General features: G+C 40.1%; 6 protein-coding genes across 6 annotated transcripts; 2 read left to right on the top strand and 4 right to left on the bottom strand.

Moving 5' to 3' along the window:
* Nucleotides 1-20,152: 20,152 nt before the first annotated feature.
* On the bottom strand, nt 20,153-22,462 carry LOC131681273 (protein Cep78 homolog). Its single transcript, XM_058961989.1, has 4 exons — nt 22,026-22,462; nt 21,788-21,969; nt 20,989-21,722; nt 20,153-20,928 (listed from the first exon to the last, which is right to left on the bottom strand). Exons 1-4 carry the CDS (start codon nt 22,318-22,320, stop codon nt 20,214-20,216), a joined length of 1,926 nt encoding a protein of 641 aa, XP_058817972.1. The 5' UTR covers nt 22,321-22,462; the 3' UTR covers nt 20,153-20,213.
* Nucleotides 22,463-54,525: 32,063 nt separating this feature from the next.
* Nucleotides 54,526-67,721, bottom strand: LOC131683818 (trypsin 3A1-like). Its single transcript, XM_058966150.1, has 5 exons — nt 67,631-67,721; nt 67,316-67,566; nt 67,016-67,246; nt 58,930-59,033; nt 54,526-55,190 (listed from the first exon to the last, which is right to left on the bottom strand). The coding sequence occupies exons 1-5, from the start codon at nt 67,683-67,685 to the stop codon at nt 54,998-55,000; spliced, it is 834 nt and encodes a 277-aa protein (XP_058822133.1). The 5' UTR covers nt 67,686-67,721; the 3' UTR covers nt 54,526-54,997.
* A 13,432-nt stretch (nt 67,722-81,153) lies between these two features.
* On the top strand, nt 81,154-86,472 carry LOC131680578 (uncharacterized). The gene has a single exon (XM_058961291.1). It carries the CDS (start codon nt 81,154-81,156, stop codon nt 86,470-86,472), a length of 5,319 nt encoding a protein of 1,772 aa, XP_058817274.1.
* A 13,507-nt stretch (nt 86,473-99,979) lies between these two features.
* On the bottom strand, nt 99,980-101,000 carry LOC131683820 (trypsin alpha-3-like). The gene is made up of 3 exons (XM_058966151.1): nt 100,671-101,000; nt 100,278-100,612; nt 99,980-100,214 (listed from the first exon to the last, which is right to left on the bottom strand). Exons 1-3 carry the CDS (start codon nt 100,956-100,958, stop codon nt 100,022-100,024), a joined length of 816 nt encoding a protein of 271 aa, XP_058822134.1. The 5' UTR covers nt 100,959-101,000; the 3' UTR covers nt 99,980-100,021.
* Nucleotides 101,001-106,859: 5,859 nt separating this feature from the next.
* Nucleotides 106,860-126,131, bottom strand: LOC131680577 (uncharacterized). The gene is made up of 9 exons (XM_058961290.1): nt 125,783-126,131; nt 125,493-125,723; nt 125,325-125,428; nt 125,069-125,260; nt 121,420-121,666; nt 120,158-121,194; nt 107,519-107,840; nt 107,120-107,454; nt 106,860-107,053 (listed from the first exon to the last, which is right to left on the bottom strand). The coding sequence occupies exons 1-9, from the start codon at nt 126,077-126,079 to the stop codon at nt 106,861-106,863; spliced, it is 2,958 nt and encodes a 985-aa protein (XP_058817273.1). The 5' UTR covers nt 126,080-126,131; the 3' UTR covers nt 106,860.
* A 13,626-nt stretch (nt 126,132-139,757) lies between these two features.
* On the top strand, nt 139,758-140,755 carry LOC131683817 (trypsin alpha-3-like). The gene is made up of 3 exons (XM_058966149.1): nt 139,758-140,072; nt 140,139-140,473; nt 140,534-140,755. Exons 1-3 carry the CDS (start codon nt 139,788-139,790, stop codon nt 140,724-140,726), a joined length of 813 nt encoding a protein of 270 aa, XP_058822132.1. The 5' UTR covers nt 139,758-139,787; the 3' UTR covers nt 140,727-140,755.
* The last annotated feature ends 3,424 nt before the right edge of the window (nt 140,756-144,179 follow it).

The raw sequence follows: 144,179 nt of genomic DNA, 5'->3' as shown, positions 1-144,179 counted from the left end.
CATTCTTTTTAGTTCGACTTTCTATTAATGATTTCGTGTATACATGGAGATGGCTCTACTTTCCTAAAACGGTGGCCACAAAGGCATTTGCCAATACTAGCAGTATTTGTCAGCGAATATACCGCGGTGAACATGAATCCCCACGAAGCCAGACTTCAGATGAAAAGGCTTAAAGAATTTCACATAGATATGTGAATACAACACAACATACATTGTATAATATTCGAGTGACACAAACTGGAGGAGCTGGTGTTTCAGTTCTATAACATCAAGCTTATTCGTGAATTGGGAGGGTCAAAGTAATGTTACAATGCAACCTCTTTTATAGGTAATGTCATCTCTTGCGGACCCCCAGACTTACCACACATTTGAATTTCTATCTTTTGACTTATTTTTTAACTAATCATATCTTCCGTAATTTCTGTCTCTGCCTTCGTATTCTTTAAGTTAGTTTTCACTTTGCGCCGGGATTTAGGCCCGGGCATAAATAAACTTTCATGAAAAACCCAGATTCCGACTTCTCGTTGAAAAACGCTTTTAATCCACCTAACAGTGTGATGAGACATTTCTTATAGCTCTTATCACTCTCTTCGGATATTATATCGTTTGAGAACATTTAGAACTTGATGCTTCGCGATGTTTTTGATAACACATACTACATGGGATAGTGGCAGGACTCAGAGAATCGCTCAAATCAGCATAGGACAACATCAGTGCTAGAAATCTCAAACCAAATCAATGGGGAAGCGAAAAAATGGCCCATAAAATAGACACACCAACGAATTATTGTTAAAGCTCTGTTAATAAAAGTCAGTTGTGTGTATTCCCTCCGACCGGTTGTTTGTCAGCTGAGCTGCTTTCGCTTTTTCGTGGAAAATAGTCGCGCGATCGATTTCCATATCGTATTTTGCTGCCCGCTTTTATCAGTCATAGTGCACTGTTTTCGGATCGTACATTTTACTTCGCTGGTGATATTATAGATAAAAAGCCGATTTTTCACCCGATTAAACGAACTATCCGTTTGTTCTATCTTTCGGTGCTACCGCTTCTATACAGTCGAAAACAAAAGAACGTTATTCTTCATCATACCAGCTGTATCGAACAAGAGAAAGTCGTGCTGATTGAAGATGTTTTGCTGCGAATGTGCCTTGCCTATCATGCCTGGAGGGGTAACCATTTCTTGTGATGGATTTTGTCAGGATAATTATCATGCAGAATGTGCTGTGCTGTCTACTGCAGAGGTCACCTGCTGCAACAGGTACAATAATATCTGGTGGATGTGTACCCCGTGTACGACGACCATGGACGGCGTTCGCAAGATGCAGGCTTTTCGAGATAAACGCGAGGCGATCACCGATGCCACTTCATTTACCCCTGCTCATGCGGCTACTGTTGCTGTCGATGTGAATACTGAGTGAATCAATTACCGAAATGGCTGTACCTCGTTTTTCTTTGGCGGAAACAAGTTCACCTCTAGCTCAATCAATCCCGCAAATGTCGTCCACTCGATTGAAACAAGGGTGTAGGGTTGCTGGTTCTTTGGAGTCAAGTAATTCTACAAATCTTTGTTGGCTATTCTTTACGCGTGTCAAGAACACAGTGAGTGAGAAAGATATTGCTACTCTGGACGCAGAATCACTCGGAACTAATGCTGCAATTGTGAAGAAGGTCGTACCTGAATGGAAGGACGAGTCATTAATGCCGTTCATTTCATTCAAAGTAGGAATTGACGCAAGGCTAAGAAAAATAGCACTATCTCCATCAACATGGCCATTAGGACTCTGTTTCCGACAATTTCACGAAAAGTTTGACATTTGGGAGCCCCCACAGCGCTGAATTTGTAATTAAATTTTGTTTGGAATACTGTATTGTTACCTTTGCTTGTTGCTCGATTGTCTGTGTTGTTATATATTGTTACTGTACATGTTAAATAATTTTAAGTAACAGTCTGTATGGCAGAATTAGCCAAAGACGAAGGAATAAATAAATAATATATCTAAATTGTGGTGGGAAAACTGAATTTTCCTAAAGGGGTTATATATTGTACTGAGCCAAAAAAATCGAATTTTTTTTTAATCGATTTGAAGTTTATACTTTACTCAAATTTCCAACTCGACTGAGAACTAAGAAATCAACGCTTTTTCTTGAAAAAAGCGATACTAGTAGTGACACCATTCAAATAAAATCAACAGTGAATATTTCCAGTCTTGGTTTTATTTCCCATTTAAGAACTATTGTGTTTTTTACAACTTAGATTGCATGATGCAGTGATCGAAATCCAAAACTTCATGAAGTATTTGAAATTATTAAAATAAAATTTGCGTTTGCTATTGAAATTGACAAAATGATAGTATCGCCCCTTTGGCGATTGTTTACTTTTTCGGTCCCACCTATCAGCATTAAAGTATCGCCCTTACGTTTTTTTACAATACCAATTTTACAATTGGTGGGGGTTTGGTAAAAATCGATCTTACTGCCCAAACGGCATAATTCCGAAACCGTAATTTTTTAAGTTTTAAAATTATGCAGAATTAATTTTTCAGAAAATAGTAACAGAGTTCGTGTCTTTAGCGAATTTGTTGAGACTTTATTGTAGTCATGAATATTAACCTGAGAAAATTCACCATAAATACTTCTTGGACAATATACCGTCAAAATTATTTTGTCAAATGATGCGCTGTTTAACGTTTGTAAAACTCATTGAAGATAGGGTGAAGTGCCTATTTTCACCATACTAAGGAGGGCGCATCACTGATTCATTAATTACTCGGCCTACAAACAATGGAATGCGTACAAATTGGCATCAACAGCTTTGCTTCGTTTTTAAGTACCAAGAAAATATCATACATGCGCTGAAAACAGTGAAATTCTCGTGTTTGTGCGCAACGAAAACACGAATCGAGTGCCTCTATTATTGCGCTACCATTTGACTCAATGCGTCAAACAGAGATGGCAGACACTGCTCTAACCAACGGCTTCAAATGGGTAGCGTAATAATAGAAACATAGCGATAATGGGCTCATCACCCTACTAAACCTCTGAAATTGGCGGTTTCAAAATGATGCTATCTTGACCTTAAATTACTGTTTTTAAACATTTGACTTATACATATAATTGGTCATACAACAAAAATCAAATGCTCATCAAAATCGATCAGAACCTTTTTCATAAATTTCTCTCTACATTTGGAAAGTGTTATCCTCGTTATTAATCATATTACGTTTTCGTCTCAACTCGACGCATTCCCAAAATAAAAACCTGTTTTAATCCACCTAGTGGTGCAATTGAGCTTTTCTCATTTGTCCAGACTACGATTCCATGGCTGGTTATGTTCAATACAATGGTGGAAATGAATATTACATGTTCAGTACGATTTACACATACATACAATGGATCGACAGCCACGATCTTGAGATACTATGTAATACTGAAACATCGCTTGAAACCAGCGGCGGATCATGGAGAAAGATCCGGGAGGTCCAGGTCCTGCCGAAAAATTTTCAACTAAGAAATTTTAAACTAGTTTTAATTTTAAAGTAGCAACCCCTCACTGCATACTCCCTCCGGGCCAGTATGATTGACGATTTTTAGAGTGATTGCATAACCTTTCTATATGAGAAAGGCAAAAATGTACCAAAGTCCAAAAAAGTCAATTTTTGTCAAACATCTCAATGTTTCATGCATTTTAAAGTCATTTGGCATCAAAAATACAAATTTGATTTTGAAAATTTTTCATTTCAGTTTATATGGGAATTTGCTGTTTGATTGCACTCTTCAACTCGTAGCTCCGGAACCGGAAGTCCAATCAAAAAAAAATTCAATAGCAGCCGATGGGAAGGTTGTACCTTTCATTTGAGACTAACTTTGTGCAAATCGGTCCAGCCATCTCTGAGAAACAGAGGTCACATTTTTTCCACATTCACACATACACACACATACATACACACAGACATTTTCCGATCACGACGAACTCAGTCGATTGGCATATGACACTCGGCCCTCCGGGTCGGGATTAGATTGACGAATTTTAGAGTGAATGAGAAAGGCAAAAACATTTTTAGCCAATGTTGAAAGTTATGCATTTTTTTGGTGAGCAGTTCTATGTTTCATAGACATTAAATCAATTTTAATTTCGCTTCCTATTAAATAAAGACCCTTATTACAGTATATCTCTACAAAAACGAGATCAATTTGAAAATAAATCTGAGGATTATGATTGATTACAGAACTCTGGAATTTTCTATTGGAATGTTTTCAGGCAGGAATTTGATATTGATGCAAATAGACAACTGTGAAATCAAGACCAATAGATCAGTTACATATCAGGAATTATTCCGACAATTTATCAAAAGTCCTCATGATCTGCATCAATAAATTTTCAACTTCAATCATTTTTTTTTTTTGGGTGTGGTGGTGGGGGGGGGGTTGTATTGTGTTAAACCCCAAAACCTTCTCTTAGCTACGCCGTTGCTCGGAATTATTTATTTCGCTTTTTATTTTCCGATATGTTTCAGATCGAATTGCAGTCAGAAGGTTCGCACAAATGAACATTTTTGTACTGATAAGTTAACAAGTTCCGTCCAGACAACTTGGAAGTGTTCGGTGATTATTTCTAGCGGTTGTAGATAGTAAAATGAAATACAAAATTCGTTTTATCGAAATAATGTTTAGCTTATTTCAATGGATTATTACTATATTGAACAATAAAAAGGCGACAAAGAGTAATCAACAAACAACAAGCCATAACTTTTAAAGTATTCAAAATAGATATTTAAAGTCTTTAGTAAAGTTATTCGCAAAAGTAAGAGCTACAAATTTGCTGAAGACTTCATTTCGATATAATCACTTCCAAGAAAATTTGTGAAAATATCTCACTCATAGGGGGATTAATCAGCAAAAGCACAATACCAAAACAAAGGGCATATTACCTCCATTAAATTCTCCAAAGATACTATTGACCTAAAATAAGCCGTTTTGGCATTAATAATAGATTACATGTTTTTGGTCATATTTCTGGCAATGGGAAATGATAAAAATCTTTCGTCCGCATTTAATGTTAAATATCTCTTATGATAATAGTCCGATTTCAACAATCTATAGCTTGTTCGAAAGGTATTCGTTAAAGCTGTCTAAAAACATATAAATTGTTAATCTATGTTGTCAAATTCGGCAGATAATCCAAAAAAACTGCAAAAACGCCATTTTTACACATTCAAACATTCATATCTTGGAAACTAAACATCAGAATCAAAAACAAATTAATAGCGTTCATACTGTTTTTTAGTTCTTTCATTTAAAATTGGTTTGGATAAGATCGGTTCAGCCATTGCTGAGAAACACGAATGAGAATTTGTCCGTTACATACACACACACAGACATTGTCCCAAATCGTCGAGCTGAGTCGATTGGTATATAAGACTCGGCCCTCCGGGCCTCGGAAAAAATCTTGAAAGTTTGAGCGAATTCTATACATTTCTTTTATAAGAAATGTAAAACATTGATTGAACTCGATTGGATAATTTTTGAGCTTCTTTCGGATCAAAGATAATCCGCTAAATATTGTAAAAATGTTGAAAGAACTAACGCAGACATATTCAACAGTGACAGATATCCTGAAAGGTCGTTTAATTAAATTCAGAATCGTGATATTCTGTCTAAAGCAAGCAAATCACATTAGTGGCGACAAGGCTTGCATGAAGGACTACCGCGTCTAAATGCCCGCTTACAAAGTTGAGATCGACGGCGGGGCCACCGATTCGAAATTGTGCGTGGATCTACTGAAGCACGGGGTGCCGGTTTCAAGGTCCCTTTACTTCTTGAATGGAAATCGCACTGGATAGAATAAAATTGTCTCCTCAAACTCGTATCGGGTGAACTTTGGTGTTTAATTACGTCTTCTTCGACAAGAACCGCCTGCCTGTTCGGCTTTTGTACCGAGAATCGTGAGGATGACTCTTGCATTGAAAGTGCTGAAAAATGGGTATGCATATTATGAGAGAGTCAATATGATCTAGAGTCCTTAGAATATAAAGCATTCCTTTTAAAGACGGACCAAGCACTCTTGCAGAAGAACTAAAAAGAACTACGACACTCACCACGACATTATACTCTTTGGAAGAGTATCACTCTGATAATCCCCATGCGGGAATTAGTTAAAATATCAGTTGGAGTTAGAACCAGGCTTGGTATTTGCTAACACAATGTGCACAAAGAGTGAAATACACCGATGAAAAATAGAGCACCACAAAAGCACTGCGATGTGCAGAACAACCGCACAAAGAGAAACTTGAAAACGAAAAAGAGAAAGATCTGTGCACCAAGAGTGACAATTCAGATAAAGATTGATCGGAAGAATGATTTTAAAATGTTTATGGTTGCCTTCTCTGCTTCCGTGCGCGTGGGATCAAGATTTACACTAAAGAGCCTCTTTATTTATACTCGTTGAGGTGTGCAGCCATGGAGTAGAATGCACGTATGGGAGCACGTCGGAGTGAAGAGTTTTATTGTGAAAGAGAAAAGCGGTGGTTCGTATGAATAGTGCAAAGAGCGATTTTTATTCTTCTCTTTATTTGCACTGAGGTGCATTACATCCCTAACCTGGATGAACGTGAATGATTGACAAATCCACTAAAAATTTCGTGAGACATTTTAAAAGATTTACGATCAAAATTTTGCGTGCGTGTGTTTATACAATCAATCTCCCACTACCCGGTAATGTTTTTATGGAAGAAACTTGTCAGCATCTATTTATTAATAAATTTTGTATTATCCACATGTTTAGCTCTGGAGATGAAAGGCGATAGCTCTACTGTACACCTAACGACCTATTTAGGTAAAATTAAAATATATAAACATTGAAGTACAACGCAAATCGATCTCACCAGCGTGTTGCTCTGAATTTGTTAATTGGTGGCATTTCTGCGAAGAATTCTCCCCATCTACAATCAGCAGAGGGGGAACAACTTGACAGCTCCTATACAAATCGTTGAAACCACTTCTTTTTGGGTCTGTGGCGGATCAATATTTATTCAAGAGCAATTTCTAAAAAATAGTGAATATTTTATCGTTCTCGTTTTTCGATATTTATTTTTTGAAGACTTTTTGAGGGTTTGTTGTTATTTTGTTATAAAAATAATGCATCTGTATTCCGATCCATTATTTTTAAAAGATTCATGATTTTTTGGAATCATACTTTCACTAGTTATAGTAGTCAGTGATCCTTCCTTTAAAGACTGTTTTTCTCGTTTTCTCCCTCTCCGATAAAAAACGAGCTGCCATCGCTTCTGAACTTCGTGGAAATCTTTGCACCGTCAATGTCGCAATGTCAATCCCGCCTTTGTTAAATACGAAATGAAAAATGATAATCACAAAACTAAATATATTTAAGGATTACCGATAAACTTTTGAGAATTGTTATATGCGAAAGCTGTTTAAAGGCGACGGAAATTTATCGCAACACCCTTTGAAATGAAACAAATCTTTGAATTAACAGCAATAAGTGTAATGGGGTGATGAGCCCATTTTCGCCATGTTTCTATTATCACTCTACCCATTTGAAACCGTTGGTTAGAGCAGTGTCTGCCATATTTGTTCAACGCATTGAGTCAAATGGTAGCGCAACAATAGGGGCAGTCGATTCGAGTTTTCGTTGCGCTCAAGCACGAGAATTTCACTGTTTTCAGCGCATTTGTGTTACTATATTGGCTCTTAAAAACGAAGCAAAGCTGTTGATGTAAATTTTTACGCATTCCATTGATTGTAGGCCGAGAAATTAATGAATTAGTGAGGCACCCTACTTAGTATGGTGAAAATAGGCACTTTACCCTACATAAAAATCTAAAGTTTCATCTATCGAATTAATTTCTTAGAAGAATTTCTAGGCAATATGTACAAAAAATTGAATCATATCGAAAGCAAAGAAAACGTTAAGTTTTTTTCTGCGAAGATATTCATATTGTTCAGAAGAAGTTAATTTTATTCAAAAATAGAGGTGTCTTTATATTTACGATATTAGCCATCCACATTAATAATCCAATTTCAAATCTCAACAATATCCACAAAATGTAATCTCAAATTGAATTCGTATCAATCTCAAACTGTGAATTGTACATCAATATGTATCAATCGTATATCAATATGTGAAATACAAATCAATCATTTCAGAAAATTTTCTCCAACCCTACATAGTTAGCCACTTAGCTTTTCATGTGGCATTGGCTGTAATTCCCACTAATCGGTGGGCATTCGTGATAGAAATGCATTTCCTATCGGGTATTGCAAAAGAACGTTTTACCTTTTGCTAACCTTATCAGATAATGGTAATTTCTCTTTAATTTCCTTATTTCGCTTTCAGCACCTTGAACGCCACTCGCATGCATACGCCATCATTCAAGGCTCGAATAAGTTTTTCAACAATTAGTAACCGTGAAATATGGGTTTTCTGTTCACCAAACGGAGCTAATTTATAGCGGTTCATTCGATAGTACGGGCGAATAGTTTTGCCTTGAAATATAGCAAAAATCCGTAATTTGATCATTTGGAGAAATGGATTCCGCATCTTCATTATAAGCAGATTGATCAATTTCATCTGACGTCAGTTACAATGGAAGAATAATATTATCACATAAAAAAGCTTTTTTTCTAAAATACAAAGTGGCACCTATTTAACGGTGAGTATCCATATAAAATTTTCAAACAATCATTGATGTGGTCAACGTACAGGTTATCAAAGTCACCCCGGATTACGAAAGCGGAGTTCAAATTGAAATATTTCTGTAAAAATAGTAGCAAGTGGATGGAAAATTTCAGGTAAAACCATACAATCTTGTTTTTTATACATGAGTACATGATGTAAAAATATTTAACATGGAAAAAAGAGTGCGTTTAATATTATGTACTGATTGTTTCGAAAAGTGATCAAAATTTATCTGGTTTTCGGTACTCTCAGGTTGTTAAGAAAAGATGTTACATTCGATTGGGATAAGGAATGCGACATATGTATTTTGTTAACCCGGGGGAGTCCAGGAAGAGGAGAAATCTTGCCGCGCCTAGACTATCTCGTAAAGGTTGCTCCTCTCAAAGTGCGCCAACTACATCTAATAAATCCAACGGAAGTGCTGCCCTGAACCCGAAGCAGCGCACTTTGCTTCCGGACTTGAAAATTAGATATGTAATTAGATCGTACCGTACCATTTCTTAAGAAAACTTTTTTGAAACATTTTTTTCAAAACACTAATTCGTCATCTGAGAAACCAATGATGATGTTGCCCAATTTGTCTTAGAATTTAGGGGTTTTCTATTTAGGTTGCTGATTACCCATTTGATATTTGATTTGCCGAAAACAGAATGGCGGACGACATCTATAAAAATTGCATTGGATAAATTTTGCTGAAATTGCTCCCTTGACAAGTTTTCTCAAATGTTAAAAATATTCAAACTGCCAATTTTATAATCCACTTCGAACGTATTTTTTTATGTTTTAGTGACTAATAATCCAGAATTCGCCTATCCTCAAAAATGAAGCTAGGTACAGAACAATTACAAAACCTCGGCCCATAGTATTTAGCATGCAACATGACTATGGAAGGAGCTTACAAACACAGAGAACTCAAACAGGAAACTGAACATTAAAATACAAATTGAATAGATAGCTGCTTTTCTGTTGGCGAAAAATGTCTACCCGCTACTTTATGGATCCTTTCATAGGCTCCAATTGCCTATGACCCCCCACTGCACCGGAAAAGTGAAATTTAAAACATGCCGTGATGGAGAATAATTAAAATGTGGCTACAGCAGATCATGATGGATAGGGTTGCTTCGGAAAGTTGGTGCAGTATTAGGGGTAGCTTTGTACGCAGCAAGATACCGCGCCGTGGGTGGTTGGGTCTTGCTTGTAGATGATTGGAGATGTTCGACGAACAGCGAATGCACCTGCAAAGTTTGTGTTGAGTCTATCTGTTAAGGTGCATCTCGCAGCTGGAATTACTACAGCAAGGACTGGCAGTACACAAGAGGAGCTTTTTCCCTGACTTTTCGACTTTCTAAGACTCGACAGGAGCAAGATTTATCATGTGGAGCAGACTTATGTATGTTGCTGTTTTTAACTTTCTTAGCACCGCATCTCTAGCTGAGTCGGTGACAACAATGATTGAATTTAGTCTGTTCACCACAATAAAGGAGAAAATTCCCGCCCGCGGTGTAATTATAACTCAACTTGGTGCTTTTTAGTTGTGCGGGAACTGTAACAACCGTTGATGATGCGTTTAGCGTAAAGTATCAAGCAACATATGTATTCTCGGTAGGGAATTAACCGGAGTTATTAATGGAATAGTGCACGCGGTGGGTGGTTTTAAGAACACCTTTCAAATTGATTTGTTCACTAATACATAAACCAACATTTTTTTCCTGCACACACGGAAATACTGTTAAATAAAACCACAGAAATATGACCCAATTCTGAAACAGCAAACAGTCAAATGAAGATTTTATTTTAGTTAGGTATAGCATCCTATGATTATACAAACCTACTATTTTTACTTCACATATAAATTCTGAGCAACGGATAACAGCCAACAACGTATTTAGTAATTGGGCTCCCTCCTTTGTCAGAATTGGCCGATTTTGTAAAAAAACACCTAAAATCAATGATTATTTGAGATATATGTATAATGAAAATTAAACAGAAGAAGCTGTTCTAGCAGACGTAATCCAAGGCTAAACTTTTTGTAGCACTGGAACGAATTATCTTTCCAGTACTGTTTTGCAGGGCTGCTTGCTATATATGGACGGTATTTTGGGCATTTTAGTTTATCAAGCTGGCGAAATTTGCATACGTCGTTTGTCAATTTTCGTTACCACCCCTTACCAAAACAAAAAATAAAAAATCACGTTCAGACAAAAGCGATTCACAGCTCGAAAACAATTGTTATATACACATGAATATCCCTTTTAAGAAAATACAATAAATGATTATTGTAGGAAATGTTTAAATACGATATGAATTAATAATTTATCGAAAAAAGTTTACAAAATTTTTTATTTGTTTTATTTTGGAATTCAATCGAATGCCCCTCTCGCAGATTGATGGGATTGACGGTATAGTAAACATTATCAAACCACAACAGATCTAATAGTGCTATCTAAACATAACGACTCTCGCTCTTTTTTCTGTTTTTATTAAGTTTTACTACTAGAGATAAATTAGTTCTCGTGTTAATGATTCACCAATCAAAATGCTTACTCAGGATATTGAATTATATCAGAAGACGTCTTCAAAATATTGATTACAATACGTCTCGATAGGGATGCATCGAGGTGGCACGTAGCCAGAGGAGGGGCTAGGTGGCTAAAGCCCCTCCCGAAACTTTTCTGAAAAATAATTTTTTTACGAAATTTCGACTAATCCTAAACAACTTGTAATTCACTTCCGTTTAGTGAATACTCAAGAACTGGTTCAAACATCTTAACGTGAAAATGTTGTAGAAGATATTATATAGAAGACTTTGCGATAAAATTTCTAAAACCAATTCTAGCCCACTACAATCATAATCAACATAGTGAGAGCCTATGATGTTTTCATGTTAGCAAGAATTGCGTACGTATATACTGCCCACGATCGCATATTTGTCCCGTTTTCTATGCGATTTCCTATCTTTATGGGACTGATATGCGATCATGGGCAGTATAGTAGTATAAGACAAATTGTTTAAAGGGAGGTTCTCATTCAAAATTTGCAAAAATTTGACTTTTCCCATTTTCGGAAAGGTATTAATGTCTACTACATTGTGTTAAACGGTGCATTAAAAAAGTTCCTATAGGCTATTGTTCGAAGCGGCATACTGGCCGCCATGGAACGCTCTCGGCTCGATACGCGCTCCTCAGGTAGAAGAGTACAGTGTACAGGTCTCGAGAAAGTATTTCACGGCTTGATCTGTACAGGTATCGCAGACTAAACGTGAGTTATCCAACAACCACAGAAACGGTGAAAAACGAAAAATGTTGGTCAAAATTGTTAGTCACATTTTAATTTTTTTTAAGTTTGATACATATTAACTCAAATTCTTGTTAATAAACCACAAATCCTTCTTTTGTCGATTTTGGATGAAATACCACTTATTTTTGGGAGGGGTCCGCCATATTGGATCGGCCATTTGAAAAACTGACTTTAGATTCGTGATCAGCGATGTCCAAAACCAAAAATTCTATATAGTACATTCTACCACGAATAATCGTAAGTGTGCTCAAAACTTTAAATGTGTTTATCTCAAAACGGTTCAATTGAAAGTCTTCATACTTCGGCCTTTCGAGAGAAAACCTTTTTAATTGGAGGATTGGCCCATAAAATCTACAAATTCTTCGATTTCACCGTTTTGATTGAGACCTTAAAATGGAAAAAAGGGCTTAAAATCGATCTCAAAGTTTGCGCCATTGCGCCAGATTTGAGGTTTTTACTCATTCTTAGGTAATTCCTCCAAATAATTTAGTTTACTTTAGAGCATTATAATTAGTGTGGTGTTCCAGATCGATCCTGGAGCAGTAGCTTCTACGTAGTTTTGGTATTCCACGTTCACATGACCTAAGACAGAACGTCACCACGGGCGCCATTTTGTTTTTTTTTCGTGTTGAAAAAAATGTAAATGAAGACGAAAAGATAAGTGAATCCTAAAACTATTTTTTTCTATAATTTTTCATTGGCCCACAAAAAATCCAAAACCACAAAGAAAACCTACCCTACGTGATTCAGTCGTCTCTTTTAGTTGGATGCCGATCATTATTAGATTTATTAGTCACATCAATATGTATCAATTCTTGTTTCCATCATTCGCTCTTAGATAATTTTATCGCGAGGAACTTAATGTTGCTATCAATAGCAACATTTTAGTCGCCTTAGATGATTGTATATATACACACATGCGCAATGTATGATGAAACAGCAGACACCAAAACGTAATCAGTCCAAAACCAGCGGTGCTTATATCCAAGACAAGCATATTAGTCAAAAGCTGCGTCCGATACCTCCGAATAAACTGCCAGCAGAAAGCTAATATCAAAGACGGCTTGTGATTCAGGAGTTGAAACAAGGAAATAGATCAGAACATAAACACCGTCACAGCATTAACGATTCCATTAACTGTATGGAGAGTGATTTGGAGCCCTTGTTTCTCCCTGATGAAAGATCTTTAGTCTTTACGCAAAATAGCGGGTTGCGTGTGCGTGATCTGTCGGACATCCTTTTAATTTTTTTTGTTTTAAGTTTTACAACATTATAAAAATAGCTAGATCAAAGGCTTCGTTTAGCTAGCGCTTTGAGCTGTGTTACGAGTGGTTAAGTCTTCAAGTGGCTTGCGAATACATAGACTTAGACAGCGACGATACTTTTCAAAGATTTAACACTTTGCGAAACATCGCTACTTGGCTTTAAAGAATTCTAAAATTACTATTACTATGAAACGTTAAAATTTGCAGGTTGTCGATAGATTGTGTTCTTTTATTCACTAACCGAATCAGAATCATCTGACTAAAATACTTTTAATAATTTGATGTCTATACAATTTAGAAATAAGCCGTTTATATTTAATTGCGGTTGTGCATTGTTGGTATTGTAGTCTAAGAGCAGATCACTTGTGAAGCATTTTTAAAAATCAGCGAAATGAAATGCAGTTCTTTTCATCAAAATAGACATTAATCATGTATTTTGCGTTGCGTGTAAAACGTCAAAACCCTACCAAAAATTAGCCCTATAATAAACAAAGCATCGAACAAAGTGGATCGACGTAGAACGTTTGTTAAACAGATTTTCCTGCGAGGGAGTGTAAAGTTGATGCAAAAATGGAAATTAAACGCATTTTTGCAGATTTGATGCAAATTTGTTATACATCCCTAGAGTGATCTGTCCCTAGATTGTAGTAATAAAAAATTCATCAACGCGATTAAGATTTATCGAATATGTATCACGTGAGTTTATTGAGCAAATTACTTTCATTTATGTTTTAATATTTCCCACCCCAATTTTTGATATTGGCGAATGAATGGAGTTGGATAGTCTATCGGTCCGGACGATAATTCAAACATTTCTCGACAAACATGATTACGGCTTAAATGTCAACTGTCAAAATTCTCTTTGAAAGGAAATTCCGGACGAACCGTTACTTGCCAATCACAGATGTTGGTAGCAAACAAAAGAGAAAAGTTTTCTCTTTCGTTAACTGCTATGAGCTATGTTTAGCTAGTAACGGAGTTTTCCTTCAAAAAGAATTTTGACAGTTGGAATTTAAGCCGTAAGCATATGTTTGTCGAGATTTACTTATTTTAATTCAATGCCAGTTTTACCACATCTGTAAATCGGCTGCCTGATTAGAATTTTTTTTGGTAAATTTTATAATTTTATTCTTTTGAAATTACTCTGAATTACCCGCTGAAATATTCTTCTTCACGAAGAAAACTGAAGTTAATTTTTACGCAAATTTTGTCATCGATCGCGATGTACATCGAATTGAAGAGTATCTGCATTTCCGAACACGAACTTTTGTGATGACAATTCGGTTTGTTGGCTCCTGTACCTTATTTTGGTTTGAACCTGTTCGGTCATCTCTAATCGTAAACACTTTAAAATTTGCATACTTTTAGCCCCTCCCGAAACCAAATCCTGGCTACGGGTCTGTCGAGGAGGCCGGGTGGGTTTATGTTCTATATTTTCCCTTTCTTTACCAGCACACAAGCAACCAAGTATTAGTTGTGTTTGAAGTATACCAATGTTTACTTGTTAGTTTATTTTGTTTTTATTATTTACGTGATTTTAAACAATTCAAAGTTCCAAGAACACGTTTCCACATGTGACAATCACTTTAACATACAAATGTTTGAGCTCTCCGTGATCATACACGCACACCTACGCCCGCGATCTCAAGTGTTACCCGCATAATTGCGTACCATATGCCAACCATTTTATCAAACGTTTATAAACCATTCCCAATACGGTTCGTTCAACAGTAGAATAACCATTGCCTGATATAATATCGAACATAAGCATTATCGGTTTTCCATACTCGACAATACAAACTACGGGTTGTTAAGAACAGTCACCATACCAAAACATGTTCTTTTCCATATACATTTTGACAACATACCATTCCAGAACCATACATATTATGGTGACATGTATATTTTAGAGTTATTAAATAGTAAGCGGAGAAAAAATATTTCCTCCTTTTCGCATATCAATTCTATCAATTAATAAAGTTTTATTTTGTTACACCCCATCCTTCTGAAGAAAGCTTCGTTTGACACTCAGTGGACTGACGCTTTATCCAATTGAGCTATCGCAGTAATATTGAGAGATGAGGTTTTTTGGCCAAGTTAATCTACAGGTTTTTGGATCATAGTAAATGGATATGCAGATGATAGAGACCACCAGAGCAATATTAATCTCTCGCACAACAGTAAAATGTAGTATACAAATCTTTAATATAGGATACACGGAAGGTATTGGAAATGGTAACTAAAATGAGTATGGTAGTATAACAGTTGAATTATAATGATGGAATATATCAGTAGTATTCCCAATATGGTGAGTATTATATGAATAGTTTAGAAATGGTTCCAATGATTTATGGAATGGTATTTATTTATACGGGTAACCTACAAACGCCCGCGCTTGTGCGATCATGAATCGGTTACGTCCGGAAGTCTCTATCCTCGGTATTAGAAGTCTAGGTCTTTCAGTTGGACCAATTAAAAAAAAACAACACTCATATCCACTAGACAACATGTTCCATGGCGACATAACCGGGAACTCTAGTGATATAGGGCAACTCACTTCCTATCGGAATCTGAACCTTACACTGAAGACTAGATATCAGAATGACGATCCGCGCGACCATCCAAGAACACAAGTGAATATGTGAATGACCACACGGTTACAAAATCAATTTTATACACACGAAGCCACATGCACGCGAGCACACGCGATAATCACGTTAACACACGAACTTGATAACATCCCGGTAATAAGATGAACGTTTTAGTACTTATGGAGATACAAACGCGGTCTCAAACGGGAACCCACAAACGCCCATGTTAGAACGATCATGAATCGGTCGCGCTCGGAAATCTCTACTCTCGGTCCTAGCAACTTAGGGACGTACATTCAGCTGGACCAAAAAAACAATAATGCTCATATCACCTAGACAACGCGTTTTATGGTGACATGACCGGGGTATGGGGAAAATCACCATAAAACGGGATATGGGAATCTGAGTATTGTATATTGAAAATGAAATGTCAGATTCACGATCCGCGCGATCATTCAACAACACACGCGAATATGCGAATGGCCGCACGGTTATGAAATCGAAGTTACATACACCTTAACGTCGCGTGTGTACACAAGCTCACATGATGGAACAAGTTAACATACAAACGCTCAAGCTCCTTACCATGATACACAAAGGTGAACATGCAATCACGATCAGCCGCACATAACTACACCCAACATTGCACGCTATTACAAGTATAATCTGATCAACGCGGTCTCAAGCGAGTACAAATATACGCTCTTTGCCACGCGACCTTGAAGTCCCTGCATCCATACAACTGAATCGAACACTCATTATCACAATCAGAATCATGGACCGCTGCAATTGGCCTTATGTAATGTTTCAGTGGGTTACATTTCCCGTCTCGTCTTCAATTGTAGTGAATGATTTTGGCGCATAGTGCTCACCTTCCATACCAAAGTCGGACAAAACCTCAAAATCCACATTGAGGTAACTTTGTGAATTTATATTTGATGTAAATTTTTCATTTTTGTTTTGTCTCAAAATGTTGGCAGTTAGGGTAGTTTGAAAATTCAGAATTTACGACTATAAAGTGCACTATATCTGATAATTCATTAAAAAAAATGGTGAAGGAAGGTTAGCAGAATACACATTTTTTCAATTGTCGATAATGGTGAGAGATATTTATAAATTATTAGCTAATACGTCGCGCGTTGCTGCGACTTTCAACGAAATAGGAGGAAAACACAATTTGTTCCGAAGCGCCATCTGGCGGACAGATAATCCCCAACGAATAGCACATAAACACGCTACTATGTATAATTTTTACGGCAATCGATCAAGCCGTTTGAGGGCCCATAAACCATATACAATATACATACAAACATTGACTTTTACATATAAAGATATTACCAACTTTGGGTAATTAAACACTGCGTCTCCTTGAGACATTTAATGAAAAATCCCCTTTTTCACACCTCGGCCGAAAGGGGCAAAACAAGACATTCATTTTCGGAAAGTACACTAATTTCCAAGTGTCATTAAATACAAGCGATCTTTCCGAACTGTTTCCAAAAAAGTACTATTTTGAACATTACAATTTTTAATTTAATCCACGATTTATTATTTGTCCTTCATGTGCGAGCGAGAAGAAAGGCTTGCATCGACTAAATCGATTAATTATTTAAAAAGTTTCAGTCATCAGAATCCGTATCAAATCTTAAAACGAAACGATGAGTGTCTACCTTCAGTATAGATGTCGCAAGCTCAATCAGATCGAAAGCTAGATCAAGGTCTGTCCATGTTGCTAAGAAAACAGATATGATATGAGTCACCATCGACCAGCGTTTCTGTGATGGCCGTTTATTGTTCCGAAGTAGCGTTTTCAGAATGGTAGCACTTATAATAGTCATCGAAAATCCATCGGAGATGAGGGAGATTGTAATTACCCACAACAAGTACATTGGCGTGCCTATTAGCTTTGTCCAGAAAGCTTTGGACAGCAGAGGAGTGAATGTTGTACCATCAGGATCGCTGTTCGAACTCAGTTGCATGCAGCAAATACATAACGATTTACCTGGTAGTGAAACGCGAACGACAACTTGCTCCAAATATTCACATCCAGGCATTTTTAGTACAGCCCCAGTTAGATGTTTCTTTATCGCTATAAGAACACCACCTCCGCGCCGTAGATGACTGGTAGAAGAGTTGCGATCACATCGGTAGATTGCGTAGTTCATCGTAGGCTCGGTGTTTAATATATCATTAGGTACGTAGCCAGGTTTCGGTGAGAACGATAATGTCGTGGTCGCTGGAAGTGAGGGCAAGCAAGGAGGTCTGCGTTTTTGTTCTCATTACTCTAACGTTCTGGTAGAAGATGGTCATGTGCAAAATTTCATGCAACTATTTAGAGTAGTTTATGAGAAATAAAAAGTTCATTTTGATTGTTTTTTTAATTTTTTAAAGCCTATCATTTTAACAAATAGAGCAATTTTAACAAAATATTTATACACTCCATTTCCCCTATCCAAAAAATATTTTCATGAAAATCGGTGATTTTGTGGAAATTTCGAGGCCCACTTAACGTGGTTTGACTCCAAAATATACTGACTCCTGCGGTAAGTCGCCGGGAAACTCTAACCTTGCTCATATAAGCCTATTCCACGCATTGCTGAAGTTTCTTCCTTCAACTCCTTGGTTTTCCTTGAATACTATGGCTCTTAGTATTGTAAAATATACTTCTCAGCTTCCTGTCCCTTGCTAATTAAATGCAGTTACTACAGTTAAAGATTGACTCAATAGTCGTTAAAAAGAAAGGAAAAACCTATTTTAATCCACCTAGCGGTGCAATTGTGCCTTTCTCAATCATAAATCACGAGAATGTGTGCGTTGTTTATATTCATTAAAAACTTTTAAATGCATATATTACATTTTATTATTATACATCACATGACAACTATATACAGGAAAATAAATCATTATTCGAGTTCTAAAATTTTGAAAAAGAAAAAACAGCCACGGTAATATTAAACTGAAAAAAGGTGCGAAATCGGCAGTCCCAAAAAGTCGATTTTCAGAAAAAAATTTGTTTTCGAGATAACATAAAATCTCGACGTTTCATGCATTTTAAAGATGTTTGGCATCAAAAATGCGAATTCGATTTCTGAAATTTCATGAGTTTCCCCCTTTGAAAAAAATTGAGTTCCGGCTTATATGGGAATTTCATATGTGACCGGACGATTTAGTCTATATTTCCGGACCCATATAAGCGATCCGTGCGAAATTTTATTGACATCTATGGGGATATTATAGCTATCATTTGGGACTAAGTTTGTGAAAATCGGCCCAACCATTTTCGGGAAACTGATGTGAGTTCGTAAATTTTGAAAGATGGCCGCTTTTCCCGGGCACTTCCGAAACCGTCTATGGTGGTCAATGTAGTCAACGAAAGTTTGGTTGGCCGTCGGTGACCTAGAACAGCAAATTTAAGTTGTTTGAGAGACATTTTAGCGAAATTTTTACCTTTTTTGCTTTCATCGGAGTATCGGTTTGAATCACAATTTGCTATGTGATCGCACGCCACAACCTGTAACTCCGGAACCGGAAGTCGGATCGGGATGAAATTAAATAGCCATTTACGAGGACGCAATACCTTTCATTTGAGGCCAAGCTTAGTCGAATCGGTCTAGCCATCTCCGAGAAACCGATGTGACTGTTATTCTGAATTTAGATACTTCCGCCGGGGATTCCGGAACCGATGATGGTGGCCAATGTGGCCAAATAGACTTTGAATGAATGTTAGTGACCTAATACTACAAATCGAAGCAGTTGTGGTCATATTTTGGAAAAAAATTCACCTTTATACATTCATTGCAGAATTTATTAAAATCGACATTTTCTGCGTGTTCGTACTCATCACCCTGTAATTCCGGAACCGGAAGTCGGATCCATTAGACATTCAATAGCAGCCTATGGGAACGTTGCACCTTTCATTTGAGACTAAGTTTGTCAAAATCGGTTCAGCCATCTCTGAGAAAAATGAGTGACATTTTTGGTCACATACACACACATACGCACATACACACACATATATACATACACACATACATACACACACAGACATTTGCCGAACTCGACGAACTGAATCGAATGGTATATGTCACTCGGCCCTCCGGGCCTCCGTTAAAAAGTCGGTTTTCAGAGCAATTGCAATACCTTTCTATTGAGAAAGGGAAAAAGAAGTAATTATATCTATAAATACGAAAAATTGTTAATACAATAGATTATTATATTAGAATAATAGATTTAACCCAATATTCCATAGCTAGTCGCTACGCATCATTTCACATCATCGAAAATTTTATTAGTAAGTCGGTTCCGTATTTATAAAATATTCTTAAGAAATAAAATTATGCACTTGCACAAGTTCGTATCTTTGTTTCAATGTCCTTCACGACTGTATACGCTCGTGAACATCGACTGCGCATCATTTACGTGCTCGGCTGATCTTTTTCTCACAATCATTTTCAACAAATCAGCTCCGGAAAACGAATTGGCACTCGTCTCATCCAGATCGTCATCATCATCTTCGTCGCAGCTTGTTACGCCGCCATTCGTGTACCCTTTTATTCCTTTCTCTGTTGACCACTGATCAGCGGCTTCTCCAATATCCACAAAGTAGTCTTCGTCGCTGGTTTCATCGTTTACCCTCGTCCTTCTAGAACCTTCTCTAAATGTGCCATACTGTCCCACTGTGCTTACTTTTATGTTGGAACATCCAATGCCCATATCACCACAACCACCCTCGGTAAAACTCTTTTGAACCGCATCCAGTTCTTCGTTGAGCTCCGCAATGTCATTCAACTGACCGGTTAGGCCACTATCTCCGATCGTTCGCTCCAACATGTGATGCCGTTTGGGTTGCCTGGAAATAGCACTCGCTGATTCTGCATGACGATCACGCACTGTACGTAGTACAATCTCCGACTTAGTTTCACTCTTGCTGCGACCATTGTGTTGAATCGCAGTTCGTCTTTGACTGAATAACTGAGACGGTTTTGGAAGAGCCTCACTTTTACTTTTACGCACAATGGATCGCCGACTTTTGGGACGTTCCATGATCATGTGCTGCTGTCGATTCAATAATTCGTCACGTCTAAACAAATAATAGTTCTTACAATTATAAATCGAATCACTACAAATAATGTTTACATACTCTTCTACAATCTGGTTGAAGTCATGTTTCAATTTGTTCAGCTGAGCAGCGCACTCCGTTTGTTGCAGATGCATCTGTTCTACCATCAACTGGAGCTGTGTATTTCGGTGTCGCTCGGCAGCCAACTGCTGTTGCAAGAATTTTATTTGCTCTGCAGTCTTCATTCTGTTTCCACCTGTTCCGGCGCCGGTCGAGAATGATTGGCTACTATCGGATGATTCTAGCTCAACCCCTAGTCTTATTAGCATCTCATGGCAGGCTTCATTTGAAATACCCAAATTAGCACGTATGTCAAACTTTTCAATCGTCTTGTTCATATTCAAGCAATCTACTAGAGATTTAGCCCCCATGTCCGTGAGACCACAGTTCCTGAAGTGTACTTGTCGGATCCATTCGTCATCCTTTAATACCTCTGAAATCTCGATCAATCCCTCGTCACCAATGTACGGATTACCACTAAGCAATACGTTACGCAATCCTTGCATCTTATTTGTGTCAATGTCCCCATACCGAAGTGAATACTGCCAACTCTGAGCGAAGCGCTGTATTTTCTGGTACTTGATCAGTTCGGCTACCGCATGACAACCCCTAGCAGTCAGATGACAAGCAGAAAGGTTTAGCGATTCTATTTTGGGCAAATGCATCACCGCACTGCAAACCGACTCGCAACCATCATCTCTTATAGTACTGCGGGCAAAGCTCAAGTCAGTAATGGAACAATTTTGCTGCAGGCCCTAAAATGAACGGTCAAGTAATATGAAAGCTTGAACTTTCTGAAATATGAATTGCTTCTACTTACATTGACAAGGGTAGCCATATGTATCCCTTGTACGGGTAGCGCTTCTAGGATAAAAACCCTCACTACCTGGTTGTGGACTAAAAATTGTCCCAAACTATCAATCAGTTGCGAAAATAGGCGTTTCGTTAGAACAGCAGGCCGATCTGATGCCAAATCCATCCGATGGCTACTACTGTCAAGTACTGGAAATAATACGGGTCAATCCACCATTGATTTAGTGTTTAATATACTTACTCACCATCGCTAAGAACCTTTCGCAGACGGATAGCAACGATCTCGAGCGAAGTATCCTCAAGCAACGCATCAATGATCAACAGCCAGTCGCATTCCTTGAAACGGTCGCCATAGAAGTTTAGCGATGGAACTTGCTGTTCGGCTTTCGACATACGACCACGGGTAGTGCCACCTCCACTACCGGTTACCGTCAGCTGCGGCAGAGGTTGCAAGTTCTTAGCACGACAAAGCGCTAGATATCGGCGATGGAAATCTCTGCAGCGGCGATTCACACCGTTTTCTCGTTTGCCTTTAGTCATTTCGATTCCCGGTTTATCGGATGTCTAAACTAAAGCTATGAGGAATTTTTTTTTCTGATTTTTTGGAAATTACTAAACGAAAAAAGGATATAAAACGCGAAAGGATGATGCGACTGATGTTGCAGTGACAGCTACAAAAAGTTGTTCGGATTGGCATTGGTTGCTGTGATTTGTATTTTAATACTAAAAATATCCGAAAAAGGTCAATATGTTTTCAGTCAATTGAATCACCCCTCGGTCAATAAGACAACCTCTATTTTGTTTACCCAGAAAAATCGCGGGATACTTATGGAAAAAAAAATAATTTTAAACCATATTGTAGTAAAATATGCAATTTCACAATTTTAAAATAAATTGCATTTTACTCGCAATAATACAGGGTGATATGGAATAAGTGTATACACTATTGTATGGTAACACAATTGAATCGGGTTCAACTCCTAAGGTTGAATCGGGTTCAACTCCTAAGACTCCTCCCGGCCCAAATGCTACCCAGAACTCTCAACTGCTCCATTTGTTGTCTTCTTTCGGCCCAAGACTAAATTGCTGAATCTTCTTCAGATTTCTAAAGACCTGACAGAACGGCTCTCGGCTGTGACCGAAATTTCGATGCTCCGCTCGGACAAGATAAGGGTGTTGCTAGTCTACTCAAATCAGGCAAACGATATTGCTTGCTGTGAGCACAACTTTTGATTGAAAATACCGAAGCCAGTGGACCCTTAGAGGTTTGATCCGTCAGTGTAAAACATCTTAGAACAGTCGACTTCTCGGAATTATTAAAAATGTTTGGAACCACTTGCAGGAGTATGTGGTCCGGATTTCCACAAATCTCGTCTTTCATGGATGTGTCGAAGAAAACAGTAGATTCAGAAGAATGTATGAAATGCACACGGTTGGGATTGTAAGAAGAAGGATTAATATTCTGTGCCATGTAGTCAAAGTACAGAGACATGAAACGGGTCTGAGAATTGTGCTCAACAAGCCTTTCGAAATTTTCGATCACCTCCGGGTTCAAGATATCGCATCGAATGAGCAATCGATATGAGAGTTCCCAAAATTGATTTTTCAGCGGGAGAACGTCCGACAAGACTTCGAGACTCATCGTATGGGTCGACTGCATGCAACCCTAAGGCGATACGCAAACAAAGATACTGGATTCTTTCGAGTTTGATGATGATGTATGTTCGCAGCGGAGCGAAAGCAGAAGCATCCGTATTCCATTACCGGTTTTCTCCGTAGACAATTCGATACCCAGCTCAATAGTCGAAGCAAACAAATTGTCCAAGGTATTCTGAAATGGTCCTTGTAGATCGACAGCTTTGGGTCCCGTAACAGACACCACGTCATCGTCTGCAAGTTGCCTTAACGTGAAGGAATTGTCAAGACATTCATCAATGTCGTTGGCATGCTTAGACATGAGCCTTGGGGAAGGCCCATGTAGCTAAATCGTGATGTCGATATGTCACCATGCGGAAAATGCATGTGCTTTTCCGACAACAAGTTTAGTAAAAAATTGTTTAAAGTAGCTAAAAGACCATGCTGGTGCAGCCTCTCTGGAAGAATTTTGATACAAACTGAATAAAAAACCCCTTAATATCTAGTTAGACTATTGTCATCTGCTCTTTGCTAGTATAGGCCATTTGAATCTCGGTTGAGAGCAACGCAAGACAACCGTTCGTCCCTTTGCCTTTGCGAAAGCCAAATTTTGCATCTGACTGTAAGCCATTGGTTTCGACCCAATTGTCGAGTCGGGATAGGATCATTTTCTCGAACAACTTCCGAATACAGGACAGCAATGTGATCGGTCGAAACGAATTGTGGTCGGAGGCTGGTTTTTGGAGGGCGATGACCTTCACTTGTCTACAATCGTGTGGGACAATGGAAGCCTCTTGTAGTCTTGAAACTTGTTAAATAAGTTCAACAAGCGTCTTTTGGCAGATTCTCCAACAAGTTGAATTTGATTCGGTTTGTCCCTGGAGCTTTACTATTACACGACAAGAGAGCAAGTGAGAACTCCACCATCGAAAAAGGTATTTCGTTCGCATTATCGTGAGGGGACGCGGCGCGATAGATCTTCTGTGCCGGTGCGGAATTCGGACAAACCTTCTTGGCGAAACCGAACATCCAACAGTTTGAATATCCCACGCTCTTGTTAGTAGTGTTACGGTTTCGCAAACGCCGGGCCGTGTCCTAAAGTGTGCTCATCGATGTTTCTCTCGTTAGTCCGTCGACGAACCGGTACCAGTAACTACGTTTCTTGGCTTTCATCAATTTCTTCATTCGCGTTTCTAACGTCGCGTTTATACGTAGCGGGTAACCTGTCATCCCGGAAGGTCTTATACGCGGCGGCCTTCTCCGCGTACACGTCTGAGCACTATTTGCCCCACAACGGATTAAGAGAACGTTTTTGTATGTTCGCGCCGGGTACTGGCTTAGTATGAGCTTGATTCGCGCTGTCGAGAATCAAGCCAGCCAAAAAGCTGTTCTCTTCCTCCAGAGGAAGTTCTTGAGTAGATTCGATGTTGTTGGATATCGCGACAGCTCTTCTATCGAGGTGAGGTCATATGAAATATCTATTGATTTCAATGGCCTTGAACCTTTTTTGATTGAGACTACGATCGGCAGATGGTCGCTGCCGTTGGAATCACGGATTACCTTCTACGTGCAATTTAACCGCAATGATGTTTAGGGACAAGTCTAAGGCGCTCGTGTGCGCTGGAGAAGCAGGAATCTGTGTCATTTCACTCTAGTTTAAAATTGTCAAATTGAAGTTATCGTAAGATCGTGAATTAAGGAAGACCGGCTATCATCATAGAGGCAACCCAATGCTGTACCGTGAGAGTTAAAGTAAAACAAGTTGCGGTTCACGTATGGATTCTAAGATGTCTTGTAGCCGTCAGTGTTCAACCGCGGTGTTGGGGGAATATATATAGAAGCTCTGCAAAGTTCTTTGCCTTTGGGTGTTACTTGAAAAGCGACAACTTCAATACCTGTTATCGAGGGAAGATTAATTCTGTCGAGGGAATAACACTTTTTGATACCCAAAAGCACTTCCCCATGTGGGGGGGGGGCTCGATCCAGGCGAATAATATTAAAGTCGTGGAAGTTGAGATCTATTTCGGAAGTTAACCAAGTTTCACATAATGCAAATGCATCGTAACTCAAACTATTTATTAAAATTTTGAGTATATCGATTTTCGAGATGATACTTCTGCAATTCCACTGTAGAACAGTGATCAAATCCGTGACCTCGTTCGATGAGTTAGCCATCGAATGCCATACAATCGCTGAAAGGAGGGGCCATTTCGCAGTTAACTGCTTCAAAAATGTTCTTACTGTTAGGAGAAAAGCTAACATAAGACTTTTAATAGGTGTCGTTGGGATTTAGAACCGACTTGGTTCTAGCTTAGCAACGACGTGTTACCGAGCTTCGCACTTGCTTCCTTAAATTGTTAGAAAAAAATAATTATTTGTTTTTAGAGTTTCTTTCACCCGGAGAGTAAACGAGTAGATTCATAAGCCGGAAGTACGACTTATGATAGCTACGGTTCTCTAGCGGGTTGTACCTGAATAGGGAAAGAGAAAGAAAATATTTTTTTTATGTAATGAGGATACTTCTCTGCTCCGGTGTGACGTCTTGGTACTGGTTCAGCCCTTGTGGAATCACTACACCACTTAGGCAAAAAAAAAATCAACACGAACGCTTGGTGTTCATAAAAAAGACTGACTTTATTTTAGAATCCTAAAGCTATATATACAAATTCTTAACATTAAATTTCATCTATGGTTTGGTCCTAGCTATCCACCCTTCTCGTTCACTCCTATAGTGTGTTTAATTCTCTTTCGCCGTTCATTCGATACGGCAGATAATTAGGACCCCTACGCTAGATCGTTTGATGGCGGATAACAATTCAAGTTTCTAATTCTAGCTCGGGTAAACCATAATTTATTCAGCCGCCGTCGTTTCCGGCGCATGCAATTAAAACTTGACTCATCAACAAACTGAATACATTACATTGTTTAGACCGACTTTATTTTATGACCGCCGCTAGATCATCTTTGTTTTCTTTGGTCACCCTTCGCATGCGCAGCTGTAGGTATGTACAATTGTCTTATTGTCGCACCCTTTGTTGCGCTCGTCCTTTTTGACGCATATTTATGATTATTGCTGTCGTCACTTTCGATGGTTATCTATTGTCGTACCTTCGCCTTTTTCATGGTCATTGCCAAGCTAATCACTTATTGTAATCTTCACCAGTTTACCCGATGCCTCGTCCCTTTGGTGTTTAGACCACCATTAACATAAGTGCATTATTATGCATCTTGGGACGCGAGGAACGATGCGTGATTACGGCTATCATGATGCGTTTCTTGGTACTTGGTCTTGGAAATTCGACTCAACATAATGCTCCCTTGAGCACTTTATGGGTTGGTGGACTAAGACGTTCAGTACCAACTTTGATTGGTGCAATTAACATACCGCGAGGCTAGCGCTGCGCTCGACATTCCCGGCCCCGTAAACCTTCCTGAAGGTTTACTACTGTTGATGATCGAGCGACTGTCCTAAAGTAGTAATACTTGAAGCGTTCGTCCTCTCTGTTAATTTTTTTTTATCGTAGTTATATTTGTTATCATTGTTTAGAATGAGCTTTCACTTCTCGTTTGTTGTTTTTGTTTACAATGAGATTTCTGCTATATTTCTCGGAAGTGGAAACAGGTGATCCACTGTACTTCTGATTTTAAATTGTGGTGCCAGATTTACAAACATGGCTGTATTCTACAGACTTGTGATAGTCTTCTACATACGCGGCTAGACATCTACTGTATTTGCATATTTTGATTTCTTTAGTTTAAATCTACTTTCTTAGCAATATTCCAAGATATAAAGGCCAAGGAGTTTTTATTCTCAGGTGATACGATCCTCAAAAACGCCGATCAGCCATGTTTGTTTTAGAAACGACAGCTAATAACATTGTTTACTAGTTCTCTCCATATGTTTGCTTGGATTTTAGTGGGTAAACAAAGTTGTTCGCTGTCATTTTTCTTCCCCGCAGTCTGCTGCACGCTTACCTCACTCCTCACCTAGTTACTGGCAAAGACGAATCACCTTAGAACTCTAAGCACCTTGATAAAGGCTTTACATAACCATCTAAAGACTTCTACGTACATTTTAATTATTCTTCTATAGTTATTTCACCTAAACATGTGGAATCCCTAATTGCAGCACAATTTTTTTTTAAGCTCGTAATAAATGAAAATTATGTTTTTTTTTCGAACTTACATACTTCAATATTTAATTCTTATCAATTCTACATACTTCAAAATACCATCCTGTATTCATTAATAAATATTTCAAATATAATTCTTATAAACTCTACATACTTCAAATATGCTACTTATCAATCCTGTACTCATTACATATTTCAAAACAGGTTGATCTACATCTTGCTCTGTCAATCAGCTGGGGATACCATACCATATCCATTTGACGAAGTCTTAATCAGGGATGCCAAAGGTACCGGTAAACTACATTTTTTTCTGTATATTTACATTTGCACAAGCCGTACAGCCCGCTACAGCGACGCATTACTACAGCTCTTGCCAGAACGGTAGCCAAACCGATTACATTTTCCCGTAGAGCAGTAAAATACATTTTTGTTTTGCTGCTGTACTCCGACTGCTCGGTGAGAGCGTGGCGTAGTAAAGTTTGTTCTCTCGCTTTGTACATTTTTCTCTGCGTAGTCAATGGGAGAGGCCCGCACACGAAAGCGTTGATGCCGATCGTGGCGTAAACGAACCGCATTTATTGTGGTCGTTTGTGATTGAAAATATTGAATAGATTTAAAATATTAAAAAGTGTAAAATAAGGAAAAAGAAGCTGTGCCGCTCGCGTCTGGTGGCTGTACTGGGGGCAGTATTTTTTGTCATGTTACTGCTTTTCTTACAGACTGCCGTACAGCGCTGAGCGTCCTACAATAGCGAACGACAGCAGCGTCAAAAGAGAAATAAGAATGTAGGCAGAAACATTACAGCCGCAGAAAAGGTAGGCATTTTGCATCCTTGGTCTTAATACTTAATAGAAAAAGCAAAAGTTTTATAATCTCTCTTTTAAATCAATAGGAATTTTCACGAAATTCGAAAACGTCTTCATCTACAGTGAAAGAACGTATCTGTCAATTTTTTCTTCTGCTAGCTCCTTTTGTATTTCACGTGACACATTCTGTCACGATTTTCTGATAATTTTCTTGTTGATGAGAACCTCCATTGTTGATGCTACTACAGCCACTGCTGGTAGAGGAATAACTTCCGGTGCTGGAACATGTATGATACTGGTTCGTTGTATCCAACTGCGGTACGGTGAAATCTTTGCGATGCTCTAAAGTCCAATAGTGATAAAGGACGCGGAGAATCAATCTTTCCATTGTTCAATTTTGCTACAAACGTTGCCTGTTGTATTTGCCGGCGGTGCTTCAACATATCAAGCTTGCAGCGGTGAGGATACGGTTGAAGATTTAACGGATCACGCCACGGAAGATTCCTTAATGCCATCCGGATGAATCCTTTTTGGACACGTTCAATTCTTAGACTCCAAGTCAATTGGTACGGGCACCAAACTAGAGAGACGATCTCGACAATAGGATGTACAAGCGAGCAATATAAAGCATATATCGTGTTCATATTGGTGCGCCATTTATCCTGTTTCATCAGACTCGTTCCTATGTGGTCGATAAATACTCCATCCTGGACGACTCTGACCAACAATAAATTTGCCATACTGAGAACTGCTGCCGCAGTTACCATAACTGTGAATACAGAAATTGGAGAAAAGCGAATGAATGGCCTAATTACCTCATTTAATATATTACTTTTGCTCCTCTCTACTTGAGAAATTCTCACAATTTCTCGTTTCATTTTATTTCGGTGATCTTTAAAAGTAGGATCAACGGATCCAAGTTCAGATGCATGCATTACACCATGCTCTGATTCCTGTCTACTCTTCGCCGATTTTGGAATTAAATCCTTTCCTTCGACGTCTAAAACTACGTCTAATTTAGCAATCGCGTGTCTAAACGCTTCCCTTTCGCTTAGGATCTCAGCCTGTCTAACTACGCCCTTCATTCCTAAAATCGCATAGAAGGAAGTCAAAGATTGATCATTCACATCCTTCAATGTTTTATGGATTAGTGGTCGCGAACTGACAAACCACTCTGCTTGAATGAAGGTTGATCGCAACACTTCACTTATAGGTGTCCTTTTAGACATATTATCTTTCATGACACAGAGCACTTTCTTTATAGCTTTGCTCAACCCTTCCCAGACGCCTCCAAAATATGAAGCTGCTGAAGGGTTGGACACCCAAGAAATTTCAAACTCCGTCGGCTCTCCTCGTTTCACTGTTGTATTGAGATCTTGGAGAAGCCGCTCAAAATCTCTTTCGGCCTCAACGAAATTGGTTTCGTTGTTGCTGTAAAGCTGAGTTACTTTACCTCTATGCCACTTGAAACATACAAAAAAGGCATTGATACTAATATTACCTCCCAATTCAATATGTTTCTCGCGAGTAATTAAACAAGTGAAAATTACTCCCCATTTATTTTCTTTGACATTTCTAGCTTTTTGAAAATAGAAAGGTCCAAAATAATCGATTCCGCTATATTCAAACGGAAACGCGTTTAAATTAGTTCTTATAAGCGGGATATGAGTCATCCCTGGAACTGTTACATGAAAAGTATTCAGAATATATATGTATTCCAATCTACTTCGCGCTCTCATGACTCCAGTGTTTGTACCAATGATTGGATGTACTTTTTTAAAATAATCATCTTTGGACACATAGTCCCTTATTTGCTTTCTTTCTTCATCATTTTGGATGTCATATTTTAGCATCCTTTTCATTTCTTTCGCAAATGCTTTTATTTGAACATTTACCATCTGTGCGCGTGACGGCGAGCTAAGCGACTCGAAAATCATTACTTGCATTTCGTATACATCACGCTCTTTGTCGGTTCGGCATCTCTGCCATAAAAATCGTTGAGCTTGCTGATCAACCGATTTTATATGACCTTGGTGGAACATTTTCTTAATGTCTCCACAAACCGCCACCTTCAATAATTCTTCGTATAGAGAAGCATCTGGTCCCGACAACAAATTGGAGTTACACAATATACCTTGAACCTTTTGTGCCGCATCAAAATCTAATCTTAATTTTGGCGGAATTTTACTAAAATGTGGTATACAAAGTACTCGTTCAAACGGATACTCAATTTCCTCCTTACTCAATTCTATAATGAATCTCTTTGATTCATAGCTATTGAAGGATGCCATTGCCCATTCCTTTTTGTTAACATTCAAATTTTGTTTCATTATGTTGAGTCTGTTCAAGGCATAAGTCTTTGGAAATTTGACATCATCATTTTTCCAAAGCTGTCCAATTTCATAAATGCTCTCCTTCTTTTGGAGAGAACTTCGAATTATTTTCTTTGAGCACTTAGGCTCCTTAGATTCAGGCGAATTTGGAATTGCTGTAACTCCGAAATACCCTGTGGAAAGTAAACCTTTTACTATCTTCCTACTCTGAAAGGAAGGTTCGAGAGGTGATACTGTCCTCTCGTTTGTTCGCATCAACGTCTCGCGTATTTGCGTCAGCTCAGCCATTGCTTCACTGTTTCTATCTTGCGCTTGGAGTGTCACATTTTTCATCTCCAAGTCTTTTGCTCTTATCTTATTCTGAAAAGTGTTCACGATGGATAACAAATTCCTCTCATGAATTTTCCACAGCTCAGACATAGATTTGCTACCATCTAATGCTAATGCTTGAAGTGCTATATTATTCATCTTCAAGTCTTCCATCCCTTTCTTATTTAGAAGGGAGTTCACGAGGGATAATGTTTTCCTCTCGTTCTTCTTCATCAGCTCAATTATCATTTCGCTGTCTTGGATGGCCATATTTAACATCTCGATGTCTTTCTTCAGCTTAATCTCTTCTTGGCTGCGCTGCTGGCATTTTACACAATACCAAACATCTGGTATTGCGGGTCTTTTTTCTAACTTTACGCAAGATAGATGAAACCATCTATCACAATCGGAGCAGGTTATCATCTCAACCATTGCTCTATCTTTCTTTGTACAAAGGCGACAATGACCATTGGGATTCGCCACGAATTCCATATTTGCTTAGAAATATTTGTTAATCGATCTCTAACAATCTTTCCAATTATAGAGAAAGAAACTCAATAATCAATTTAAATAGTTGAAAACTATTCAAAATATTTTTAATAAAATATTAAGGAAGATTGTGCTCCGCTCCTCTCTGGAGCCACCAAAATGTCGTTGGGATTTAGAACCGACTTGGTTCTAGCTTAGTAACATTGAAAGTTTTTTTTATCCAGCCCACTATGTCCGAGATAATTCCAGTGCTGTGATTATTCTCGACCTGAAACAAAGGAACACTTGGGATTTTTGACGTCCCAGGAAATGCTGGAATCTCCTTCTCTGAGCTTAATCCTCCGAGAGCAGGAGCTACTTGCTTCGGTTTGGTTGCTTCCAATAGATATCACTTTCGGAGCTCCGTCAAGGGACACCTTCTGGCCTTTACAATGAACTTTGGGAGAGGAAATGGTCCTCCTCTTCTTCCTATAACTTCTATGCACCCTAGTAGATATTCCCTCTTGTGGGTCATCAGCCTCGCCTTCGTTAGGAGGCAAGAGAGCATTGCGGTTCGTTGAGGATGGTGGCGTAGCTTTCTTTAACATTTTTGCGAAAGAACGCCCGCAACGTTCCGCAAGGGAACGTTTTAGTTTATCACTGCGTAGTTTGTACGCGGGACATGTCGGGATATCATGCAGATTATCTACACAGTAAGGACACTTCTCAGCATTCTTACTGCACGAATCATCCACATGATTCTCACCACACTTTCCACAGCGGACCTTATTGCTACAATGGGTGGCTGTGTGACCCAATTGTTTACACTTAGTGCAATTCATGACCCGCGGCACAAACAAACGCACAGGCAGACGAACCTTGTGCAAGAGGACGTAATTTGGCAAAGCGGTACCAGCGAAGGTCACCCGATAAGAGTTTGGTATGTTTTTGAATCATCTACCGCAACTTCTACTGAGTGCAAACGCTTGCACTCAAGTATTTTCACTTGCTGAACTAAACGGTCTCTAAAACGGCCAACCCCGTACTGCAGTAGATCATCGCATGGGTCGGGGGAGAGCCTTAGGAGTCGACTGTATCTCCATTTGATCATCCGGGGAGGGAGCCATTGACACCGTCAACGCACGGGGTCAGCACCCGTGCAGACGGGAAAAAAGCCGTAAATGTATTGTTTGCGCCAGCTTTTGAATTAGATTTATACGAGGTAGTGAGACTTCACTGTAGTACAGGACAGTTAGGTGTAGCATAATGAATCGAGTAGATAGGCGTTACGGAACAGTTTGTTGCGTTTCGTTACCCATACTACAGTTATATTCTAGAAGATTCTTACTTCCTGAACAGAACAGTTGTGTTCATCTAATAGTGGTAGCAACCTATATATATATAGTACAAATTACAGTCACGGCTCACAGAAAGGAGGCTTGCTATTCCGCGAATTGACAGTTTTCGGTGACGTCAGAGAAATCGTTGAGATGAACAAACGGATTTCTCGAAAGTTGTTAATTGACAATATTTGAGCTCTTACGGTGGAAAAAATATTGTGCAATGGATTTTTGATGTAAATTACGCCATAATTACACTAGACACAGTGGATAATCAGTGCATCTATGTGATTATTAGCGTAAATCGGGAATTCGGATGCATGTCATAGAAAACATATCCCACCGTAATTTTCTGATCATAGCAAAGGTTTTGGACATCCGCATAGCTTCCTTGTGATTTACCAGGTGCCGATCATTCGTTAGCAGCAAACAATATATGAATTTCATGTAATTGTTTTCGCCGACGATTTCTATGACGCGCTCTCGTCTAATGTTTACACTCTAACGAGCTAGCCTAGTATATGTAAGCCGTGAGTACCAGTTACCTGAGTCACTGAGGGGTAGTCATATTCATGATACAGTTTTGGAATTCAAGTGTCTAGTCGTGTCGTTGGATAAACAATAGCCAGCTGTATAAGCTGGATCGGTTCGTCGTTGGACACCAGTTTTAAGATAAGTGGTTTTTATCTTTCGTAACACATTTATTGCTTTCTTCCGTCTTGCGTTGACGTTTTCAATGGATCCTTCTCCGGATGGTCGAATGGAGGTTGAATCGGGTTCAACTCCTAAGGTTGAATCAGGTTCAACTCCTAAGACTCCTCCCGGCCCAAATGCTACCCAGAACTCTCAACTGCTCCATTTGTGGTCTTCTTTCGTCCCAAGACTAAATCACTGAATCTTCTTTAGATTTCTAGAGACCTGACGGAACGGTTCTCGGCTGTGACCGAAATTTCAAAGGCCCGCTCGGACAAGATAAGGGTGTTGCTAGTCTACTCAAAGCAGGCAAACGATATTGCTTGCTGTGAGCACAACTTTTGATTGAAAATACCGAATCCAGTGGACCCTTTGAGGTTTGATTCGTCAGTGTAAAACATCTTAGAACAGTCGACTTCTCGGAATTATTAAAAATGTTTGGAACCACTTGCAGGAGTATGTGGTCCGGATTTCCACAAATCTCGTCTTTCATGGATGTGTCGAAGAAAACAGTAGATTCAGAAGTATGTATGAAATGCACACGGTTGGGATTGTAAGAAGAAGGATTAATATTCTGTGCCATGTAGTCAAAGTACAGAGACATGAAATGGGTCTGAGAATTGTGCTCAACAAGCCCTTCGAAATTTTTAATCACCTCCGGGTTCAAGATATCGCATCAAATGAGCAATCGGTATGAGGGTTCCCAAAATCGATTTTTCAGCGGGAGAACTCCCGACAAGACTTCGAGACTCATCGTACGGGTGGGACTGCATGCAACCCTAAGGCGATACGCAAACAACGATACTGGATTCTTTCGAGTTTGATGAAATGTATGTTCGCGGCGGAGCGAAAGCAGAAGCATCCGTATTCCATTATCGGTTTTCTCCATAGACAATTCGATACCCAGCTCAATAGTCCAAGCAAACAAATTGTCCAAGGTATTCTGTAATGGTCCTTGTCAGGGCCGGCGGAATACGTGGGTAGTATGGGTAGTACTACCCACTCGAAATTAACCGGGAGGGGAATTACCCACTCGAACTTTTCGAACAAACCTATATGTTTCTCACACAAAATGCATGCGTCCAAAGTTCTCGATGTACAGCAATTTCATATTTTTTACTGAGATACAAATTGCTTTGCCTTTCAATTTAAAATTCTTGAAAATATGGGATAATAATTAGGATTTGTTTGCAATTTGGATTTTTTTTATATTAATACAAAGGGGAACACTTTTTGACACAATTGCAATTTCATTTAGACTAAAGGATGCTATAAGAAATAATTTTAAAGACTAAATATACAATTTATTTTTTAAAAAGAACTACTATTTGATTAATAATTGAAACAAGGAGAAACAGTATTCGGCTATTGAAAAGATTGATTCCAACACCAAAGTAACACTGACCGTGTAAGGAAAAGTGAAGAAAGGGCGGACAACAAAATTAAACTTTCAGCTTTTTGGCAAACGGAAGATCACTGTCAGGGCATCATGAGCCGGATCGTCGACTGGACTCCTTGGATCCACTGGGAACTCTTTTGGGACAAGATTTTCAGGTAGCTGTTTGCATATCAACCAAAAGGAAGAGATACTTAACTTTGGATATCTAACGTGTTTAAAAATATGCATATGAGAGACAAATAAGGAGATCGAGGATGGCCAGCATATCTCAAATTGGAACGAGGCCGGTGGGATTCGTTTAACGGTGATCTGGCACTAGACGCATGACCAGACAACAGGTTTAATGTCGCGATAACAGTATAATGACTGGACATGGCCAGAGACATCACCCGAATGAAGTTACTACCCTTATCCATCCTCTTGAACCAAGACTTGTTGATCCCTTTGGGATTCCTACACTTCCTTTGTTTTACGAAATTTTGCAAATTTTCAAGAGTCCTCTTACAAGAAATACTGAAAAACTCGTTGAAGCTAAGCAATCTTTCATAAATCTCACCTTCTAATGCCTAAGTATGCGCCTTTTCAATACCCGGAACGAAGCGAAGGCACTCAAAATAAGGTAATCTGGTATATTTTTTTTAGATAAAGCGCTCAGGAACTCCCAAGATTTCCACAGGAGTGCTTTTCATGCTCCATCGAACGGAGAGCCTCTTTGGAACTGTAACGATGTGGGCATGGTCGTTGATAGGTAGACATAAAACCATCAATTTCGTGGTGAGAATGTTTGCAGCACAGCCTCTTTTATGATCACTACAGTCATAGTAATTGGCATAGAAGCGATGTATAGCTGTCATCACCTGATAAACGTTACGGTGATATGCGCACTAATCGATCGGAGGTTGAATCGAATAAACAATGTAGGGTCTAGCCACCAGACGAAACATGCTTTCTCTCGTTAATCCGTCGACGAACCGGTGCCAATGACCGCGTTTTTTAGCTTTCATTCAGTTTTTCATTTGCGTTTCTAAATTTCTTGTTTTGATTGGATTGTTTCGGATTTCCACTATGAAACACTAATTGAGGTAGAGTTCAACGATAAACCTAACGCACTTAGCCACGGTGATGGTGTAGGAATTCGCGTCCCTTACACCGTATTCAAGGTTGAAATTGTCGCGAATATCATGCAATAAGATAGATCGGTTATCATCGTGAAGACAATCGTGTGACACACCGTGTTAGCTGCAGTCTTCTAGAACCAGATGACGGGCTATGTATATGGAAACAATGCTGATAAGTCTGCCTGCAATTCGGACTTGACAAGCGACAACTTTAATACTTGCTAATTAGATTGAAATAATAGGGTATACTGATCTCCAAAAACGCTCCTCCATAGTATTTTCTTGGCCCTGGTGACTGGAGAAGATCTACGTTTGAAGTGAACCAAATGCATTGTTTAAAATTTGAGAAAACGATGGAAATGAAATATAAGGACACCTGGCGTTTTCAACGTCTCATGTAGAAATTCCTGCTAGTTTCTCAGATTTCCGCGACCAGGAGCCACTTACTTCGGTTTTGTAACAGCACCTATCAAGGGACACTCTCAGGCCTTTACGAGAAAACTTAGGAAAGGAAATGATTTGCCATGTTTCGAAAATGTATAGGCACATTAAAAGATGTTACCTCGATGATATTGTCAGACTCTCGTTCTTTAGTGAACATTGGAGTGTAGAAATTAGTTGTGGCCGGTGGCGTGGCCGGTGGCGTAGCCCTCCTTAACATGTCTTCTCGGGGTGTTCCGTAAAAAAAATCTTCGTTTTTTCCCCACATGATTTATATGCGGGATATGTCGAGAGTTCATGCAGAGTCTCTTTACAATAGGAAAATGTTTCATGATTCTCTCCGCATTTTACACCGTGCCTTATTTCGGCAAAGGGTAGCTGTATGTCTGTATGGCCAATTGTTTGCAATGACGGCATGCCCCGCGGCACAAAAATGTATTCAGGTAGACGAGACACGTTAAAAAGAACAAAATTTGGAAGAACCAATCCGGTGAAATGCTCGGAATGAGGCTGATTGAAAATAAATTGTTCTCTGATACTCCTCGACCTTTGCTGTTCGCAGTTGCTTGCAAACTAGAATTTTCACTGATTAAAGCAAAGGATTCTGGAAGAAGCCAACCCCGTCTTCGCATTAAAGGCCCTTGTTGGAGACTACACCATCAATTTCTACTTCCCAGGCGGGTATGTAGACAAGATACTTCGTCGTACACGTCCGAGTGTTGTTTAGTTTGATCGCGCGTTTATCGATAATGTTTAATGGTTTACCTTCGGTTCGAAAGTACACCATCCAGAGATCGGTTGTATTGGATGAATAAAATTTTTATCGAAAAGAGACTCATCGGCATCATTTTAGAACTTTTTTGGCGGTATCCAACGAGAAAAACAGATCGAAATGGTGAGTTAAGCGAAAACAATTATGTGAAAAAATTCCCCCAGAGGCAGGATTCAAACCTACAACCCTTGGGACTCCGGCCCAATGCACAAACCCTTATGTGGGCATTATTGTTGTCATCGGAGAAATAGTCAAATCAACCTCCATTGAGCCAGAGAGGATGTTGGTCTTCGGAGGTACCTTTCCATTAGTCAACACTATCATGCGGGCTTCAGTACCCGCAAAAAGGAGGTTATATCGGAGGGAACGGAAAGTTAATGCATCTATAATTAGAAGGAAGGAGTAATTGGGACTTAGCTGTGGAAAATTTGTAGTGTCAGTAATCAACAAACATATTTTCGCTGAGCCGTCGGTCATGCAGCCCATTAACAAATGCTGTTTCCAATTAGCCACCAGCTATTATCTGGAAATTTTCATTTTCACTTACACCATGTCTGAACTATCGTCACTACGGGTAGAAATCACTTCGAATCTTACTACCCACTCGGGAAAAAAGCGTTCCGCCGACCCTGGTCCTTGTAGATCGACAGCTTTGGGTCCCGTAACAGACACCACGCCATCGTCTGCAAGTTGCCTTAACGTGCAGGAATTGTCAAGACATTCATCAATGTCGTTGACATGCTTAGACATGAGCCCTGGGGAAGGCCCATGTAGCTAAATCGTGATGTCGATAAGTCACCATGCGAAAAATGCATGTGCATTTCCGACAACAAGTTTAGTAAAAAGTTGTTTAAAGTCGCTAAAAGACTATGCTAGTGCAGCTTCTCTGAAAGAATTTTGATAGAGACTGAATCAAAAACCCCCTTAATATCTAGGAAGACTGTTGCCATCTGCTCTTTGCTAGTATAGGCCTTTTGAATCTCGGTTGAGAGCAACGCAAGACAACCGTTCGTCCCTTTACCTTTACGAAAGCCAAATTGTGCATCTGACTGTAAGCCATTTGCTTCGACCCAATTGTCGAGTCAGGATAGGATCATTTTCTCGAACAACTTCCGAATACAGGACAGCATTGCGATTGGTCGAAACGAATTGTGGTCGAAGGCTGTTTTTCCTGGTTTTTGGATGGCTATGACCTTCACTTGTCTACAATCGTGTGGGACAATGGAAGCCTCTTGTAATCTTGAAACTTGTTAAATAAGTTCAACAAGCGTCTTTTCGCAGAGTCTGGCAGATTATTCAACAAGTTGAATTTGATTCTGTTTGTCCCTGGAGCTTTATTGTTACACGACAAGAGAGCAAGTAGGAACTCCACCATCGAAAAAGGTGTTTCGTTCGCATTATCGTGAGGGGACGCGGCGCGGTATATCTTCTGTGCCGGGGCGGAATTCGGACAAACCTTCTTGGCGAAACCGAACATCCAACAGTTTGAATATCCCACGCTCTTGTTAGTAGTGTTACGGTTTCGCAAACGCCGGGCCGTGTCCTAAAGTGTGCTCATCGATGTTTCTCTCGTTAGTCCGTCGACGAACCGGTACCAGTAACTACGTTTCTTCGCTTTCATCAATTTCTTCATTCGTGTTTCTAACGTCGCGTATTGTTTATAGGTAGCGGGTAACCTGTCATCCCGGAAGGTATTATACCCAGCGGCCTTCTCCGCGTACACGTCTGAGCACTCTTTGCCCCACCACGGATTAGGAGAACGTTTTTATATGTTCGCGCCGGGTACTGGCTTAGTCTGAGCTTGATTCGCGCTGTCGAGAATCAAACCAGCCAAAAATCTGTTCTCTTCCTCCGGAGGAAGTTTTTGGGTAGATTCGATGTTGTTGGATATCGCGACAGCTCTTCTATCGAGGTGACGTCATACGAAGTATCTATTGATTTCAATTTTGATTGAGACTACGATCGGCAGATGGTCGCTGCCGTAAAAATCACGGATTACCTTCCACGTGCAATTTAACTGCAACGATGTTGAGCAGAGGGACAAGTCTGAGGCGCTCGGGTGCGCTGGAGAAGCAGGAATCCGTGTCATTTCACCCGTGTTTAAAATTGTCAAATTGAAGTTATCGTAAGATCGTGAATTAAGGAAGACCGGCTATCATCATAGAGGCAACCCAATGCTGTACCGTGAGAGTTAAAGTAGAACAAGTCGCACTTCACGTAGGGATTCTAAGATGTCTTGTAGCCGTCAGTGTTCAACCGCGGTGTTGGGGGAATATATATAGAAGCTCTGCAAAGTCCTTTGCCTTTGGTTGTTACTTGACAAGTGACAACTTCAATACCTGTTATCGAGGGAAGATTAATTCTGTCGAGGGAATAACAATTTTTGATACCCAAAAGCACTCCTGCATGTGGGGGGGAGGGGCTCGATCCAGGCGAATAATATTAAAGTCGTGGAAGTTGAGATCGATTTCGGAAGTTAACCAAGTTTTACATAATGCAAATGCATCCCAACTTAAATTATTTATTAAAATTTTGAAAGAATCGATTTTCGGGATGATACTTTTGCAATTACACTGTAGAACAGTGATGAAATCCGTGACATCGTTGGATGTGTTAGCCATCGAATGCCATACAATCGCGGGCTATTTAACAGTCAACTGCTTCAAAAATGTTCTTACTGTTAGGAGACAAGCTAACATAAGACTTTTAATAGAATCAGTGATATTGAAAGTTTTTATTATCCAGCCCACTATGTCACCTTCTGGCCTTTACAAGGAACTTTAGGAGAGGAAATGCTCCTACTCTTCTTCCTATAACTTCTAGTCACCCTAGTAGATGTTCCCTCTTGTGGGTCATCAGCCACGCCTTCGTTAGGAGGCCAGAGAGCATTGCGGCTCGTTGAGGATGGTGGCGTAGCTTTCTTTAACATTTCTGCGAAAGAACGCCCGGAACGTTCCGCAAGGGAACGTTTTAGTTCATCACTGCGTAGTTTGTACGCGGGACATGTCGGGATATCATGCAGATTCTCTGCACAGTAAGGACACTTCTCAGCATTCTTACTGCACGAATCATCCACATGATTCTCCCCACACTTTCCACAGCGGACCTTATTGCTACAATGGGTGGCTGTGTGACCCAATTGTTTACACTTAGTGCAATTCATGACCCGCGGCACAAACAAACGCACAGGCAGACGAACCTTGTGCAAGAGGACGTAATTTGGCAAAGCGGTACCAGCGAAGGTCACTCGATAAGAGTTTGACTGGGGGTATGTTTTTGAACCATTTACCGCAACTTCTACTGAGTGCAAACGCATTCGCTCAAGTATTTTCACTTGCTGAAGTAAACGGTCTCTAAAACGGCCAACCCCGTACTGCAGCAGATCATCGAATGGGATTGGGTCGGGGGAGAGCCTTAGGAGTCGACTCGATCTCCATTTGGCCATCCGGGGAGGGAGCCATCGACACCGTCAACGCACGGGGTCAGCACCTGCGCAGACGGGAAAAAGCCGTAAATGTATCAAAAAAGATAGATTTCACTTATCTGTATATTTGTTTCCCACGACGCACCAGTCCAGCTTATATACCTGGTTATTGTTCCATCCTCACTTTGCGTACAAAAGGCTGAGGAATGCGGCCTAACGACTAACACATGCACAAGAGAAGATAAAAGTCCAAAGCCTCGAAGAGAAGGAGAATGCGCAAGATGACCTTGAACCTGGATTAGCACTATTCTTTGTCGCACGGGCTGTAAACAAAACACTTGTATCTCGATCGAGCGTTCGAAAACGAATGACTTTTTAAGAGATACTCCAAGTAATGTAATGGAAATCACTCTAAAATGAAAATGGTTTGATTTGAGGATGTCATCTTCAACAAAGTTGTTAAGAATTCATTTGTCTAAAAAATTTCAGAGCAAAGTGTCGTTCTATCTCAACTGGAATTTGAAATCATTTTTGTAACCTCGATGTTTTCAAAACCACCCTAAAACTGCTTCAGCCAAAAGAATCAGTTTGACACGCACAATAAATGTTTCTAAGACATCATATTTCTACATCCAAAGATGAAAGTGTCAATTAGTCAACTGTTGTTACGGCATTTAATTAGCAAGGGACTGGAAGATGAAGCATATTTTTCAATATTAAGAGCCATAGTACTCAAGGGAGAGCAAGGAGTTGAAGGGAAAAAGTCTAAAAAACGTGGAAGGGTCATATGAGCAAGTTTAAAGTTTACCTACGGAAAAGTGGCCTACTCTAAAATCAGCACAAAAAACACGTAGGAACTGAAAATATGTACCGGATTACCAATCCTCAGTTTCAATCAATCAACCATCAATCTGATCAACCAATTCTGCAGAATATTCTTGTTGCGCTGGAATCAGTGGATAGAAAAGCAAAATCAAAACCTCTTGTTGCATTATCACACCAAATTCAGGAGAACTACGTACACGACACGAATTCGCAAAAATCAAGCAATCACTGGAGACTACCGATGCAAACAGGCCCCAGAAGTACAGAGAAGACATGTGTGGGCTCGCATTCGAAACAAGTGTAAACACCTGCAACCGCAAATGAAGCGAACGACTAAAACACATTAAGCAATCGTTCGTAGGTGGCGCAGTGATCGATACTATGAAGCTGGAGCGCAATAATTGTCAAACTACGCGCAGCAAACAGTTCCGAAGATGGCATTAGAGAGCCGTTGCTTTCCCTCGTACGTTGATTTGAAAGTTTACACAATTTTTTTTTGCGCGTCCCATACGTCTGTTATCTGTGATGGAAGCTTCTTTTCGGTCGCAAAAAGAAATTCTGCATAGCCAGCTACCATCGAACGAGCAAAAAATGATACAATCTCTTCATTTCCTACGCCGCCGTATGCATCGGAACACTATTTCCTCGGGACGAGCTGGGCAAAGCATGCTATGCTGCACGATCGAATTTATGCGAATCAAAGAGCACCAAGGCGAAAAAGTTTCCGCGCGTAGAAATATGCTATGTACCAACGAGTCATCAGTATGGATGGGGTGTTGCGAAGGAGAGAGAAAAAAAACTCCTAAAAATACTCGTTCGCGTTGGCAAAAAGTTATTGATCGTAAATTTCGGAATTTGATTTGCTTTCCTTCTTGTTTGGGTTCCCCAGCGGTAGTAAATAATGCTCGGAATATGGCGTAATTCAATATACGATATCGTGGAGTCACATCTTCCTTTGGTCAGTAGTAGAATGCAAGCACAAGAGTACTTGAAAGCTGCACGAATTGATATCTCGGTCGTAATGAATGGTTCATTTGGTATAAGCTTACCATTCGGATGCTACGGTCATTGGTCAGCAGTGAAGGAATGATATTACATTTCGAATCATCATATTGCAGAGTTGATTCGAATCATCATATTGCGTAATTGATAACAAATGTCACCGATCCGGATTAGTAAATGTTCATGATCCAAGCGATTCTAAAATAAAACGAAAAATTCTGGTTGATGATCGATTATAGAACACTCAGATATTGGGCTAGAAAATTGACATATTTTAATGAACGCCATAAGCTCACAAACTTTCGCACTGCTGCCCGAGCAGGAATGTCAGATACATCGTGGTTGGTGTACTGATGAATGCCTTTGGTGTTTTTATTTCCAACCGCAGAGAGGACTGGACTGCTAGAAAAAATATCATAGCCAGGCAACGTAAAATTCATTTTCGTTTTATCTGGCATCATTCGGCAAAATCCACTTCTAACAAAAAAAATTCTAGCGTGCGTACGTTGTTTTCAAATTCAAAATTTTACACGGTGCTACAAACAAAAAAAAACAAAACTAGAATGAACTTTTCAAGTGAACTTGTATAGGTTGTAGGTCTAGTCGAATGCATCACAACACCACGTTTAATATACACTCAAAGTACTGATTTATGGCCAAAAACACTAAGTTGATTTCAGCTGATTTTCGATTTTTTTCAACAGTTCTAGAAAAAAATAGATCTTTACAACGGTATGCCATAAAACGCTGTATTGGTACCAAGATTGTGCAATTTTGAAACAATAATATGAAAATTGCCATTTCTTGGTCATTTGCTCATGCAAAATATAGTAGCTTTTAGCGCCGAAGGTCCCAGAAAATTTGTTTTTGCTGTGAATCAAGATTTTGGGTGCACAAAACATTTTTCAAAGATTGTTTCATGTTGCATATGATAAGACCGACAACCTATACTAGGTCACCTGAAATGTCCAAAATCAGTGTAGCACCGTGTTATTGGTGAATGTTTTTGTGTTCTGCTGCATGTTATGTAGGAGTGTCATTAGCAGGCGCACTGCGTTCGAATATGAATTGTGTGGTGTACAGTGTGGTTTCGTGCGGTTTTTCGTAGTTGTAATTCAACGGTTTTGAACATTTTAGATGCATTCGGTGGTCAGCAAATATGCGGGACTGGTGAACCATTAATTTTAGTAGTCAGTTTTTAGCAAAATGACAGTTAGAAGTCAATAGTTGTAGACAAAGTCCATTGAAAGTCCATTAATAAACTAAAATGGTATTTTTCCATAAAATTCTCCTTAACCGGATATCACATATCAAGATGACTAGCAATTCGGCCTACAATCTGGAGGCAGCAATAATAACACCTCTTTCGGGTAAAGGAGGTGTGCGGCCATTAGTCCTTAGGCCAATTGGCAGAAGGGTTAATGTCCATTTGGCCAAATGGACATTAAGCCAAATGGCCTAAGCTCGAATGGACATTAGCCCAAATGGACATTGCACAGTGGTCCAGATCGCTAATTTAGGAGGAATTTTTACTTTCTGACAAACCTGTATAATTTAGCCGTATCATGTCTTAGGATGAATTTGTGTACTTTAGAAGATGCTTCTTTTTATTGGAATAGTTATTAGGGTGGTTCTAATTTATCTAAAATACGAAAATAAACTTTTTACTGATGAAAGATAGAGCTCCACAGTCTTCCACAAAGTTGTAAAGTAACTTATTTTGAATAAATTTGTTGAACATATTAAAGCTCTATCTCTTTTAGTTTTTGTTATACAAGAAATTTAAAAAAAAAGATTAGGGTGTTCCTGAAAAAAACGTTTTTTTAGTATAACTTTCGTATCTTTTACTTTTTGTTAACACAACCTTTGAACAGCTTATTGAAAACTTCAAGCCGAGTATTTTTCTCCAAGACACCGAAGGTCTAACTTTTTTCTTTAAAAAGTTATGGACACTTTTCGTTAAAAAAATAGCCTATTTCAAGGCTCAATATCGCTGATGCGGGCACCTAAAATTGAATTCTGTTTCCACCACATGAAAGACCATACTTATTAGTATATTTGAGCAAAAATTGGCGAATACGATATTTTTTTAAAATTTGCAATTTAGATTTAAAGTTTGTAGTTTTGCAGGTTCAACGCATTAAAGCATTTACACACATATCGTTGTATTATGAAAAAAGCCACTTTCAAATATCATTCTCTCATCGCAGCAAGCTTTGCATAAGTGAAACGACTGTCAAAAAAGGTTTCTGATTTTATTCGTTTTAAATAAAACTAGTAAATATGGATATTAGTCGAAGAGAGTTGGCGAATTTGCTTATTGCTGGTAAAAAGACAGATGAACTGCTTAAGTTCATTACAAGTAGTAATCCAAATGTAAAATTAAGACTTGTTAGTGCTCGGAAGAAAATAAAAATCTTCATGTTGGAATTTAGAAGGTTGTGGATTCGGAGTAAGCGCACGCAAATTCGGTTTGAGCTGGAAAATTTTGTGTGGCTTGAAGGAAAGCTAAGATTCGAAGTCGAAGGTAAAGGTAAAGGCCGAAAGAGGAAACCATTTTCCGAAATATGTCGCAGAGCCAAAATAAAAAGATTAGGAAAGTTGCGTGATAAGTATTCCACGGAAGAACTTGGTTTAGCGTCAGCCGTCAACGCTAATTCTACTGGTTTCCGTTTAGTTGGCAGACAAATCGAACGATTGTCGAAAAGTCCCGTCAGATCTACCGTAGAGAATTTAGGATCTATGGCTGTCCCGATTGCAGAAGCGTTTACTGCGGAGGAGGCACTTAGATTTATTTGTGAAAATGATTTTTCTAAGGCGCAGTACCAAAACATACGCAGCTCAGTTATGCAGAAGGGTTTGGACATTTATCCCGCGTATAATAAAATAGTAGAAGAAAAGAAACTATGCTATCCGATCGGTATGTACTATTCTCAAAGATTCGTCCCTGAATCAACAATTTTTTTCAGGAATTTCTGTTCAGCCTTCTTGTGCGTATGTTCCCCTTCAAGCTCTTGTTAACCATACCGTGGAACGACTCATCTCGTTTCTGAATATTGGAGTTCTACCACTGCATCCTGAGGATAATACGTTTGTTATCTTTAAGTGGGGCTGCGATGGAAGCAGCAACCATTCCCGGTAGGCAACATTATTTTTCTTCTAAACTTTGACTGACAGTCTCTTTTCCACTTGAACATAGATACAAGCAAATGTGCGTTGACGAAGATGAAAATGGAGAACTATTCGAGTATAACGATTCGCATATATTTGCTCTATCTATAGTACCTTTACGTGTAGTTAGTCGCCGGAAAGATGAGTCAAGAGATTGCATTCTTTGGAATAATGATTTTCCATCTTCAGTATCCCTGTGCCGACCAGTAAAATTAATTTTCAAGAAGGAAAATCCTGAACTAACAAAGGATGAAGTTGCCGCGATGAACAAGCAAATCTATGAATTAGTCCCGACTATAGTAAATGTTAATATGCGCAAGATTCCGATTAGTTCAAGCTTCATATTTTCCATGGTTGATACGAAGGTAGTGAATGACGTAACAGGCACACCGTCTCAAGCGTGTTATATATGCAAACGCTCCGGAAAGCGATTGAATGATCCTTTACTGGAAGCCAGCGATCCACCGGATAGTTTATATGTTTTTTCACCTTTACATGCATTAATACGAGCAATGGAGTTACTATTGAATATTGCTTACCGTTTAGCTCTAGCAAAACCGCGTTGGCGCGTAGGCAAAAATACCAGCGAGCTTAAGGAACGACAAATAAAAATTCGACAAGCGTTACGTGACCGTTTAGGTCTTCGTATTAGCGAACCTTTGCCAGGTGGCGGAAATTCTAACGATGGTAACACAGCTCGAAAATTTTTCAGAAACCGAGATGTCGTTGCAGAAGAAACCGGGTTGGACGAAATGTTGCTAGAACGTATGTATGTGCTATTAACAATCATCAACAGCAAATTGGGAATTAACGCGGATGCTTACCGGAGTTACGCCGAAGATACACGATTGCTTTATGTACGCCTGTATGGTTGGTACGCTCTCTCACCAACCGTGCATAAACTCCTGGTCCATGGAGGAAGCATTATTCAACATAACATGCTGCCAGTAGGTATGTGCAGTGAAGAAGTTCAAGAAACCAGGAATAAAAGTATTCGCAGATTCCGAGAATTCCACGCACGCAAATTCGATCGACTCGTCAATCTTGATGACGTTTTCAAGAGACTTCTTGTTTCATCAGATCCTATAATTTCTCTTAAATGTTAACGTCGAATTCAACGAGCACCGCTGGATATACCTGAAAATGCAATGCATCTACTTTTGAATTAATTGGCATTGAATAAATTCTCCTTATATAAATCATAAATTGTTGTCATAGCCAAATTATTTTTAATGAACACATTCAGTATTGTTGATATGTAAGCAAAACAGAAAAGGAAATACAAAGGCTTTAGGCAATTTCTTTTATGTCGCTATGCGATAAAATTTAAAACTTTGGTTAGTAAATTTAAAATTACATGCTTAAAAAAAATAATATTTTCCAATTTTTGCTCAAATATACTTAAAAGTATGTTCTTTTCTATGGTTCAATCCGAACTTACTTTTATTTGCCCCAATCAGAGATAATGACATTTGAAAAAGGGCTATTTATGAGCGAAAAGTTTCCATAACTTTTGAAAGTATAAAGTTAGACTTTCAGAGTTATGAAAAAACGTGGATTGAAGTTTTCTAAAAGCTGTTCAAAGGTTGTTTTAACAAAATATAAAATTTCTTTCGAACATTAACAAGTCTCAATTTTACATTTGGATTACTACTTGTAATGAACTTAAGCAGTTCATCTGTCTTTTTACCAGCAATAAGCAAATTCGCCAACTCTCTTCGACTAATATCCATATTTACTAGTTTTATTTAAAACGAATAAAATCAGAAACCTTTTTTGACAGTCGTTTCACTTATGCAAAGCTTGCTGCGATGAGAGAATGATATTTGAAAGTGGCTTTTTTCATAATACAACGATATGTGTGTAAATGCTTTAATGCGTTGAACCTGCAAAACTACAAACTTTAAATCTAAATTGCAAATTTTAAAAAAATATCGTATTCGCCAATTTTTGCTCAAATATACTAATAAGTATGGTCTTTCATGTGGTGGAAACAGAATTCAATTTTAGGTGCCCGCATCAGCGATATTGAGCCTTGAAATAGGCTATTTTTTTAACGAAAAGTGTCCATAACTTTTTAAAGAAAAAAGTTAGACCTTCGGTGTCTTGGAGAAAAATACTCGGCTTGAAGTTTTCAATAAGCTGTTCAAAGGTTGTGTTAACAAAAAGTAAAAGATACGAAAGTTATACTAAAAAAACGTTTTTTTCAGGAACACCCTAATCTTTTTTTTTAAATTTCTTGTATAACAAAAACTAAAAGAGATAGAGCTTTAATATGTTCAACAAATTTATTCAAAATAAGTTACTTTACAACTTTGTGGAAGACTGTGGAGCTCTATCTTTCATCAGTAAAAAGTTTATTTTCGTATTTTAGATAAATTAGAACCACCCTAATAACTATTCCAATAAAAAGAAGCATCTTCTAAAGTACACAAATTCATCCTAAGACATGATACGGCTAAATTATACAGGTTTGTCAGAAAGTAAAAATTCCTCCTAAATTAGCGATCTGGACCACTGTGCAATGCAATGTTTGATGTGCAAATAGTGATTACCATCTGTTAGCCTTCGCACGGTTATTTGCTCCGCGTGCAATTCTGGGAGCTCTTCTTCTAATAGCTAATTGGTCTCTTTCATCTGTGTAACGTTTACGTTTGTTTTGATCGGGTGAAAAAGTACAATGATTTATTTTACAAATTGTACGATGACGTCCTTGATTGGAATGCCAAGTTTAAAGAATTTTCGGTATAATGTGCTATAATTCATTGCATTTCAACTAGATTATATTTTCCATGCAGTGAAATCTAGCACACCAAGGAGGCGATAATTGGCCCGTTCAGTGAGAATGGAAGCACAGAAAAGAACATTTATTTTCATTTATACTGAAAATTATGACATTTCTACTAAATAACTGTGATCTATATTTAAGAAGCAGTACACTAATACATTATTCCTAGAAAGGTTATAGATAAAGTTATTCAAAAAAAATTCGGCCTTTTACTATCACGGTCGCTATACGTTCATACCCTACATTTAAACACTGCCCTACACGCAGTATTTGAACACCGCAACCAAACGTATGAATTGAAAACGGCACTCCATATCGGTCAGTTAGTTGGAGCAGACTCTCAAACGTGCCGCTCCCACCAAGTCAACTCATTCGGAAATCGATTCGGGATCAGTTATTCCACTTTTGACAATCTATACTGAATCCATTCAGGCTTTCTGCATGTAGGAAAGATTTGATTTATTTACTCAGCCTGCTAAACCTTAGCTTAGCTTAGTTGACCGCCCATGATTTTCCCGTGATTGATCAGCCTGTTGAAATTGCATATTAAACCAATTGTATGATACTTGGGACAAAGATTAACTCAAGATAGAGTGGTCAGATGTTTCCCATGTACCATCCAAGTGCGACCCCTCGATGAACTTCTTTTCTATTGTTGCGCAATTCACGTTCTCTGAATACGAACTGTTCGAACGGACGACCTCACACATCAACAATTCCTGCCATCAAAGCTCTAGAAATAGGCCTTTAGTAGTAAGCATATCTAAAATATATTTTACTCACCGATACAAACACTGTTTTTTCATAATAAGATTGTTTACAACGTTGATTTGAACCATATTTTGTGAATGGTTTGAATGAGACCTAGTAATCTTGAGTTAATCTTTGCTTGGGGATAGTACATCATACTCAATGTGCAATCTAAAGAGACTAAGATTATAGTATGATCAATAACGTAGATGGCCACGACCATGGGATGGGAAGGAATGTGAGTTCAACGCTTGAGTCTATTATAACCGAGAAATTCTCTGCATCATCCACAAGTATCGCAGGATAGGATTGGTGTTAGTAGATAGGGAAATGAATCAGGATATATCTTGGTAGATATTGTAAATTAGCTAAGTACTCATGCGCTTTGTCTTTTCATTTTTGATCAATGTTTTCAGGTGTGCGATCTCCAGCAGAAATATTCGAATAGGCATTTTAATAATTATTCTTCCATAGAGCTTTACATAAAAGGACAAAGTCGCGTGGAATATAATAGAGTTATCTAATCATCTATAGACAGTATAATCCTTGTAATATATACGAAAGTCGCTCGCGATCAATTTCCGAAAATTCGAAACGAGCAATTTGAACTTCGAACAGCCGACCATCGGGAGAATTGCTTCATATTAACACTTCAATGATCATTTCCAAAGTTTACAGTACAAAGCAAGCGTACAAAAAGTATAAAAGATATCCCAAATGAATGTAAAGAAATTCACTGCGAAATGTTAATGAGAAATTGGCATCTTCACTCTCCCTATGAGACACGTATCCATAATTGGTTAAATGCCAAATCGCAAACGACATGCTTATTATGCGTAATAAATATAATAAACACAACGACAAGGGCTCTTGATCTATCGGCGGCCTAGAAAAAGAATGGATGGGTGAAGAGCAATACTGACAAAGACCAACTACCATATGAACGGTTCAAACGCGAAAGAGTGACGCAGAGTACTGCCCTGGATAATTTCGATGAAAGGACCAGGAGTACGATTTTACAAAGTTTTTGCTCCTGATGGCCCTGCATTTTCCGACAGAGCAAAGTTCTGGAGTGTTGAAATGTTTACCACTGTTTAGCAAAGCAAAAGTAGTTCAAAGCTAGTGTCAGACCTTCATGACACCTCAAGAAGTCACTTTTGGAGGTATTCGTCAATGTAGATTTCTCGGTATACGGTTCCAGATTTAATAAAAAAAAACTACAAGGGGCAGCCCTATGGGGTTGCACGAGCTGTAGACGTAGGACTATATCGCTTAATGTAAAATATTTATTTTCTTAGTACATTTATAGTAGTAATAAATCAAATATATTTCTTACGTATGGTTTAATCACAACCAATCAACATCGAATATTACGTATTGAACCTAACCTTCTTGGTTACCAGGTCATTTCATTTGTAGTAGGTGATCGAATCCGATTAAACTTATTTGAGAAAATCTGAAGTAAGAAGACGGAAAACCGTGAACGAACTAATATCTGGAACGAAATCTTTATAGTACAAGATCAGCTTTTAAAAATTGTAAAAAAAATTCGAAGAGCGAAAGAAACAACTAATACCACGACACTATTTTAACCGTGTTTGCAAATGGAGCTCGCATGTACAAACGATTTTGCGTACGAATACTTAAACATAAAGTGTGCTGGAAACGAGCACAACACAAATAAAGCATAGTATTTGAGCGGACGAGCTCAGTCGCGTGTTGGACAGCACTAGGTAGCGTACCTCCACAGCCAGTGTAACGAACTTCTAACTCAGCTACACTGGCTGTGAAAACACACATCACGGTGATCTGCTCCGCCTGCCGTTTAACAGGCAACTGAGCTTGTCCGGCCAAATCCGTCCTTTAAATAGTCGATGATGACGTCATTCATAGAAGCGTAGCGCGCTAGGTACACAAATCTGTCGTGCTGGACTTGGCATGCGCTATCTTCTTTGTGTAAATGCGCGATATTTTGGCAAGGTTGTACAGTATTTACATTTTCAATGCCATGATATCAAAAATCTTTAGGTTTTTCTATTGGAATCTATTCTTAGAAGTATTTCGAGTCGACATGCGCAAAAAATTTGAAAATTTATCGTGAGATGGCTGAATTATATGCGTTTAAAATTGGACCACTTTTCGTTACATACCATTTTGGTAGAATTTGCAACGTGCACCCCTATATCGAAAACAAAGACGTAGTCCTACGTCAAAAAAAACTGGCTTATTTTGACACATCGAACATTTTGTGCAATTCAGCATCTTCATCTTAAGCCAATTCAATAGATAGTGACTGGTTTATACGCATAGAATGTTGTTGTGGTTGTTGAATGTTGCATTATTGAGTTCTAGTTAGCTCGATTCATATCGTAACCCTCGTAATTTGAAACTATTCTTGAACACAACAACAAGCCTAGCAAAAAGCCCAAAAAAGTTACGCAATTAGTCGGAACACTAATTTTAATTGCTTTAACTCCACTGTTCTCCAACACATACTAAAAGTTATAACAAGTTATTATAAGTTTTTAGCTGTGCTTAGATTTTACAAGATTGAACATGATAACTCAAAAACTAATTAACGAATTTACTTGATTTTTATGAGAAGGCATAATATGTGTAGCCTGTCGATAAACTACGAAAAACTGAATAGAAATATTTTTCTTCTTATTATCTTATTTTTCTATTTTGTTGCGATCAATCAGAATCAGAAAATTTTATCGAGAGTTATCGTGTTCGCCGAGGCGCTCCTCGACGTGGAAATGGTTGGACGTCTACTCTTGGAACGCTCTGCGTGACTGAAAATACTTTTTAGTGCACAATGAATGTTTAAATAAATATTTACATTACAAAAATGATTCATTGTTACCTTGCCTTCAAAATCGTAAACCAAAATAACCTTCGGATTGAGCACTTTGCACCAGACGCCCCCTTTAATCAGCGGACCCTTTGAATAATATTTTAATATTTTGATAGTACTTTTGACTGGATGTAGTATTAATTATGAAAATATGTCAAAAGATGTTGTTAGGAAAACTTTTTATTGAAAGTTTCTCCATGATTCAAATACACTAAAAAAAATTTCTTTTATGTCTTTAAAATGATAAACATTTTACTTTTGACATTTTATGATAGGGTAACGCGAATAACTTTAAAAAAGAGCATAATTACACGAATTAATTGTTTTGTTTGAGCAAAATTCCAAAAATCTAGAAAACTATCACATTTTGGAAGATTTTTGCTAAATGCATTTTGATTTAGAATAATACTTTGAATTATATTCTGCAATAAAATTACAGTTTTGTATGTCAATTGGTATGAAATTCAAAAACATACATAAAGTTATTGTAAGAAAAACTTTTTTACCGATAAGTTCTTCATCATGCAATCACATTCAAAATGATTCTTTTCTCTTTAGGTTTTGGTTGACAAAATATAAAAAAATTTTAAGCCCCCGCCCACTGTGCTTTTTAACATTGACACTATGAGAAAATATAAAGGAAAAATATATTAAATGTTATACCAGCACTCGGAAATTAACAGTTTATACCTACCTTTCAAAGGAAACAACCTTACTATTTGAATAGGTACATTTCCGTTCCTCGACAAACATGGAAAATTGGGGTTTTGGGCATTTGTTTCCAAAAACCCTTGTATACAAAATCTTTTCTGGGATATGATGTAAATCATACATATTCTACAGTTTTTCTCATTTGAAAAAATCGCACGATCGAACGGAATCTTTGCGTCCTTTGTCAGAGTACGAGAAGCCGAGGTTCAGTTTTTCAACTACTATATCATGGTATCAAAAATTTATATTTGGCCTTAATTTGGCTCCGTTGCACTGCTCCATCCACGCCAACTCTTTAGCTACGGTGGGCACATTAGAAAGCTACATTTACGACAGACCATCTGATCTGATTCAATGATTTTTTCTCGCTAGGAGACGTTCGGTAGTTGGCAAACCTCATGATGCTGTGATTTTGGATGGGGGCTACAATTTGCTATTTCGAAAGTATCGGTGAAACTTTGGTTTAGGGGAATGGATGTGGGTGGGAATCTCATTCGTATGATGTTAGAGCTCATGTCCAATAACTGTATCTTGGATATATGTATATTTGACCGCCCAGAAAAAATACGAATTTTTGAAAACGCACTCGTTCCGTCCCCCAAGTCGATTCCTAATCCCAGCAAGAGTGTCTGTTCCAAGTTACCGGACCAACGTGTTCGAAGTTTGTATGGAAAATTTGACAATTTACATGGAGAAAGCCCACTAACTTGTATTTTCACCCCGAGGTGTCACTGTATGTCTCAGTTTATGACTGCATTAGTACTCTCTATTAGGTGAAATATAGAACTAAAATTTTCTAGTTAAGAAATGACCCAACTATTTTTTCGCAAAAAAAAAATGCGGTTCGCGGGAATCGACTATATGACATATATACATATATATGTATTGATTTTCCATCATGTGCTGTTATACCCCACGCAAAACTGATTCAGTCATCACTTCATTAAAAGTTTAATAACCTCTCCCAAGCAAGTTTGATGGATTTACAGTCTTCGACAAAAATATAGACAATACAATTAACTTTCTTATTTTTATTTGCAGTACCACCTAGCGGTTAAAATGCAAGTTATAGAACTTAGCTGGACTCGCATAGAAATGCAAAGTTTTCAGGCCCGTCATATACGTTAAACAGATCGGATCCTACCAATACTGTATGGTATTCGATCGTGTATATCTTCATCTTCATCTTCCTTAACTGCTACTGGAATTCCGAAGCTGATAAAGAAGAGCGGCTTTAAAGGTCTGGCCGCCTTTGAAAGACTCTCAGAGTGTCCGAAAAAGGACCTTCCGTCGTTCCAATTCGTGAGTCTTGGCTGACCGAGTATGTCTTTTGTGATGTTGATCTTCCATTTATCAAAACCTGCAAGCTTGATCCTTTCTTTCCACCGTTGTATGCCCTCTCTCCCATTCATGATGTTGAAATCAATCCTTCATAGTGAATGGTCTTCTCACATGCGACCTTCATTCCTTTAAAAAAACATTGTACTTATTCACTCATAAATCAACTAACCTGTTTTTTAACGAAATTGTATCTAAACAGTTACATTATCGAAATAAAAGAAAAAATCCGTGAAAAAATTGAATGTTTGTACAATATACTTTAAATCGAGAGGCTTGCAACCGCACGAAGATACACTACATATTATCAATATTTGCTTAAATTCTACATGTTTAATAGTAGTCAAGGCATACTGAGTGTTTCATAATTCAAAGTTATCCATAATTAAAAAATACACATACAAATCATTTGAATTTAAAATGTTATATGCTTAAAATAGCCATGTGCCCGTCTTACCCCACCTGTCCGTCCTACCCAGAGTTCCCCTACTGCAGTTTTCCATCCCTCTAGCAAATCAAACTGTACAATGAACGGACTAAATAAAAAACTATTGTCATGCAAACATTTATTAAATAAAAAAAATACTGAGTGTAATAAACTTTTAGTCGCCATCTCGTAGTTATAAATCCACATCTACATTACCTTGAAAAAAGTACAGTTTCAATTGCACACTACAATTTTGTCTAGTCAGTTAATTTTACAGCTCTACCTTGTTTTCTGTAATTACTACTGGCAATAAAATGTAGTTATCTTATCAAAACAATACGTCAAAACATTCAATAACGGTGGCATGCGCCTCCGTTTTCCTCATACTGATTGATAACCAAACATTTTACCGATAACGAAGCAATATATCTGAAGATAAGTACGATTTCGCACGCTCCCAACAATACGGTTTAAAATTTAGACTCCGCTGAAACGACGAATGAACGTTCTGACGCCTACTCGTCCTAGATGGGTATAAACCGCGGGCAGTGGTCCACCGCAATCGGTCGAACCCCAAGATACAACTCCAATTTGACGGCCACCAGATACCAGCGGTCCTCCACTATCTCCGTTGCACGAGTCCCGACCTTCCTGCCCGGCGCAGATCATGCTGTTGAAATGAAAGTAAATAGACGTGTTTATCTCAAATGAAATTGTCAAGTGTCAGCGCTGCTTTCGATATTGATAAATATGAATCAAAACGAATTCATTGACTGCAGTTTATTTACTGTAGTTCTCACTTCCCAAGCAGAATATCATTGTAATGATTATCAACTCATATAAACTATGGTATATTATAGTATTATAATATTTATTGCTTCATATATTAATGGCACCTGTAATAAAATACAATCTGTTACGAATCCAGCTATGTTTTGCAAATGACGAAACGTGCTGAACCCGTCTTAATTTTAGATATTAATATGTAACCTATCACCCTTTAATGCCCAATATCTCTACTGTTACTATACCTATTTCAACAATCTTTAGGTAGTTTCAAATATATAGTACACTTTCTAGAAACTTATATAAATATTGTATGTGTTGTAAATGTTGAAAGTACATAACAAAAAATGAAAAAGATTTTTTTAATATTCAGTTAGTCAAATCTTAACAATTAAGCCACAGAACCTAAAACCGGTTCTATGCGTTCAATCCAACAGTTAAACCTTCCATTAAAACTAGTTTGATTAAGATCGATCCACCCATTTCTGAACAACACGGCATTCCTTTGGCTAGGAATTACTGAATACAAAAAGTTTATCACAAATTTAGAGCCATAGTACTCAAGTCAGAACAGATCGGAAAACTACAAGTGACTCATTGAGAATAGGCTTGATATCTTACAGACTAATCTTTTGTCTTCTGATTATAGGAATAGAGCTTTGGCGGAGTCACTGCGCATCGCTCGATTCCAACATTGGAAAAGAAGAAACTAAGAATTTTTATTTATTTAGCCAATATCTAGAATTCAACGAAATGGCTTATCTTTAATGAATTTCAGAAAACTTTCTTCCATACATTGTAGCCTGCATTAATTGTAATCGATTGATGTATAAATATGTAGGGGAACCCGGGGCTATTAAGACAATGAGGGTAATTCGGACCCCCTCGATTTCTAAAAAAATAGCAAGACTTTCTGACTATCGTAGATATTCGTGGAACCGCTATTCTGAAACATTAATTTTGAGAGCAGAAGTTGATTCTTTGTTCTTTGTAGAAAGGAGATACGAGGTGTTTCGTTGATTTGCCATTCTCAAAACAAAAATCATTATAATGGAAAAACCTGGATTAAAGCAACAAATAAAAGTGAAAAAATAAAAGGTAAGTGTTTTGGAAAGCTTAAGGCTCCTATTTTATGGAATGATTTTTGTTTGGGTGAAAACAGAGATATTTTCGAGACGCTCACCACTTTTGTGCGATATGAGCGTACGGGGCTATTCGGACCCCCTATTCCGTCAACAACCGTTCACCGGCTTGCGGCTGCGCACACCATTGCACACGCCACAGCACAGAAAATACTTGGGCCGTCAATCGGCAGCTGTGACATACCAAATTAAGTTTTTGTAAAGCAATTTATTTTTTTTTTTTGCTTCTTAAGGAGTGTCTCTTGTAACTAATTCTTAGGTAAACATAATTCCATTGTAAAAAATTGAAGAAAAATGACGGTCTGAATTGCCCCGTAGGGAGGTCCGAATCACCCCTACATTGTAAAAGGCTGGAAAAACGTAGAGGTTTGCAAATCGTCGCCTAGCGCTGCCATTGAGTGATGTAAATGAATTTTATGGCACCAAAATGTAGCTGAGGTTTCAAACTAACAATTAGGACTTTTGGCCGGTAACTGTTTTCACATCTATCCACCTAAAAGGGCGATTTGCTTAAGTAGGTCCGAATAGCCGCGGGTTTCCCTATACATTATAGGCCGAATAAATGTTTACCGCGCTTGCTAGCCGCGCTTCTATTCATTATCGTTTGATAATGCAACAAAAGCTGCAACAATCATGGGGAGATTTGATCAGGCTTTCACAAAACATACGTAAAGTTTTCAATCCTACAAAATTCGTTGAAATGAAATGTGAAAAAGTATTGTGCGTATTTACTATTTTTTCAGAGTTTTTAATTTACTGTTACCAAAACCAAGATACCAAAACTTTCCTGTCATCGTTTTCTTCTGGCCAAGTCTCCCCATCGCTGATCAAAGGCATGGGGAAACTTGCCCAAGAGAATTTTAAAACATCAGGACAAAAAAATAATGGCATAAAACTTGCTCATTTCTCCCATATTGTCTTAGCACCAGTAAAAAATATAAAAGGAGTGTATTTCATGAATTTTCATTTTTTAATGCATTTCCTTTTTGGGCTTAACTGTACTTATTACATTGTATGTCAACACGTCACAAAATTAGCCGTAAGGATTAACATGGTATATGAGTTCTATAAAAAATAAATTACTCTAGTGGATATGTCCATAGAAAATTTGATAAAAACAATTACATCATTTGATGCAAATTCATGAATTACGGAATATTTTTTATGAGAACAGGATTTTTCACTCCAAACTTTTAAAATTATCCAACGGGGAAAACGATTGGTAATGGTGAGTGAAGCTAAGCAATCTTGTGAAAAAAATTCCCCACCCAGAGGCGAGACTCGAACTCACAACCTTTGAGACTCCGGTCCATTGCACTAACCCTTATGCTATCCCTGGGTATGGTGACATCCCAGAAAGAACATATGATTATCCCACTTGCGACGGTGATCGTACCCTGCCTGCAAAGCGAGGAATCACACACAACGGCAGCTGATCACCCCAACACACATTTGATCTATTTAATTTCCCCGCTAGATACCAAGGCCCGGGTTTTTATAATCGTCTGATGTCTAATTTTTAGTTCATTACCCATCGTACTTTGGTGGGTGACAGAGCTAATGAAGACTGTTCCTCGCTTTGCAGGCAGGGTACGATCACCGTCGCCAGTGGGATAATCATATGTTCTTTCTGGGATGTCACAATACCCAGGGATAGCATAAGGGTTAGTGCATTGGGCCGGAGTCTCAAAGGTTGCGAGTTCGAGTCTCGCCTCTGGGTGGGGAATTTTTTTCACATGATTGCTTAGCTTCACTCACCATTTCCGATCGTTTTTCCCCGTTGGATACCACCAGTCCTAAATAAGGTATTGGCACTTAAGCCCAAAGACCAAAAAAAAAATTGAATGATTAGTTTTAAAATTAGCTGATAAGATCGAAACTAGCACAATTCTTTGATTAAGCACCAAATAGAACACGTTATTGATAATTGATGAATCTCACGCTTGGTCAAGTCCATGTTCCTCTATATCAGGTTATTTTTCGACTAAAAAGATGTCCAGGACACTTTGTTATTTCAATTTGTTATAAACAGTTGCTTAAAAATATACAAAATAGTAAATTTTCGCATCGAAAAAATTCACGAACAATCAGCGCCTCAATTTATTGCTGGTTAGATAGAATCGGTCAATTAGGTCGCCGTGGTTAAAAACTTTAAATGTCAAAAAATTGGTGAACATTTCCATCGAAATAATAGTTTTACCTAATTGGACTGGTTCAGATATCAGATTCACAGAAAAAGTTTTCAAAGTTAACAAACAAAAGAAAATCTCGCAAAACTACAAAATTTGTCAGCTATAATTAAATATTAAAATCATGTATCACTTATCACTGAACCCCTAATATTGTTATTGTATTAGAAATGTAATGTAAACTAAAAATATAAAGAAATGAAAATAAAAACATAATTGCAAAGATATGCTGGTCGAACTTTTACATAATTACAAAATAACATATATCACTGTGATTAAAACGCATACTCACTTAGCAGTCACAAGGTCTTCTCCCCAAGAACGCGTACATGTCGTTCTTCCAACAATTGGTATATCAACAGCATGCAACATTGTTGGTAAATTTAAATCCGTAAGCTGTAATAAAAATGAATAATTTTTAGTTTTAAATATTATTCTTTAAATTTAAAATTAAAATTATTATGAACTGTTGAATAACTGGTAAACTAAATTAACCCATTAAATTTTAATTTTGTGTTTCTCAAACATTTGCCGCCAATTAGTTGCTATATTTATTTGCTCGCATGGCGGTGGAATCGGACAATGTCCTGATCAGAATGCAATTATAAGAACAGAGAGAATAGGGAGAGAGACAAGTAGTGTGAAGCCACAAATACCTCATTGAGCAGACTAATCGTGCAGTCTGCTCATGCCTGAGTTGGAGGGAATAAGTATTGTGCATCTATCAAAAAAGAAACTTAAATTTTCGTCAGAATTTAATTTAATCGTGATTTTGAGGTGCATTCTAGAGTTGTATGTATTAGTAAAAACAAGCTTTAGAACTATTTCATCTTTTTGTTTCGAAATCATCATCATTTGCTAAACAAATCCAACGATCACCATACGGTTTGTTTAATTTAATATAATAGGAGTCATTTGAAATACTACCTGTGAAAGCGGTTGCCAAAATGCTAGTGTTGAAACCACCATAAAAGGAGTGTTACCGTTTTGACTGATTTTCACTATTCGTCTCACTCCCTATTCTCTCTGTATAAGAGAATACAATTTTCGTAGTGGGCGGTGTTTAGGTTTGGTCTCGTCAGTAGGGTAGACGAGCCCTTTTTCATCTCGTTAGTCATGATGTCACACTATTTCGATTTTAACTCGGCTTACAGTGATTGGATTACGCTTAAATAGGTATTCAGCAACAACGCGAGATATAGCTTTGAATTTTTTCCGTCATATGTTTCTGAGCTAGATATCTTCACAGATTGATCCATTTCCATAGAAACTTAATAGATATTTAACAAATTTACTACCAATGAAAACCGAACACTGGGGTATAATAGGTTAAAATAAAGGTTCTCCGTATTTTTAAGGAAACGAGAATTTTAAAAACAATTATGGTATAGAAAAGAAAATAAAGCTGATGCGATATTTTGAAGACGACTTTTTGTGTCATCAAAGAACGCCATTTTACGAAGAATTCCATAACTCAAACAATCAAACAAACAAAGAGTGACAAACAATTTTTCACCGACATTTTACAAATTCAAAATCTACTTGATCTAGACTTGGAAAACTTCTTTGCAAGCTGTGTTGTCTATATATTCGCTCGGAATCCTTATAGGTTAACATTTGGCCCATTGCTATACAGTCAAAGGAATCGATTAACCGATTAGCTCAATGGAAGCTCTTCTTTTAGTGAGATCTAGAAAACAATTTCTATATTTCCTGGGGTTCTCATACCCTGCTGAGTGCTTTAGTGCTCCGGCCAAGGGCCCTACCTAACCTTAGGGGACGCTAAAATATTGATCTACTTTAAAAAATAAGTGAATTAAATACCACGAAATAAAAAAAATAAACAATGAAACAATAAAAATCAGCAAAAATGACAACGATTTTTTCTCTGCTTCAAAATTAATGGAATAAATGATTCAAAACCATTATATAATACTAATTGTTATTTGCGTAGTAAAACAACTAGTATTTAAACTGGTTTTGTTATGAGTCACATTTCCACTGACAGCACGAAACTTGACGAAACGCTAACGGCAACCATACACCGGGGTACAAATATACCCCACGCCAACTTTGACACCTGCTTCCACGAAGGATATAAGCAAACTGGCTATACCATCTTTTTCTACTCTTACTAGTAACTCTAAATCGAATTATGGTTACGGTCCCAGGTCGGTAAAAGCCGAAGCGTGGGGTACATTTGTACCCCAGTGCAACGTTCTAGGATTAATACTTTGTCACCAATTTTAACTTCAGCGTTTCGTACAACTTCAGCTCAATGGAAGCTCTTCTTTTAGTGAGATCTAGAAAACACTTTCTGTATTTCCTGGGTATGAGAACTGCTAACCTTAGGGGGCGCTAAAATATTTATCTACTTCAAGAAATAGGTGAAGATAAGTCATAAAATAAGTCAAGGTAAGTAGTCTTTTCCAGGTACACAAAATTTATGTACAAAAGTCGCACAGAAAAACAAAGCCAACGTAATCCTCAAAGGGGTTCACAACTAAGACTCTTTCAGAGGCGCCAGAAGATCACACTACAGCCCTGTCAGTCCCATTCAGATTAATTCACAATAAATGGTATTGTTCTCAAATGTAAAATAAATTAATAAACAACGAACATGTTCAAAAATTTCAACCGCAAAGATTTCAAGTTAAAAAAATAGTGAAAATTCATGCGAACTTTTTTGCTTGTTTTCTCTATTTTATAAAAAGACAAGTGGAACAGATGTGTGATCATGGGCAATAAAGTATGTCGCCTATCTCCTTAAAGCTGTAGCAAAGATCGTAGGGTTAACTAGTTGCAGGTGCCCAACCAGTCCGGCACTAAGGTTAATCTCTGGTTGAATGATATGTTGATAATTTTTAGTGTACATTGAAGCACTGCAAACTCTTCATATCATCTCAAATTTCTAAAACCAAGAGCTGTTTGCTTCAGCTTGCTCGAGCTGTTCTGTTTAACGACCTCTCATGAGCAAATTGAACCCTTTACAAGGAACCTCATCAAATTCACACTATTTCTGAGCCGAAAACGTAGGTATTATGATGAATCATCGTGAATGATGTAGCTTTTTAAGCATTTATGCAAGAGAGTGCTTAGAAAATTATTTATTCGATTTTTCGGACGCAGCTTGTACGCGAGGTAGGATGATTTCGCGAAAGATGTCGCGTCGGGTGAGATGCCGCATCGGATGAAATACCGCACTCTCTATATATCGTATATAAGTCAGAGGGGGGTAAGAAAACCAACCGGTACGTACATACACTGGTATTGTTCCCAAAATCTCAACACGTGTAAACGAGTGATGCACATCGTATTCGGTTTGGATTTCGTTCACACGGTAAACGAAAGAAAAACCTCCACCGAGTCTCAGTTTACAAAACCAAACCGAGCCACTCAGCACCGTTTACATGTGTGTACGAATTTCAACTTGTGTTGATGTATTCTCAGCTGCTGTTTCGGTTTGGCTTTAGAAAACCGAGCCTGGTTTTTTCTGTACACGGTGCTTCGGTTGAAAGAAGAAGCAGTAAATTCGTCTGCAGTGCTGCCGAATAGACAATTGAATTGAGTTCAATTAGTTGTTGAGAGTCAATGGGGTAATATCAAAATGGCTGGTTCTGAGCAGTTGTTAAAAGTTCAACAATTGATGTTTGTTTCAATGCTGAACCATGAAATGTAGATATGTTTGACTTGGCAAAGTTGTCTAGAGCATACAAATTGATGTTAATGTCAAAATGTTTAAATTGAAATTAAAGAAAACAATGAAATCAGCGATGTCAATAAAATAACAAAAACAATAAAATCAATTAAATTAATGAAATCAATAAAATTAATTAAATCAATTAAACATGACTTGAATCACATGAAACTTCACATTAACACTCAATGTATTCAAAGTGGCCTGTATTTATATCGCCAATAGTCGTATCAATGAGATCTAATCCACGTCTGGTTGCGCTGGTTAGGCGATTCTCGAATAATCTCGAGCACACACTCGCATTTTTTATACATATATCCTTATGATTACTGCTAAGGCGTATCGTATTGATACATCTATCCTTGCATAGAGGCAATTGCGTGTATGTGTGTGTTATTCACATATGGTAAGCAACTCAGACGCAAGTGGGGGGAAAACTCACGATTAGGTTCTTATTTACTAAGTGCTGGTAATACGTATTTCTGTTATTTTTGCTGTTACTGTACATCGTTTTGAAACATCTAGAAGGTTTGGTCGCGAACATTCGAGTTTAGAGAAAACTACCACTAAATTATTCAATTACAAAAAAACTTAATTCATTGAGAACAGCAACCAACTAACGAATAGCAAAGCACTTTCATTTTATAGACCGCCATTAAAAACTAAGTTTCTTTAAGGAATAAATACCAGTCGATGTGTGTATGTACAGAACAATTAAATTTTTAAAAATGTTGTGCAATAATTTGAATAAAAAAAATTGTTCACATTGTGTCCAATCACGAAGTTGTCTGTCTCATTACAACAAAACATGTAAAACGACCTTCAATCATTAATGTGGATATTGGTCCACAATGTAACCATGCTAGTTGTTAAATCATCATGAATAGGCCGCCATTTTGAATTTCTAATTTACGACGCAATTCAAGTTTCGTTTCCTTGGAAATATATGCCTATTTAAATATGTATGCTTTAAATGCTAAATCGTCGTGAAAATAACACCATATTGGGATGCAAAATGACGACAAATAACAATTTTTAATCTCTACACAACTTTTAGATATCAAAAATACCCTTGCTTCATGATATTTTTTACCATTGAAACGTTATTGAATACCAGTAGTATTGAATATAGCTCGCAATTTCAGATTTTAAATGACGGCAGGCATCAATTTGCGATCTTTTGACATATTTCTTATATTTAAAATGTCCATGTCGCGTGTTTCTAGATGACAGAATATCTTGAATATACTGTCATCTTAAATTTTTGATCTGCTATCATAGGTATAAAAATAGCGGAGGCTATTAAATTTCCTTTTACTTTCGATTTTTGGGCAGTTTCCTATACCAAACATACCTATACTGCAAACTTCCTGATGATAAATCATTATGAAAATGTCGCAATATTAAGTTACGGAACGCCATTCATGACCACGAACATAATTTATTTGAACAGAAATATGTCTGAAGACATTTTTTTCAATTACAGAAAAATACTTTATATTATAAAGAAATTTGTTTAGAATTCTTAATAAAAATACTAGCAGCACTAGCACAGCCGATAAACATCAACCCAAATACACAACCGCAACACAACCGAAGTTTGGTTTCGTTATTCTCGTTTTTCCTTCCCATACTCGTGCACCGGTAAACGAAAATCAAAACCAAACCACGGTGCTGTGTAAACGAAACTCGGTTTGGTTTTCGTGTCTCGTATAAACACAACCAGCGATAAGACCGCACACAATGTAAAGGAAAGGGGCCATACACTAATTACGTAAGGGCATATGGGGGGAGGGGGAGTTTCAAAATATCTTACAAATTCTTATCTGAGGGAGAGGGAGGGTTTGTCCTTTCTTACGTAATATCATAAAACAAGTTTAAAAAATTAAATCCATAAGGAAAATATTCTTTTTAATAAGAAAAGGGAACTATTTTCATTTGTACCATATAATCCTTGTGTATCAAACAATATGAGTAATTTTTTGGCTCTTGGTTGTACATTGTTCTGTTCGGGAACTGGAGTCACAACGTGCCTTATAAGTTAAAAAGTGTTGATACCCTTCGTGTTGTTAGACCGACTTTGTCCTTTTCAAACGTTCGATTCAAACCCGCAAGGTATCTGGAAAATGTTATAACATGCGATTGTCAAAGATCTTGAATATCGAATATTTCCAGAGTGTGAACTGTATTTTAATTCAAGAAAATTCGAAGATGGTTAACTCGGAGCTATGTGTACGATAAGCGTCACAGCTGGAACTCAGAATAAATTCATGCCAGAAGAGGTATAAACTCTTTTAAATTCTACATCACAAGAAAATAGATTCTAAGGAAGTGGACTATAGCACATAGATCTAAATACTGGTCGCAGTGGTTCGTCTCGAACAAAAAAAGTGGAATATAACAAAGCAGATCATGTGGACCAAATTAGAGTTACTGAATATCTGACAACAGTTATTCTTTCTACTGAACGAGATTGGCATGCAATTGAAATGCTGCAGATGATTACAGTTAAATTGTTTTCTTGTAATAATTCTAAACATATCGTTTTCGCTATCTTATTATTTGATGAATAAACAATTCGATTTTTTAATTACGATAATCACGATAAGATCTTATGTAGGGGGAGGGGGAGTTCACCAAAATCTTACGAACTCTTATCTGGGGGGGAGGGGGAGGTTGAAAAGCTCTAAAAAAGCCTTACGTAATTAGTGTACGGCCCCAAACATAAACACTTGTGAAAATTTGGTTTACCGTACCGGTACTCAACCGGTATTTTCCCACCTCTGATATAAGTTCACTTGTATACCGTAATACAATCTTGTGAGTTTGTCTATCGAAGAATTACAACACTGGTGATGAAAAATAATCCTTACCATTGACTCACGAAAATTTTATTAATGATTGTGTGCGTCCAGTTGCATCACATAGTGCCGATTTTTTTATTGTGAATTATGTATCGGTTGAATAGCTACCTTTTAGGAGGCATTCTGATCATGATCACGGTCATTCATAATTTCAAATGCAAATGTCGTCGTGCGGCATCTCTCCCCTACAATTGGGTGTGAGATGGCTTTATATATACAAGGTTGCGAAAGAAAGATATTTTTAAAATGTTGAATAAAAAAATAATTCTAGAAATGGTAGTACCCCCTTCTGAAAGTGAAGATGCAAGCTGATTTATAGGTGTAATCAAACTTCATGAAACTCAGTTGAAGAACCTAATCACAAAAACACCAACGAGAGCTAAAATACTTTTGTTCGCCATTTTTCAGTTTGTGTCCAATGTGTGGCGTCTCACCCGCACATGAGGCATCTCTCCCTCAATGACCTTTTTTTAAAATGTTTGTGGAAATTTGAAGAATTTTTTTTTCATGACAAAAACTATTTCATAGTATTTCAGAAACTTGTCGCAATTGATAAAAATGATTTAATCAAATATTGAATGGTTTACTTTGATGTAGGATCGATTTTTAGAAATATGCGGAATCTCTCCCCAAATTACCCTATGGCAATAGATCATGAGCACTCTCCCCACAGTAGACACACTTTTCAGCACAGCACAGGACCACTTGCATAAACAGCCGAACAGACAAACTATTCTTGTCGATTAAGACGCAATTAAGGCAACATAATCCCGCCAAGGGTCATCATTTGTCCCGTCCCGGCTGAGTGGTTTTTCGGCAATCGTGATCAAAGAAAAATCCGTTTTGGAAAACGACATTTCGAGAAAATCGAGTTTAAAAATTCAAGTTACCGGTGCTCTTGGTAGACGAAGCACGCTTGGAAGCGCTGTAACTTTCGATTTATTTCTCGGATTTCTATACAAATTTGGAAAAAATATTCTCAGGGAGTTGTACATTCAGAAAAAGTAATAAAAAAAATCGAGTTTTGAAAAATAAAAAGGTATGTTAAGTTGTTTGTTTCATTATAATACCAATCGGAACCATTGGCACAAATCATTGGAAAATAATTCAATTTAAACAGTTTCGTTGAATTAACGAAGTTTAATGTCGATAAAATATATCGAAAAAGGTTGTAATTGTATTGTAAGTTATTGCATTGAGTTTTATTATTTAAACTTGACATCATGCTATTTTAGCTTGTAATAATGAGCACATTGGTCAAAAAGTTTTCAAGCTATTTTTGGATTTTTTATGAAAAGGAACTCTAAAATAAAAATTCTCATTATTTTGCTTAAGAGCACGAATTTCACAGCAATATCCAACAATATGTACCATAAATGTCTGTATTGGAGGTCAAACGTCCTCAATGATGTATACTTAAAACATTCCAAAATTAACGATTTTCAGCAAAAATAATCTAGTTTATTACACAGTTAATTATTTGTAAACATAAACATAATTTAGTGAAAAATTATGCAATTACTCAATTCCTTGTGTTTACCTACGTTTTTAAACTTAGATTGCTCGCAGCAATGTTATACTCAAAAGCTTAACATTTGTCTGATCAATAATTCACTGTCATAGACTGATGGAGGGTGGACAGTCTAGTGGAAAAGTTCACACAAAAAACTCGGAGGAAATGCATAGAACAAGTCTATTGTTCAACTACCTTAATATCGAATCCACTTTTCCATCGGATTCAACGTAGAAATACCACACTCGTTGCTGTTTTATACACCCAAAACCTGTATTCCATTAATAAAATCAAATTAACATACCGTTCTTCCCCATCCTGACACCATGCTTCGAACACCTTCAACAGGTTCGTATCCTTCCGGAACCAGTAGAACCGGAGCGACATTCGGTCCACTGAACGCAACTGCAACCTTTAACAGAGCCACATCATTATCAAACATCGTTGAATCGTATTGCGGATGGAAAACTATTTGTGTCACATTATAGATCTGCCCACCTGACAGCCGACCGCTGCTTCCTGCTCGTACCGTAATCTACCGGAAGTGAAACCAAACAAATATTCAGCAGACGCGTCCCTACGACAACACATAATTAACACTCACGGTCGCGATATCCCGCCCCGGGTATAAACAATGTGCCGCCGTTAGAGCCCAGTTGCGTGAAATTACTGATGCGCCGCAAATATGGTTTCCATTGCTTCTCAGTGACAATTGGTACGGAAAATTCTTCACATCAACTTTGTGACCACCGATGATTTTCTCCAGCCCAATCATGCGCTTCGAATGTTTCAAAGCCAATACCCTGGCCGCCTCCGGGATCAACTGGTTCGCCTGCCATGCATCCTCTGCCCAATCTGCATCAGACATGACAATGTGTGAATCTCTATTATATGCGGAAATTACCATATAAATGAATACCAGCGCACACCGCGGTCACCGCGAAAACCACACAAACGAATATCGGAACTTTCATGGCACGACTTTCCCTCACCCGCAAGAACAATCTTAATGACCAACGACACAATAAAATAGTCTTTATATAGGATGATGCATGGTACTGGGGACCCCAAGGTATCTATGTAAAACTTCAACTAGTGAATGGAAATGATGACACCATTCTACTCGAACGTGGAATCAAAGCACAAACATATCTCGACTCAGTTGCTCCAATTCCATCCAGATTTTGGCACCACTCAATCATCGTCACAGTACATCATCACGCTGTACTGAAGGGTAGGTACTAGTCGACTGTCATGTGGAGGTTGAACATCGTTATCTAGGAAGCTTGATCTTGCAGTAGCGACAGTATTACATGTCGGTAGAAATCGAAAACGAATCGTAGGAAAAACCATACTGGTTAATGTATAGATGTAGTACAAATTAAATCAATATTTAATTTTAGAAATGTGCATGTAAAATGAATCTTTACATTAATTATGAATGCATCTTCAAATAATCGTAAAATATTAAATGATTTGCATTGGCCAATGTAGCTAAGGAACATGGGCGGCTCCAGTCCGCTGACAAAGGGGAGGAGGCCACACCATTCGGACAAAAAATATCATGTTCATTATTTTAAAAACCTAATTTCGTATATCGTGAAATTGCATTCCTAGCAAGGTTCATATGTAGAGAACTATTATTTATACTCTTTTAATCTTCAGGGAGTTAATTTCGCCAGCGATTCTTTCTGCCACCAATACTGCGTGGTAAAACGTTTTAATTCGTTCTACTTAATTGATCTGGAAATTGCAATATATCAAATAACAGACACTAGTCAACAAATATAGAAGTTGCAGATTCAAACCATCAATGCAAACCAATTTACAACAAACACAACGCATCAAAAGAACACCTTGAAGAACAACGTAAACAGTATAGTTCCTATTTTGCTTCCTTGCTTAATGAAAAATCACTAATAAAGAATTTAGGCAACAATCAACACAAATTCGACCTGGGAACAAAGGTTAGTATCTTTGCATGAACATTCCAATTCTAAGTTCTCAACGTTCTAGGTAGTATTGGGATTTGGTGAAGATTAACCTAAACCTGTGTGATGTTAAATTTATATTATCCAGCATATCCATAATATTATTTACAAACAATGGTATTCATGGAGATTGGGACCACACACTATATCTTAGTTTCACACCAGGACATATTTTAGGACAATTGATCTTTTGTTCATTCATCAGCGAACTCTGTTGGATGTACTTGATGATGATGATATTGTTAATATTCTTTGTTTTTTTAAATAGTTTGCGCTGAGCACCAAAAATAGAGCCACAAATCGTGTTCATGATATAGTTCATGGAACAAGATCCCGCTTATTAGTTACACATTTATATTCCTGTTAATATTGTCGCGATACTCCGAGAACAAAAAAACCAAAAATAACCAACAAAATAACAGATCGCTACAAGGCGTATAGAAATTACGAATATCATAATAAAACTGCTAATGTAATGAACATCAGTCCCATCACTCCACGTGTCAAATTCTAAAGTAAGCCCTAGAATAAAATATCATGATAACATGCAATTAATTATGCTGTCGTTTACAGTCGGTGTATTGCTTGATTAGCCGAACCTTTGTGCAACATTTTTAACAAACCGTTTGAACAACGCTTATGTTTATAAGAGCGGAACCACTTGTCGCAGTGGTTCGTCTCCAACAAAAAAAGAGCGGTGATCGTCGAAATGCTAGAAACTACCAGGACATAACTAGCCTATCTACTGCCTCCACGATATTTAAAATTGTGGTAATCACTTTCGTACTCTCGCGCACGAAAAGTTACAGTTCTACCGATCAACATGAGTTTATGCCCGGACGATCCGTAACCACAAATCTTCTAGATTTCACATCAACTTGTATCACGCAGATGGAAGATAAGGCACAAATTGATGCAGTTTACAGGGACTTAAAAGCTGCATTCGACCGAATTTACCACTGAATATTATTAACCAAAATGGCACGGCTGGGTGCATCACGGAATTTTGTTAAATGGCTGAATTCTTGACTTGAGTGACAGAGTACAGCTTGGCTCTTGTGTTTCCTCTCAATTTACGAACAAAACTGGAGTCTCTCAAGGCAGTAACATGGGACCCCTACTGTTTGTATTATTTTTCAATGATGCTGCTTGGTTTGGGGTACAAACTGGTTTACGCCGATGACTTGAAATTGTACCTTGTAGTCCGATCTGTCGACGACTACATCCGTCTTCAAAAGCTTCTGGATACATTCGTTAACTGGTGTCGTAGAAACTGGCTAATTGTTAGCGTTGCAAAATGCCAAGTCATAACTTTTCACCGCATGTTCAGTCCGATACGTTACGACTACAGCATCGTTCAGCTTTAATCTCTAAAGCAACCCGACAACTCGGCCTAATTTCTAAAATCGGCCGGCATTTCAAGAACCCGTATTGTATGAAGGCGTTTATTGTTCGCTGGTTCGCCCACTTCTGGAAAATGCTTCTTTGATTTGGAGCCCTCATCAGCTTACATGGAACTTACGGATTGAACGGGTACAGAAGAGATTTGTCCGACTTGTATTACGAGACCTTCTGCGGCGGAATCTTCTAGACCTTCCACCTTATCCTGCTCGATGTCGCTTGATCGGTCTCGACACACTGGAACAACGCAGACAGCTTCAGCAAGTAGTATTCGTAGCAAAGCTTCTCAACGCTGAAATTGACTCCCCGAAGATCCTGCCCCTTCTTGATTTTCGTTCCACGCAACGTTCTCAACGCGCATCTGGCTTACTACAACCTAGATTCTACCGTACGACGTTTGGATTCAACGAACCGATAACCGCATGTATTCGAATTTTATCCGCGGTCGAGGATTTGTTCGAGTTTGGTGAACCATCGCACAAGTTCGCACAGAAAGTTTCGCGGTCTACAATTTTTATTACTTGACTACTGCTATTCATTAAGACTATTTTTTGTCAGATAAATTATTTTAATAAATAAATTACGAAAATCGCGAATAAGATCCTAAAAATCAAGAACATAAATCATACTATTCATAACCAAAATATTAAAATTGTGACTAAGACCCTGAAATCATGAAATTTAAATTACTCTATTCGTGACTAAAATATCAAGATAACGTGCAAAAAAAATTACGAAAATCGTGACTAAGATCCTGAAATCATGAATAGAAAACACATTACTCGTGATTGAAATACACTGAAACCTCCATTTACGAACTCTTTTTTTACGTAATATTCGATTTACGTAACTTTTTTACGAACTAAATTCGAAATAACGAACTCTTTTTTTATGAACTAAATTCGAAATAACGAACTCTTTTTGAAAAGTTACTAATATATGTTGGGTATTTTCGGAATGGGCATGACGGAAATCGATGTCTTGAGCCATTTTGGAATCCAAGATAGCGACTTCCGGTTTAGATAAGTTCTCTATAATCTCAACAATATGGGTGTTTTCGGAATGGGGTTGACGAGTGCATGATGGAAATCGATGTCTTGAGCCATTTTGGAATCCAAGATGGCGACTTCCGGTTTAGATAAGTTCCCTATAACCTCAACAATAGGGGTATTTTCGGAATGGGGTTGACGAGTGCATGACGGAAATCGATGTCTTGAACTATTTTGGAATCCAATTCTGTATAACCTCAAGAATATGGGTATTTTCGGAATGGGGTTGACGAGTGCATGATGGAAATAGGACCCTTATTGTTCGTTATCAAGAATATTGCTCAACCGGAAATCGCCATCTTGGATTCGAAAAAGTTGCAATTGTCCATTTTCAGCATCTACTTGTCAAACCCGCACCAAAAATACCCATATTGTTAGGGTTATCTAGAATATTGTTCAACCGGAAGTCGCCATCTTGGATTTCGAAAAGGTTCCAATTGTTCATTTTCAGCATCTACTTGTTAAGCCCGTTCCAAAAATACCCATATTGTTAGGGTTATCGAGAATATTGCTCAACCAACGAATATTAATAAGAATGTGAAGCAAACTTTTTTTACGAACTAAATCCCAAATAACGAACACTTTTTTACGAACTAATTCAATTTACGAACCCCCGGTTTGGTTCGTAAATGGAGGTTTCAGTGTATCAAAAATCGTAACTAAGATCCTGAATTCCTGAACATAAATGACTCTACTCGTGACTAAAATACCACAATAACGTGAATAGAAATTATGAAAATCGTGACAAAGATATTGAAATCATGAATATTAATACCATTACTCACTCAAAAATCGTGACAAGTATCCTGAAATCCTGAGCATGAATCACTCTACTCGTGACTAAAATACCAAGAAATAGAAATTACGAAAATCGTGCCTAAGATCCTGCAATCATGAATATAAATCACGCTACTCTAACAGAAAAATCCGATAGCAAAATCATGAATAAAATATCACGGTAACTTGATGAGAAATCACAAAAATCGCGAATAACTTCCTGCAATCATGAACATCGTTGAACTGAATTCCCAAATTGTAAGCAAGGATCACGACAAAAACTAAACATGTCCAGGGCACAACCACAGTAAGCCTACCAAACATTCCGATGTAACACCATGCATATATTCGACGCGAACTAGTTTTTTGAAACCACAAAAAGTTTCATGAATACGAGGTTTTTTATTCATAATTTCAGGAACTTGGTCACGGTTTTCGTAAATCTTTCAGTTCACGAAATCGTGATCTTGATTTTATGAATTTATTAACGGATTTTTCAAGGTGAATATTGAATCGTTCGTACAGTTTGCTTTAACTCGGTCTGATATAGTTGCTAGAATTGTTCAGAGTAAAACAATTATCACCAGTTCTACCCGAAGAATCTTAACTCCTATTCCTATTCCTGCTGTGTAATTTGTATGTATAAAATTAAAAAATGCTTTTGGACATTTTTATTTAGATTAATCACGCAAGGAATGCGACCGGCCTGTTCCCAGATGATCCAATTTTGGTCAATTTTGTGCACAATAATGCTCGTTGAAACTCGAAATAGTTATTCAAACAGAAAAATAGAGATTTCAGTAAACAATATTTTCTTGTGCTTTCCTTAGTTCTTATCGCCACTCTATCTATATTTTTCAATTCTTCTGTTTTGAACAATGCTTAATGTCAATCTTTTTTGTAACGGAGTAAATTAGGAAGTTTCATAAAATGATTGAGGACTGAATTGAAACTCGAACAGTTGAAAAATTTAGAAAAGGGATTCAGTGCGAAACTGGTGAGTAGTCATTTCTTACAAACTCTCCGATTTTATAACTAAAATACCCCAATACCCCAACCTATATTCTGCTTTCGAGATTTCGCCTAGTACCTCCAAACCCACAGCCAGTACTTCCAGCAAAAAAACATACCACTAAGAAAACGAATTCATAATCATAAGTCGCAGCGCTAAGAGCAAACAAGAGCATTCGACTGGGCTATAACGATGATGACATAGACGTTTACAATTAATAAGTAAAAGGTCCCCAATATATTTTATAATAAATTCCGAGAAGTCGACTGCGACAAAATGTTTTACACTGACGGATCGAACCTCGATGGGTCCACTGGCTTCGGTATCTTCAGTAATACTATCACCACTTCATTCGAGCTCAATGATCCTGCTTCAGTTTACGTCGCAGAGTTAGCTGCAATTCAGTACACCCTTGGGATCATCGACACTCTGCCCACAGATCACTACTTCATCATTTCGGACAGCCTCAGCTCCATCGAGGCTCTTCGTGCGGTGAAGCCTAAAAAGCAACTCCCGTATTTTCTGGGGAAGATACAGGAGTCCTTGTGTACGTTATCTGAAAAATCTTATCAGATTACCTTTGTTTGGGTCCCCTCTCATTTGCTCTATCCCGGGCAATGAAAAGGCCGACTCATTAGCAAAGGTGGGCGCATTAAATGGTGTCATATACGAAAGACCAATCTGCTTCAACGAATTTTTTAGTATTTGTCGTCAGAGGACGCTCAACAGTTGGCAAACCTCGTGAAGCAATGGGGAACTTGGACAATGGCTACATTCGATTATCCCAAAGGTATCAACGAAGCCTTGGTTCAAGGGGATGGATGTGGGTCGGGATTTTATTCGTGTAATGTCCCGACTTATGTCCAGTCACTACACCATAGATGCGCATTTGCGGCGTATTGGGCTTGCGGAAAGTGGTCTGTGCGCTTGTGACGAGGGCTATCACGACATCGAGCACGTTGTCTGGGTATGCGCCTGGTATTGTGACGCCAGGTCTCAGTTAAAGGATTCCCTTCGGGCCCGAGGTAGACCACCCAATGTACCAGTCCGAGATATGCTGGCAACTCGTGATTTCCCCTATATGTCCCTTATTTATACTTTCATAAAAACGATAAATATCCCAATTTAGCCCCTCTCTTTTTATTTCTCGTTTTTAGAGTTTCCTCCTGCCTTGTGGAACCGATCAGCTCCAGCCACTATGTAACCGCCGTTGCCCTTACCACTACGCCTGCATAGAAGGAAACTGAAGCGAGAGCGACTCGAGGTCCGATGACTTTTGAAGGATTCCCCGCGGGTCCGAAGAATACCATCCGCCAATCCGATACTCGACGACTTACTAGACTGAGGCGCAAATTTGTTTCGCTGATCCCCCCCCCTCCCCGTTCAAGCGAAAGTTGCAATATTTGCTCTTCTTTCCCTGTCACCATACGCCTTCTCTCCCCTGTCCTTGATACAACTGCTGCTACACTGATGCGGAAATAAGCCACCCTCTGAATATCTTGACCAAGCATAAGTTCTCGTTAAAAAAATCAAATTAGTATTCTGTATTCCTAGTTTTAAGATAGCTATAATTTTTACTCTTTTTTGAAACTCTTGTCCTCCATCTTGTAAATAGAATTGTATCCCTAGTTTTAAGATATCTGTGAAATTTCTCATAAATATTTGTTCCCCCTTTTGTGTACTAAACTATATTGTTAGTTTTAAGATAACTGTAAAATATTTCGTAAAATACTATTACTCCCCCTCTTGTATATCAAACTGAATCCCTTGTTTTAAATTTTTTCATAATCAAATAAACGAAATGAATAAAAAAATAAGTAAAAGGCAGCTCCCAAGGGATCATTCATAAATTACGTAACGCAAAACTTGCCCAAAATTGACTCCCCTCTCCCCCCATGTAACAAATTGTCACAGATTTTTCCATCCCCCCTCCTTTATTACGTAACAAATTCGTTGATTTTTTTTTCTTCGGTGAAAACATGTTACGTAACGACCTAGCTTACTCCCCCTTCCCCTATGTCACAACATGTCACAACTTGTCGTACCCCCTCTCCTCCCTAACAGCGTTACGTAATTTATGAATGGTCCCCAATTACTAATGCAGCAAATGAATCCACAAATAAGTAAACATATTAGTATTTAAAAAAATACTTTTTCGGTTTAGTCATAAATTTGTTTAGTGGTGATCATGGCAATGAAGAAAAACTTCCTAATGTCCTGGAAGACTTTCTTATCAATCATTCCAACAGAATACGGAATTTGAGCATAACCTGGTGCGGCGGTTCAGAATGTGGGGCGCTGCTCGCATATTGAAGTCCCTACCAGGAAGGATTTTTACTGTCAATAGCATAGTAACACTAACCATGAAATAAACCGGAAGTCCCCTGCGTTCCCACTTATCTCCTCCAATTTCTGTTTCAGCAAGGTACAGCTTTGTTCGTCATCCGGAGAGAACCAAACAATACCATAGCTTAAGCCAAATCCACTGAACCCGGGGATGAATGAGTTAGGGGAAATTGAAAAGAGACACCCGTGAAGACCTGTTAACAGATCATCCTTCAGCGCAATCGAATAGTGACCTTTCTCCAACCTTGCTTGCACTCGATAAGTATTGTGACTCGAAGGCTCTATACAATGAGCCGAAGCATTGTTGAAGAGAGCAACTCACAGTCTACTTTCTACCTCTGTCGCAGTCAGACCTAAAATCGAACCAAGTGAACATCAGGCCTCTCGATCTAGTGTACATTGTCTCGAGAACAAAGGAAGCATCGGATTATTCTTGTTATGATGAGTAAAGTTAACGAAAAAACTCTACTCCGACCCAACGCCGCGATCGTTGACTTGAAATTTTGTTCAACACACCCGAGTTTTTGTGAAGTGGAATTCCTTTTGAAGGTAAAAATGCAACTTAGTCTTACGGAAGTGTTATAGGGGTAACCGAGGATATTTGAATCAGAGGAGATCTGAAACAGTGCCCATTACTAGCGAAACAGTACCGTTAGGGATAAAACAGTAATGCATTTGATTTATTTATATCATACTCACAAACCCTCCAATACACGCCAACTACGTTAAATGAGTGGTTGAGTATTTACGGTAAACACACTGCAAAAAATTAGCAAAAGTAAGTTTTCGTTATTTTCTTCAAATTGGTATAAATAGGATATTAAGTGATGTTCAATCATAAAAATATCACTATTATGTAGTCTAAGAGTTAACATTTATGAATTGTATGCGTTTCTTTCTATCTTTGCCATATATAAATTGTAAATTGTGGATCAAGCCTTACTTCTCGACCTAGGCGAGTTGAAACACCTTGTTTCAACTCTCCTCGATGATGAACTTCTAGTCTTATTGCAATATTATAGTCACATTAACGTCCATAAACAAATAATAATAATCAAATAATAATAATTCCTCAATTGACAACATTGATCAACATTCGTAATTTATTAGATCTAGGTCATTTAAAACCACGGAATATGAATATGTTCTAATTGTTTACTCCTATCAGCTTCTGAAGCTTGGAGCGAAGTGACCATAATCCAAAATGAACTAAATACTATCGAAATGGATACCAAATTACCTGTTTTCAAAAGCCCGTACCACTTGTAGTGATAAATATAACACTGGTCATATCAACCATTTTAATAAATGTAGAATGTTCTAGGGGAAGTGGTTGGGAAATAATACATAACTACACACCTAGAAAAAGTAGTGTAAATTTACGTATCCTGACCCTGACATATACGAGCATCAAAAATGACTTAGTTTTACTTTTGATTTTAATGTTACATGACGTTTAATTTCGTAAATCATGTAATTTTACTCCACATACAGCATTTGTTCTCAATGGTAGGAAGTGTAATTTTATGTCAATGTGCATGTAAAGTATATGTTTCATGTAAAATTAAACGGAACACGGTAATGTTCCGTCATTTCGTAAATTACGGTTTGTTGAATTGTGTCATGTTTGCAATTACGTCAACGATAAAATTCAGATTTTTTTGGTGTGTAAGTATATGAAAAAATGGGTATCAAATTTCAGTTATAGTTAATTAATGGTTAGGTATAGTATCTTACTGTTATTAGTGTTGGGATAACTGCAGAAATACCTGCATTTGTAACCAAAATCTAACATTAATTTTCAAAACAAGTGCCAGTTTATACATAGATATACACTGTGAAAAATATTGATAAGAATGCATGTCATTTTGAAGAATCATCTTAGTGTGAAGGAATAAAAATGGCAAAATTGTAACATTTAATGCTTTAGAAAACGTTTTGATAATATTTAAAGTAACTGGTTACTTGTTTCAACTCACATTCATTTGCTGTTTCAACTTACCTCGGCATGAGGAGAGTTGAAACAAAGAGAACACTGTCACAAAAATCAATATACTGATGCTTTGTTATTGATTTTTACCAGTTATTCTGATGTAATTTAATAAAGCATAAACAGAAGTAAGAAATTTAAAAATAAGCAATCATCGAATGACAGTTTTTTCGATTTATCTAACAAAAACAAAAAAATGTTTCAACCCTCCTCGGTCTTCCCTACCTTCAGTATCATCATCTGTGCAATGCAGTGTTAATATCATTCAACACGTTAGCACAAGCTGAGCGTTTCGTTTTGCAGAATAATTTAAAACACATGGTTGAAAGTGACAACGTCGGGATTAAGATTCCCGTTCATATTGAAAATGATTATATTGATGTAAAGCTACATGACCTATTCCCTCGTACCCCCCTAGAGCCAATTGCAAAATGCATGTCGCAATACGGAGAAGTAGAATCCGTTACACCTGATACTTGAAGAAACTTCTTGCCGGGTACTCCTAACGGCGTTTTTGTAGTGAGGATGCGGGCAGGCCCGATGAGAGGGGGAGGCAGCCAGGGCAATTGCCCTGGGGCCCGGGTCGTAACTGGGGGCCCGCGTTTTTACCCTGAAGATGGGCGAACACGTCCGGTATTCATAGAAGAGCAAAAAAGTAGCAATAGTAATTTCTTTGTAATCATTCGCCTTATTAAATTGTTAGATGATGAAAGCGCAAAAAAGTGAGTGAATATTTGTTCCTGTCAGACACGTAGGTATATGTTTTGTAGCCGTTTGTGGTTTGGCATAAGATACCGGTGTGCTTTTATGGTTATACTAGGTAGGGTTTTCTTAGCTGCTTTTGCACAAAGTTTTCCGTGGTGCTGTGTCTTTTTGTAGAATTCGTGCATAGGAATCTACCATGATTGCATAACCAGTATTGTCTGATGAAACGTCCCATTTTCGGTTAATCCGCATAAAATGGTTACGAATGAAAAAGTTGGTTTGAACGGAGGCATTCTCACCACAAGAACAACGTTAGGGACACCCGGGAAAATGCGAATTTACAACTCTTATGGAAACCATTTCTCCGTATCTTAACATACATTTGTTAATCACGACGTCAGATGCGTGTGTAGATAATTCGTGTAAGCACATCTCTCTAGAACCCTTGTCTATATATACGGGGATTATGTTAACGTGGCAGCTTTCGTTGGTGTGCTGCACGTTGGTCCGCGAAACAAACTACACACCAAAAAAATCTGAATTTTATCGTTGACGTAATTGCAAACATGACACAATTTAACAAACCGTAATTTACGAAATGACGGAACATTACCGTGTTCCGTTTAATTTTACATGAAACATATACTTTACATGCGCAATGACATTAAATTACACTTCCTACCATTCAGAACAAATGCTATATGTGGAGTAAAATTACATGATTTACGAAATTAAACGTCATGTAAAATTTAAATCAAACGTAAAACTATGTCATTTTTGATGCTCGTATATGTCAGGGTCAGGAGAAGTAAATTTACATTATTTTTTCTAGGTGTGTATTAATGTTTGATATAGTGCATTTGCAGGGCTTTAACTTCGCCCGGATTGAGCACAATCTGCATATTTAGTAATTGTCCCACTTCCCGAGGAACTGATCTTACAGGACATTTCCAAAAATCAATAACAACACAATTCGCCTGCAGTCGTTTTTGCCGTGTATCTATAGCGGAACGATTTTTAGTTTTTACTCTGAGTGAGATGAGAAGGTAGATCGACCTTAATTAACCGATGATTAAAATGGATAATTTTTGTATTTTTATAGCAAGCTCAAGGAATTTTTCTTCTAAAAGTGCATTGTGTTGAGATAGAACGGTGATTTTGGGCCTCGCCAAAGATGCGTGTAATATCTATAACAACCTTATTATAATGTGCGAAATAAAGAAATCAAATCAGTTCAGTTCATCCAATATATAGGATCAGTACTCCCACTGTACTCGCAGTTGTTTAATTTGAGTTTTATTATTGCGTTCTGTGTCTATATTGTTGTCGGGTCCTACATATTCTCACAGCATATCAAAACGGCTTCTGCGTTAGCCATATCACATTGTTTATTAATTAAACCTGCATAAAATCTACGATTAGAAATGGTTTTCTTGGATTAAATATGAGATAAACTTATGTAAATTGAAAATCTTTTTGATTTAAAAATTTTAAACGAGAATTTCGAACTGTTTCTTCTACCTTCTCATTTTGTCTACAACAAAAGGTAGAAAATGCCCCATTGCTACTGTTCGGCACATAAGTTAATTTTTGTAAACATACAATACTAAATTTAAGAATATTGCAATTCAAATCAATCTTAATCACCCGAATTGTAAACAGCTCGAATTCGAATATTATGCCAGCTACTCAGTCTGTGCAAATCAAAACGAACGCTACTTTGCACCCTCTCCAGTGTAGCAGGTAGAAACTTTACAGAGAGAGAGAGGAAGATGAAACCATCGTCGCGATCACAGCTGATCCCGGCTGGATATATGTAATTATAATTGTATATAGTCAGTTGAAAATAGATCTGGTGAAGGAAGGTTGTTCGTTTTCGTTCTCGGTGCGATTTAAAAGAAAGCCGTCGGTAATTTTGCCTAAGTCAGCAGGCAGCAAATTTTACAAGTCCCCAGCGGGTTGGTGGACTTAGTGTTTCGGTTCGTTTTTTAATACGGTGAGCCACAGTGCAAGTTGGCTAAGTTCCCTAGCGACAGGTGAACTATTCGGTGCGGTACATTTCGCGTGTTGTACCATCGGTGATCGCGGTGAAAGGGCGATTCCGATCGATACATTAAACCGGCCAAATTGAAGACGGTGAGTGACAATAATTGGCCGTGTTTGGTACTGTTTTCGTGCGCGCTTGTGAGTTGCTGGTTTCTAAAACCAGCGAAGAAAGTCCTTCGGTGGCCGGCAAAAGTTCGTGCTCGAACATTTTGGTCCTTCGAGCCGGATAGAAGGCAATTCAAACCGCAAGTGCGTTGTGCGGTAGTGAACAAATCGCGGAAAAGGTACCGCTTGGGCAAAGTGTAGCCATTGCGTGGCTGAAAAAGATCGCCATCGCGTTTGCGAATTGGCGGGTGCGCCGTAGTGAAAGTGGATTTTTCGGGCAAACGCGATCGCGCGGTAATATAAATATTCGCGCAAAGGTAAAGGCGCAAGTGAAAGGGCCGAAATACGACGGCTAGTGTTTTTCGATTGTGTGGTGGAAGATTTTCGCGCTACCGCGATTACTGTCGCGTGTGAAGCGCTTGGACTGTGGCCATTTTTCAAGCCATCGAGTGGGCCATTGTGACTGGTGGCCATTCAACGGATCGGGAGGTAGCTGAACCCCGATAGCCGCGTCTGCAGAGCCATTTTGGACGCTGAGTGAGCGTCGCTTGGGAAGCTGTTGTTGCCAGTGAAGGTACTGGTGATAAATGTCCCTGCTTGTCATTGAGCAACACTTCTGATTCCGGACTGGAATCCCCGGTGAGTCATTTCCAATTTTCCGCCACACGTGGCTTGCAGTAGCATTTGTTTTAGTTTAAGAAAGTGGGTGACCTTCAGTCATTGTGGCAATCGGTGGACGGTCCGCGAATCGAGTGGAAAATCGTTTCGCGCCCTCGATTTGCGATACCGCGTAGAAGTGGGTTAGTTCGCGACGGGAAGGAGCAATCGTTCGATTATAAAACTGCTCACTTCCGTTCGAATTTCGCGTTCGCGAAGGGCAATTCATCGCGTCGGGAAGGATTATTCGTGTCGAGTGTGTTTTGTCCTCGTTCGGTTCGGTTTCGCGTAGAAACGGTTAGTTCGCGTCGGGAAGGAGTCCGTTATCGATTTAACTGCCGTTTCCGTTCGTAGTGCGTCGTGATGCCACCCAAAGAGGAGAAAGTGTTGGGAGACCGGCTTGTCCAGCGCAATGGATTGCTGGCAATTCGTGATGCTTTGGAGAAGTTCATCATTCGGTACGATCCTGCACGTGATGCTTTTCAGTTGAGTGTTCGTATAGAGTCGCTGGATAGGGCTTATGCACAGTTCATGGAGGCGCAGGATGCAATTGAGAGACTGGACAAGGAGGAGTTTCTGGCATCACACCTGGCGGAACGTGTCGATTTCGAGCAGCGATACTGCGCAGCGAAAGGCTTCCTACTCTCCAAGGTTCCTGTAGAAGCGAGCAACTCAGCTTTGAACACATCCATGATGGCAAATCAACACACTTTCTCGACAGGATTCCACCTCCGTCTTCCAAAGATCGACCTACCGAGATTTGATGGCGATTTCTCACGTTGGTTGTCATTTCGAGACACCTTTACGTCCATGGTTCATTCCAATGGGGACATACCAACAGTTGCCAAGCTTCAGTACCTTCTACAATCGCTTGAAGGGGACGCAAAGAAGCCGTTCGAATCAGTTGACGTCGAAGCTGACAACTATGCGTCAACATGGGACGCCCTACACAAGAGGTACGACAATCGCCGTTTTCTCAAACGTCAGCTGTTTAGGACACTCTACGAGCTGCCAGCGGTCAAGCAGGAATCTGCTAAGCGCATCCACAGTCTGGTCGACGATTTTCAGCGCCATGTACGGGCGTTGGCGAAATTGGATGAACCTGTGGAGCATTGGGATACGCCGCTGGTGAACATGCTGTCGTATAAGCTGGACCAATCCACATTGCGAGCATGGGAGGAGAAAACGAGCAGCCAGGACGATGTCAAGTACGAGGAACTGGTTGAGTTCCTGTACCAGCGGGTGCGCGTCCTCAATTCAGTCGGGCCAGACACGCAGCAACCGGCACCTCCAAAGGTGGCCGGCCCCCCGAGTTGGAAGGGCACGAAGGTGAAGTTCGCAGCTAACGCAGCTGCTACGCCCAACCAAGATTCTCCATGTCAGTTAGCATGTTCAGACAGCCACTCCCTCCGCAACTGCCCAGTGTTCCTAGGAAAGGATGTCCGCCAGCGCCGAGAGCTGGTTTCGCAAAAACGGTTGTGTTGGAACTGTCTGAGCTTCGGTCACCCAGCCAGGAAGTGTGTATCGAAGTTTACGTGTCGTACGTGCCACGAAAGACATCATTCCCTGTTACACGATTCCTCTCCATCCAGGGTGTCGTCGAGTCCTGCCATTACGGGATCATCACAACAATCTCCACCGGTTCAACAGCCGCATTCGTCCAGTTCGGGTTCTGCTCCACCGCAGGTCAGCATGGCGGTCCAAACCGCATGCAGTATGGTTCTACTGGAAACGGTTGTTCTCAACGTTGTTGATGATCATGGCAGGGAATACAAGGCTCGTGCTCTACTCGACTCGGCGTCAATGTCCAATTTCATCTCCGGTCAGTTAGCGAAGGTTCTCCTCAGCCGTCGCACCAAGGTGGACATTTCGGTCGCAGGAATCGGTCTCTCAACGCAAAGGGTGAAAAATGCCATCACCGCCTCCATTGAATCGAGAACTCAGTCATTCTCCACTAAGCTCGAGTTTCTCATTCTGAAGCAGCCATCCGCAGAGCTGCCGACCATGCCGGTCGATACGTCGGCGTGGAAATTCCCGCAGGTTGGATTAGCAGATCCACAGTTCCACGTCCCAGGAAGGATTGACCTCGTCATCGGAAGTGAGGCCTTCTGGGAACTTCACACCGGTAGGAAGATCTCGCTCGGAAACGGTCTTCCGTGGGTAGTCGAAACACCATTCGGATGGGCGGTCTCTGGTTCCGCGTCCAATGGATCTACCTGCATTCCCCGGATCTGCAATCTCTCCATTACCAATGAAGATTTGGAAGCCGCACTTCAGAAGTTTTGGGAGTTAGAAGCGATTTCCACTGGGCCTGCACACTCACCCGAAGAAAATCGCTGTGAAGAGTTATACTCCAGTACAGTCAAGCGTGATTCGACTGGAAGGTACGTCGTACGTCTTCCTCACAATGAAGATCCAGAAGTCTTCCTGGGGGCCTCCAGAGCCATCGCAGAACGCCGTTTTCACAGCCTGGAGCGCCGTTTGCAACGAGATCCTGCAATCAAGGAATCGTATCATCGCTTCATGGACGAGTACCTACAGCTCGGTCACATGAGAAGGCTGGACGAGCCTGTAGATGACGTGAAGGCTCACTGTTATCTCCCACATCATCCCGTGTTCAAGGAGTCGAGCACTACTACAAAGGTTAGGGTCGTTTTCGACGCGTCTTGCAAGACGGCGTCAGGATATTCGCTGAACGACACGCTGTTGGTCGGACCCGTAGTTCAGCAAGATCTACTCTCCATCGTGATGAGATTTCGGACACATCACGTCGCTCTGGTTGCGGACATCGAGAAGATGTACCGGCAAGTATTCGTGCATCCTGAAGATCAGCCGTTTCAGCGAATTCTTTGGCGCACGGGCCCTGATGAACCCATCACTACGTACGAACTGCAGACAGTAACGTACGGAACAGCGAGCGCTCCGTACCTAGCAACGCGTACTCTGCAGCAGATTGCACAGGATACCAAGCAGTCGTATCCAATCGCGAGTGGACCAGTTACGGAAGACTTCTACGTCGACGATTTTCTTTCTGGGGCGCCGGACGTAGAATCCGCCATCAAGCTGCGTCGTGAGGCATCGGCAATGCTAGCTTCCGCTGGATTACCGCTCAAGAAATGGGCATCGAATTCTCCTGAAGTTCTTGGGGATGTACCACCTGATGATGTGGCAATTCAGCCGTTCCACAATCTTCAGGATGACCAGGCCGTCTCCACGCTCGGCCTCATTTGGGAACCAAAGTTGGACATACTCCGGTTCAAGGTTCAGTTGCCGTTAGCCGCATCCGTACTGACGAAACGCAAGGTGATGTCGTACATCGCCCAAATCTTCGACCCTCTTGGACTCGTGGGTCCAACGATCACCAAGGCCAAACTCTTCATGCAGCGACTTTGGGCTCTGAAGCAGAATGGCGAAGCATGTGAATGGGACACGCCGCTCCCGTTTACACTCCAAGAAGAATGGAAACTGTTCCATAACACACTACACCTGTTGAGTGAAGTTCGCGTACCCCGCTTCATTTCGATGCCCGACGCCGTCAGCATCCAGCTTCACTTCTTCTGCGATGCGTCTGAGCGCGCATATGGGACATGCTGTTACGTCCGAACCGAAGCACACGGCACAGTTTCGGTCCAGTTGTTGGCGTCCAAGTCCAAGGTAGCTCCGCTTTCTACTCGCCAGACAATCGCCAGACTGGAACTCTGCGCCGCACATTTGTCGACCCAGCTGTACAAGAAGCTGAACGCGACGCTGAAGCTTCCTGCGACTGTTCATTTCTGGACAGATTCCACTACTGTCCTCCAATGGCTTCGCGGGAACCCGAGTCGTTGGAAGACTTTCGTCGCAAACCGAGTCTCGCAGATACAGCTTTCAACCGATCTCAACCGCTGGAAGCATGTTCCTGGAGTCGACAATCCCGCTGACGACATATCCCGAGGATTGAGTCCTACCGACATCCTCAACAGTACACGATGGTGGACTGGGACACCGTGGCTATCAAGGTCTCCGGATTTTTGGCCAAATCCAACGTTGCCCGCAGCAGAAACTCCTGAAGTGTCCGCCGAAGGACGCAAGATACCACTAGTTGCCATGACCACGACACAACTGAGTTTCTGCACCGATTTATTCGCTCGCTACTCCAGCTTCTCCAAGCTGCGCCGAGTGACAGCGTTCATTCAGCGTTATCTGCACGTGCTTCGTGAACGAGCCTCGCAACGTCGTTCGGAAAAGGAGAAGTACAAGCCACTCGTCATCCCGAACATTAACCCGCACCCAGTCCATCCGCTTACCGCACAAGAACTCCAACACGCCGAACTTACGCTCTGTCATCTCGCGCAGGGTGAACTTTTCGCTGAGGAGATTTCCGATCTCGCTAGTGGCGAACGTGTCGCAAGATCTTCCACGCTGAAGTGGTTGAACCCGTTCGTCGATCCCGAAGGCACCGTACGTGTCGGTGGCCGGCTTCGCAATGCCGCGCTGACCGATGCGAAGAAACACCCGATCGTCCTCTCTGCCAAGCATCCGCTCGCTGTTCTGTTGGCTAGTTTTTATCATTTGAAGCTACTGCACGCAGGCCCTCAACTCCTGCTAGCCACTCTCCGCCAGAAGTTTTGGATTCTGGGCGGCAGAAATCTTGTGAAATCCGTCTTTCACCGTTGCCACACTTGCTTCCGTAGCAAGCCCACACTAGTCCAGCAGAGCACAGCAGATCTTCCGGCATCGAGAGTATCTCCAACCCGACCGTTTTCCGTCTGCGGAGTCGACTATTGCGGACCTTTCTATTTGAAGTCCGCTGTCCGCAACCGTGGCCCAACGAAGGTGTACGTGGCCATATTCGTCTGCTTCTCTACGAAGGCAGTTCACATCGAGCTAGTGAGCGACCTGTCTACTCCAGCGTTCCTAGCTGCACTCCGTCGTCTGGTCGCCCGCAGAGGAAAGGTGGTAGAGTTGCACTCTGACAACGCTACCGCTTTCAAAGGTGCATCGAATGCACTGAACCGCATCTACCGCATGCTGAAGGTCGATGAGTCTGATCGGAATCAGATCTTCGACTGGTGCTCCGACAACGAAATTCGCTGGAAGTTCATCCCACCTCGAGCACCACACTTTGGCGGTCTTTGGGAGGCTGCAGTGAAGTCAGCGAAGACACACCTGTTGAAGGCAATCGGCAACGTGAACGTTGCGTACGAGGACATGCTCACACTGCTGGCGCAGATAGAGATGTGCCTCAATTCTCGTCCGCTGACTCCAATGCCGGACGATCCGTCCGATCTCGAGGTCCTTACGCCAGGACATTTTCTCGTCGGGAGCAATCTCCAAGCTGTTCCGGAAGCTGATCTGAAGGAGACTCCTGACAACCGCTTGGACCACTGGGAATTAACTCAAAAACGGTTCCAAACTATTTGGTCTCGCTGGTACCCGGAATACCTGCAACAGCTGCAGTCTCGTGCTACGAAAGGCTGCAACCCGCCTGTCTCCGTCGACGTTGGCAGAGTCGTCATCGTGAAGGAAGACAACATCCCGCCAACCAGTTGGCCTCTCGGCCGAATTATCAGATGTCATCCCGGAGCCGATGGCATCGTCCGTGTAGTCACTCTACGAACCGCTGCAGCCAAGGAGGTTGTGCGTCCTGTGGCCAGAATCGCTCTACTACCGACACCACCGGAAACTCAACGAGCCGACTGAGAGTTGTCATCCAGGTAGAGCAACCCGGACGGGGAGAAATTGCTCGATGCGCACCTGCGCATTGCACAGGTAATTGCAATTCCAATCCCCTAACCCCAATCGTTCGATCTACCTGGTCTTTTTTTTCTCGGTCGATGGCGATGAACTTCACTGGCAATGGTTGCCAATCACTGGATTTGTGGTCGACATTCAACATGACTGATCCAGCGATAAACCCCTACAACCACAAGGTTCACATCCGCTATCTTCAACCGAGCTCGCCGACATCCAACGACTGAAGCCTAAATCCCATCAGGATCAACCATGTGAAGTTAGTTTTGAAACACCGTAATGTTTCAAGGTGGCCGGAATGTTCGGCACATAAGTTAATTTTTGTAAACATACAATACTAAATTTAAGAATATTGCAATTCAAATCAATCTTAATCACCCGAATTGTAAACAGCTCGAATTCGAATATTATGCCAGCTACTCAGTCTGTGCAAATCAAAACGAACGCTACTTTGCACCCTCTCCAGTGTAGCAGGTAGAAACTTTACAGAGAGAGAGAGGAAGATGAAACCATCGTCGCGATCACAGCTGATCCCGGCTGGATATATGTAATTATAATTGTATATAGTCAGTTGAAAATAGATCTGGTGAAGGAAGGTTGTTCGTTTTCGTTCTCGGTGCGATTTAAAAGAAAGCCGTCGGTAATTTTGCCTAAGTCAGCAGGCAGCAAATTTTACAAGTCCCCAGCGGGTTGGTGGACTTAGTGTTTCGGTTCGTTTTTTAATACGGTGAGCCACAGTGCAAGTTGGCTAAGTTCCCTAGCGACAGGTGAACTATTCGGTGCGGTACATTTCGCGTGTTGTACCATCGGTGATCGCGGTGAAAGGGCGATTCCGATCGATACATTAAACCGGCCAAATTGAAGACGGTGAGTGACAATAATTGGCCGTGTTTGGTACTGTTTTCGTGCGCGCTTGTGAGTTGCTGGTTTCTAAAACCAGCGAAGAAAGTCCTTCGGTGGCCGGCAAAAGTTCGTGCTCGAACAGCTACCAGCAAATAAATTTCTGCACAGTAGAAGCAAAATATCGCAAAAATATTCTAACCCACTATGTCGAAAAATATGAGTGACGATTACAAGCAGAAAGTGGCCTATTGTAGTCAAACTGTATTCCTGTTTACTTTTAGACGGGTTTTTCAGATCTATTGTTAAAAGTACAAAGGGCGCTAAAGATGGCCAATGTTTACACCCTACAATTTCACCATGTTAGACATAGCGTGCTGATTATGTTCCAGACTATCAATCAAGCAGAAGTGTTTGTTTCGCGAAACGAAATATATCCGCTCACTGTTAAAATAAAAATTCGAAATACCTCCGGGAGTTAGAAGTATTATTTCTGCTATTTCAGCACCTGTAGATCGTTCAGCATCCTTCCGGGGGGCAGAATACTCTGTTTTAATTGTCTTGTGTCGTTACCCAAGTAACCATAAGCACTAATTTAAATCTCTACATTCACATTAAATCACGTTCGTTTATGCAAATGGAATTGTGGTACATCGATGTTTTCAAATGTGTGTAGTGCGAGATACATACGTTGCACAACTAAATTTTTTGAAATGGTTCAAAATTTCGAGTGGGTAATTACCCACTCGGTTATTCTCGAGTGGGTAGTACTACCCATACTACCCACGCTTTCCGCCGGCCCTGGTAATTTCAACCAAACATCTAGGTAGAGTTAGCACTAAACTAAGTATACATGCAAATCTTTTTACAGATCAGTGATCAAACGCATATTCCAAATTGAGACGAGGTTTTCGACTGCGGATCGAATCCCATTTATATAGGCTTTAAATCGTCAATTTAAACATTCGACATGTCAAACAAAAGAAGCGAGGAAGGGTGGGTACGTTATCGAAAGTTATTTTTTTCTTTGCTGTGTCGATAAAGAAGGGAAGAGTTACTTTTAAAAAAACACATCTCTATGTTAACATAACTGACTACCATTAAGGTGCTTCTGAACTAGCTCTATTCTGGCACACTATTTCGCCTTTTCCGACACTAAGTGTGCTTTAATGATCTCTATAGAACTATGAAGCCGTAAAGAATATGTTTTGTATGCGAATATAGAACATATCCAAAGCCATTAAATAATGGTTCGTGGTCTCTTGGGTATATTCCTTACCCCTAACCTAACCACTTCCCCAATCCTTCCCATCAGGGAAATCACGAAAGACGATTCATTGCAAGACACAAATCTTCGATCAACATGGGGAACGTACCATTTGAGCTAGACGCTACTGATTCCTGTGTATCCGCAAATTGAAAAGCTCGTAGCTATGGAAGTTTTACCCGATAAGAAGCTGTCTGGCACGCTATCAGTGGATGTGGTAATATGACGCAACCGGAGACTAATAGAAACCACGGACTCACGAGTTTCCCATGGCTGAAGAGGTACTAACTCATACTGAACTAGAGGGCTTAGGTTTAAGAGGGCCCTGCAGCAATTCAAGCCTTGGGGCCCGACGCGGCTCTCGACGGCCGTGGATGCGGGTCGAAAGGCCCGTACCCTCCTACTTGACAATAAAAATCGGAACTACAATTAAACAAACTACGCTATGCACCCATGTGGGGCAAACTCGTACATGCAAGTATTGTAATCAGACAACACATCATAGACAACCTTGCGCGGAAGATGCAGAGGAAGACGCATCTCAACCGATTGCCAACTCATCTACGGCAAACCAACCCAAAACAGAGTTTTCAATACCAATGCCTGAACCACAAACGGTGGCCAAATTTGTGGCAGCAGTTGCTCAAACCATAATGACAACCACAAAAGAAGCATCCAGCACCCCAAAATCAACTGTAAGCAACATCAGCAAGGAAGGTAATAATAATATCGGATTTACACTGGTCAACAATAAGTGCAAGAAACAGGGAAAAACATCTGATCGCGGACACCAAGCCTACTTCGACCTGGATGTGAAAACAAAAAAGAATTATATAGGGTAAAGTGCCTATTTTCACCATACTAAGCAGGGTGCCTCACTAATTCATTAATTTCCCGGCCTACAATCAATGGAATGAGAAAAATTTACATCAACAGCTTTGCTTCGTTGTTAAGAACCAATATATTAACACAAATGCGCTGAAAACAGTGAAATTCTCGTGTTTGAGCGCAACGAAAAATCGAATCGAGTGCCCCTATTGTTGCGCTACCATTTGACTCAATGCGTTGAACAAAGATGGCAGACATTGCTCTAACCAACGGCTTCAAATGGGTAGGGCGATAATAGAAACATGGCAAAAATGGGCTCAACACCCTATTCCTTGTTTGGACGTGAGTCTTTGTTTTTTTTTTAGGTAACGAGAGAGATTTGGCCCGATCGATGAGAGGAAGAGGTGACGATCTGCTTATAGGAGACATTGGGGGTCGATGGGTCAATTAGAAGGTATTGGAGGCTGCGGCGGTGATCACGAAACTGTGGGAACATGTGATGGCATCATCACAGTTCCCCGATGGCGGAGTGGTTAACGCACCCCACGGTTTCTCTGGTAGAACAATATTTAGACAAAAAATCAGTATCGCTGAAATATTCACTAATTGAATGCTTAGATACTCCTCTTTCATCTGAGACTAAATTTGAAATGTTCTATCGGGGGGTCTAGAACAATATTTTTTTTAACATTTTGATGATTATTTTCGAAGATTGCGTTTCAATGAAAAGCTCTTAGAAGATATATCACTTTCAGGGGGATGGATCTTTGGACATACAGTATCAGAAGAAGGGGCTTGTTACGTTGATAAATACCTCCGAAGACATTTTTTTTGTCTCTGGCAGAACAATATTACCATAAACAAATCAATATCACTGATGTACTCACTATCCGGAAACTTGCCTCTATTTTAAACGAGACAAATTTTGAATTGTTTTTCCTAAGGTTCTAGAATTTTTTTAATATGAAAACAAATATCTATGTTTATATACATATGGACACTTCATTACTCGTTTATGTGTCAATATATGAAACTTACTTTTTTTTAAATTGATGAATAATTAGTATCAGAAAATGATTTATTTGTGTTCTTTGAATTCAATTCGTTATGTGTATGTATTGTTTCTGTTGAGCAAGCCCCTCGTGCGCAGCGCACCTCGCTGTTCAGCACCTTGGTCCGTGAACGGACAACAGCTCGTAGCGGAAGGCACACTGTCAGTTGGAAGGAAACCACATTAGCATTTGGGACATAGTGGAACATCGTTTGAAGCTCACACGCCGCACTTTCGGATTCCTATTAATTGAATTAATTTGTTAGCCTACCTAGTTAAATTAAATTAAATTGAATTATCATACAACTAGCTAGAGGTAAATTATGAACTATTTAAATTTGGAGAATATGTACAATTAAAACCTTTATATTTAGGGTTACACATAAGTGAGGTTAAACTCAAGTAGGCTCGCTCGTGCCGGTTCTAGAGAAGCCGAAACCTACAAAACGTGAGTTTAAACACATTGAATTTTCCTTTTTGTAACACTAATGATTCTTGCAGGAGATTTTAATTTTCCCGTACCGAAATACAGAAATTGAAAATCACGGAACCTGTTTCTCTGTTGCCACAGCAACATTTTAAAATCTCGTTTTATCGGACGATACGAGTAAAACTACACGATGCCTCGGAAGCGTCCTCAGCTTCATCCAGAAAGTAGCTGTGCGCTTTGCCAATCTGAAGATAATAGCCGGATGGTTTGTTGTGATCAATGTCACAAATGGTATCACTTTGACTGCGTCGAAGTAACAGAGGACGTAGCTGACCACGAATGGAGCTGTACGAATTGCGTAAATCCAACGCCAGATGGTTTGGTTCCACCTGTTCCGATACCAGCTACAGTTCCCATTGCGCCAGGAATATCTTCTCAGCTGCCCTTGGACCTACAGCTTAAATTGCTAGAAGAAGAACGGGCCATCGAACGGAAATTTCTCCAGCGAAAATATCAACTGATGATGGAAGCATCCGGACTGGGATACAACCGTCCTTCGACCTCCCAATTTATGACGGATTATAGTTTTCGACCGCCAGCAAACCATTCATCCCCATTAGCGCCGGTTCCCCCTACCGCACCAGAGCTTAACCTCCTCGAAGGCACGGGTGTAGCAAACGAGACAGCACTGCTCAATTCGAGCCAAATTGCTGCTCGTCATGCGGTGGCTAAGGAACTACCCATCTACAGTGGTGAACCAGAAGAATGGCCATTATTTTTTGCCACATATGAAAATACTACTCGGCTGTGTGGGTACACTCCAGAAGAGAATATTGTACGGCTACAGCGTTGCTTACGGGGGAAAGCGATGGAGGCGGTTAAGTGTCAGTTGCTGCACCCGGCTAATCTGCAATACGTTCTTTCGACTTTGAAGATGCTTTTCGGCCGTTCGGAGATAATCGTACACACACTCATCGAAAAACTCAACAGGATTCCAACACCCAAGGCGGATAAGCTCAATACGCTCGTGGACTTTGCTTTAGCTGTCCGGAATATGGTCGCAACGGTGAAGGCATGCAACCTGGAGGAGCATCTGTGCAACATTACCCTCCTCCAAGGTTTGGTAGAACGACTACCACCGATGGTAAAATTGAATTGGGCTACCTACCGCATGCAATTAGCGCGCATCTCGTTGCTGGAATTTAGTGACTGGTTATATACTGTAGCAGAAGCAGCAAGTGCGGTAACAATGCCATCCGTTTCTACAGCTCCCGACAGCAAGTATCGTCGCGGTAGTCACAAAGAAGATGGATTTCTAAATGTTCACACTGAGCAATCGTCAGCACCCAGGTATGTGGAGGAATGGCGTAACGGTTGCTTGATTTGTCGCGAGTCATGCAGTGGTGTCGAGAAGTGTCGGAAGTTTCTCGAACTAGACCATCCCGGCCGTTGGGCCGCATTGCGGGACAACAAATTATGTCGAACGTGTTTAGGATCCCATCGAGGTCTATGTAGGTCCGGCAAGATCTGCGGTCAGAACGGTTGCACCTTTAAACATCATTTCCTGTTGCACAACAACCATAACGACAAATCGGTAAATTCTGGTAGATATTCATCCCGCTTAAACAAAATTGGAAATGCAACAACCAACGCCACTACCAGCCAGTACAATTTCAACACCCATAAGGGAAACGAGACGTCGGTGATGTTCCAATACATACCTGTGGCGCTCCACCACCAAGGACGTACCATACACACTCACGCATTCATCGATTGCGGCTCACAGATGACGTTAATCGAAAAAGATTTAGCAACCGAACTGGATCTTCGTGGAGAAAAGCACCCCCTGTGCATTCGTTGGACATCCGATCATTGCCGTTTCGAGGACTCAGCTGAACGCGTCTCACTACAAGTGTCGGGAACGAAAAATAACTACAAGTTCACTATTTCCGACGTATTCACCGTGAAGGATTTGAATCTGCCGACACAATCCCTCTCTGTAGCTAAAATGTGTGAAAAATATACCTACCTTAGAGGATTACCAGTAGAGTCTTATGATCGCGTACGCCCCCGCCTTCTCATCGGCATGAACAACATTCGGCTAGGTCACGCACTGGATAGTCGTGAGGGTAAGGAAAACGAGCCGATAGCAACAAAAACGCGACTCGGATGGACGATTTATGGCACCTTCTCGAACGATGATCGAAAGCTATCCACCGCACCGTATAGTTTCCACATTTGTTCGCACTCCCACGAGACCGAAGATGACCTTCACACTGTCGTGAAGAACTTTTTCGCCTTAGATAGTCTGGGCATTTCTGCGCCTTTGAAGGAATCACTATCTGCTGCTGATAAACGGGCAATGGAAATTTTACGTTCGAACACGAGAATTAGGAATGGTCGTTACTGTACAAGCCTTTTGTGGAAATACGACGATGTCCGTTTACCCAACAACAAGGCCATGGCCCTCAGACGTCATCACTGCCTTGTGAAGCGGATGAAACGCGAACCAACATTAGGTGAGATGTTGAAAATGAAGATTGCTGGGTACGTACAAAGGGGTTACATTCGGAAACTATCATCTGAAGAGAAACGTGTCTCTGGAAATCGCGTCTGGTACCTACCCATTTTTCCCGTGTTTAACCCAAACAAACCAGGGAAGGTACGACTTGTCTGGGACGCCGCAGCATCAATGGGAGGCATCTCGCTAAACTCCGTTCTGCTTAAGGGACCGGACCAACTAAGACCTTTGCCATCTGTGCTGTACCAGTTCCGGGAACATTCCGTGGCTATTTGTGGCGACATTGAAGAAATGTTTCACCAGGTTGAGGTGAATGAAGATGATCAACAAAGTCAACGTTTTCTTTTCCATGATACCGATGTGGACGAACCAGATGAATACATTATGAAGGTTATGACCTTTGGCGCCTCTTGTTCGCCCAGCAGCGCGCAGTTCATCATAAACAAAAACGCGGAACGTTTCAAGGAACAACTGCCAGTAGCGGTTGGTGCTATCCGCAATAATCATTACGTTGACGATATGCTTGCGAGTGTCAACACAGAAGAAGAAGCCATACAGCTTGCGAAGGACGTTCATTTCATTCATGAGCAAGGTGGGTTTAAAATGAGAGGTTGGATCTCGAATTCACCGAACGTTATGAAAGCGCTTAGCAGCGGTGATGTTCCGGAAAAAAGTATGGATGTCACCTCAGATATAGCCCTGGAGAAAGTCCTGGGAATGTGGTGGAATACCGAATCAGACGACTTTCGGTTCAAACTGTCCAAGGAACGACATGCTGACCTTCTTTTCGGTACCAAGCATCCTACTAAACGAGAGGTACTCAGTGTGCTCATGTCCATCTACGACCCTCTCGGATTGATTGCCAACTTTCTAATGCCGCTGAAGCTGTTGTTGCAGGAAGTCTGGCGTTCCGGCGTGACTTGGGATGAACCAATTGAATCCCGACAACTGCAAAAATGGAAAGCCTGGTTATGCTACTTGCCACAAGCCAGTTCAGTGCGTATTCCTCGGTGCTACATTTCGAGGTCAACCGAAAACGAGATGATGATCGAGCTCCATACCTTTGTGGATGCTAGCGAGTTGGGCTACTGTGCGGTGTCTTACTTACGATTTGAGCAAGAGGATCGCATCGAGTGTGCTTTGGTCGGTGCTAAAACAAGAGTCGCCCCCCTCAAATTCGTATCGATCCCTCGTCTAGAGCTCCAAGCGGCAGTAATTGGCACCCGCTTCGCTAAAAGCATTCAGGAAGGACATTCTATCGAAATAGTACGTCGTTTCTTTTGGACCGACGCTGCAGATGTTCTATGTTGGCTCCGCTCAGACCATCGCAGGTACTCACCTTTCGTAGCCTTTCGTGTGAGTGAAATTTTGGAATCGACCGACATTTCCGAATGGCGATATGTACCAACTAAAGAAAACGTTGCAGATGAAGGAACAAAATGGCATCGACATCCGAAATTTGACGCTGAGAGCCGCTAGAGAAGAGCATCATCATTCTTGCGAAGACATAAAGAAGAATGGCCTGTGGAACCATCACGCCAGAAGTCGACTACATTAGAATTGCGGACAAGTTTACTTCACCACACAGTAGTACCTATTCGTGACTTCTTACCGCAATATCTGTTCTCTAGTTGGCGTCGCCTGCTTCGTGTTACTGCTTTAGTTTTGCGCTTCCCAGCAAACATCAGAAGAAGAAGAGCAAACAAGACCCCATTAACCGGTCCCCTAACACAGGAAGAACTGTTACGAGCCGAAATGTTCAACTATAAACGTGCCCAGCAAGATGTTTACGCAAACGAATTGGCATTATTAAACGCTACAAAACCGATGCAAGGTATGTCTGTTCTCTCTAAAAGATGTGCGCTTTACAAACTTAATCCATCGATCGACAATGAGGGAGTCATGCGTATTCACAGTCGTATTGACGCCTGTGATTATGCTGATAGTTTTACCAAGTATCCAATTGTACTACCAAGCGGGCACGCGCTCACTAAATTGGTTCTTCAAGAAATTCATGAAAAATATCATCATCAGTGTATCGAAACATTCGTTAATGAGACCAGGAAAAAATTCTACATTCCCAAAGTACGCATGGAGTGTAAGAAAATTCGTTCGGACTGCCAACGTTGTAAAATACGACGAGCTCAACCGATACCACCGGCAATGGGTGATCTTCCAGAAGCACGCTTAGCAGCCTTCGTGCGTCCCTTTTCCTACATTGGGATAGATTATTTTGGACCTCTTCAAGTTGCAGTTGGTCGCCGAGTAGAGAAAAGGTGGGGCGTTCTGGTAACCTGCCTAACCATCAGAGCCATACACATCGAGTTAGCTCATTCGCTCAACACGGATTCCTGCATCATGGCACTACGAAATTGCTTTGCACGCCGCGGAGTTCCGATCCAGATAATGAGTGACAGAGGGACTAACTTCATCGGGTCGGAGAAGGAGTTGAAAAAAGCGTTGGCTGCAGTTGACCAAGATAAAATCATGAAGGAATTTACATCCCCAACAACATCATGGGTGTTCAACCCCCCCGCTTCACCCCACATGGGTGGCGCCTGGGAGAGGTTGATACAGTCCGTAAAAAAGATTCTGGCGGAGATGCAGCCAACACGCCTGCCACGAGATGAGGTGCTGAGGAACAGCCTAATCGAAGTCGAGAACATTGTAAACAGTCGACCGTTAACACACGTATCTATAGATTACGAATCTTCGCCTGCTTTAACGCCCAATCATTTTTTGGTGAATTCATCCAATGGCCTCAAGCCACTTGTACCGTTTGACGATCATGTTGTGGCTCTAAAGCAATCGTATAAGACCTCACAGCTTCTAGCCAACATTTTCTGGAGACGATGGGTAAATGAATATCTTCCAACTATAACTCGCCGGACAAAGTGGTTCTCTCCGGCGAAACCCATATCGGTTGGAGACATAGTAGTCGTCGTGGATTCTAACCTACCACGGAACTGCTGGCCCAAAGGGAGGGTGATAGAAACCGTACTCTCTAAGGACGGACAAGTCAGGCAGGCCACGGTGCAGACTATCGGAGGTATCTACCAGAGACCTGCAGTGAACATCGCGGTGCTAGACGTCGGTGCAAACGCGGGTAATCCGGACCAGGGACCGGCTACCGGGGGGGGAGTGTTGAGCAAGCCCCTCGTGCGCAGCGCACCTCGCTGTTCAGCACCTTGGTCCGTGAACGGACAACAGCTCGTAGCGGAAGGCACACTGTCAGTTGGAAGGAAACCACATTAGCATTTGGGACATAGTGGAACATCGTTTGAAGCTCACACGCCGCACTTTCGGATTCCTATTAATTGAATTAATTTGTTAGCCTACCTAGTTAAATTAAATTAAATTGAATTATCATACAACTAGCTAGAGGTAAATTATGAACTATTTAAATTTGGAGAATATGTACAATTAAAACCTTTATATTTAGGGTTACACATAAGTGAGGTTAAACTTAAGTAGGCTCGCTCGTGCCGGTTCTAGAGAAGCCGAAACCTACAAAACGTGAGTTTAAACACATTGAATTTTCCTTTTTGTAACACTAATGATTCTTGCAGGAGATTTTAATTTTCCCGTACCGAAATACAGAAATTGAAAATCACGGAACCTGTTTCTCTGTTGCCACAGCAACAGTTTCATACTTAAATTTAGAGCATTTTTCACAAACGTGCATCCCTTTGAGCGAGAAGTCATTTAGATGTGTACCAATTTCAATGATTACAGTGTTTATTAGTACACTTACTATAAGTATATTGGCCTAATATCTGCTTCCAATTTACTAATATCTGCTTCCTACTTCCATGGTAAATGAGATGAAACTGTCTTTGTAGATTAATCTTCTGAAATTGGCTAAAATTTTGAATACTTTCTTTTTGGATTTGCAAGCAATGCTCAAAATATTACTATATGTTGCCATAAAAATGCTACCATATAGAAAACGTTACAATTTTTCGCATCTACCTAGTTGTGAAAATATTTAAATTAATTCTTTTCTAATTTATTCATTTTAAACAATTGAGTTTTTGGGCTAACATAGGGTTTAAACCTGTTACAATAACTTATTAGAATTTCTTCAAATCCGCAAAATAATACTTTTTTTATATTTTATAATAATAGAATTTTTGCTCGGGATTCTTTTCCGTTGTTTCGTTGACTACTCAAATCAAAATACTTGGTAAAGTGCACTTTATCAATTTTCCATATTTGCTATAATAGAATTGCTACTTTGAACCAATAAACAATCCCTAAAAACACCTTACTGCTTTCAAATATTTTCTCGCCCCCTCCAAATCAGATAGTATGAAATGATTTGCGGAAAATATAATTTTCTGCTAAAATGTGGACCACTGCTCCTATGCGTTTTTCAAGGGAGAGTCTGTCCATCGTGTTTAAACTCGTAATTTTTAAGGAAACTAAAAACTAAAACATATCAAATTGAGCTAAAATTGTTCGAAGAAACCATAGAACAATGATAGAATTTAGAATGTAACATTAGTTACAATGAAACCCCGAGCAAAAATATATTCCGAAAAAGAATAAATTGAAGGGAATGATTTGTTTGGCAAAGTTCAAGGCCTCTTAATACCTATGCAAAGCTGGCTAAATGGTGTCTTCTAAGCATTTCTTTTACGTTGCAAGTCCGTTCTTCTGACAGTCTGTGCTCACTGATTTAACCTCCTTAAAGGGAGATGTATGGTTTGAGCTATTCATTGAAAAATTACCTAAAAAATTGATCAAAATGTTGAAAAAAAAGTTCTAGACCCCCCGATAGAAAATTTCAAAGTTATGCTCAGATGAAAAAGCAGCATCTAAGCTTTCGATTAGTGAGTATTTTGGCGATACTGATTTTTAGTTTAAATATTTTCTACCAGAGACACCGTTACCCAACTAGAGACTGGGAGATCGCAGGTTCGATTCCTGCTTGAGGACATATCAGTGTTTCCAATAAAGGTGAATTTTCACCGTTTCTTCATTCTCACCGTTCCGGTCATTCTTTCTCTGTCTGTTTTCCAGGGGACACGTTCTTAAAAATCTTCAAAACAGAATTAAATGACCCCCCGCGAAAGAAGGTCTCCGCTCGCAATAAAAAATTGCGCGCACGAGATCCAAGATTACAATAATATTTGTTTATATTTTCATTTTTACATTTGTAATCATATAAAAGATCCACGGCTCCGTTAAACTACCGCTATGAGCCGTGTCAAATAAACCAATTGAAAAAAAGAGAGCACCTCTGCGATTGTGATTCTTTTTTTTATTTTGATAATTGTTTTCCCCATGTTTAAGGAATTAGAAGGAGCACGCTTCTCGCAACTACCAGTATTCACACTTGATGTTTTAGGAAGTTACTCATTTTCTACCACATATTCAAAATTGAAACAGTACAACCGCTGGATGCAGCAACATCTAGACGTTTAAATGACCAAAGACGATGTACTTATGATCAGATAACAACGGTTTGAGCTCATTGGGTACGAGCCAGTTTACCAGCTCATGCGTAATACCGTCAGAGCAGAGAGTTACATCTAAAACCTCTTCTCTGCCAGATCGTGCAAATGTTGGGTCATTTCCTACATTAATTATAAGCAAATTTTCGCTGCGCTAATATATGCCGAACAATAGACATATTTCCTATTCATGTAATCGACAGTCATTTTATTCGCGACATTTTTTCATAACATGCCCTCTTGAATATTTGATCCACAATCGCTCAGATGCACGCGAACCCTTGCACTTGCATATATGTATCAGTCTATGACGCATGCCTTTTTCACAAACCATTAACTTTCTAGTAGGTTTACTGTGCCCTAATTCCTTATATCTACATTCTATTCACTTCTATTCATCCCACCCATTTGACAAAGTATGACCCATGGTGCATTGTACTCGACTTTTCGCTTCGCTCTAACGCGAGTATTTTACATTTTCCAAGCCAGAGAGTTTTTATTGATCTGCTTCTTAAGAACGAAGCAAAGATGCTGATACCTATTTAAGCGCAATCCAATCAGTGTAAGCCGAATTATCAGCGAAATAGTGTGACATCGTGACCCATAAGAAGAATATGGGCAGGGGGTGGGCGTAGCGTAGTTGGTAAATCGATTGCCTTGTACGCAGCGCACCTGGGTTCGAGTCCCGACCCCGCACATAGGGTTAGAAATTTTTCATAAGAGATTTTTCTAACCCGAAGAGGCGAATGACCTTAAGGTTAAAACCTCTATAATCGAAAAAAAAAAAAAAAAAAAAGAATATGGGCACTTCTACCCTATATCTTCCGTGTGCTACTCACGCAGGAAAACGGCGCGATCGTCTCACATTAATGGTATTTCTGATGATGATTTTCCTATGGTCTGCCTGTTTCATGCTTATCTGTAAATATTGATTTATATATGATGTAATTACGTTCGAACGATAGTTCAAAGCGGACAGACGGCTGGGTGGTAGTCAGGTGACGTACTATTTTGTTTGTGACTGTGAGTGAAAGTGTTCATGGAAACTAAATGCAACATATCCAAGGAAAATATTTTATTGTTAATTCTTCATACAAGTTTCTTAAACACCGGTATTCGAACTAATGAAGTTACGAATTACAGCAGCTCCAATATTAGCGTAAACACCAGGGAGGCTGCCGCCACACTGCACAGCGCCCCATGACACAACACCAAACTGGCGTCCACCGGTAACGAGGGGACCACCACTGTCGCCGTTGCAGGAATCACGTCCTGGCTGTCCAGCGCACACCATGCTGTTGCAATCGGATTTATAACGTCAGCATTCATGCGTTATATTACAATTTACTATAGCTTACCTTGCGGTGATTCTTCCAGCTCCCCACTGACTCTGGCAGGTTCCTTGAGCAACCACAGGAATATCGACAGCTCTAAGGTTTGTTGGCAGAGATCCACCAGGGGTCGTCAAACCCCAACCAGATACGATACTACGAGTACCAGCAGCGAAACTCGTTCCGCTTGGCACCAGCGTGATTGGAGAGATGTTAGCTCCAGTGAAAGACGTTGTGATTCGAATGACACAGACATCGTTATTGATGGTGCTAGCGCTATATGATGGATGGTTTACGATCTGAGCAGCCTGGAAGATGGTTCCGCCGCTGAGTCTGTTGGCGCTTCCTCCTCGGAAAGTGATCTAAAATTACGAATGATTTTACCAAACTCTGCATCACCATATCCCCTTAGAAACCTACAGATCCAACTGATGGCATCGGATGGGTACAATGAGCGGCCGACAAAGCCCAATTGCTAGAGATGATCGAAGCACCACAGATATGGTTACCGTTCGAACGGAGCGATAGCTGGTAGGGGAACTGAGCAATGCCAACTTCAGAGCCGCCAACAATTCGTCCTTCGTACTGTGGCTCCTCGAAATCCTCCAAATCCAACGGACGTACACTGTTCTTCTCAAGCCACAAGTCCTCTTCGTAACCCGCCAACGCGGAAGCTACGCACAGTGCAAGTACTATGAAAACCTTCATTGTCACTTTGAACTAACCAACTGTAATGACCCGGTTGTTGAAAATGTCTTTTATACTTGTTTGCTGCCTTTATCGCAGAAAAGCACTTTTCTAAAAATATCGAACGTCAATATTTCTGTATCAACAGATTAACAAAATCTCAATTCAAATCTTGGCAGTAACTGCTATTAGCCAATTTATTGCATGTATATCGTCATCGACGGTGGGAAATCCTACCACAATTCAGAAATCTGGGTTTATATTTTACTTTCATGAAAAAAGAGTGTTTCGAAAAAATGACATCTGCCACACTGTGGGTAAATACGATTCCTTATAGGGGTACGATCGATATCCCATTTAATTTTAAATTTTCTCCTTCCCAATAGTCCTCAGGGAGGTTTTTATTGTTTTACTCGATTTTTGAATTTGTCGTAGCACCGTTAGAGCCGTTAGCTTTTCTTTTCATAAGAATAACTTAAGATTTTTCGATTCGTTGGATATTTCGTCCAAACTTTGACCTTGCGGTAACCCTTTCAAAGCAGCCTTGAAAGCCGTGAACTACTGGATACTAGGTATAACTACGCCACCGAAACTACTAACTTGTCTTCAGACGAACGCGACTCTGATGAACCCCTGGAGGGAACATCTACTGCTGTGCCTAGAAGCAATCGAAAATGGAGGATTATTTCCCCTCTTAAGCTTCGGTGTAAAGGCCAGAAGGTGTCTCTTCAAAACCCTCGAAAAATAACTACTCAAGGAAGTACTGGTGCAAAACCGAAGCAAGTAGCTCCCAGTCTCAGAAACGTGAACTCAGAAATGGAGTTCCCAGCACTTTCTGGGACACCAAAAACATTTGGTCCCATGTCTCAGTTGGGGAAAAAACCAGTGCTGGATCAATAAAATTGTCTGACACTGTGAACCGTATTAGTACAGCGTTAAATATTTCTAACCCCCTTAAAAGCATCCTGATAAGCTTTCTCCCCGCAGTAAAAACATTCTTGATGCAGTTCACTGCAAAATGGCCCCTCCTTTCAGCGATTGTATCCTTCAATGGCTAATTCATCGAATCAGGTCACGGATCTGATCACGGTTCTACAGTGGAATTGCAGAAGCATTATCCCGAAAATCGATTCTTTTAAAATTTTAATTAATAATTTTAAATGCGATGCATCTGTATTATATGAAACTTGGCTTACTTCAGAAATACACCTCAACTTTCACGATTTGAATCGAGGAAACCGTACAGAGAGTACTTTACAGGATCAGCAAGGCATTGAAGTTGTCGCTTGGTAAACTAGAATTAAAAGCATAGACCTTTGCGTTGCTTCCACCAACATCCCCCTAGAGCCTCAGTTGGCCTCCGACGATTTTGCGATATTGCGGAACTGTTCCCCGCACCGAGGCTAGTTTTAGGTGATTTTAACACCCACGATGCGGCATGAGGTTGCCTTCATGACGATAATCGATCTATCTCACTCCACGAGCTTTGCGACAACTTCAATATGACCATTTTGAACACGGGTGAAATGACACAGATTCCAGTTCTTTCAGCGCGCTCGAACGCCTTAGATTCATCTCTCTGCTCGATATCTCCGCGCTTGGATTGCATGTTGAAGGTAATCCTTGATCCCGACGGCAGAGACCATCCGCCAATCGTAATTACTTTTGCTAACGATTCAGAGCGACCGAATACAATCAATGTTTCGTATGATCTCACATAAAATATTGATTAGAAAAGACTCCGCGATATCTGGCAACATCGAATCTACGCAAGAACTTCCTCCGGAGGAAGAGCTTAGGGTCCTAGCTGGCTTAGTCTGCTTAATGCAAAGCAATGTAAGCCCGCAGTGGCGCAGTGGCACAGTAGCGTGGGGAAGTAGGGGGGGGGGGGGGGGTATTTTGGGGATGATTCCTCCCAACCCCCTAAATATTTTGAAGGAATTTGAAAAAATTGAAAATGTTCAACAAAAATATGCCTAATATTTTAAATACTATTCTCAAAGTTTCACTTGCAAAAATTACCTTTGAGAATATTTCCTTGTAGTGAAAATTGGCGACAGACCTCGACTCCTACCAGTCGGCTCGTTGTGGATGCTAGGTCTACCGCCGAGGACTACAATGCGTAGATCGCGGCGAAACGGGGAGCTAAATGGCTCCTGGTATCGTGACCAAACTGGGAGCTTATTGTCCGAAACGGGGCCACATTCTGTAGTCCTTGACTGCCGGCGAACATGGACTGGAAAGTGTGCGAGAAGTATCCCCATAGCGACCACAAGGCGAGTCGCTACTACATCGGCCAATGAAACCCTGCTGTAGCAAGGAGAAGGACGACCGACAAGCTAAAGTGGAAGACGAAAGTCTTTAACAAAAACCTCTATGATGAGTCGCTTCGGCGAATAGCGGAATCAAGTACGTTGATGCGGTTGATCTAACAAGAATGATTGTGACGGCTTATAACCTTACAATGCCACGAAAACTGGAGCCATGCAGTAGACGGCGTGCAGCTTACTGGTTAAACGAGTAGCTCAGTACGCAACACGCTGCTTGTCTTAGAGCCAGAAGGCGGGCTGAGAAAGCAAAATCCGAGAGTGAGAGAGGAGCGCAAGCGACGTTTCGAGAAAGTAGGGACACTTTAAAACGGGAGATAAAGCTTAGTAAAGCCAGTTTGCCATAAGTAGCTGTGCTGAGAAGTTGACGCCCTGGGGGACGCCGAGGCGTCATGACGAAGATGAGGGCCCGTCGACACCAGCTGAAATATGTCCGGGTAAGGTAAAGATAATCGTTGAAGGTCTCTTCCCGTAGCACGATCCAACTACTTGGTCACTGACACCGTGCGGCGAAGAAGAAGGAACACACACAGCCGAGTGGCAAGCGACTAACGACCAGCTCAAAGAAGCATCGATGCGATTAAAATCAAAAAAAGCCCCCGGTCCGGATGGAATAACAAACGTGGCGCTGAAAGCTGCGATCCTGGTATATCCCGACATGTTCAGGATGCTACTGCAGAAGAATTTAGATGATGGCAATTTCCCCGAAATGTGGAAGGTACAGAAGCTGGCGTTGCTACCAAAGTCAGGGAAGTCACCGGGTCCTCCAGCCTCGTATAGGCCAATGCCGCAGCGCTGCTCAGAAGAATGAGCCAGATCCTGAAGAGTCCCTTCCAGACTACGAGACTAACGAAGGACAAAAATCAATGTGAGTCGCAGCGAGCGTTCCTCAGGGCTCCATTTTCGGTCCAACTCTTTGGGATGGGATGTACGATGAGATCTTAACACTGCGGCTGCCCAGGAAAGTGAAAATCGTGCGTTCCGCGGACGACGTGTCACTAACGGTGATGAGTGAGACACTTGGAGAAGTGGAGGTGTCGGTGACGAAGACAACAGACGCGATCGGGAGCTAAATGAACAGGGTCAAGCTGCACCACAAGACGGATGTGTTGTTGGTCAGCAACGGGTACGTGATTGCATCGAAGCGTGCACTAAAGCAAATGGGAGTGATAATCAACGACCGGTTGAGCTTTAACAACCATGGTGATTACACTTGCAAAAAGTCGGTCTGTTATCTAGTGTCTCGTCATCAATACTGCGATATAGGGTTCCAGCCTGGGGTGCGGCGCTGAAAACCAAGCGGAACCGCGAAAAACTGAACAGGATGTTCCGGCTGGTGGTCGTACGAGTTGCGATTGATTCCAGAAGAATATCTTCGGAGTCAGTACGCGTTATCGCCGAGATGATTCCCATCTGCATCACCCTGGCGGAGGATATAAAGTGCTACAATCAATGAAACACCAGAAACGTCAGGAAGATGATGAGAATCGAATCAGTGGTGACGTGGCGGCAGGAATGGGAAAATACGGAGAAAAAAAAGTGGATCTACCGGTTCATTCCAAACCTGCTGACCTGTTGACCCAATAGAGAGCACGGAGAGATGACCTTCTACCTGAAACAATTCCTATCGGGTCACGGCTGCTTCAGGAAGTATCTTCATCGGTTCGGGTACGCAACGTCACCATTGTGCCCAGAGTGTGAGAACGTCGAGAAGCATGTGATTTTCGAATGTCCGAGGTTTGAAGCGACGTACAGGGAGCTACTTAGAACGGGAGGAGCGGGCATCAATTCGGATAATGTAGCCTACAGAATGACGTGGAACGCAGTCAACAGAGTTATGATGTAGATCAGCGGTTCTCAACCTTTTTCGTACCACGGACCCCTTAGAATCGCCCTGGGCTGCTGCGGACACCCACGGATAAAGATCGATTTTGTATGCTATCAATATGTTATATTCAGTTTTGTTAGGAAACAAGACTTAAAATTTCAATCTGCAGTCGGAAAATAAATTTTTCTTCGCGGACCCCCTGCAACGGCTTCGTGGCCTCCTAGGGGCCTGCAGACCCAGGTTGAGAATCACTGATGTAGATCATGACCGTCTTACAGTGGAAACGGCGTGATGAACATCGAGCAACGTATTCGGGAGAGCAATCACAGCCAAAGAACTCTCCTCAGGAATAAGCAAGATCCACCGCCGAGGACTAGTCGAGCAGACTGCAACAGAGCACCGAGAATGGGTAGTCGAAGTGCCAGCAAACCGAACACCACGCTCCATCCGGAATCGTCAGAACGACCACCTACCTGATTGGCTCAGTTTCGGGAGAACTTCTCTCGCCGGGGAACTCTCTTTCGGAGTAGGTCAGGTCGTCATCGTCGGGGACTAGACAGAGTAGTTCGCGAACAAACCGGGAAGCTGAATGGCTCATCAAGGAAGTAGTGCTAAATGACACAAGAAGAGAACTAAAGAACTTAAAGGAGTTACGAATGACACCTGGAGAAACTCTTTCCCCGGCATTTTAAACGGGGTTCGTGTGGATAGAATGCAGGTGTACCAACCTATTCAATCTTACTTGACCTTCGAATGCGAATTTGCTCAATGTATCACCCACATTCAAAGTTCCAGTTCTGGAACCAGATGGCACATTACGGTAAACCATGCCCCAAAAGTGCTAAGGAAAATGGATCTACTACACACACACTGATAAAACGGCCTTCCACTGCCAAACCACAGACAGTCGGTCAAACGATAATCATCGTCATCCCTAAGCAAACATCCAGTACATCTGTCGAAGCAATAACCAAACAAGAAGACGGATACACCATGGTTACTCAGAAATACTAGAAGCATCAAAAACAACCAACAGTGAAAACCGAAACTGCCCTAACGATAACGACATAGAGAGCGAGGTAGAGGGCTGACTGAACAACCAACAAGTATCATATAGTAAAGTGAATAATGGCAATAACGAATCACCACTCTATCCCTCCCGAGAAAGATCGCGCAAAGCAGCAAGCAGTGCACCCAGCATAGACGATCACAACAATTTTCTTTTTTTAACTGTATTAATTTGAAATGTATAGGAAATTTTCGTCGCTGGGACACTGTATAGGTTAGGACAACGAGATATTTTCGTTCCTATGGAGTGGTGCCATCTGTTATTTCCAGTTAGTCATGTTTTTTCCTTTTTTCAAGGTATTTAGGAACATGTCCAATGGAACGGCGAGAATGGCGTTGCGGCCAAAATTCATCCTTTTATTGGACACACTGAGAAAGATATGTCCTCAAGCAGAAATCAAACCTACTATCTTCCAGTCTGTAGTTGGGTGCGTTAACCACTCCGCCATCGAGGAACTGTGATGATTTCATCACGAATTCCCAACAGTATCGTGATCACCGCTACAGTTCCAATAATCGGTTCGGTTACTGCAGAGTTGGTAGAGTGAGCATTTTGATTTGCGTCGTGAAAACCTATAGACTTATAAAAAAGTGGGACTTGTTCAAAAATTCACAAACAAATTGGCAAGACCAGAATTGCTACTTAGATTTGAAGTATTATTTTGAAGTATTATTTTGAACATCATTTCACCTAGACATATTACACACCGGTGTTCGAACTGATGAAATTACGAACTGAAGCTGCACCAATGTTGGCATAAACTCCAGCCAAGTTACCACCGCATTGCACAGCGCCCCATGACACAATACCAAACTGGCGTCCACCGGTAACGAGCGGACCACCGCTATCGCCGTTACAGGAGTCACGTCCTGGCTCTCCAGCACAAACCATGCTATTGAAATCAAATGTAGAACGTTACATTTTTGCTACCAATTCGACAAATATTCGGTTAACTTACTTTCCGGTGATTCTTCCAGCTCCCCACTGACTCTGGCAGGTTGCTTGAGCAACCACAGGAATATCGACAGCTCTCAGGTTTTGTGGCAGAGATCCACCAGCGGCCATCAAACCCCATCCAGACACAACACTGCGTGTACCAGCACCGAAGCCCGTTCCACTTGGCACCAGAGTGATGGGAGAGATGTTAGCTCCAGTGAAAGACGTTGTGATTCGAATGACACAGACATCGTTATCGATGGTGCTTGGGTTATATGAGGGATGGTTTACGATCTGAGCGGCTTGGAAGATGGTTCCACCACTGAGTCTGTTGGCGCTTCCTCCACGGAAAGTGATCTAAGAAGATGGACAATTTCACTAATCGGTTTATTTCATCGCAATATTTGCTATAAAAACATACAGAGCCAACCGATGGCATCGGGTGAGTACAATGAGCGGCCGACAAAGCCCAGTTACTTGAGATGATCGATGCACCACAGATATGGTTACCGTTCGACCGAAGCGACAGCTGGTACGGGAACTGAGCAATGCCAACTTCAGAACCACCAACGATACGTCCTTCGTACTGTGGCTCTTCGAAATTCTCCATACCCAACGGGCGCACACTGTTCTTCTCTAGCCATAGGTCTTCCTGGTATCCCGCGAATGCGGAAGCTACGCACAGCGCTAGAACTATGAAGGCCTTCATTATCACTCCGAGCTCAATAACTGATTCAGTTTGGCTACCGAAATCAGCTTTTATAGAACGTGTCATGCGTTATCTAACTATAAAGCTAATCTTTTTCCGACTATGTATCAAAAAACCCTTCATAAACGCGTTAACAATTATTTTACCTTTCGGATTTGTGCTCGCTTTGACTTGTCATTTTATTTTGAGAAGGGGAGACCGGGGCTAGTTGATGGTATTTTCAGTTTTTATTTTCTACCGCTGTGATGGTAGATATTGCAAAATAGATCACGTTGTATGAAAGGGCAGACTGTTGGCAACATCTCTGAATTTCATTAAAATGTTTGATATGTTGTCTCCATTTCTAGAGACAAAAATATGTGATGCGGAAAAGCTGCCAGCTTACTTCGGAGCTGTATGTATGGGGTACGTTGGCGGAATGCCGGAAAATAAGCAATCAAATGGAAATTGAATTACCTTAGTGGTCCTTATGAAACGTGCCTATTGTCTTTTCAATAAAACTGTACATTATTCGACACTTTCCATTATGTTTTAGTCTCAATACCCTGGCATTGTAACTCGCGTGCCATATATTCAAAAGCAAATTTTCGAAATTCTTTAGGCGATTGACCGAAGTAAATGTCCCCTGCATTGACAAGATACACAATTCTCTTACTTTGGAGTGGATTTCAGAAACGGAAATATTTGATGACTAATTTTACACTGTAAATTGCCTTTCACCATGTGTGTCACCGTCAATTTACCCCAACCGCATTTTTTATAAGAATGGATTTAAAAAAAATACTTTTGTTTGTGAACTTTTCACGCACTATCGAAAAATATAATCATTCGGGGAATAGATTGAAAATCACCTTAAATAACACAAGATGTTTAAAATTTAGGAAATTTACACAGTCTACTCGAAAATACACAACTTCTACAAAATAATTTGCAATAAAAACGCATTGGATAATGTGTTTCACATTACTTGAAGTACACAACGAGAGACAGCATCGGATGTCTAATAGAAATAGGAGAAAAGGGGAATCCGCCAACTCACCTAAACCACCAACTAGCCCCGGGCTCTCCTACACGGAAAAAGTGCATTCCTCAATTAAACAGCTTTCCATGCATTCTTTAATAATCACATTTTTATGTCTCGAATTATACAAATATGATGATCACAATTATATTAGCTGTTGATGTGAACTTATTAACAACCATGGGCATATAAATTACGATTAAATTATTGTATCCACCAACTAGGGATATTTTATTACAATTCTCGGTAAAGTAAAATTGGTTAAAACCATATTGTTCATAGGTCACAATACTTAAAACTATCAAACCAACGCTCCTTATAGAAATATATCGACGAACAAAGCTTAGCTTGAAAAAAATTGGTCTGTGTCTTTAACGGTTAAAATCGTAAGAATGTGAGTTGATTTTTATGTACGTGGTCAGTAAATTATCGAAAAACACTAGCAATCGTGGAAAAACCTAAAGGAATAAATGTAACATTTCAATTGAATCTGAATTTACTATTATTTCATTATTTTCGTAAGCTTCTAGCAACATTTCTGCATACCATTCAGACACATTAAATACGAAATCAGCTCACAAAATTATCTGTTATGCATAGTATGCTTGCATAACTTCAATTTTCGAAATATCATCCCGAAATGCGCATTATACTTGGCATACACCATATTCCTCTCAGGTTACGGTTTTACCAGCGAATGATAAATCACTTAAACATTCTTATCGAGAGAAGTCCCTAATCAAGACATTTATATACACTATACCTTGCGTGAAAAACCGAAGATTAATTTATTGCTTTGCGTGAACCGTGGATCTATCCTAGTACAAATCAAGGTATTTTGGGCGTTTCCTGAAAATTAACTTATCTCATTTAGTGATAATCATTATCACTCGCATTATTATTGTCGTTGGACAGTATGTATCGAAACCTCTCTAACGGCGGACTTGTAATGAATTCTACGAAAGTTTGGAGTTATATTAAGTATTTCTGATCTGTTTTTTAAACTGGAAAACAATATTTCAAATTATCCCTTTCAAATGAATCGAATGAAATGAACATCCGGCTGGTTGGAGTATCTTCGCCACAATTGGTCAACTAAACGCCTGCTCCCATGAAGGATTGGCAAAATCAAGACATTAAAAAACGATAATTTTGGACCTGGAATTTGAATTACTATTAAAACCAGTTATCAAATCAGTAAGTTTTTGTACAATTTGTTAACAGTTGTACAGTTGAAATTTACTAAGCAAAGAACACAATTCAAAGACTAAAAACAGAGATACTCTTCCGTGTTCTGTTTAGCAGACTGCACCCGTTGGCTCAATTTTATGTCGGCGAATACCAAAGCGCGTTTCGAGAACGATCAACGATTTACTCTGCTTAAAATCCGCGAGCACAACTTGCGAGCCATCTGTTTGTGAATTGCGAGGCGACGTACGCTTCAGTGAACCGAAACGAATTGTGGCAGATAATTCTTGACGATGGCTTTAGAAACAAAACCGATAGGTCAAATCAAGTAGCAGAATAGCCGGAGAGGCATCCGATTCGTTTGTGCTGTTAGATGGATTGAAGTAGAGCAATGCATCTAATCTATTGTTCAACTTTGCGATCGGAATTGACGTAGGGACGATCCATAAATGACGTAGCATTTTTTGAGTGATTTTAACACCCCCCTCCCCCATCGTAGCATTTCGTCACAAACCTCTAAATACCCCCTGGTAATTACGTAGCTTGACGGTAATTCTCCCCCCCCCTTGCCCACGCAATTTTTTTTAAATTTAAAAAATCAATGTTAGTTATTCCCCTTTAAAAAGCTACGTAGCATGACATGACCCCCTACCCCCTGTCGTCACACATCATCACAAAATACAAAACTCCCCCCTCCCCCATATAATGCTACGTCATTTATGGATGATCCCTAAAGATGCGATAAATAGCAAAAAATAGTATTAATTAGTTCACTTTAGTTTAGCTCTTCCACGTAATCAGTAAGTATAGGATCTGGATATAAATCAATGATGGTTATTTCGTTTTTGTTTTTGCCCTTTCTGTTGAAGCCGATCCCCGGGCAGACCGGGTGGGGTGTATTTCGATACAGCGGCATCGAGGCGGTACGCAGTAGATTTAATCAACTGATGTAGATGTAGTTAACGACGGGGCGTAGTCAACACTACCATATCTCCTATGAACGAAACTATGTAAGGTTTGCACGCTTATATCTCCTCTATTACTAGATAGATTTTAACTATTTATACACCAGCCGATTCAGAAACGCCTAACTTAAAAATTGGTAATTTAATAGTAATTTAATATCTCTGCAATTAAAATAGTCTTTTGAACATCGGAAAAATTGAAAAGTTCACGAAAAGAGGGGAAATTGCTATTCGTGAAGCAGATTATTCTAGAAGAGCCTTCAATAGAAAGCAACTAAGTGGCTGAATTAAACGCCAAAAGCTATAAATAGAGTTGCCCGGTGACTTCAGGGATGTCAGGTGTACAGATTAATATGTGTTTCATATATTATTATATGCTGCACAGATTTCTAAAACTCCACAAATTTCTCAATTTTTGACCTCGCGCTCAATTTTTGCCTCGGGAAAACTGAAAAAATAGTCGCATACACTTATTTTGAGACAAACTTGTACGGTTTCCTCTACACAGATTTGCACAGATTTTTACATAGGCTGCGCACTGAATTCGCAAAATAGTACCCTGCGTGACTGTTTGAATCAGTTGTTGCTTTTATGCCAGACATAGCCCTGTCAAAAAAATGCGGACGAACATGGTCAGGCGATTTAAAAAGTTTGACGTTTGACTCAACTCGCCTGTGCTAATTGCCCCTAGGAACAAATGCAATTTGCGAATGCGATTTAAAGGTAATTTCAATAATTAGACAAATTTTCTGGCAACTGAAATGCACTTGGTTGTTTTTTGCGTTTTTCAAACATGGCGGTTCATGTTTGGCTTAAACTTAATTGTTGTTGATCAATTGGTGTGTTCTCACTTGTATTTTGTTTGTCTAGTGCACTTAATTTGGCCTACGAATGTAGAAAATTGTGGAATCGTGTGTAAGTATACCCGGTCAAAAAAATGCGGACGGACATGGTTAGGCGATTTAAACAGTTTGACGTTTGACTCAACTCGCCTGTGCTAATTGCCCCAAAGAAAAAAATGCAATTTGCGAATGCGATTTAAAGGCAATTTCAACACTTAGACAAATTTTCTGTCGTCTGAAATGGACTTGGCTGTTTTTTGCTGTTTTCAAACATGGCGGTTCGTGTTTGGCTTAAGCTTAAGATTGTTTTTTTAACAACCAATTTCCCTATTGATACCATATACCAATTTCACTATTGATTCTTCCTACAGTTTGGTGGTGATTACCTAGTATACTGATAAGTTTATGCGAGTAAATAATAAATCCGAAAATAAGTATTATTTGTAATTTTCATATTAGGCAATTAAATGGCGCATTCCCTGGGCGATGGGGGCGATTTAAGGGCGGGTAGGGCAGCAAAAAAATGACGACGGCAAATCGCCCAAATGTTGCATTTGAAATAGCCCCCTAATTGCCAGCAAATTGCTGGCAAATTGAAGGGCAATTAGCGCATCCGAGTTGGCAAATAACCCCCCGTTAGCCAGCAACTTGCCCTTTTTGACTGGGTAGTAGAACAAGATCTCTGACCCAAAGTCTTAATGAACGTCAAATTGTGGTAAGTTTTGGTGTGCAATACCAATTTCACCTTTGATTCTTCCTATAAGTTGGTGATAATTACCTACTATACTGGTAAGTATATGTGAGTAGATAATGAATCCGAAAATAAATATTATTTTTAATTTTCATATTAGGCAATTAAGGGCGATTAAATGGCGCGTTCCGTGAGCGATTTGGGGGCGATTTAAGGGCGAGTTGGGAGGCAAAAAAATGACGGCGACAAATCGCCCAAATGTTGCATTTGAAATAGTCCCCTAATTGCCAGCAATTTGGTGGAAAATTGAAGGGCAATTAGCGCATATGAGTTGGCAAATAGCCCCCCGTTAGCCAGCAACTTGCCCTTTTTGACTGGGAGACGATGTTTTAAGTAAACTGAGAATCAAAAATATGCATAGTTAGCATACTTTCTATTCCCGTCTCTTTTCTTCTGCTGTATTTTTATGCATTTTCATGCATAAACTTCTAATAACCATTCAATGAGTGGATAGACCGAATATGTCCAATGCATAAAATTTATAGCAGAAGAAACGAGAGGCAGATAGAAAAGTATGCTATCGATGCATAAATAAAATTCTACGTGTATAAAGACATGCGGAGAGAAAACAGTAAATTTGACTGCACTGTTTGCTAGGTTATTGCCTATCCCGTGATAAACTAGCGTTTTGTCGATTTGTTGCTATATGTGACACAAATAAGTGCGAACGAAACAAAAATAAACGTCAAACCGTTTTTCCGCTTGCACTAATGCAAAGTGAGCATGCGCGCAATTCGGCGCACGGCTTGGTGGCGCATGGCTGAAATATCACGATGTGGATTTTAGAAAAGATTCGCAATATTTTGTCTGCTAGTTTTGGCAAAAAGAAGTTTTGTGTAAACAGCTAGTGACATGTAGTTTTGATGAATGCTTGACGTATTCCCTTTTGAATTTTTTTTTTCGCCAAATACTGAACTCAACTCGGAAAAGCATTCATTATCGTTACTGAACCTGTGTGCATGTTTTTCGTTGCACTAGAGAGAATATATCGCGAATGCAGTCAATAAGTGATAGGAAAATTGCCGCACAGTTGGCTACTTTGCTGATGTAATTCAAAATTAATATTTACGACGAATGTCGCGATATTAGAAGAAAACTAGGCGAAAAGTCTATAATGAGGAAATTCGAGTGCACTAAGGTGTCCTCTACAAAAAGTTTAGAGAAAAATTAGAAATATGTAAACAAACATCGTGCATTTTATTCACATTTTTCAGCACGGGATTTTAAGCATTTATTTTATGAAAAGCTTATTTTCACCAAACCGAATTTCTGGCTACGCCGCTGATTTCAAGTAAGTAGAAACAAAGTCGTTCTACACTCGTTCAAAAGAAACTTCTTCGAATGCTGAATATCTATTATAATACATAGAAACCCCGATTTTATCAGCCAAATATGAACATATGTTTGATGGGCTCTAGCAGACGAACAAGACTGAATTCGAGTAAATACTTTCTTGAGCATGTTTTCCTTATCATGAAGATATGCGAAATATGCGAAAATAAAAAGTTCATCATAATCAGAAATAGTTATCAGACTACATTAAGGGACGAGAAGAATATTTTAACAGCTTCAGTTTATCATAGAGTAAGAAAATTGCCCGATTTAGTCATTTGTCCCCATTTTGTCACCCTAAAATACACCATGAGACTGATAAAAATGGGTCTTCATTGTATGTATTATTCGCTGGATTTCATATTAATAGGTACATTTCTTTTTTGGAGATTTTTTTATTGCATCGAACTACAACAATTTTTAGGTAGCTTTCAAGGGGTTATTTTATAGACTACTTCCAAAATTTGGCGAACCTATTCCAATTCGTATACCAATTAATTGGTATACTTAAGGGTTTATATGTTGCAGATAGAGAAAATACTGAAATTTTCACCTTTTTTCCAACACAATATTACGAAAGCTTATTAAACAATTTTTCCTAATAAGTTTGTGAAAATTATAAACTATTTGAAATTTTTTAATAGTTTTATTTTTTATTTAACCGTGATTTTTTAATAAATAGTGACCATCGCTTCACAACGTAGTCTATTTTTCATGGCTTGCGGTGAGCACGATCTCTCGAATTGCTGAACTGAAAATTATGGAATAGAAATTAATTTTTAGTATTCTTTACAGACCCGCTGGTGCCCTAAGACGATTTCGCTAGATTTTCAGAGCACTGTGCACCCAGTGTATTAACGCAAGTGACGGAAGGCTATCGAAAAGCTTCGTGAAAATGAAAATTCCAGTAATGATGATGATTTTCACAAACGGTTCGTTTTCGTGAGGTTTTTATTTGTTCTTTGGCATTAGGATTAGCGATAATAATTCAAATCAAGGATACTACTGGGAAGTCACCTTTAGAAAAAGTCGAGTCGAAGTAAAATTTGAAACTATGCATATCATGTGATATCAGGAGCTGCGATTTCATTCCAATGCTTTTTTGTGAAAAGGGCGATACTTACAAATGAAAACATAAAGCTTTTTTCATACATGCAAATGAGGGCTTTGAAACGCAACAAATTAACCTAAAAATTTTGATTCTACTATATTGCTTTCTTAAACTACAGCAAAAAATACAACGGGCGAAACTGTATTTTTGTTTGTTTATTTAAAGTTTCGCCCTCCACGCTCCATGCAAACAAACAGGGCGATACTTTTACATTTGGGCCTAAATAAACGTATTTAAGATAAAAAAACAACAGGGCGATACTTTTTTTGCTAGCAGTTTAAAGGCGAAACTGTTATTTTCGTATTTTTTTTAGGATTATCAAGCTGATACCAGCTGTAAATAGTAACAATGATCTCTATTGAAAAAACACGGACGAAATCGGTGGTGTAGAACGGTACTTATTGTAAAAAAACGTAAGGGCGATAATTCAATGCTGATAGGTGGGACCGAAAAAGTAAACAATCGCCAAATGGGCGATACTATCATTTTGTCAATTTCAATAGCAAAAACAAATTTTAATTTAATAATTTCAAATACTTTATGAAGTTTTGGGTTTCGATCACTGAATCATGCAATCTAGGATGTAAAAAACACAATAGTTCTTAAATAGGAAATAAAACCAAGTCTGGAAATATTCACTGTTGATTTTCTTTGAATGGTATCACTGCTAGTATCGCCCTTTTCAAGAAAAAGCGTTGATTTCTTAGTTCTCAGTCGCGTTGGAAATTTGAGTAAAGTATAAACTTCAAATCGATTCAAAAAAAAATCGATTTTTTGGCTCAGTACATTATATAACCCCTTTAGGAAAATTCAGTTTTCCCACCACAATTTAGATATTTTATTAACAGAGCATTAACAATAATTCGTTGGTATGTCTATTTTATGGGCCATTTTTTCGCTTTCCCATTGATTTGGTTTGAGATTTCTAGCACTGATGTTGTCCCATGCTGGTTTGAGCGATTCTCTGAGTCCTGCCATTATCCCATGTAGTATGTGTTATCAAAAACATCGCGAAGCATCAAGTTCTAAATGTTCTCAAACGATATAATATCCGAAGAGTGATAAGAGTTATAAGAAATGTCTCATCACACTGTAAGGTGGATTAAAAACGTTTTTCGATATTGAATTTATGAATGATAACCGACTGTAAACAGTGGCAATTCAGACTGAGAAACATTTTCGAAATATCTATTATCGGTTTCTTATGATTAAAATGAGGTAGGTCCACGGAACATATACAAATTAGAAAGATTTTGGTAGGTGTTTATTCCGCGATATTTTAACCTACACACTCTTCTCTCGCTCGGGGCATCCATATACAACTATCTCTCCCTGCACGAAACGTAACCTTTCTCATTCCGACTAACGTGCGCGCGTATGGTGCAACTCAAATGCGATTCTCGTTGGTGTGAGGAGTTACCTGATTTTTCTTTGACAATCAAATGACGCCTTAATTCCCCTATGTTCAGACTTAGCATCCACCAGCTATATAATATGACAAGCGACCAACTTTCATTGTGTTTATATTTACTAGTATTTTATCTGTATCATAAAAGTTATTTAGTATGTGTATATATAAAGTTTCACTTTTCATATCCAAACATAATTACACTCATTTCTTTTTATTTCAATCTCAATAGCTCCCACGCGTTACTTCCCAAATTCGCCATATTTGTTTATATTGATCGTTCGGAACCATTGTTTTGGGTTCGATGCAACATTGCTTGAAAATGTATAACCTCACTTTTCTGACAGTTGAGAGAGCTTGTTTACTTGGACTTGTTCGATTCCACCTAGTATAAAAACTTCGTTCGCATTGCTTTGGAATTCTAACACCATGTAAACAATTTCACTGAACTGTCATTTTTCGAGCATTGATGATGACTGCTTGTAATGTTTTTTTTTTCAAATTGCTGAAAATTGGGTCTTTTCAATATTCGTTTAATGTCAAAGTGTAATATTGAAGTGTTTAAAATCCTTTTGAGACTAAAAAGAATAAGAAGTGTGTGTGTGTATGTGTACAATGAATATTCTAGCAGTCACAAGTGTTGGCATCCCAAACTGTTCCAGAATCTTGCGGGATCGCAACTGCTTCGAATTGTTCTCTGCCCTGCAAACAAAGAAACTGCGGTGAAAAACAGCCTGATCGAGTACGCCACGAACAACCCAATACAGTTACAGGCCGTCATTTCTGCATCGGACTATCCGGAAGAGGCGACCGGATGGATGGCGGTGCCCAAACTAATATACAAGCTGCTGAGTATCCTAACACGCTGGTGAGATCCATCCAATTTATGTTTTCAAATATTTATATAATCGATCTTAAAACCATTTCTCCGGATTTTCAATATTAAAACTGCTCGGATCGAACCAAGAAAACTAATCCTCAGAGCAACTGTGTTCAGCAGCTTGAAGCTGTAAATATACTTTTAGGTATTTTATTAGATTTTTAATTATTTAATTTTAACTTACGAAAGTTAGTGTTCTTTCACGTGGCCCCTGGCTGACAGTAGATTCACTACGGTGATCTATCAACTAGTATATCATAAATTAGATCCCTTTATATTTTAGCTAAGAAATGTATAAATTATTGACCAACCTTCTAGAATGAATGCAAGTATCCAATCCACTCGCGCATTAAGTCGATTTACGGATTGTAGATTAGTTTAATCAATTGCAACCTATATTGCAATCTGTGATCATAAACTATGATATTAGAGTTAGATTTAGGTTTAAGACAATTTTAACAATCTGATAGCTTCTAAAACGTGGCTTCAACTTCTGCTTTGTTCTCGTCGCTGTGTCTTTACCTGACTATATGAAGTTGCCAGTCTGAAGCTGCCTGCTATCATTCTACCGCTACTCAATCAATAGTGGCTGCGTTACTAACCATGGGCGCCATCCCTAACAATTCCCCGGCCCGTAATCCTGTTCCGATGTCGAGGTTGCTGCCTCCGACGGGAACAGCATTACTACCAATGTTGCTCTTATTCATTTCCATTACTGTTATTTTAGCAGTAGCTCTCTTGAAGAGTCCACGATTAGTACGAATCATTGCTTGGCGAACTCGTCCATCACTGGCTATAATCGGCTCCTCAACTATGCCTCTCACCCAACTCTTGCAACGATCACCATCGATAATGTAGACCAAGTCACTTTGCTGCAAAGGTTTTCCTTCGTCAAACCATTTTGTTCTCTGATTAACCTTTGGGACGTATTCCTTGATCCATCTTTTCCACATTTCATTTGCCAATTGTTATGAGCATTTATACCTATCACGAAGAGCAAGTCCGGGATTGACCGGAAACAACGACTCTGCTGGTTCATTTGGCGCAATACCACGAATAAAGTGATTGGGAGATAGTGATTCAACTGGTGAGTCTCTATAGGAGTACGTTAAAGGGCGGCTATTAATCATATCCTCCGTTTCAGCTAGAGTCGTCAGTAAGATTTCGTCTGTCAATCTGCGTCCATCGTCTAGTGCTTCCATTACGCTCTTGACTGACCGCACCATCCGCTCCAAAACTCCTCCCATGTGAGGAGCTGCAGGAGGGTTGTAATGCCACTTAGTTCTAGCGGTCGTAAATTCCTCGGTACAGTCCGTGAATATTGAACTGATCTGCTGGATTATTTCTTTGCCGGCGGCGCGAAGATTAGTCCCATTATCAGAAAAATACTCCGCCGCTGGTCCTCGCCGACAAATAAAGCGACGAACTGCCATGATACATGACTGTGCTGACAAACTTTGTGCAACTTCCAGATGTATGGCGCGTACTACCAAACAAGTGAAAACCACTATCCATCGCTTTTCTGTTCGCCGGCCCACTGTCACCTCCACGGGTCCAAGATAGTCAACACCCATAAATGTGAAAGGTCGATAATGAGGAGTTAATCTTTGCGTCGGAAGCGCTGCCATTCTTGGAATTCGAGGGCCGCATTTCCGGACTTTACACCAAATGCATCCCTTTTCTACCTTCGCTACAAGCGAACCTAGACCACGAATCAGAAATCACTGTTTGATTTCGTTGACTGAGACACGTGTAGATGGAATCACTTTTATCAACCGAGTTTGATTTGCTGTTGGTTTCAGTGATTCAATTGGTTTCCCGTGAGCTTTTTTGCGACAGTTCGAGATAAATCTGTGCACACAGGCTATTACTCCTATACCAGAACATTCCATTTGCAAATTTTGTGGACTTTTACAAATGGTTCGGTGAGTTTCACTTCATGGAATAAATGTATACCTCTCATTTCTGTTTCGATGTTCGTTGAGATAAGCTCTTGCTGTGGCCACCGTGTGGGCAATTGATAAAGAAAGTCCTCTCCTTGAAACCATGAGCCTGTCGGAAATAAGTTTGAAAAACGCCCTCACTTTGTCAAGCAGTCCGCAATGTTATTTTTCGATGGAACACACCGCCAATCTGGTAGTTTAGTCAAATTGAGAATCTGACCTATTCTAAATCCGACATAATGGCGATATTTGTGCGGATCTGATTGGATCCAAGACAGGACTGTTCTCGAATCTGTCCACATGAAAACTTACTGAATTTCTAACGAATGATTTGACCGGATCGTGTTCATCAGCCTTGCCGCTAAGACTGCTGCTTGCAGCTCCAAACGTGGAATCGTGAGTAGTTTCAAAGGGGCAACTTTTGAACGTGCCATCACCAGCGAACATTTTACACAACCTTCAACCTCGATTCGTAACAAACATGCACAGCCGAATGCATTTTCTCTAGCATCGCAAAATACATGTAGCTGCGCCGGTCCAAATCTGTCTGACGTCGTACTTCCAAAATAGGCTCGCGGAATCCTTACACTGCTGATTTCTGGCAGCATATTTATCCACTGTTTCCATTTCTCGTACACTGCTTCGTCGATGAGTTCGTCCCCTCTCACAGCCAGTTCTCCACAAGTCTTGGATCAACATTTTTCCTAATACTGTGAAGGGTGCTAATAATCCTAGCGGATCGAACAACGACATAACTGTGCTTAAGACTTGCCTTTTAGTAGGACGATAGCCTGCAAGAGACGTATCTTGCAAGGACATGGAGAACGCTAGTTCGTCTCGTCGTGTATCCCATATTAGCCTAAGGACTCGTTCATTGTCTGTTATTTTATCTTGATGAAAACGGATCAACCGTTCCGAAGCTGGCTCTCCTAAACGTCGCAGGACTTCTTCTGAGTTGGAGGCCCAGTTTCGGATTTCAAAACCTCCTTTTGAATGTATCCATCGGACTTCTGTTGCACGTCTCGCAGCTTCCTCTACGTTGTCCACGCTGTCGTAGTAGCCGTCGACATAATGTCTATCCACAATTGCAGCTGCAGCCTCCGGGTAGACGTGACTATATTCTTCGGCGTTACGGTTCTTGATGAACTGTGCGGATGAAAGAGAACAGGTTGAGCCAAATATTGCGACGTCCATAACGTACACATCTGGAGGGTCTTTCGGGTCGAACCGAAACAGAAAGCGTTGAGCTTGTTTTTCGTCTTCACGAATACGCAGCTGATGGTACATTTCGCGTATATCCCCACCGAACGCAATGCACTTTTGGCGAAATTTGCTTATAACGGCCGGAAGAGATGTCAGCATATCAGGGCCCTTAAGTAAATTGGAGTTGAGAGAAACGCCTCTCACACTAGCCGCTGCGTCCCAAACCAAACGTATTTTTCCTGGTTTTTTGGGGTTAAGGACAATGCCTAATGGAAGGTACCATACTCTGGGTTGATTGACGATATTCAGTTCATTGAGAGACGCTTTGTGGCAATATCCTTTATTTTGATAGTCCATTTGTTCAAAAACATTTTGTTTCAGAGCCGGATCTTTAGAGAGCCGCCTCTCTAGAGCCATCATGCGGCGTAATGCCATGGGATAACTATCCGGGAACGAAGGGCTTTCGTATCGCCAAATCAGACCGGTCTCGAAACGATTTCCAATTCGTTTCGTTGTTTTTTCCATAATATCCCGTGCACGACGTTGTTCGTCTGATTCTGGGACTATCAAAGCTTGCGTTGAATATTCTTCTAAAGCATACTGCGTCCGAAGCAATTCATGAAGGCCTTGATTGATTACGGGATTCGAACGATGGTGGTTAATAAATACTTCCGAGGATTTTCTTCCGTGTTCTGGACCGTACATCGTCCAACCAAGAATCGATCGTACCGCAATTGGTTCTCTCTGGATTCCATGGGTGCAAATAAATGTAAATTATCTAGACCAATTAGTAGTTTTAGAGCTTCACCGGTGTGGTTTAAAACTGGGATGCTGCGCAGATGTCCATACTGTTGAGCTAACTCGTTAAAGCTAACGCATTGTTTCGATAATACCAGCTCATTTACCATACGCGCATTCCTAAGCTCGTATTTAATGCCTGCAAGGCCTTTTACTTTTCTGGGTGGGTACATCGGAAGAAGAAAAATGTGCCATCGATGATGCGTTCTGTTGATGGTGCGTGTTGATGTTCACGTATTCTTTCCTCTTTTGCTTGTATTTCTCAGTTCCAAAATCAGCAAATACTCGCAGTAGAGTACCGGGCTTGCCACGTTTGAAACGCACCCAATCGAGCTTATACTCCGGAGGTAGTTTCCCAACTAGCTCCTGCACCAGCATACTGCGGGTGCGTTTCAAGCGTGGCAAGCCCGGTACTCCACTGCGAGTATTTACTGATTTTATCAACGATATCGTGTCGGAGGTTTCCGAAGTTGCGGATTTTACCGGAATCGAGATTAAAAATACAAATGGAACGGAGAAATACAAGCATTTCCGGAGGTTTAATATAATTTCTAAGACGGTAGTAGCCGTGAAATTTGGTCACATGCCGGGTACCTGTATTTTTAAGCAGGCCCAGATCAAAATGAAATAACAAAATTATAGCTCATGTGGCACTTTGATACGCAAATTTCCCCTGTAAAATATTGTTTTAAAGTAAAAATCATAATGGTACCTTTTGTACATGAAGAATTCCACGAACATCCGTCCGAAAATCGTTAAAATTATGACCGACCTTAGATTCCGATGAAACCTTTCAGGTTTCACCAGTATGGAAGACTAAACATTTTCCACAGTCAATAAGAATATTTTGACTCAAGAGCGATTTTTTAACAAGGCGTAAAAGTCTTTACATGCAGCATTTGCGAAAAACAATTGTTCGATTACCTATTTAATACAGCAAAACTATCTGAGAACGAGTTACAGGGAATGAAAACTTATGTACGAAATAAATATCCACTGAAAAAAATGTGTCATTTTCGACAAAAATAAAAATTTATGTTAAAAATTTAAAACCCATTTTTTATTTTTTTTTTTATATTTTGTCAATAAAAACCTAAAAAGAAAAGAATAATTTTGAATGTAATTGCATGATGGAGAACTTATCCGTAAAAAAGTTTTTCTAACAATAACTTTATACATGTTTATAAATTGCATACTAATTGACATACAAAACTGTAATTTTATTACAGAATATAATTCTAAGTTTCTTTTTAAATCAAAATGCATTTAACAAAAATCTTCCAAAATGCAATAGCTTTCGAGATATTTGTAATTTTGTTCCAACAAAACCAATTAATTCATGTAATTATGCCCTTTTTGAAAGTTATTCACGTTACCCCATCATAAAATGTCAACTATCTAATTTTTATCGTTTTAAATACATAAAGGAAACTTTTTTAATGTAATTGGATTATGGAGAATCTTTCAATAAAAAAGTTTTTCTAACAACAATGTATTCTGACTACTTGTCGGATAATCGGGGAAAATTTTGCTAGATATTTTATACCAGCAATTTCGTATAATTATGAACTAATGTGTTGATTAACAGTGTATTTTGCAGGGCTTCGACACCACGTGCCGCTAATGATTTTAAAAAGAATTGTGAGAAGTTTTGATTTCGAGTGGCCCTTCTCTTCTCTGATTTTGGGATACACTGAGTTAGATATGCCATATTATGAAGTGAAGTTTTCAGAATTTTACTGAGATATAGCGAGAAACGAGCTGAGAAATTGTGAAATTATCTGAGAAACACAATGGCATAATTATTTTCAGAATAAAATACGCGTATTGTATAAAAATGCAGTTTAAGGTTTTAGGGCAGTAAGTTTGCGGGTGGTGTATCTCGACTTCAAATCCAGTTTTCTCACCCAGCTGACAAAAGTTTTGAAAATTAGTTGTGAGTATTCTGTGAAACTTTCGGTACCAGTCCCTAACGCTTCAGGAACACTTGTCGGATGTTTCACAGTACGATGCGGCTTAGCCACATAAGTGAGGCCTAAGATCCGCCAGACTGGTTGGCCGCCGATCCGCCGTTGGAAGAGGTGGTCACTCGCAAGGAAATCTGTGACCCAGCACCGAAGTGCCGCTGAAGATTCGCCGGACGAGGTGGCCGTCACTCCGCCGTTGGAAGCGGCAGCTTCTCGCAAGGAATCCTGTTATCCACTTCCGGTAACCATCCGACACCCTTCAGGAACATTTACCAAATATGTGTCAGCCACATAACCGAGACCTAGATTCCGAAGCGGCACAAAGGATCCGCCAGACGAGGTGGCCGCCTACCCGCCGTCGGAAGCGTCGGCCTTTTGAATGGAATCCTGTGATCCACTCGTTTGTCAGGCGTACTCAAACATAGGGGCCATGTCTAGATTATGTCCAACCGAACGGTAGCGAAGTCACCCAACACGCTTAAAAAGTGATGTGGCATAGCCATATGGGGGTTGTGGAATCAAAATAAAAGCGATAACGCTAGCAAAATGTATTGCACACTTCCTACCAACCTGGACTCCGCACTTTGAAAGTGCGAGTGATCTTAAAACTGCGATCTGTCAAAACACTTGTGTTTCATGTGATAGAGATGGCACTTTCATAGATAGACCAGTTGAAATAACCAGTCTTTGAGAAGAATTTAAACCTTTATACGACCCAGAGTTTGGGGCTATTAATGAAGGTTATATTAATAGGAACACGGTTCTCTCACTTAGTTTAGAATATATTTACATTTATTCTGATTCTGAGGATAAGTCGAAAAATGAGACCACAGATTACAAACGTTCATTTATTCATTTCATTTTTTCTTTGCAATTTTTACCACTCATAAACAAAATTTTCAGATTAAAAATAGTTTTTTTTACAAATTTGGATCACCAACTTATAGGGTCTAGAGTATTTTTTTCAAAATCGAGCTAATTTTATTGTCCAAAGGGAAATCGCCGCATTTTTTTTTTTTTTTTTCAAAAAACTCTTCACCAATCTGACACTTTTCACTGTATCTCAATAAAAAGTAATAAGAAGAGTTGCCAGACTCCTAACAAGTAGATTTCATAAGATTGGAACACTGCTCACTTCATATTCCTGCGTTTTGAACGAAACGAAAAGGTGGCAATATAGTTGCCACTGCCTTATAAAGGGTTAAAAGAAGAATGGCAAGTGCGTAGTGCAGTTAGAATCCAGTTTATAGTGCCACAAGCAATAAACAAGACTGAACACTCCGAATGAACTTAGTTTCAATTGACATTTAGACGAATTTTTATTCGAGCCAATAATAGGGGGCTATTCTAGCGAGTACTCGACCGGACGAATACTTGAACCGGCGACCGTATTCATCTCGAGAGCAAACACATAAATCGTACACTGTGTTCGTACACACTGGTTCATGGCAGCAGTTTTCTCATTCTCTCACTCATCATCACTAGTGTTGACTTATTTTGTTATCGGCAATTGCCGATGCAGAATATTGGTTGAAAAAATACCCAGAATCATATCTGGACGGATCGCAGGATAGCCAACTGCGAATAATGAATGCGCCCTATACCACGAGACAAAATTACCGGTTTGTCATGGACTGCCAAAGAGTGGCAGTCGAGAAGATTCAAGTTATGAGTCGACTGCCTAGATCGGCTACACGTCTGAACTGGTGGGGTTTAGAAAACTTTTCTAGAATAATAAGCACCTATACGTATCTTAAGACAACTAACCAACGGCAAAATAATAATTGAATGGACAACTCAACAAAGAAGACGCAGAGCACATTTCGCTAGAATCAGTTATTCCTCTTTTTTATTAAACTCCAGTGACCTCCGAAATCCAGTTACGAATAAGCGGGAAAGCAACGCTAGCATAGACACCTGGTTCATTGCCCAGACAGTTACTGGCACCCCACGACACAATACCGATCTGGCGTCCTCCGGTAACCAATGGACCGCCACTGTCTCCGTTACAAGCATCACGACCTGGTTCACTTGCACAGATCATGCTGAATGAAAGAATCAATGTTATTAAGAATATCAATCCTGACGCTCCAATGACAAAGTACTCACTCATCAGTAACCCATCCTGAAGGCCATCCTACCACGCAAGTGCTCTGGTCAATTACAGGAATATCAACCATCTGCAGGATTGTTGGCAGAGAACCAGGAACACTCTAAAAATTAAAGAAAGTGACGATTAGAATCTTTATTATCGCCATTAGTGTTTGAACATCTTACGGTGAGACCCCATCCAGACAGAACCGCACGGGTACCTCCTGGGTAATCGGTTCCCGCTGGCACTAGAACAATTGGAGAAATATTTGCTCCTTCGAAATTAGCAGTGCTATGCAACAGAGAAACATCGTTCATCAAGTTCCAGTCGTCATACTCCGGATGATTCTCGATACGATCAACGTCAAACAAGATACCGCCCTCCAGACGATTGCTGGAACCAGCACGGAATGTAATCTAAAAACATATTAGCTCAGTAAGAACAGCTTCAATAACGAAAAAATTCCTCAACGTACAACTGACACATCTGGGGTAGGATAGGTGCAATGAGCAGCCGACACAGCCCATCGGTCGGAGATAACGGATGCACCGCAACTGTGAGATCCTCCACGACGCAGCGACAATTGATACGGGAAGTGTTCAATTTCAGCATCGACACCTCCAACAATACGGCCGTTGACTGGAGCTCTCTCGATTGGCTTCATCGTGTAGTACGCGCCAGGCATACGTTTGTTGTACCGCAACCATAGGTCCTCTTCCGGACCAGCAGCCACGGCAGCGAGGCACAGAGCTAGCACTACAATCACCTTCATCCTGATCAATTCCGTACTACCGAATGAAATCCCTGACCGTGCGTAATCTTCCTTTATAGGCAGTGCTACTGAATAAGCTTTGGGCGACCTCCACGCAATAAGTTACCACATTTTAGTGAATGGCAATAAAGATGATTGTTTGTATTATCGCTACCTTATCGATGAACTCTTTCGGTCGTCTACACCGATTAGATATGCATAATGAGGGAACGTACGGGAGGTGCTACAAGTCTACGACAGCGACATAATGAATCAGCTGTATTGAGTGTGGGAATTCGGCTTGGTTTGGGATTGCCACTCTCTCGAGGGGATATTTCCTCTTCTATAGATTTTGCTGCGAAGATCTGCTGAACCCAAAGCACACCTCGGGAGTAAAAAATTGTAATATTTTCAACATCGCGCATTTAAAGATGGCGATCGATTGATTGCATTGAAACTCCTTAAGCATCAAATTAAAATAAATTTAACATGTTATAAAAGAATTAAAATGTACCTGTGTATAGCAACTAATTGGACTGCAGATTGCAAATTTAACGCGTTATGCGTCACGCCTAAAAAAAGCGCAGAACTGTTTTTGCTGCTTGACATTAAATTGAAAATTCTGAAACCAGATCAAATCCAAAAATATTTTAAATGCGATTAAATACAATTGATGTGATGTAGTGAACCCACCATCATGGTGCATCAGTGCAAGGGCCAGTGGTTGTAGTTGCTTTTAACAGTAAAGCCGAATATTGCTAGCAAACGACTTTCAATTTATTGCTGTATGAAGGGCCAAACTTACCGTGCCATGACAGATCAACAATATCTACATAATACCACCGATACCGACATCGAATGTATGAGTTACGAGGACATTGACCTGGACCAGGGCATCGGTTATATGATTTGTAAATTCGTCATTATCTTCAGTTTCTTAGGTGAACGCATAACTTGCAAGTCTAGCGGCGGAGACGTGACGTTTAACCGTGTATCTGGAGCATGATTAGCCTTCAAACTCATGGTGAAGTGCCAGTGCAACACACGTATATAGGTTCGAGTCCCACTATCTGTAGATCGTTTGAAGTAAACCGCCGAACATGAAGTTCGCGATGCGCATTCTGGGGCGTGGGCTACAAACCTAGAAGACGTTTTGCAAATTGATTGAGGTACCATTCACTTTTAGTAACAACATCTACTACAGTTTTCTCACTATACTTCAAGCTGCCGCAAAATCACAAGAAGACTGTGGACGATGAAATGAGGCTGAATGCTGAAACTGGTATTGAAGCAACGCACTTGAGCGTTTCTGGGGACGGTTCTTGGCTTGGCTCATTGCACAAATGATTTGCTACAGCGGTGCACTGGAGGGAATACCCAGAATTTCAATGAATGTTTCAACAGGTGTGTGTGAAACAATTGCATTTTGCTTCTCAACCATGGAAAGTGTTACTTGTATAGCCGCTAACTTATTCAATGAAGGAAGCTCGTCATTGTTGAAGACTGTGAACGCACTGAGAATTACCTCTTGAGTCTGAAGCAGCCCATTCCGTCCGAACCTCTGATAATGAACGTCTGCAAGCTGCCGAACGCAGGGTGTCCGTCTATGCGAGGATGGCTTGTCTGGAGAAGAAAACTCAAGCCATTTCCCTCCAGGAGCAATCCGAGGTGGAGGAAGGACTGTCATACGGACCTGACATCGGAGACAAATCGTTAGTTGGTCCGCTAAATTGAATTTAGTCATTTTAGTCCGCCATATTGAAATCGCCATTTTTATTTGATTGTGATACATATTAACTCAAATTCGTTCGTTTATATGTTTTAATTTTTCATGTTTATTACCTTCACCAACAGGCCCCTTGGCCCTAATGCTGGTTGCTTAAACTAATTACATTTCAAAATAGTCAATATGTTCGCCTTTAAAAATTCGCTGGAGTCCGGTAACAGCGCCCTGGCAACCATAGCTGGTTCTCCTGAACGGAACTCGCAGAAGAGAGTTATTACTCTCGCCGGGGAATTCCCGTCGGAGTAGTCCAGGTCCTTCGTCGGGAACTAGACCGAGTGGCTCAATAAGAATGTTGTGCTAAATGGCACGAGTTTCGGTGCGTTCTCAGAGTGAGTTTATGAACATTTTTTCTGCTCTTTAAAAAAAAATAAAAAAATTAAAAAAATTCACATGCAAGCTATCCGATCTCATCGAGCTGAGTCGAACGGTATAATGAATCTCAGGCCTCGACTAATAAGTTGATGTTTGGAGCGATTGTGTAACTTTTCTATTTTTAAGAGAAATTTATTACGTGGCGTTGTGAAACTATTATTTCGACAGACTTCACAGTCGATTCTTAGTGAACAGGTCAATTGCAGGGCTAGTGATAAGATTTTACTACTGACCACTAAGAATCCTTCCTGGCTGTGACTCGAATATAAGACGCGTTCCTTATGAGATAGGAATCTCATCCGCGGAACCGTTAGATCAGGGCGCACAAGGGCGAAACATATCTCTTTATGGTTGGGTTTCCCTATGGAATTTTTCATTTCAAGAGAATTGCCTGTTGTGCAACCATGGGCTATGAGTTAGCTTTTGTCACTAGCTCGGTTTCATGATAACCAGGGTAAAACCAATCAGTCCTTTATTATGGTAGTATCAATAAACGGCTTATCACAATAAGATTAGACTTAGAGACATACTAGTGTACGTAAGCAATTCCTTGGAGGTTATTAGGGGAAATTACTTAGCGCACAAACGACGATTGATACAAGCAAACACTTGCATTTCATGTTTGCAACATACCAGTTTCCTTAACTGATAAGACAAATTATTGGGTATTTGAGATCAGAGCTTCCGAATGCGAAATTTTTGTTTTAACCGTAACAGTGGTAAAAATAATATCTGAACCAGATAATTTTGGTAAGCAGACATCAATCTGGCGTTCTATTGTGACGTGATCTGATGCGTGATGTTCCGCAAGAAAAGAAGCTCTGATTAAGCTGATGATGACTAAAGGGAGTTTCTCATTCAAATGACCAAAATGTGAATAAAATTTGGATATTTTTCGTGGACCAATGAAATAAACATAGAAGAGTTCAGAAGTTTTGAGATTAAAAACGTTTAGATTTTCGTTTGCATTTACAAAGTTTTTCATGATATAAAAAAAACTAAATGGCGCCCATGGTCACGTTCTGTGTAAGGTTAGGTGCACGTGGAATTACAAAATGCGTACAGCCTACTGTCTTGGGATCGTTCTGAAACACAAAACTAATAATAAAGCTCTAAAGTAAACTAAATTAAACTAAGAACTGGTTAAAAACTTCAAATTTGACCTAATGGTGCGACCTCTAACTTTGAAATCGATTTTTAGCTCTTTTTTACATTTTAAGTTTTCACTAAAAATGGTGAATGTAAACAATTTGTAGATTTTATAGGTCATTCCTCGAGTGAAAAAGGTTTTCTTCCGAGAGGTGAAAAGATGAAGTTTTTAAATTGAACCGTTTTCAAATGAGAGTTTTGAAAAAGCATGTTTTGAGAAAAACGAGTGTAAAATTTTGAGATCACTTTCGGTGAATTATTGGTGGTAGAATGTAATTTTGTAACAATTACATGGAATTGTGGGTTTTGGATATCGCTGATTACAAATCTTAAGTAAGTTTTTCAAAATTCAAAATGGCCGATCCAATATGGCGGACCCCCACTAAAACAAGTTGTATTTCAGCCAAAATCGAGAAACAAAACGTTTTGTGGCATCTTGTGATCAGATGTCAACCATTTCTCTCGCCGACGATGATCGTCGTATTCTGGGGCGCGACGCAGTTGATTCGGGATGCATCGAATCTCCTATCACAGTTGACCAAGCGACCATGAGCCGTTCCGATATTGTCCGTGGGATTGACAAAAGGATCTTCCTACACGCTCAAAACGGCAACATAGCTTCGCTCTCCGTTGAATCTGTTCCGTCCTGGCGTCCTCCAACGACATCGAGGTTTACTACCAGACGTCTCAAGCTCTATCGTGTACGATTTTAAAACGCTGACAACGACAGCATCGTTAGCACGCTGTTGCATATAAACTTAAACGAAAATCTTAACAATGATGACGCGAACGAAGCAACGATGACGTTTTCTAATATACTACCCAATCGACCGCCATGTGCCAAAACGAACAATTAGTACCGATCAACACCTTCCCTGGCAATCAACCATCCTAAGACGATTAAAAACTGCCAAACGAGCTGCATTTAAAAAAATTTTCGAAACATTAGACACTTGCATTACGAAACCACTACTTTCAACTCAACCACAAATATAAACAGCAAAGCAGATGCGCCTTTTTTAGACACCAGCGAAACATCGAGTTTCAACTGAAATCTAAGCCCAAGTCGTTCTGGAAGTGTGTGAACGTGCAGCGAAAAGAATCCGGTTTACCATCTTGTATGACGTTTAATGGAGTTTTGGCCAACTGTTCTGCAACAAATTTTCAAGCGTTTTTTCCAACGAGCGCCTTCCACCACAACAAGTCGCTGCCGCTGCCAATTTAACTCCTTCTCTAGGACGAACCATCAACCGAATTTGTGTCGATACGGCTTGATGCTAGCAGAAAGGGAGAAGAATGATCGCATGGTCGTTCTAGGCGAGGATTTGTGATGAATTTTTTGCCGGCGTCGGCGGTAAAACATGATGATGAGTTATGTTCTACCATAGACCATGCGGTAGACTTGGGTGCAACGCCCAACTCCTACTTAGCAGAAGGCAAAGGATTCTTCACATTTCCTTTCGATCATGTCCATATGAGCCTGCCTAGTCCTAGTTTTCTGTTCTAAGTTTATAACTGATTCGCTCTAGAATACCTATCCGTCTTTCAATTTCACTGCTTTAGTTTCTCTTAGTCTCAAATTTGCCGAAAATAACTAACAAAATCGTTACAGTAGAACCTTGCTGCAATTAAAACATAGCAACAGAATGGTTTTAAACCCGAATAAATGCTCAATCGTTAAGTTCACGCGGAAACTCCATCTGACTCAGTTTAATTATCATTTCTTCCATACTCGAGCATTCCAAGACACTCTCACATCAAAGATCTCGGAGTCATTATGGATTCGGTACTAACGTTCAAACCACATACTTCATACATCGTAGATAAGGCATCAAGACAGCTTGGGTTCATCTTCCGAATAGCGAAAAACTTCAGGGACGTATACTGTCTTGAATCGCTTTATTGCGCGTTGGTGCGCTCAACGTTAGAATATTGTTCTGTTGTTTGGAATCCGTACTTCCAGAACGGGATTGACAGCATCGAGGCTGTCCAACGCCGGTTCATATGCTTCGCCCTTCGACATCTCCCATGGCGAAACAGATTGGAACTGCCGAGCTATGAAAACCGTTGCCAGTTAATGCATCTCGATACACTCAGCATTCGGAGGGACTGCTCTCGAGCCCTGTTCGTCTCGGACTTACTCTCTGCCAGAGTGGATTGCCCTAGAATCTCTGCCAGCGCCCTGGCAACCATAGTTGGTTCTCCTGAACGGAACTCGCAGAAGAGAGTTATTACGTTGAGATCGAACGCGGGCTTGAAGATCCAGACGTCCGACGTCGATTGAGCATTTATTCGGGTTTAAAACCATTCTGTTGCTATGTTTTAATTGCAGCAAGGTTCTACTGTAACGATTTTGTTAGTTATTTTCGGCAAATTTGAGACTAAGAGAAACTAAAGCAGTGAAATTGAAAGACGGATAGGTATTCTAGAGCGAATCAGTTATAAACTTAGAACAGAAAACTAGGACTAGGCAGGCTCATATGGACATGATCGAAAGGAAATGTGAAGAATCCTTTGCCTTCTGCTAAGTAGGAGTTGGGCGTTGCACCCAAGTCTACCGCATGGTCTATGGTAGAACATAACTCATCATCATGTTTTACCGCCGACGCCGGCAAAAAATTCATCACAAATCCTCGCCTAGAACGACCATGCGATCATTCTTCTCCCTTTCTGCTAGCATCAAGCCGTATCGACACAAATTCGGTTGATGGTTCGTCCTAGAGAAGGAGTTAAATTGGCAGCGGCAGCGACTTGTTGTGGTGGAAGGCGCTCGTTGGAAAAAACGCTTGAAAATTTGTTGCAGAACAGTTGGCCAAAACTCCATTAAACGTCATACAAGATGGTAAACCGGATTCTTTTCGCTGCACGTTCACACACTTCCAGAACGACTTGGGCTTAGATTTCAGTTGAAACTCGATGTTTCGCTGGTGTCTAAAAAAGGCGCATCTGCTTTGCTGTTTATATTTGTGGTTGAGTTGAAAGTAGTGGTTTCGTAATGCAAGTGTCTAATGTTTCGAAAATTTTTTTAAATGCAGCTCGTTTGGCAGTTTTTAATCGTCTTAGGATGGTTGATTGCCAGGGAAGGTGTTGATCGGTACTAATTGTTCGTTTTGGCACATGGCGGTCGATTGGGTAGTTGAGAATATTAGAAAACGTCATCGTTGCTTCGTTCGCGTCATCATTGTTAAGATTTTCGTTTAAGTTTATATGCAACAGCGTGCTAACGATGCTGTCGTTGTCAGCGTTTTAAAATCGTACACGATAGAGCTTGAGACGTCTTCCAAATTCACTACTAGGTTACCAGCGAGTACAAGATGTAGTGGGGGAGGATGATGAACATGCTGGACTAAATCAGTTGAAGTTACCTAGAACAGCGGTTCTCAACCTTTTTCGTCCCACGGACCCCTTCGTAATCACCCAGGGTTGTTGCGGACCCTCACGGCTTAATATCCATTGTGCTATCCAAAGCTCCTTCTGAGATAAATAACCTTCTTCACGGACCCCTGGTAACTACTTCACGGCCCCCTAGGGGTCCGCGGACCCCAGGTTGAGAATCGCTGCTAGAATAACAATTTCGTCAGACGGGGCGGCAATCGAGGTGATGAATGAAACGGAGGAAAGATGTACATCGATCAGGCTGAAATCAAGAATTCTGTCAGGTGGAAAATACACGACACACAGAAACAGATTGCGATTGGCAAGTCTCACTGATATCCACACTTGCTCTGAGCTCGCCCACCGGTCATCGTTGATCACTCGGGCTTTTATGCCATGGCGAATAGCGATAAGCACACCACCACATGATGTCTTGTGGCTGTTGAGGGCGTTACGGTAACAGCGGAAGACATCGAATGTTGAACCAAACACCTGGCGGACCAGAGTACGGTTGTCGAGCCGCGTCTCGGTTAAGGCGATAATGTCGTAACAACAGCCCGTGGTCGCGAGCAAATAGGCGTCCGTTGATGAATTTAAGCCACCAACATTCTGGTAGTAAACCTCGATGTCGTTGGAGGACGCCAGGACGGAACAGATTCAACGGAGAGCGAAGCTATGTTGCCGTTTTGAGCGTGTAGGAAGATCCTTTTGTCAATCCCACGGACAATATCGGAACGGCTCATGGTCGCTTGGTCAACTGTGATAGGAGATTCGATGCATCCCGAATCAACTGCGTCGCGCCCCAGAATACGACGATCATCGTCGGCGAGAGAAATGGTTGACATCTGATCACAAGATGCCACAAAACGTTTTGTTTCTCGATTTTGGCTGAAATACAACTTGTTTTAGTGGGGGTCCGCCATATTGGATCGGCATGTGAATTTTTTTAATTTTTTTATGTTTTTTAAAGAGCAGAAAAAATGTTCATAAACTCACTCTGAGAACGCACCGAAACTCGTGCCATTTAGCACAACATTCTTATTGAGCCACTCGGTCTAGTTCCCGACGAAGGACCTGGACTACTCCGACGGGAATTCCCCGGCGAGAGAAGTTCTCCCGAAACCGAGTCAGGTGCCAAGGTCGTTCCGGCGATTCCAGATGAAGCTAGGCGTCCGGTTCGCTGGTGCTGACGACCCGCGACTGCTGGTGTCTCATCGTGATCTACTCTGTCTAGTCCCTGGCGGTGAACCTGAGCTACTCCGGCGGAGAGTTTCCCAGCGATAATTACTAACCGCTGTTCATCACGCAATTTCTGATCATAATGTGCGTCACCACACTGCTGACCGCGTTCCACGTGTTTACGACACTCCGGACACAACTGTGACGTTGCGTGCTCGAACCGACGAAGTTTTTTTCTTAACCAACCATGGCACAACAACAGCTGTGTCAGGTAGAAGTTCATCTCTTCGTACTTTCTAATGACCCACGTCGTAGGCCTACACGTCGACAGTTTCAGGATGAGACTGTAGTTCAATTCCAATCTATGTATTGTCCCATTCCTACAGCCACCTCGCCATCGATTCGATTCTCCCTTCCGTTTCTGGTATTCCTCCGATTGTAGCACTCGATATCCTCCCCTAGGGTGATGAAGATGGGGATCATCCCAACGATAACGCATACTGTCTCCGATAATATTATTCTGTACGCACTCGCGACTCGTACGACCATCACCCTACTTTTTGCAGTTCCGCTTGGTCTTCAACGCCGTTATTGATTTCGTTGCTTTCGTCGACTTTTCGCAGGCTTTGTTGACGTGGTTTTGAAACTCAATCGGTCGTCGATTATCGCTCCCAATTGCTTCAGCGCATGTTTCGATGCAATCACGTGCCCTTCGACGTCTATCTTCATCCGCCGAACCGCTTTGCAGTTGCTGACCAACAACACCTCTTGCGGTAAGCTATCTGCAACTTGACCCGTTCATCCAGTTCTCGATCGCGTCTATTGTCTCCGTCACCGACACATCCACTTCCTCAAGTGTTTCACCCATCACCGTAAGTGACACGTGATCCGCAAACCCCGAGATTTTCATTTTCCCGAGTAGTCGCAGTGTCAAAACCCCATCGTACATTCCGTTCCAGAGAGTTGAACCGAGAATGGAGCCCTGAGGAACGCCCGCTGTGACTCGCATTGACTTCTGCCCTTCGTTCGTCTCGTACAACAGCACTCTGCTCCGGAAGTAGTTCTTCAGGATCTGACATTGATACTTGGGGACCCTCATCCTTTGCAGCGCTGTGGCGTTGGCTTCCCAGCCATACGGTGTGGAAAAAAAACTGCTTTTTTCGTTTGCGAATTTTGCGCATTCTCTGTGCAACCTTAACCGGACCGGAGGCTTTCTTTGATTTCAGTCGCATCAACGCTTCTGTGAGCTTAGGTTCAGTGGCCTTATTACATGAATTTTTCAAAAATCGGCCTGCAAGTAGGTTCACTACAAATCAAGTAACATACAGGCTTGAAGCTTTAAGATGTTGACAATTCCAATTCAACAGTTCTCACGAACCCAAGACACACTTGCAACATGTAATGGCCGCCGTTCGTTGCATAACCATTCACTTTTGCTGGTGCGCTTTTTCGGTTGCTGAATTAGTTGAATAATGGTTGACGTACACACTAAGCCAGCCAAAAGTTGTTCGGTAATTTCTTTTGACGACTACCACAGTAAAGGGATATTTTTACGGAGCTGTCAGCAAATTATTTAAAAAATTGCGGTAAAGTTTTCATTTTTTAACGATTTTCAGTAATTTTTCGAATAATTTGCGGAAACCCGCAATATTTTTCACTGAATTTATCAGCACTTCTGTTTTTTTCGGTACATAAACATTATCCAGTAAAAAACTGACTGATTGTTCGGCAAAATTGTACCAGCATTACCGAACCTCATCAAAAACTTACAAAACAGGTACAGCAAATCATCTGTCAAGTCGCCATTTTCAGAGGAAACTGCTGACTGACCAGTATTTTTTGACGTTTGGATAGAACGGATTGCGGAGAGTTCGGTAACTGAATTGTTTTACTGAATTGATTACTGAACGGTTTGCTGTTCAAAACCCCAACAAAATTTTACTGTACCCAGTAATTCAAATTAAGTGTGATATGCTTCTTATCAACTAATTATGTTGCAGAAACTGCTAGTCAACAAACGGCGTGGCTCGGGGAAGCCACCCACGTTATGGTTATTATTAGATTATTAGAACAGAATGTTGTCTGGTTTGTTGTATAATTTCTTTCTCGGTTCAGCTAGTATGGAATACGCGCCAGAAGAACATCTTCAACGGAAGTTGGTGTGCAAGATCCATTATTTTTAATCAACCCTCCTGATAGTCAATAGTCTACAGGGTCTCATAAAACGTTTATTGAATTGCTCGCAATCGAAATACTCATAAATAGGTACATGAGATTATTTTCGCCGTGTTTCTATTATCACCCTACCCATTTGAAGCCGTTGGTTAGAGCACCGCCATCTTTATTCAACGCATTGTGTCAAATGGTAGGGCAACAATAGGGGCACTTGATTCGAGTTTGCGTTGCGCTCATACATGAGCATTTCACCATTTTCAGGGCATTTGTGTTACTATCTTGGTTCTTAACAACGAAGCAAAGCTGTTGATGCCAATGTGCACGCATTCCATCGATTGTAGGCCGAGTAATTAGTGAATTAGTGAAGCACTCTCCCTAATAGGGTGAAAATAGACACTTTAAGGGGTTATATACAAAGTTGTGGCGAAAAAGAGACCTAAGTTCGTGATTTTTTAAAGCGTTTTATGCAATTTTTTTTTTTGAAAAAGCAAAATACAGCTAGCTGCTATCGAAGTTCGAAAAAACAAGTTGAATTAAAAATAATATTGTAGGTTGGCGGAGTTATGGCTTATCCCCGGAGCGAGTTTTTTTGCAGAGGTTTGCGGTTAACGCTCTCCAAGCCGAACTGAAATAAAAAAAATAAAAAGATTATTGAAGAAAAATGTATTGTGGTGTACTTGAACGGAATGGATTCCCAATAAAAAAAGATTTCCTGCAATTAAAACGTGTTAACCAATAATATGAGTTTTGCGGTGTTCAAAATTTTAAACCAAAATTCATCGCAAAGAATCAAAAAAATTTGGATTAAAAAGAAACCGTCCAAGTACACGAGAATGTAAATACAAACAATTCAAAAAAAATTCAAGAAAATCGGATGAATAGTTTTTGCGAAATCACGTTCACCGCAACGGTACTTTTTAAACAACTTAGTTTCGAGATAATTGCGTTTAAAGTTTTGTGTTAACTTCATACGCGTAAGAACCAGCGCGTTGCGAACGGCTGTAGTTTGAAATCTGGTGCTCCGATCTGGATGAAATTTCGCACAGATATTTTCAAAACTATGTATTTTCAGAATATTCAATAATTTTTTTTCTCGATTTTTTGATTTCCAACTTTGTATATAACCCCTTAACCTAGTAACGCGATTGCTAATAGGATATTTGATTACTAAGCCCTTATTGATTTCTCGGACAATATATTGTTGTTTTAGTGGTATAACCATTTTATCAGTTCCTCCGCTCTAAGAATTCTACAAAATGTGAGCGAAAAGCTGATTCTGAGCAGAAACTAACTTTAGGATGCCGGAAAACACTTAAAAACCAACTGAAGCAAACTTGTCAAAGTAGAAACCGAGTTATACTGAAAGTAGATTAAAAGTAGACTAGACAACTGTTTTGCCTTTCACACATAAAAGGTAATGTAATCGGTCGGAATTTCGTCATTTTAACCGAGGGCCGAACCTCTTATACCATTCGAATCCGTTCGTCGAGATAGGAAAATGTCTGTATGTGTATGTGGTAACGTATGTATGCACAAGGTGCGCCATCTGGATGTATCCTATTTGAACATTGAACAACTCCGCCATTTTCCAGCTGATTTTGACAGATAAACACAATTCTGAAACGTCAGTTAGTGCCATTTTAGCTATGAGTCGATTTACACCAAAAGAACGCGCTGAAATCGTAGCGCTATACACTGAAAATCATCATTTAATAGCAGAGCTTTCACCATTCATTCAAATTCAATCCGAACGAACCAATACAATTCAGTACAACGCTAGCCTTCACCAGGGCCGGCGGAAAGCGTGGGTAGTATGGGTAGTACTACCCACTCGAAAATAACCGAGTGGGTAATTACCCACTCGAAATTTTGAACCATTTCAAAAAATTTAGATGTGCAACGCATGTATCTCGCACTACACACATTTGAAAACATCGATGTATCACAATTCCATTTGCATAAACGAACGTGATTTAATGTGAATGTAATGTAAGCGCGTGCATTGCGAAAAGGAAAAAAATCCTTACTAATGGACCCCTCACCCTATGCTTTCTACCCACTCGGGCGTAAAGTGTTTCGCCGCCCCTGGCCTTCACCCCAACCGAAGGAATTGCCACTGTTGACACCGAAGCAACAACACGAGGAAACAGAAACAGGAAACAGGACCTTTCTATTCCCGTTAAAAAAGAAACGGTGCCGGATTATTTCGTGAGGAAAACAAAAAAATTGCACTGCAAAAACCGGTTGAGGTTAGGTATTTTGTGAGGCAAACGAACAATATGCGGTAACAGGTGGAACTAAAATTTTCTAACCAAAACATAACTCGTATTATGTACAATAATTATTCTGAACATACTATTGAATCGAGCCTAACGATTATTTCACAAAAATTATTAGTTCGTGCGAATCCAGTACTGATATATGTACAACTATGCGATGTTAGGACCCATGCAAAACTGACTCAGATATCACTTCGTTGAAAGTTTAATAACATCCAAAGCCGTCTTGACTAGTAGTTGTAGACAATTAAATTATCTTTCTTATTTTCACTTACAGTGATAATACGATGCATGCAGTACCACCTAACGGCGAAAATGCGAGCTAGTGGGTTTTTTTCATGTACTTCAGGAACGTTGGTCCGGTAGCTAGACTTGTCCGATTTGCTTCAAATTGGGTGCATATACTCCTGGTGGGACTAGAAATCGACTCAGGGGTGGGCATTTTCGTCCTGTCACTCTAACCAAACACGTTGGCTTATAATCGTCTATAACAAACCCCGTAATGGGTATTAGGGACTTGACCATCATTTAAATCCTACATTTTGCGAAGAAACGTCCACTGTGTTAGAGATTCGATCACAGCAAGGGTAAGACACACGACACTCCATCTGCCACTAGCATATTTTAGGCACACCAGCCATTCCGTCCTCGGCAGGAATACCTCAACTTGAGGACTCCTGATTTCGGTCGCCTTTTACGACATGGGAACAGGAACCCAGTGGATCAATTCTTATCACTCCGGATGTACTCTAGGCTGGTTTTGTCCAGGGAAAGATAACAAGCTCCTTGTGGAGTACAACCATAAGCTTGTCTGTACTGACAACCTATCCTACCGCATTGTTCCGAAGGAATTGGAAAATCATGGAGGTCCAGGTAAAATTGAGTTTATGTTTGCTGTAAAGATATTATTATTACCTAGAGCCTATAGAGCTAGTCTGAGAATAATATTTCAGGGTTTCGAAACTAGTATTAACCCTCAAAAAGGCAAGCTAAAGTTGTGATTTCAAGAAGCATCGCTCCTAATACCAAACGAAATCAAAAGCTTCTGTTTTGTAGTTTTATCAGTAAGAGAATCGAAAGCCCGAAAAGACTCGATCATTTGTATTTCAAATAATAAGTTCATTGAAACTAGAGAACTGTAACTAGCCGGGGCTCTGAGACCCCTTGCCTTTCAAGGGTTAAAGAACCCACGACTCGTTGTTCAGAACGAACAAGCTGTATCCTCTGTGGAACAAATCGGGTATATTTTTCCGCAAATGTTAATCAATTTGCATTGTTGTAAATCAGATCCGACGCAATTTATCAATGTTAGGATGTCTCACAACGGAAGCAATCAGAAAAGATAAGACATTGCATGTAGCAATATAAAGGTAACATCTTTGCGTCAATTCGGCAGTTTGCTGGTAACATCACCATGAAGGCGTTTATTGTAATATCGCTGTGCGTTGCGACTGTGTTTGCTGGATACAGCGAGGACATCTGGCTGACGAAGAAGATCCTACCAAAAGGTTTGGAAACATTCAAAGGTCCAGCCTATAATGGTAGAATAGTTGGAGGTGTAGAAGTGAGCATCGCTCAGTTTCCATACCAATTGTCTTTAATGTCCAATGGAAACCATATCTGCGGAGCCTCAATAATATCCAGCAACTGGGCTCTTTCGGCTGCTCATTGCACATTTCCGTTGCCAGCCGTCTCTACAGTGAGTAGAAGAGGGTGTATCTTTATCTATGAACAAGCAGACCAAACAAGCGTTTTACACTTTTAGATAAGCTTTCGTGGTGGTAGCACCAGCCGAGTCACAGGGGGAGTGATTTTTCAAGCGGCTCAAATCGTGAATCACCCAAACTACAATGCAAACACTCTCGATTTTGATGTCTGTGTCATACGTATCACGACGTCGTTTACTGGATCGAATATCTCTCCGATTCCACTGGTACCGTCTGGAACGGATACGGTAATTGGAACACGCAGTGTCGTATCCGGATGGGGTACCACCGTTCCCGGTGGAAGTCTGCCAACGAATCTAATGGCCGTTGATATTCCAGTTGTATCACAGGCCGCATGCAGTAGTCAATGGGGAGCGTCACGAATAACTGGAAAGTAAGTAACAACTTACTAATAGTTGATTCCTATTATTTAATATATGTAATTCACCTGCAGTATGATCTGTGCTGGAGAAGTCGGTCGTGACTCTTGCAACGGAGATAGCGGTGGACCATTGGTCACCGGTGGTCGTCAGTTTGGAGTTGTTTCCTGGGGTGCGGTCCAATGTGGAGGGGCGCTTCCTGGTGTCTACACGCGAATTGGCTCCGCTGGAATACGTAACTTTATTACATCAAACACGGGTGTCTAGAAGAAATAAATCACCGTTCGCAAACTTAATAGTTTATAACGCATCCATTACTTGAACCCACGATGTCGCAAGATTCTTCATCGCCGTTATCCACCAAAAAAACGCATACCATTCTAACAAAGAGTTGAATAAGGATCTTTACGAACATCATAGAAGAATAGCCCAATAGAAGGTTCTAAAGTTAATAGATAATACAACCGGGATATAAAGGGATGTCTCCAATAGGATGTATGAAAAATATCGAAGCTGGGTATCATTCTCTTTATTGATATATCTCATCCTAGCCTGTCAATTGCATACAATAGGAGGAGCCAATAGGTTTATCAAGTCCTTTACCGAACCATTGCAATACGACACGAAAAAGGGACCGTATTAATCTGCCTTCACTTCGCGTCAAACAACGGGACGTGTCCCCAGGGCCGGCAAATGACGTGGGTAGTAGTGGTAATACTACCCACTTGAAAATATCCGAGTAGGTAATTACCCACTCAAAACAAACAAAATTATATGTTGAAAACTGTCACGCATGGTTCACACGCATATAAGGGGTGGAAGGAATCAAATTGTTATAACTGTATTTTCTGTTCAAATTTTGGGTGAAATTAGTTCAATGTCGCACTCTGAGCGCGTCGTATCATCCACTGCTACTTCCTTAGTTGCTAACGGAGAAGATTCCTCCATCCAAGGAAGTACCGTCTTTACGAATGGATACACTGGATTCTAGCGGACTCCGCACATAGAATAGACAAAAAATCGTAGAAATTGATTACTTTGCAAGGAACCAACACAATGTCATTTGTTTTCAAGTGACGCCAGATTCGGTCTTTTGTTATCGTAATGGCATGTTAAGTTAGGAATAAAACGTGAATAGAAGTGAATGTACTGCTAACATCCAGGTTCAGAGCTAGCTATGCGTAGGGGCATGTGTTCGGTTGTCGGCACACTTTTCTTTTTGGCTCACAACATTACTCCAATTGAGCAATATATGGGAATACGCATAACAATGGAAAGCTAGAGGCCTTAGCTAACAACTTATGAAAGAATTTAATTTATTCTGTCAACTTGAAAAAAATTATTACCAATTTAGTAAAATGATAATTTTTTACCATTTTGAAAAATGTGGTCGGTTGTTGGCACCCTAAGAAAATTTATTAAAAATAGAAAAATATGAATGATAATCATCAAAATTCAAAGGGAAAAGGAAATTTATTCATTTTAACAACCATCAAAGGCATTATGAACATCATTCTTCATCAGAATCACAATATGTGTATGTGGAAAATTAGTGCGAATATTACGCACTGCTAATGCACTGACGGATCGCATTCATTGCAATTGAGTTCGTTTCAAGCAGTCCATTTTTTTCCAAAGCTTCAGATCAGATAGAAGTCTGCCAAAGGTGGGCTATAGGGTAACCCCGCTCCTCACCCCCAAATTGTCTGGTCGTGACAATCTGGTGTATACTGTACTACCTAGCGGTGAAAACACGACCAGGTGGGCTTTCTTCATGTAAAAGTAAAACGCTAAACCGGAAGTCGCCTTCCTGGTTTTCAGAATGATGCCAAAGATCGATCTCTGGTATCTATTCGTAAATCCCATTCCAAAATAACCATATTGATTAGGTTATTGAGAGCATTTGCCACAAAAATGGGGTGCCGACAACCGACCATGTTTGGGTTCCGACAACCGATTTTAGTAACCTTTTTGAAAACTGATCAAACAAAATTTTGTGGCGAACATTTCGGTGCCATTCAATGTTGAATCACAAAATAGAATAAATTCACATCGTAAATATTCAATGCGCATACTTTTTCGATCGATTTACTTCTTTCTATAACACTAAGTAATTTTTTTTTGTTTACAGGATAGTATATAAGCAATTAATATTTATATAATGTAGTCTACATTTGATTGACGAAATAAATAAACAATTCAATCTTCCGATTCATTCCGCGAATAAAAAAATTGTTTCTATAACACTAAGTAAATCATCAAAGAAAACTTTTAAGTAGAGTTTCACTTGTTCAAAAATTATATTGGTTGTAGAACAGAACATTCGAGTCTGTTTGCTTCAGCAATCGGGACAAAAATATTGTTCTAATATAACACACAAATAATATTTATCAGAATGTCCATGTCTGGTTTCTGCCAAAAGTTACATAGGGGTGCCGACAACCGACCATTGCCGGCAACCGAACACTTTCCCCTACACGCGGCAATAGCGTTGGAATAGGTAAAACAAGTGAATCTTTTTTGTGGCGTGTGTCCTGTCGCCTCGTGTGCAAATAGCTTAAGTATGATTATCTCAAAAATTGAATGGATTTAGGACGTTTAAAACTTTAATTTTATTAACATATTTTTACTTGATTTTCTAAGATTCTCACTCCAAATTTCACCGCATACAGGGCGCCAACACTTATTTGCTGTGTGGCGCGCTTATTTGGTAAGAGCCCGTGGCACTAAACAGTGGACAGTTGTTTTAAAACAACATTGCGAAAACCATCTCAAAATTATCATAGTAACTTATCAAAGCTGTGAGACAATTTTCAGAATATTTTAAAAAAAATTAATTTGCGCCTTTAAGAGTTAAGTCTTTATACCGCTAGCTGTCACGGATGTTGAACACAATCGCTTACAGTCACTTACAGATTATCGCTTTGTGGGGGTTGTTTTTTAAATTCCTTGTTTTGTAAACATTCCGTTTAACCGTTATGTGTCCAACAAAAAAAGTACCTTTAACAGGCCAACGAGGGCACCCGGGTACCCACAAATTAAAATGCTCATAATTATGGCTTTCTTTAACCGATTTAGACACTTTTAGATGTTTTGGGTTCAGGAAGTCGTCCACTTTTTGATTCTATGAAATTGAACCGGATGAATGGATCTGGTTCTTGATAATCCAGACTTTCGGAGTAATGTTCCAGTACTAGGGTAAGATTTGCAAAATTTTAATAATGCCCAGAAATATGAGTATTAAAACTCTTCAAATTGTCTCGGAAGTCTGTTATTTATTGTTACGGGACCCTATGGCAATTTAAAAAATGGAGTTAAAATGGAATGGCCACTCACGGTCCCACGGGAACCTGCTCCAGAATGTCCGTTAGGGTGTCAAATCACCAAATGGTTACAAATCCACCAGATACAGCCTACTAATGCAATTCCAAGAATTTTGATTCCCATATTGCTAGTATTCCAGTGAAATTCACAAATAGTATCTCAGTACTGGAACACGCTTCCGGAAATCCGGATTCCCGGGAACCGAAAAGACGGATTTACAATAGTAACTCAAAAAACAGTACCAATGACAATATGATAACCAGATAACACGCAGCAATAAACTGCGTCAACAAAATTCGTCAGACAGTTGGTTTTAGTAATTGCATTTTTACTTATTGTAAAAAATAAATGATTCACGGCTCACTTGATCTACCGGATTGAGCCGTGTCAAATAAA

This window comes from Topomyia yanbarensis, chromosome 2, assembly GCF_030247195.1.
Source record: "Topomyia yanbarensis strain Yona2022 chromosome 2, ASM3024719v1, whole genome shotgun sequence".
Taxonomy (NCBI): domain Eukaryota; kingdom Metazoa; phylum Arthropoda; class Insecta; order Diptera; family Culicidae; genus Topomyia; species Topomyia yanbarensis.
This window is presented reverse-complemented; position numbering and strand designations above follow the sequence as displayed.

Bases quoted from the DNA above. Each gene is read 5' to 3' on its own strand.
- LOC131683820 (XM_058966151.1), bottom strand. From the start codon at position 100,958: ATGAAGGTTTTCATAGTACTTGCACTGTGCGTAGCTTCCGCGTTGGCG. The intron at 100,613-100,670 runs GTAGGTTTCTAA...TCGTAATTTTAG, and splicing joins CGATGCCATCAGTTGGATCT to ATCACTTTCCGAGGAGGAAG. The intron at 100,215-100,277 runs GTAAGCTATAGT...CGATTGCAACAG, and splicing joins GCTGGAAGAATCACCGCAAG to CATGGTGTGCGCTGGACAGC.
- LOC131681273 (XM_058961989.1), bottom strand. From the start codon at position 22,320: ATGACTAAAGGCAAACGAGAAAACGGTGTGAATCGCCGCTGCAGAGAT. The intron at 21,970-22,025 runs GTGAGTAAGTAT...TATTATTTCCAG, and splicing joins GCGAAAGGTTCTTAGCGATG to TACTTGACAGTAGTAGCCAT. The intron at 20,929-20,988 runs GTATGTAAACAT...TTATTTGTTTAG, and splicing joins TTCAACCAGATTGTAGAAGA to ACGTGACGAATTATTGAATC.
- LOC131680577 (XM_058961290.1), bottom strand. From the start codon at position 126,079: ATGAAGGTGATTGTAGTGCTAGCTCTGTGCCTCGCTGCCGTGGCTGCT. The intron at 125,724-125,782 runs GTACGTTGAGGA...ATATGTTTTTAG, and splicing joins CTACCCCAGATGTGTCAGTT to ATTACATTCCGTGCTGGTTC. The intron at 121,667-125,068 runs ATAAAAAAGAGG...AAATACTCGCAG, and splicing joins TCGGAGGTCACTGGAGTTTA to TGGAGTACCGGGCTTGCCAC.
- LOC131680578 (XM_058961291.1), top strand. From the start codon at position 81,154: ATGCCACCCAAAGAGGAGAAAGTGTTGGGAGACCGGCTTGTCCAGCGC.
- LOC131683817 (XM_058966149.1), top strand. From the start codon at position 139,788: ATGAAGGCGTTTATTGTAATATCGCTGTGCGTTGCGACTGTGTTTGCT. The intron at 140,073-140,138 runs GTGAGTAGAAGA...TTACACTTTTAG, and splicing joins CGTTGCCAGCCGTCTCTACA to ATAAGCTTTCGTGGTGGTAG. The intron at 140,474-140,533 runs GTAAGTAACAAC...ATTCACCTGCAG, and splicing joins GCGTCACGAATAACTGGAAA to TATGATCTGTGCTGGAGAAG.
- LOC131683818 (XM_058966150.1), bottom strand. From the start codon at position 67,685: ATGAAAGTTCCGATATTCGTTTGTGTGGTTTTCGCGGTGACCGCGGTG. The intron at 67,567-67,630 runs GTATTCATTTAT...TGTCTGATGCAG, and splicing joins GGTGACCGCGGTGTGCGCTG to ATTGGGCAGAGGATGCATGG. The intron at 59,034-67,015 runs GTATGTTAATTT...TTTTTATTACAG, and splicing joins TGTCAGGATGGGGAAGAACG to CTTACGGATTTAAATTTACC.